A 130260-nucleotide genomic window follows, 5' to 3' on the forward strand; every position below is an offset into this window, starting at 1 on the left:
TTTAGTACCATTCTTAACATCCTGCTGTTTAAGAGTCGGCCAAGGCTTTTGGGTTGTTGTTAAGGTTCAACTTTCACAACCTTATAATAATACAGACTCCATAGTTGCCATGAAAAGTTTTACTTTTAGGGACGTATTCAGGTTAGATTTCCATATCTTGCTCGTACCATTAAGTGATTGCCAAGCAAGGGCTCTTCTGACACTTTTTCAAGTAGCGTTTACCAGGAGCCGAGATACTTGAAATCGTCCACTCACTTATAACGTTGGTACCGATCTTCTGCTACAGCAGTCCTTATTGCATAAAATCTGCAATTCTAGTCTATTTTCACCCCAAAGACATTCTACCAGATTTTTTTCTGTTAATTCAACCATCTAATTGCACAGTCTTGGGGCTCTTCTTCCTAGTTAACCAAACACATATGCAAATTTTTGCATATTCCACCCTCATAGCAAAGGAGTTTTAAAATTATAGGAACGACAACTTTGACATCCAAGCCCAAGATCTGACACAAATCACATTCAGTTTGTTTCGACATAATTTTGGCCTTTTAACACTTTACTAATAATCCTATAATCTCTGTTATCACAACTCCTGATGTGCATGACCGGCCATCATCCAGATGACTTGTATCATTTTGGGATTCGTCCTACTATGATGCTAGTCTCATCTTGATGATATTATTAACTATCGATGTTATATGTCAGGGATTTTGTCTTCTTTGCGTTCAGTCTCACAGTCCCACCGCACTGTGGCCGGGCGGGCAACAGCTTTTTGTGTCTTTGCAATATCATCTGCATCTGGTAATAACGCTGTATCATCAGCAAAGTCTAAATCAGGTCAGATGATTGAAGGTGGTATCTCCTGGATCTTTTTGGAGTTATGGTAAATCCAAATTCAGATTCTTTGCTTGAAATTGTAAAAAATGAGATAATGCAATACTCTTGTCTTGATGATATCTGCAATCATGGTCAAAATATATTGAGACTTTAGTGTATTTAAACGTTTTTCAGAATTGAAAGTTCGGGCGAGAATGCTATCTTAGCACTTCCACTTTCTTTCATTGAATATTTCGATTTTAGAGGGGTTTGGTGGCTTCTAGGCTATATTCCGAGCCTTATTCGAGCAAATTTGAGCTTTTAAATCCTGAGATCCTAAGTCTTAAGTCTCGTTAAGTCTCATGTTAAAACACAGAGTTAAAACTCTACATTTCAACTATAGTTTAAGGCGCTTAAAAATCATTTGTGGTGTTTAAAATTTCGCCGGAAACTCCCTTTTGTCTCCCTATCTGTTTCCGTCAGGTGAGATAACTTTGGCGTTAGTTATCACGAATGATTACACCCAACAAGTTTGGTGGTATTCCATAAGCGTGGAGAATCTTCAGCATTTTACCTCGATGTATGGGCACGAGTCGAAGGCTTTTTTAAAATCGATGAAATAAAAGTTATTACACAATAGCTTTCAGATTTCTATCTTTCACCACCCATGGGGTTCTAAAATATTTTAACGCCACACTTTCAATCACCCTTCAATAATTCGCCTGATAAAGTTTACAGAAATCTGTGCTATATACAAAATGGGAAGAAGGAGGGCTAGAGAGAAAACAAAAAGTCGTGCCGTGGCTTGTCTGTACACAAACCCAATATCTACGGCTAATTTCAAAATTCATTGAACTACGCTACGATAATCGTGAGATACACTCTGGTACAGAGTATGCCGTGGCAGAAATGACGACCTTTTTCGCGATTTGTCATGTCAAAAGCGAGCGAAAGGCAAGCGGAATCGAGTTATAGAAGTCGCGGTAAAAGAATAAAGCCCGCAGTGTGTGACAGACGGGAAAATCAAAACAAGCTTGCCACGATAATCAAAATGGCGGTGAGTCTCGAGTGTTTTTATTTTTATTTTTTACTTCTTTTCACCAAATTTTCATTGATTTTTGCACGATTTTCAGTAGATTTTAAACATTCATCATTTCAGCAGGGTATACTTACAATGCAGATTCTTTTACTGCCTGGAATGACTACTTACAATGTAGATTCTTTTACTGCCTGGAATGACTAAAAAATCTTTAAGAAACAAAAAAGACTAGAGGTTTCAAAGTTTGACAATCATTGCAAATCTGCATATCAAACAAAAAAATACACTTTCCCCTCTAACCTCTCAAATGCGCTCCATCTTTTAAGGATAGGTAAGCGAGGCTAAGCTGTGAGGCAAGGAAAACATAGGAAACTCAAAACAAGAACAATGGGCCATCCCTAGAACAGTCAGGAACAGTCGCCTTATTAGGAGACGCCTCCTAATTAGGAGACATAAAACTTTGATCTCAATTTTAAGGGCTTTAGGCTTTTCCGCGCATTTTGAAACTAGTTTTAATGGAAAGAGCAGCCTCGAATTGGTAAAGTTTTAAAAAAATTATCAAAATTTCTCGGTGCAATCGATCACAATCCTAATATAAAGCACTACAAGGAAGCCCCTCTTGATTTTTTTCATGTCCGCCATTTTTCTTTTTGAGACGCTTTTGTTCAGAAGACAGATTCTTACTTCTGATTGGTTCTTATGGATTATTAGAATTGTGATTGATTCCACCGGTGGATTTTTCTGAAAATCACCATATGGAATCAATTTTTTGTGCTCTTTCCATTGGGAGCAATCAAATCATGCGCAGTTTGCTCGTTCACGAGATAATTACACCCGTTTCCTGATTAGGAGACGTGAACCTCCTGATTAGGAGACGGGTCTCCTAATCAGGAGGCGTCTCCTAATAAGGCGACTGTTCCTGACTGTAGAATTTGTCTGTAAAAGGTCCATTCCAGAAAATTTTTGTTACCCCCCGTCGGACGACGTGCATTTTTTATTTTTTTTTAGCCTCGGAAATAATTTCTCTTTTCCAGTGGTGGTTGAAAATTCCAATAAAAATTCATGTACTTTTTCAAAATGCATCGGAAATTCCACTCTTTTTTGCCCTTTTTAACTCAATTGCCATGGAAATTCATACATTTTCTTCTCTCGCCTTGGAAATTTCGAATTTTAATGAAAACTTTTACCCTCGGAAATCCTGTGTCGTCCGCCCCCCTGTTACTAGGGAGGTTGGGCCTTACGCGTGCGGCAGTAACAAAACATAGTTTTTCGAAAAAAAATATTCAAGCTTACATACCTCAAGGAAGGAAACCTCTTTTAACATAAGTATTTTTTCCAAAGTGTAGAGAATTGATTCAGCTTTCTTTTGCAGAAAAAATCAGCACATCATGTCTTCATTATCCTTCAAAATTTGAAAATGAGTACTCGCGGGTGAGTTTTTTCAAACTTCTTGTTCGCGGCACGGCAAAATTTTTTATCCGGGGGTTCTAAAATCCAAAGCGCTAGCCACCCGAAACAGCTATCAACCTGGAATTTTTTGCATCGTTCCCCGCAATAGTTTAGCTTTTGAGACGTACCACGTTCGTTGGTTGGAGCAACGTATATTTTTCAGGAAGTCAAATTATGTACTTAAAATGCGTTTTTTTCATTGAAAAAATAAAATTTTTTTATCGAACGTGAATTTTTTAGAAAGAACAATCTTTTTTCTTTCCAAATGTGAAAAAAGTAAGAATCAGGCTGTTTCCGGTGGCAAGCGCTAAGGGAAAGATTATGTTGTAATTACCCCCGTTTCAGTTACATCTACGGAAAATAAATCTTGCACCAAACCTCCCGCGCGGAATTTTTCATAAAACACTTTCGCTTTTGGTGCCGTAATGACGGTACAAAATAGCTGGCGATGCGTGCACGAAAATGCTTGAAAAATTGAACTTCAAAATGGAATATCTTTGGAACTTTAAAGAATTGGAAGGTAAATGACCCCTCATTTTTCTTCTGATGGTTATGGCTTTCCATTAAACTTGGTTTGGTATTCTGCAAGTAAGTTTGAAATTTCCTACCACCCTACTGTTACAGACAAATTCTGGAATGGCCCAAATAGCGGGGGCTGACGACACAGGATTTCTGAGGGCAAAAGTTTTTCACAAAGATTCAAAATTTCCAAGACGAGAGAAGAAAATGTATGAATTTCCAAGGCAATTGAATTTTAAAAGGTAAACAAAATTGGAATTTCCAATGCATTTTGCAAAAGTACATGGATTTTCATCAGAATTTCTGACCACCACTGGAATGCGATGGCCCCTAAGGCTCACCACGCACTTTCAGTTCTTATAAAATTTGTGAACTAGAACTGTCTAGGGTCATGGCCCAGAAGGCTCACAAGACACTGCGCACTTCCGAGTTTTTTTGTGACAACACTACGCACTTCTAAAAATATTTTAGAGACGCAAAAGCAGGCAAAAGTCCCCTCGAAAGATAGCCGTTCTGGTCAGCAAAATAGATACCGAGTTGTAATAAATGAGTTAATGATAAAAGCAAAGAGGCTGGGAAATCCCGAGTTATTTTTCTCGAGTTAAAAAAAGCAAGTTACGAAAAAATCGAGTTATGACGTCATTTTGTACCTTTTTTATGACGTCATTCTCAATTTTGTAGGTCGTTTTTTCCCCGTGACTTTAAAATCTCGAGTTATCTCTGATGGTATCTTAACTCATTTAAATTTTGGAATCATTTCTCGTTTTTTAACTCGGTTTTGTTTCTTTTAAATTTTCAAGTTATTTTCCTTCCTGTAGATTCTCAGATTCTCGAGTTATTTTGGCGTTCACAGCAGAAGACTCAAAACACACTCACACACTTTCTAGTTTTCATGCACTAGGGTGGTCCAATGGCGGAAAATGCTAGCGGCGTGGAGGCAAAAAACAAAGCTGATATTTGTTCACTTTTTAGCTTCCCCGATTTTTGCCACTGGGGGGGATTTTGCTGACTAGCACTTAACTCAGAAATTTTAACCTGTAACTCTTGATATGAACAACTCGGAAATGTTAACTCATTTTGCGTAACTCGACATTCATTTTAAAGACTGAAAAAAATTTCATAGCACGGGCCGCTCCCTTGGAAATTTTCCGCCCTGAAAAAAAGTCAGAAGTGCGCAGTGTCACTTGAGCCTTCTGGGCCATTGACCCTAGGCAGTTCTAGCTCACAAATTTTATAAGAACTGGAAGTGCGTAAAAACTAGAAGTGCGTGTTTTGACCCTTCTGGGCCATCGTACTGGAAAAGAAAATTATTCCAGAGGCTAGAAAAAATTTTAAAATGCATGTCTTCCTATGGGGGGTAACAACAAATTTCTAGGATGGCCCAATATATCTTTTTATGGATGTGTAGCTAAAAAGTGGGTGACAGATCAAAATGGGTTTTATCATCAATTTGAAAAATATCAACAAAGCTTTCTCCTTAACTTGTTTATTTTTTCAATTTCTTGTCAATTTCTGTATTTTGGTAAAATCAATATCATAACATCAAAAAATGATTCAAATGGTCATTAAAATAACAACCCAAGGTATATATAATAGCCCGGACATACCTTCAAACATTCTTGGGTCATGTTCAGGCTAAAATAACCAGGGCCGTTCGTAAAAAATTGTTTGGTTCCTGTCACCCGACCGACCATGATTTCTACTGAAAAGTTAGAGTCCATTTTTCCTGACAGCTGAAACTCCACCATTACCCTCCATGTTTTCTTTTTTGAGAGAAAGAGCAAACGCTAATCTCGACCAAAAAAACAATCCGAAACCCGTTAATTCAGTTTTTTCCCGATTTTCATTGCGGACCATATGGAAGCATCAAAACAAACCAGTGGAGCCTATGTGAAGTGAAAAAGAGGCTTTTAGGGCGATCAAACATTCCTTTACCACCCTTTTCTAAGGAAAATTCCGCCTTCTTGGACTGTTTCATTCTAACAGAAAATATTTTTCGCCCGACCGACCAACCCACTTTTTGATGGTTGGAATGACGGGAACCAAGGGATTTTTTACGAACAGCCCAGTCTAGACTTAAATTCCTATATCAGGATTAAAAACTATGCTAGTCTTACCTCTTTTATCTTTCCCTTTGCAACAATACAATGCTGACAAATTGACACAACACATTAACAAGTTATCTCCCCTGTAAAAAATTATATCCAAATCTGACAAAAATGAAGTGGTTTTTTCTACTGATTGCTTTGCAGTGCTTCTTCGCAGACTGTTTATTAAATTCCCACCAATGATAATGGCGTATTTCATAATATGGCCCTTCTTTTTAGCACCCCTGGCCTCTCGGTGCTTTGCACAACGGGCGGCTGTAAAATATCACCCTTCATAACACCTTTTTTATTTGTTTCAATCCCCGATCCTAAGGTGTAGACTAATCTTCGATTATCTGAAGAAAGCGGGAATTTGATGCAAGAGTTAGATGGTCAACAAAGTGCGGTAAAAATCATTGAATAAAAGAAGAACTTTAAATTGTTAAATATTTTCATTTTGAAGAATTGGTGCAAAAAAGTAAAATTGGCCTGCACTCCAATTCCTGTAATCTTAAGGAGTTTTAGTCTAAAGTGATTGCTGAAATGTGTATCAAACATTAATGCTGCAAAAGTGATATATTGTTTACTTGACTCGCAACTAAAAAAATGCGCCACAAAACTTTTGACAGGATTCATGAAAAGAGATAAACCGGCTTTTTTTAATGAAATTTAAACATTTTCATAAACTATGTGAACTTACCTAAATTTTGACCCATAGATGAAAGATTTGAAACTTTAAAATTAATTCGAAGAACAACTTCCCAAGAAAAAGATCTATGGGGGAGAAGACACCCACCTAGATCTGCGCACCGCCTTGTAGGCTATTTCCTGGAAATTTTACCAGACCTCAAACACTGGCCCATTTACATGTGCAAAATTATTTTTCTTTAACGTTTAATCAAGGCCTAACAAATCGAAGGGGCTGTCTCGAGGATTGAATGACAAAATGTGGTTGATTGATCCTGGCTGCTGCACGCATAGCAATCAAGACATACACCTTCCCAAGGGGGGATAAACCCTAACCTGAATCAGAAATTGCTGCACTAGCTTTGCTCTTTGATATAGATTTTATAGAATATCATCATGATAAATAATGCTTTTGGTATTTTTTGATAGGCTTTATTAACCTGCCATGCTTTGTTTTTATAAACCTTTTCAGGTCAATGTTGTCTCAACAATTAATACAGATCATGAAGATATGATTGTAAGTAAAGTAAAAAATACTGATAAATGTTTTGCTTCACATTTCTATATAATACGACTTGGAGGTCAGAGCCCACGCTATAATCAGAAAGTGGAGGGGCACAAAATATGATGAATAAGGAGGGGATGGGAGAAATTTTTAATTATTACCCCCTAATTTTGCCCTAAAATGGCCATATTTTAAACTGATTTTGCTGAGAAATGAAGCCTTTGAAAGTATGAAATGTGATATTTAGAATATAGGTTTTTTATTTGAGAAAAGGGGGCTAATTGTGATAGAGTGGGTCGTCAAATGTCGAAGTCCGAAAATTCAAGATATAATGTTTTTAATAAAAATTCAACTTACCTTAAGGGAACTAGACCCAAATGATTTTGATTTCCCTGGAGAATACTATGCTCATTAAAAGATTTTAGGTTCATGTCTATTTAACCATTTTAGGGATATTTTTCAGTCCAAATTTTTTTTTTACCTTAAAACTGACTCTTAGCAGGGAATCATTTTAATTTTGACATATGTACAAGCCTGCAAAGGCCAAAAACTGCCATTTTTTCTAATTTTTGCCTGTAGTGTGAATCAGTACCGCTAGGGGGGGGGGGGGTTCAGCCAATTTTGGACTTCTGACCTTAAAAATTGCACAGAATGTCTGCCTCATTATAGGTAAAATTTTCATAAAAAAACACTACATCTTGAATTTTTTGACTTTCCCCAAAAATGACTGTTGAAGCCCTACCCAAGACAATTTACTCACCTTAAAGCCAATGATTTAATAATGTCCCTTCGTGAATTTTAATTTTGATATTTTCTCAAAAAGAAAGGCCTTTAAGTGTTTTGACGCGTTGTGCTTTGGAAGTTTTAAATTGATTGCAAAAAAATCATATTTTGAGTCAAAAACTTGGAATCCAAAAACCTGATAAAATATGCAAATCCTTTTCAATTTCAATTTTGCTTTATGAAACTGTTACCCTTTTACCCTGTCCTGTTCATTCAAATATTATATTAATTTATTCTCCTTTTTAGCATGATGCTCAAATGGACTATTATGGTCGAAAATTGGCAACTTGTTCGTCTGATCGTTCCGTCAAAGTTTACGAAGTCACAGGAGACAGTTATAAATTAATTTCAGATTTAAAAGGGTATTTTTATTTTCTCTTCTTATCTTTCTTAAGTTTTTCTCTGAAATCTTGGACAAATTAATTTATATTATCACCATAAGATACAGGGGTCAATCCAGGCCTTCTAAATTGTAGACATATTAGAAAATCAATTATTTTGTGAACCAGGCTCACTAGTTGAAAGCTCCAGTGGGCTTTGAGAGATTTAGATTTATCAATTAAGAAAATTTATGATTTTCAACATATCTTTTCTTTTAGCCATGATGGACCAGTATGGCAAGTTGCATGGGCACACCCAATGTATTCAAATCTATTGGCATCTTGCTCTTACGACAGAAAGGTTAAATTACATCATCACAATTTATTTTATCATAAAGGTTACACTCTTGCAATTAATTGCCTTAAAAGCATCGTTGTTGATATTCATTTGTACCAAAGTCTATTAAAAAAGAATTGGCAGCCCGTACATTTTGGTGCATTCCTCTTCAAAGATTTTGAAGTCTTAGGATCATCCGTTTAAGATTATCTTTTAAGGAGGTATTACTTTTGATTATATTTTGTGAATATGTCTAAATCTGCGGACTGCCAATTTTTTTCAAACAGACTTTAGTAAACATTTCAGACTGTCATTTGACTCTATCATTTACTTATTAAATTATATTGTAAAAACTTTTCAGGTTATTATATGGAAAGAATCTGGAGATGGATACCAAATTCTATTTGACAGTCAACATCATGACTCATCAGGTATAATGAATTATCATTCTCATTTACTGAGAAGTATACTATAACTGAGTCTCAAGATATCTGACACTTTCAAAACATGTAGAATGTATTACGTAAGCAAGAAACTATAAGTAGTATTGAGAAGAAGTACACCGTTTCTTAATCTTTATGTAGAATGTATTACCTATAATGATAGGTTTGAGATTATAATGACTGGTTTTTATGTAAATTCTATTTCATAGTCAATTCTATATGTTGGGCACCACATGAATATGGTTTGATGTTAGTTTGTGGTGCATCTGATGGTGCAGTATCGGTTGTCTCTCTTGTTGGTAAGTCTTGTTTCGATGGTTTCGGTTTTCTTTGTTAATTGAAACAAAATTATAGGTACATTATGCACATATACTGCCAAATACTACAATTCCAAATATAATTTTGAAAACGAGTCAATTGCCAGAGGTACTAAGCAATGTTGGAATAAAAAAAGTAAACATGATTCGATATAATATTACGTTGTGGCCGTTAGGTAGGGAACTTAATTATTTGTTGATAGGGGACCAGGAATCTTTCAAAGTCAGTAATATGCTTTTGATATTTTGATTTGTCAAAAAGGTTTACATTTTTACAAATATTTTACCTTACAGTCTGTCTAGGTCTTGTAAATTGGGATTTCGTTTGGTTTTTAGCCCTTAGTACCATATCCTGGGAAATATATTTCGAATCGTATGGCTTTTTTTTGCTGAGCACGTTCAAATGATATTGCACTTATAACCCTGACTTACCTGAGTATTACTTACTTATCTTTCTTTTATTTACAGATGGAAATTGGGAAGTTGAAAAAATACCAAATGCTCACTCATGCGTAAGTATCCTTTTGCTACTATACTCATCAACCCTGATGCCCATAATCTGTGTAGAAGGTGATCGGGTTCCAACTCGCTAGAATCGAATGACGTCACAATAGCTCTGAATATGCTTCATTATTAAAGCGCTTACAGATACATGCTATAAAAAATTTATACAGATTTATCTTTGTATGTTGGTTGTACGAGGCTTTCCCAGCAACACCTCTTATCACGCCATCGCGTCAAATCTTTCTCTTCACCATGATCACGGAAATAGCCACTCAATCTGCTTGAGGGCCTCTTTTATGTTAGCATAGTCAATGTGTGTTGGCTCTCGGACAATTCTCCATAGAAAGAGTCCCAAAAGGAAGAATTGCTTGAATGTCATGGAGACTTTATTTACAAAAGAAAATTATCATCTCAATGTTTTTGAACGAACTCAAACCGTGTCTTCTAATTATCGGTAGAGTTTGAAAGGTTTTAGTATCAATAATTTATTCTATTTTAGATCGGTTGCAATGCTGTCAGTTGGGCTCCTCCAGTACAATGTCAAAGGACAGATAAAGTAAGAAAATATACTTGTGGCATCCGTGCAATGACGTCAGAATTTTTTCAGAATACTTTGCCAATGGGTGAACTCCTTGGTCCTCTGTCCTTCATTAAGTTATTCACCTTTGAAACCTGGGACGAGTGGTAGCTCCAAAACGACGCTTTAATGATATTTTATCACTTATCTTATATTTGGGCCTACAAGTGAATTAAAAGGTTGACCCAGTGTGAGTAAACCAAGTTTTTCACCAAAGAAAAAAGACCGCAAAGTTTTGAGTTTTTTTGACACTTTCTACAGTGACAAACTTCTTTTTTTTTTTAATTTTCTTTTTTCTCAAAATATCCAACTTGATTTCTTTCACTTCAGGATACCGATGGTACAGGATTTGTATATAAAAAGAGAATCGTTTCTGGTGGGTGTGATAACCTCGTAAAAATATGGGCATACAGGTACCCACATTCTGCATTAAGGACCGTCTAATCTAAAGTCTTCTTTGCTACCATGTGAAAACCGTGTCATTGTAATTAAGAGTAATTTCTTGAGTATGGTGTCCACTTGGTAGCAAAAATGAGTGCTCACTTAGAGCGAATAAACTTTAGGGCTCTTAGAAGTCCAATCAAAAGGGACAAGCTGGAGTTTTTAAAAGCTCTTATTTGATTTGGTTGGTCGTTAACCAGTAATAAAATAATTTTGTTACTTTTTCTAAAGAACGTGTCATCTCTATCACTTCAAATGACCAATTAGTGAAGTATCTTGTAAAAACTCCAGCTCATCCCAATCCAAAGTTCAGAATTACTACAGGTACCCAGTCCTCGTTATGGTTTCTTTTTCAAAGTATTCTGCATTTAACAGGACAATTCTAACGTAAGCCCAATAAGAAAGTTTCAAGCCTCAAGAAAAAAGCTCTAAACGAATGAAGTATAACGTAGCCTACGTCTAAACAGATGGTCAGGTTGCTGCCAGGTCACTTACTATTTCCTTTATCAAGATATGAGTGCTATTTGAACTAGTCTTTTGGTAAATGGTAATTCTTTATACACTCTTCTCCGCAAAAAAAAAATCATTGTGGGCCTTGTTTTCAAAGTATTGATGCTAAGATTATATTTGATATGGTTATCGTCATTAGACATGATTAGTGCTGTTGAAAAGAAGGCCTGCTATCTGAGCATATTGACAAAATTGTATTTCTTGAAAGAAAACCCTTAAACATCCCGTTCAAACCGAAATCGGGAAAACTATAAAAAATATTCAAATTTTTGCTCAAATATAGCCGCGAAAGATGAGAAAATTTCCAGTCGTCGTTTTTCTAAATTCACTAATTGTAGATTGTTTTGTTGACTCTCATTAAATTCCTCCTCCTCCTCTTTCTCTCAGTGATACGGAGGGGAAATGGTTAGAAGAAGACACATTAGACGCCCACAGTGATTGGGTTCGTGATGTAGCATTCGCACCAAATTGCGGGCAAGAAAATTTCATACTCGCCACCTGCTCACTGGTAAGTGATGAAGAAATTTTTTTAATTAATTTCTCTCAACTTTCTAACGACTTCTAATGTTAAAGGTTTTGTTTTTAAATAAGAGTCATATCGTTTTCTTACTCGTCAATTTTAATTCACAAGCTTTTTCACATTGGATTGACATGGATGTGGAGCAAAATTGGCTAGAAAGAGGACAAGAAAAACATTTTTTGCTTATATCAGTATAATGTAACAATAGGCAGACACTGTCCTGATATGAAATAATGTGTCTGTCTCATATGAAACGGGAACACTTGTAAAAATAAAACCTTTAAAAAGTTCTCAACACTTTTTTTCAATATACAATCAATTCTATTAGTATTATCCTTCTGTAATTTGAACTAAGATACTGGACAACTCAACTGGAAAAGGCAATACAATTTTTTATGCAATTCAAATGTTTCTCTAATTCGAAGGATTGGTTCCTTAGAGTTCGAATTAGAGAGAGTCAACTGTAGCTGTTTTGAGCCAGAAGACTTTTTCTGTAAAGCTAAACATGTTTTCATTTTCGAAGATTTTTTGTCTCTTTAAAACGAGGGGGATAACCTTATTCTTACCTACTTTGTACATGAGTTGAGAAAGATTCATAAAACATTTCAAGATGGAGGGATTAGACCCACAGATTTATAAACCCGAAGGGCTAGATGTCGTGCTTCAAGCTCTTCCAGGCAAAAAAATGAATATCGCAAATAATATTCCTGCTATTGTCTTCGAAAACCCACGAAGCTTCTGATTGGTCAAGCACTGATTACACTCTATTGTAATGTAATCATTGGAACTACGGCACACTTTTCAGCCAAAGCACGACATCTAGCCCGTCGGGCTTTATAAATCTGTGATTAAAACTAAGACTTGACAGTTAACACTTGGTAATTCGAAGTCGAACGAGAAGCCTTGTTTGTTCGAATTGCAGAAAGATTCGACTTAAAGAAAGAAAGCATCGGGGTCTTTCTTTGACGGGGACTGAGAATTAGTTCGAATTGACGTAGAGTCCATTGCTTTCTTATTTCAGGATTGCCGTGTAATCATTTGGCGTAAGAACGAGAAGGAAGGTAGTGGATGGACGCATCAAGTACTTCACAAATTTAACGAAGCTATTTGGCACGTCTCATGGTCTCTTGCTGGTAATATATTGGCTGTCTCCGGCGCTGAAAATAAGGTACGTGTATACTTTTCTCTTTGATCAAGGGTTTAACAAGACTTTCCCCATTTCTTCGTGGCTTATTTTGCCCGCGCGGCTAAAACTTTTTTTCTATTCAAGTTTTTACAACTAGTGTATCAAGATTTCACTTCCAATGATTCAGCAGTTTCGTATGAAATTTGAACCCAAGAAATCTTTGTAATGCACCTTATACACATTGATTAGAGCTTCTTAGACCTTAGAGGCATCCCAGCTGGCACACAACGTTGTTTTAACGTTCATCTAACGTTATATGGACGTTGTGAACGCTAGATAAACGTTGAAACAACTTTGTGTGCCAGCTGGGATACCATATATGAAATACAGTTGAGGCTCTCGATTCTCAAGCGGAATTGAATTTTCATTTTTTAAGGGAACGTATAGAGTAGAACGTTGTTTACGAGAGTTTTTCATTGATGGTGACTTTCAATGTTATCGAATAATGGAGCGTATCGAATAGTAGAACGTCCAAATAGAGAGTACAATAAGCGTCAGCTGTAAAAACATTTCATGTACTGATCTATTGTGCTTTTTCTGTTGTATGGAGATTGATAGGAGGAGTCCTGTTAAACTATACTGTTCTGACTTGCATTTTCAGAGAAAGATTTTTTAAACACTTTTTTCTGAAGACGAAAATACAGTAGTAGTAAGATACAGTTAAGTGCAACAAAAGTGAAAACGTAAAGTTCTTTCTTTTGAGTTTGTGTTGTAGCAAATTCCGTGGTGGTAGATCCCTTTAGTTTTCTTTATTGTATCGTACAAGACATGATAGACTGATAGAATAAAAGAGAAAGTGAAAATATTCTCCTCAGAATAAACTCTTAAAAAGTGGATATTCCCATTCATTCATTAAAGTTCAGGCATTTTAGCAGTTCGCCTCCTTGTTGATTCAGGAAACTTTTACGTTAAGTGTTTAAAAGGGTGGGCTAATATATCCTTAAGTGCAAAAATTTACGTTAAGTGTTTAAAAGGGTGGGCTCATATATCTCTAAGTGCAAAAATTAACAAATTTAGAAAGAAGACCCTCAAATGCTCATGCATTTTAGCAGTTCGCCTCCTTGTTGGTACAGGAAACATTTACGTTAAGTGTTTGAAACAGTGGGCTAATATATCCCTAAGTGCAAAAATTTACAAATTTATAGGTATTGGTGGGTGGGTTTTTTTAACAAGATAATAATTATTATATTTTTCAAAAACAATATTTCATGCTAGACTTTTCGAATGATCCTTGGATTTTTCATCTATTTTTAAAGGTTTTGTTTTTAAATAAGAGTGATATCGTTTGCTTACTCATCAATTTTAATTTACAAGCTTTTCCACATTGTATTGACATGACTGTAGAGCAAGATTTGTCAAAAAGAGAAAAAGAAAAACATTTTTATGCTTATATCAGCATAATATAACAATAGGCAGACACTGTCCTGATATGAAATATGTGTCTGATATGAAACGGGAACACTTATGTAAAAATAAAACCTTTAAGAGACCAACGGATTTTTTGTTCAATTTTAAATTATCGTAGAAATCTTTGCCTCTCACCCTTAGCATCTCACTGAGCCCCCTCACGGTTTTCCTGGTTTTCTCAGAGCAACTTCCCGGGATGGAAAATCTGACTTGCTCAGTATAGGGGACCTTTTCTGAAATAGGTCTTCATGCCTCAAAATCGTACGTTGCTATAATGCAAAAATAAAAGATGTACAGATGAAGCTGCTACATACAGCCTTGTCATATACTTTTATGTTGCAATCTTTAGAAATGAGTATTATTATGCTTAGAATATTCATAGAATAGAATGAGGATTTTCGAATACAAAAATCTAGTTTTCTTTCTATACATTACTTTCAATATTATAACTTCATACATTACTTCGCGATTTTATCAAAATAAATGTAGTACTACCTGAAAAAAAGCATAAGGACGTACACACCTAGGTTTTATAATGAATTTCGGGAAAATATTATGATAACAATCCCTAAGTGTTTTGCCCATCGATGTTTGTATGTACGTGGGTGGGGCATACTTGTTTTCGTCTTGAAAAGAGAAAACCCTTTCCCGTCAATGTTTTCATAGCTAGCTAACTTACTTATGTTCAATCATGAAATCCAAAACAATTCTCTTTCCGAAACCTTTCTTTGGATATGACGAATCTATGACGTCACAAAATAAAGGAATAACTTCATGTTAAAATCTCCATATTTTTTTCCCGATCTTGTTCATTGTTGAGTCGCGTTGAGTTGTAATGTGTGGATTGAGATTTAGTATTTTCAGTGAGGATACCTCTTTGACGAGTAGAATGAAATGTAGCTTAGGAGCCTGTACAAGAAAAGTAGAAAAAATGTTTTAAGTATAGAATCAGCAACAAATATTGAATGGGCTCTTCCAGAAAATGTCCGTACACGGGGGGAGGGGTGGAGGATATATTGCCCGGGGGTAGCGAAAAATCACCACAATTTGCCTTGTCCGGGGGTAAATTTGCTCTGTCCGGGGGTAAATTTGCTCTGTCCGGGGGTAATTCGGGTTGTCCGGGGGTCAACTGATGCTTGTCCGGGGGTAAAACCCGTTATCCGGGGGGGGGGGCAAAAGTCACTTGATTGTTATATGAAATTGTTATATCCTCCACCCCCCCCCCCATATTCAAATTTTTTGCTGGAAAAGCCCAATGCACGTGAATCTATTGATTCTATTTTATCCACCCCACAGATCTCGTTATGGAAGGAAGCACTGGACGGACAATGGATGTGTATAAGCGACGTCGAAAAGGGGAAAGCCGCCAGCAAAACTTAATAAGAATTTTCACAAAAAATATTCGAAGTAAAGATTTTTTTTTATTTTCAATGTAAATTTTTAAGTATATTTCTATGAGAGGCTTTCTGGGTGTGTTTTGTAGATGACAAAGCTCTGAGGTCCTCTCACGTCATATGTGACTGTTATGTAAGTTGTATGACACACGCATTTAACCAGTTATCCAGGAACTTCTGGTATTTATAAGGAAACCTCCATTGTGTTTCAAGGGTATTTTCTTTACATAAATTTTGACATAAAAGTTTACATAAATTTTGACATAAAAGTTAAGAAAATATATTGTTGGTCAGCTCCTTTTAGGATAAGACTGGCCCCCTTTATTCTCAGACCATTATAAGAACTCCAGTTTTCGAACATCAAAATAGTTTTGAGTGCTTTATTATGAATTACTTCAACAGGCGCCCTGTTGTTTTTGTTGTTACTCGCATAACATTTTGTATTATATATAAAAGATATATTGCAAGGAATATTGCTATATAATAAATTTAAACATGATTCCAAATCAAATTTAAATTGTAAAGGAAACTTAATTGCGAGTTGTCCACCTTGCTGGAAAAGTAGAAATTTATATTTTGAATTTTAATTAGGTGGTTGGCAAACAAAGAAATTTTTAACATGGATTTTTTTTCAATTTCTTCTTGTTAATGTGTCTACAGTGTGTCCCAAAAAAAGTAGACAAAGTTTTATATAAAATAAAATCCTCAAACTCATCAGATTAACTGGGCTTAGAATGATTGAAATAAGATTTAAATTCTCTGCTAAATCAATAGATATTCACTTCCCAAGGCGATTAAATAAGTTTAAAATATTAAGTATACCAGTCATAAAATTTCACATAAAGAGGGAGGTTTTTACATTATATAAAAATTTGTTCGCTTTTTTCGCGACACTGTATTTTGAGTGTTTGATTTTTATTTCGATTGATAAAATGGGAGGAAAAGGAGAGGCGCCTCACCTACCTTCGGGTAGACAGATAGAAAAAAGGGAGACCTAGAATTGTCCTCTATTGCGGTCGCAAACTTACTTATTTACTATATGTAGTACCAAAAACCTTTTGAAAATATATCTTGTAAAAAAACACAAAAATCTGAAAAATAATGCCGAAAATCTCACGAAACTTCGAGGACGAAGCTATATCTTCCTTCTGTTTTATCAGCGATTATACCTCCTATCTTGATGCAAAAATGGTGCGAAAAAGTGAGGTGTGGTTGGAAGCCATAACTATGATATTGATAGATAGTGTCTATCCATTAGCCGCCCTCCCCCCGCAACTTCTACTACTTTAAATTTCTTCCGTAAAGTGTTTTAGCACCTTAACTAAAAAAACCCACGAAAATCTTTCATTTTCATGTGTTAATGGATTTTAAAGTGGAAGCAAGGGAATATCTAGAAAGTACAATGGAGTCTACGATGGCCCAGAAGGGTCAAAACACGCACTTCTAGTTTTTACGCACTTCCAGTTCTTATAAAATTTGTGAACTAGAACTGCCTAGGGTCAATGGCCCAGAAGGCTCAAGTGACACTGCGCACTTCTGACTTTTTGTCAGGGCGGAAAATTTCCAAGCGAGCGGCCCGCGGGATGAAATTTTTTTCGGTCTTTAAAATGAATGTCGAGTTACGCAAAATGAGTTAACATTTCCGAGTTGTTCATATCAAGAGTTACAGGTTAAAATTTCTGAGTTAAGTGCTGGTCAGCAAAATCCGTCCCAGTGGCAAAAATCGGGGAAGCTAAAAAGTGAACAAATATCAACTTTGTTTTATTGCCTCCACGCCGCTAGCATTTTCCGCCATTGGACCACCCTAGTGCATGAAAACTAGAAAGTGTGTGGGTGTGTTTTGAGTCTTCTGCTGTGAACGCCAAAATAACTCGAGAATCTGAGAATCTACAGGAAGGAAAATAACTCGAAAATTTAAAAGAAACGAAACCGAGTTAAAAAACGAGTAATGATTCGAAAATTTAAGGGTTGAGATACCATCAGAGATAACTCGAGATTTTAAAGTCACGGGAAAAAAACGACCTACAAAATTGAGAATGACGTCATATAGAAGGTACAAAATGACGTCAAAATTTCCGAAAAATGACGTCATAACTCGGTTTTTTCGTAACTCGGTTTCTTTAACTCGAGAAAAATAACTCGGGATTTCTGAGCCTCTTTGCTATTATCATTAACTCATTTATTACAACTCGGTATCTATTTTGCTGACCAGAACGGCTATCTTTCGAGGGGACTTTTGCGTCTCTAAAATATTTTTAGAAGTGGTAGTGTGTCGTCACAAAAAAACTCGGAAGTGCGCAGTGTCTTGTGAGCCTTCTGGGCCATGACCCTAGACAGTTCTAGTTCACAAATTTTATAAGAACTGGAAGTGCGTGGTGAGCCTTAGGGGCCATCGTAGGAGTCCTGTTAACTCGAAAACTCGCGTAGGAAGCTAGACTGGAAAATCCCATTGAGTTATCTTGTACTCGATGTAGAAATTTTCTTCCGACACGCTAAAGCTCTGAAGGTCGGGAAAATTTTAACATCTGGAACCTTTGGGTTACCATTTTTCTTTTTTACTGTAAGGTTTCTCAGGCAGCAGAGATTTTCATGCTAAATTTAGTCGGGTGCAACCGATAGTCAAGCAAAAAGTGTAAGGACAGCTAGACACGACTGTGATGCGGTACATCAAACGATGACTACTATAGGTCTCCGATGGTAAATTGGCCCGCTCCTTCAGAGCTTTGGCGTGGGCGGCCGCCAATACACCACCGGAATATCAGATAACCCATTGAGTTTCAAGCCCGAAGGGCTAGAGGCGAAACTTTAACCCTTCTCAGGCAAGAGAAACTGAAGCCACTTATTTCCCATCCAAAACGATCATAGAACGCGTCGTTATCATGACGACGGATTGTGTCTAGCGGTTCCTTTGTTTTGGAGGACTACATTTTTTGAAACCTAGCGAAAGATTTTAGTTCCAATCGGGCGTTTGTGTAAGAAATACGCGCGGCGTTCTGGATGAGAAATAAGAGATTTCATTTCCCATCGAGGAGTCTCGCCTCTAGCTCTTCGGGCTTGAAACTCAATGGAACAGTGCAATGATAGTTATAACACATTGACTTTTTACGCTGAATATTGAATTACATGAACGGGAAAACTGAAGTTAACTTTTTCGAATCGAAACCTTATCGATGGTGATGCACCGAATCCAGTTCATACTTTAGAGCTCAGTAATTTTTCTTTCTATTCTTGACTTTTTGAGTTAAGCTTGAAAATGTTCTGAAAATGCTCTTTATTTTCACTATTTTGCGAAGTATTTTAGCGCGATTTCCTAAGAAATTGCGTGTTTTAGAGTCCGCGAAGTCTTATAATGTTCTTACCTTAATATTTTTGGTCATCGAAACTTTATTGATTCCACTCTTCACTTTAGAGTTCGATGACTTTTCTTCTTTTTCAGCAAGACGGTAGATTGCGTGACTTTCGCTTCCTCGTTTCCTCATTTCAGTTAGCCTAGTAGTTGGGACGAGATGGAGTTTTTACAAGCTCTTATTTGATTTGGTTGGTCGTTAACCAGTAAATAAAACAATTTTGTTACTTTTTCTAAAGAACGCGTCATTTTTATTACTTTAAATGACCAATTATTAAAGTAGCTTATAAAAACTCCATCTCATTTGTAGTAGTCTACATAATATACTGTGGGTGCGGTAGAGATTTGTTTCAAAGGATAAATGAGAGACAAAGAATATTTTTTTGATAAGGTGGGACCTAGTCTGTCTGTAAGAGAATTTACCCTGTACCAGACTAGCTTCCATTTTTATGACGAGGTGTTGAAATAATCAAAAGAGTCAGTTACAGTTTCTTTCGTAACAATTTCCAAGATATGTATGACTAGTTTCACCATTTTTCGACTGTCCTTCCTACACGTGGCGAAACTAGTTTAGTTTGCCTTTAAAAGTAACTTTTCTTCTTTACTTTATATATAATCGAAAATACAGTGACTCTTTTTAAAGGAAGACAGTTTTGGCGAATGGAAAATGTTTCAGTTTCAACGTGGCAAAATTCATTTATTAAATATTCAATTTTGGTGAGAATTGATCAATGCGAGTGACCTTTACTTTGTTATTTCAGCAGAAATAGGAGGAATAAAGGTGTTAAGGGATTATCAGATGATTTTTGATATTTGGCTTGAAGATACCTTTTATGGTCCTAAGAATCTGAAGTGAAGAATGCGCTTAGATTCTTCACTTCAGATTCTTAGGACCATAAAAGGTATATTCAAGCCAAATATCAAAAATAAGAACATCGTAAGAACATATAAACCTGAAAATTACAACAAATTAAGAACTTTCCAGCCTCAGCCAAAATTTACTGGTTCTTATAAGGAAAAGCGTGTTTTTGTCGTGATCAGATGAGGTATCTACGCCGACTCCCCTTTTTATGTTTTGATATAGGGATGCGTATCGTGCATGGAATTCCCGTCCGAGAGTTACCCCCGTCTTTGTGTTTTTGAGTTTTAGAAACTTGATTAGCTAAGTTTTATAGTAAGTTTTATATGACAGTTTTTTAAATTTTATTAGATTTGAATTAAAAGTTTGATTTACTATCATTGGGTTTCTAAAAGAAAATTGAAACAGGTTACCCCAAATTTCGAGTAACTCTCATACAGGAATTTTATGTACGATGTGCATCCCCTTTATCAAAACATACCAGGGGATACACCTTTTCGACTGTAGCCACCAATTGCCGCGTGGGCATTTTTTTGTCCGCTTTATCCCACTAAAACCGTCCCAGCCCTTTTTTTGCACCAATAAACAGTAGAAAGATGCGTCAAAAAAGGATTGGGACGGTTTTAGTAGGATAAAATGCTTGCGTAACTACGATCGAAAAGGAGATTCGTGCAGCCTATATTTTCACAGGATTATTGTGGGCGATTGCTAAAACTTCGTAGCAGGTACCGATAACATATTTTTAGTAGTTTCGAAATAGAATCCATTAGTGGGTTTTCGCGAATTCTTTTATCGATTCCATAATATTGTGAACTCGTGTTAAAATAACTACAGGGTGTTATTAAGGACTTTTTTTTGGTACATAATAAATTTTTACCCTATTTTCTAACCAACCCACGAACGTTTAATATACTGAGTTTTTGATTGTAATTATGAAAAATTAATCTCCCGCCATTAAGAATATTTGTTTGTCGATGTGAAACTACAAATTTTGCTTATTGGCTAATTTTTACTCCAAAATAAAATATTAGTAAAATCAATTCTATTGTTCTCAAATTTTTATTTGATTAATAGAGAGGCCTGGAAACAAGGTTGTGACGGTTGGAATATTCTTCATTACTGGAATCGCCGTGAAAACAGTTTTCTAGATCAGTACGAATTCGGGACGAGATGGAGTTTTTACAAGCTCTTATTTGATTTGGTTGGTCGTTAACCAGTAATAAAACAATTTTGTTACTTTTTTTAAAGAACGCGTCATTTTTAATACTTCAAATGACCAATTATTAAAGTATCTTATAAAAACTCCATCTCATCTGAAGAATTCTTTAATTAAAGCTCATCGTTGGCAAGTTGATAGTATAAAAAACAAAACCACATATTTTCGATGATTTTGTGAGGATCACAAAGAATTTTTTTTTACAGTTCGTGTAAATTCGGAGGTGTTACCTTTCGCCCTAACGGTAAAACCTGAAAAACCTGAGTCTTGCTTTAATTTTCATATTAAAGGTTTTGTTTTTAAAAAAAGAGTGACATCGTTTGCTTACTCATCAATTTTAATTTACAAGCTTTTCCACATTGGATTGACACGGATGTGGAGCAAAATTATTCAGAAAGAGGAAAAGAAAAGCATTTTTTTGCTTATATCAGCATTATATAACAATACGCAGACACTGTCCTGATATGAAATATGTGTCTGATATGAAACGGGAACATTTATGTAAAATATAACCTTTAAGAAAGAAATTTAAATTTACTAAGTATTACTAACACCAAATCAGCGATTGGAAAAATGCGTGTGGATGAGTTAAATAGCTAACAATTAGTTAGTGCAGTAAATCTTTGATATGTTTTGTCTCATATTTATTTTGAAGGGAAATCTGTATCATATCTTCCCCTATTTGCCCCCTTAAGATGACAAGTCGTCGGCTTTTACTAGAATATACCAGGAAAGCTTTATTTTATCGCTTTTGTCGCTCTTTTATTAAATTTTACAGAATTCAGTGCCGTAGCAACTGGGAGGGGGGCAAGGGGCAAAGTGGCTATTTTGCAAAATGCAAAGTTTTTCTTTTTTAATTTGTCATAATTGTCTTTATGTGCATGGTTTGAGTGTATTTTTAAGCAATCTAGAGTAGAGCTCAAATGTTCAAAATTTTTCCCCTCGGGCCATGGTTGGCCCTCGCGGTGTCACTAAACTTCAGCCCCCAAATATGAAAATGTTTCCTACGGCACTGGAATTGGTATTTGTTGATCCGATTCATTTTTACAAACTTTGATTTCTTCATCTTGAAAAATTTGGATATGTCGTCATTTTTTATTTTTCGACCTATATTTCCTAAAAATCATTCACTTATTGACCCCTTGCATATGTACTACCCATGCCGATTGGACTCTACGTGGGACTCCTTATTCTAATTTTCGAAAAAGTGACCCTGAATGGTACTGAAATTCCAAAATGTTCCGCTTTTTTCCTAAATTCCTCCAAAAAGGTACCCTACGAAAGACTGGTTTGCTTGTTTTTTTTTGCAACCCTACATGGGACTTATTGAGAAAAAAGTACCCAAACCACACATCCCCGTACCCCATTTTTCCAAGTAACCTAGACCGGATGTATCCTATCTTTTTTGATTCTTATACAACCCCTGGATACCCAGAATCCCCAATACCATTCCATTCTTCCTGGAAACGCACTTTTCTCTCTCTATCATTGTTATTGTTTAATGGATCAGGGAAAGAGCGAAACTTTTCTTTAAAGTGGATGAGTAAATTACCATTACGCTCTTTAAACCATTAATACACGCTTTCTTTTATAAGAATGGTGTATAAATCCATTTCATCATGGATATTCTTAACTTTTTTAGGAAAATCATCCTAAAATATTCCTACAGTATTCTTAGGTTGGATCCTAATTCAGACTAGATTTAACATTTAGTACATACGTCTCAAGCATAAAATGGCATTTTTGTGAAAGGAGTGAGCACTAGGGGGTAATTGATAATGTATAATTGAAAATGCTCTAAAAATGGCATTCTTAGCTTGAGTAGCAAAATTCCATGATGGTGATAATTTTAGCATTATTCTTAATTTTTTGGCCATTTTTATCATGGACATTCTTAAAGAATGTATTCTTATAAAAAAGCGTGTAATTTGTCATTTGAAGTAAATGACCTGTTATATGTAACAAAATTGTTTTATCACAGGTTAACGATCAACCAAATCAAATAAGAGCTTGTACAAACTCCATCTCCCTCGTCCCCTTTAAAACCCCTAACTTAATTTCTTTTTCATTCCTAGAAAGCATTAAGTGATAAAAAACATTTCGAATAAATTACACTAAACAGGAACTGTGAGAGGAAAGAGTGGGCAAAGGGTATAAATAAAAAGCATTCAAAATTCAATCATTTTCATCGAAGGCAAGCTGAGATAACTGGCTGGACCAGTAAAGATTCACTGTTGGACGTTTATATAGTATTTACACAGGGTTGACCTCATTTTTGGAATCTGGCTAACTTGTCATTTATCATTTCAAAGGAATAACATTTGAAGAGACAACGAACCTACTCCATACTGCCGCCGGAGTATTGTTGAGTTCGTGTTTCGTTTACATCAAATCATTCTCAAATTTAATTGGTCTGGCAGAGGCGTGGTTGATCATAAAAAGGTTTCTGGTAAACAATTCTACTATATAAACATTTATTTATCAACCATGGAATGGTATCAGGTTTTGATTTTATTGGTTTGTGTACAATGCGCCATTTTGTTTCCACGGCAACAACAACAATTTAGAAATGGTGATGAACGAGAGCTTTATATCAAAGTAAGTTAAGACGGTTCCTGTTATAATTCATGATATTCATGACGTAATGTTTTCTACGGAAAGACCCCAGTTTTTTCCAGTTGTGGCAAATTTCATACAACTTTTGTCTAGTTTAAATTTGCCACTACTGGCGAAAACCAGGGTATTTCCGTAGAAAACATTACGTCATGAATAACATGAATAGGAAAAATTTTATCAATCCTCAATCTTACTCGCTTGTTTAAAACTTGAGAAAATGTTCCAATCACTTTGCCTTTTTTGAGAGCCGCCCTGCTGTGTACATTGAAACCCATTCAAATCGGAAAATGTTATTCATATTTTAAGGATAAAGGGAAGTTACATTGTTTCCGCACGCATCCTTGGGCGTTGGGGGATTTTTTACTTTTTGAAATTACTTCAGCATCTATTTTTGAAACATTTCCGTTTGCTTGGCGATTCTAGTAGTGTTCCAGTGATTTTATCGAGTTTTCTCTAAGCTACCAAAGAATAATTTCTTTCTCTACAAGATATTTTCCTTTTTTATTTTATAAGAACTAATAAATTTTGAATCAGCCCGACTCAGCCTCGTTAATCCCTCACTAACCGGTCAATATTGTATTAAAGTTCAATTCTAAATATTTTCTGAATACACTTAATTTCACTTGAAAGGGGCTCAGTACGTTTTATCCATTCCCAGCAAGCACCCAACATTGTTTCAACGTTCATCTAACGCTATATGAACATTGTGAACGTCAAATAAACGTCAAAACAACGTTGTGTACCTGCTGGGTTTCTCAAAATTCTAAAGTTGTTACGTTCCTAGTATCCTAGTATGTTCTTCGGTGAAAATTTCAGACTTATTCTAATGTAAAATAGCACGCATTCTTTTTCAAGCCATTTTTTTGTAATTTTTTTCTTTAGGTAAAAAGATCATCCTTCTGCAACCGACATTTCACCATTTGTGGATGGCAACGAGGGAAACGAGTTTCCGAAACAATCGATGATCAAAACGAAATTAGATCGATAGAATCGAGGAACAACCAACTCGAGAAAAGGTCTCGATATTTTCTCAGTTATTGTCGACAGAAATGTTTTCATTTAACTACATGGAACGATTTTAGGGACTGTGTAAATCAGTGTTGAGATTTAACTTTTAGTTTTAAAATAGAATTTAATATTAACTTATTTTGAACGCAACCTTTCTCACTTATACTTATCTGGCATCTGGCGTAAGATTTTTCTTTCCGACTCCCTAAAGCTCTGAGGTCGAAAAAATTTCAACATATGGAAGGTTTAGATTACGGAATTTTACAGGCGGAGTGCTGAACCCAAGCCTGCCTTTTTAGGGATTCGAGTCCAACAATAATATTTTCAGGGTTACGCGCAAGGGCCGTACAATCCCAGTCCATTTTGCATATTTTTTTGCCTACTTTGATTTGAAGAGTTTTTGATCTGTTTTGGAAAAGTCTTTAATTCCACTTTTGGAATTGATCGCTCTTGTCCGGCGAAAATAAACCTTGTCCAATAGAGCACTTTAGAAGAGATTTTTTTTCTCGGTTCGTCAAGCACTCACCCATGGAGTTCCGAATGTTGTAATATTTTTTGCAAAATATAAAGTTCGCTTATAATTTATTCGGACTTTTAAATTGTGAGACGATATTGGATTTAGTTTTCATGTTATAAGGAAATTGGAATCGCTTTAATTCAGTCATTTTCAACCGTGCTAAGCAAACTTGTGGACATATTAAAATTAGCTTTACACTTTCTCTGCCAAATTTCAAACGGCTACATTCTAACTTTTGATAAAAAAGAATTATGCTATTTGACATTTACATGAAACTCTGTGTCTATCGGTATACAATTTAACCTGTCGTTTTTTCTAAGATTCCCATTTTCGCACTAAGATTCTTTTGCTACTTTTCTAGGGCGTGGAAAAAGACAAGTACTTCGGGTATTTGAGAAATGAGCTTCAGAAAGTTAGGCTGTTTCGTGAGGCTGTTTCTTGAGTAAACACAAGAATTTTCGTACCTTTAGAAACAAATCTTTTCCAATCTCATGCCGGTTATCCCGGGAAAGATAGCGGAAAGATTCTGGAAAAGTGACAATAATCTTAGTGCAGAAATGGGAATCTTATACAAAACGACGAAAGGCATTTGATGTCATATTCAGACAGACCACAGTAGTCTCCAAAGTAGAACTCTCATTCAGATTCCACCTGGTCAATTCTTCGATTCATGAAAAGGGTCAGAAAGGCTTGATAGTGAACGTTTCTTAAAGCATGTAGTGTCATAGGTAACGTATTTTGAAAATACTATCTTCCTTTTCCAGTAGCGTGGCGGGTTGACTAAAATTCGGGGAAACTAGGGAGGCAACTTTAGAAGATTTTGATTTTGGCGCCCCCTATGAAAAGTAAATCTTTTTAAAAATAACGCGAGCGAAGCGAGCACTAAAACTTTGGGGTATTTTCTCTCTTTTTGGCCAAAAATTGCCGTACCTAAGGTGTAAAAGAGGAAAGGGGCACCGAACTTAGTAATCAGAGGCGTCTTTTTGCACCCTTTGTATTTCGGCACCTCTTTGAAAAACCTCCGCTTTCTACCTTTTAGGTTAAGTTGAATCTCATTCATATCCATCAATTTCTAATTTAGACATTACTTTTCTAGGGATGAGAACAAAATAGAGTGAAACCAATAAACATACTTATTTGTACCCTCTTCTTTTAAATTTGATATAAATAGATCAAAATCTTTCGTAAGTTCTCGAAAATGTCAAAAATGGGCTATTCCAGAAAAAAAACGTACCCCCTATGTTGAGGACCGACCTGGATTCTCGACCCCGTTATATTGATCACCCTGGATTTTCCATTCGATTTTACTGACCACCCTTGATTTTTCATTCAAAATACCAGACCACTCTGGATTTTTTATTTTCCATACCACCCTGGACGTCACTGACCTACTTAACGTAGGGGGTACAGACTATTTCTGGAATAGCCCAACATACTCTCTCTAAAATATTGATTTTGGCTTTATGGCATACCCGTCACCTTACCTATTTAAGTGTCTCCTAAATTCCCTTTCGTACTTTTCAATGCGGTTTATTTCCCGTTATTCATGATTTTACATTGACATTACATCACGAACCCAACAGCTGATTGGTTTCAAGTGACGTAAAATCAAAAGATATATTACTCGAAACCAATCAGCTGCTGGGTCCGTGATGTAATGTCAGAAGACATTGCAAGGTTGCATTTAGATTTGACCAATAAGATGCGCATGGTCAAAATACTATACAGTGGAGTTTCAATAATTCGAACTTTTCCAATTTGAATGTCTCTTTAACTCGAGCAATTTTTCTGGTCCGTTCAGTTAAGAATACCTTATAAACCTTACCCCATAACTCGAACTTTCCTTAATTCGAACAAATTTGGTTCTCCGGTGTGTGTTCGAGTTATGGAGACTCCATTTTAGTTGCAAGAAGAAGGCAGATTTTTGACTCGAGTAAACCCCGCCTAAAATTTTTGGCACATGATTGCTGTCAGGTAATAATGTCATGTGATAACATCACAAGAACACATACGTGTTTTCTACGAGAACAAACTATATAAGAACATAAGGCTTCGATTTCCAAAATGGTTAAAAGCTTCGCGGACTCTAAAACACTAGTCTGAATCGCAGACCTCTACAAAACCCTATAAGGAGCACGAATCCGTTAGTGGATGTCAGCAGCCTGCTAAAACACCCGATTTTGCTTAGAAAACCAGGGGCCGCGGCTACACTTTGAAAGTGATAGGACCACAATATAGTGACTAAGAGCGAAAATTTTAAATTTTAGCCCTTCTAGATCGCCTAAAACAGGTCTGCTTTAAGGTTATTAACAGAATTTGGCTTGATTAGTAAATTGTCAGGCCAAGGCCCGGCAGGACCCTCGCTGCCGCGGTGCCTGAAAAATGGATAAAAATACTCGCAAAATAGTGAATGTAAGATCTTAAGAACATTTCAAGACTTAAAACTTAAAAAGTTAAGACCATCCGAAAGCTTCAAAATTTTTGGATGGTCTTATAAAAAAAACGCGAAGTTATCTTTGTAAATGTCATTTTTGCATGTTGACCGATTACCTTAACTCTTGTCAAAGATAACACGAAATTTATCAGTTTTTGTAAAAGCCTAAAAGATTTTCTCAAGTTTTATGTTCATTATGAATAATTTGTACGCATGGTTGTTGCATAATAATTACTGCAAGATACTTAACTTTACCTTTAGGGCAATATATTTACACTTTTGGTATGGGCAAATATTAATTCAAATTATCAAAAATAATGCAGAATATTTCATTCGTATGTTGACAATGATGAAGTTTTTCAAATGATAACAAACCTTGTCGTAGAATAAGGAAACAAAATAGATTTTGATATTTTTCTTCTGCTTTTACTTTGTTCTTGAATTTTTACCACCGGAGGAAGCCTAAAGCTTCTGAGGATGGCATTCATAGCTTCACGCATAAGGAAGTTGGGCAAACATCTCATAGTTTTGCGCGTTTTTCAGTATTTTAGTTCCGCTTTTTTAACGGTAGCATTCTTATCTTACTGTCTCTCTATTGTTTTATCATCCTCAAAAAGACTTTTCCGGAGCTATTTTGATCTGATTACTCATTTTGGAATGTCAGTTTGTCTTTTTCTTATCCCTGGAGAGCTAAATGAATCTAAGGAAATTCCCTTTTCTGGGAAATTCCCTTTTTATACCACAAGTAGTTATTAAGCGCTCTTCATAGGTTAAAAATATTACTCTAATAAAAGTATTCAAACAGTTATGTTGGGCTGCTCTTAAATTTATATGAGTTAATCAACCTTAAATGTCAATATTAATTAAAATGGAAACATGCATTTCTCAGTAATTTCTGAAATCTGACGTTCAGATTCTTCTTAATTTGCTCTTAGGTTTTGGCCAAATTTCAGCCTCGTATTCTTATAAAATTGTTCTTATAAAAAACGTGTAAGACAAGGCACGGATGTCACTCTAAGTAGACTGTAAATCACTCCCTTGACACATTTGTTAGCATTTGAAAGAATTTTGTCTCAGATGAGAGGTCACTCTTAACAAAAATTACTGTAGGGCTAAGATCATTCCTTTTGAACGCAAATTCAACTCTATGTGTTCGTTTTGCTGCGGTGGCACCTTAATGAAAGTTATGGCTAGTTTAAAGTTTTGTTAGAAATTGAGCCTGACATTTCAATGAAATTATTCTTACAATTTGGTTGATTGATTGAGATCATTGATTTTAAGCAAAAGAATCTTAAAGATACACGTAAGAATTTCCGGAATTTTTGAAGAAAATATTGATTTTCAAAGAAATTTTCGGTAGCTCTCAAAATCCGTTCATTGGGGGTAAATTATTTTAACGTCAAATGAACTTAGGCTGTATGCATCCCCTTTAAGATGCTTATCGTGTATAAAAATCCATCTTACCCCCATCTTTGTTTTTTATTTTAAACTTGATGAGTTTTATATGAGAGATCTCTATAAATTTTATGAAATTTTGAATAAAAAGATTTGAATGGCTAGAAGTTAATACAATCATTGGATTTCCAAACCCTTTTAAGAAAATTGCAACAAGCTACTCCAAATTTCGGATAACTGTCGGACGGGAATTTTATACACGATACGTATTTCATAAATCGAAATCAATTTCGGGGATGCTCACAGCTTAAATGAACGTTGAGCCAGTTAACCCAGCTGGCAAACAACATTGTTTCAACGTTTATTTAACGTTCACAACGTCCATATAACGTTAGATAACAATGAAACAACGTTGTATGTGCCAGCTGGGAAGTACTTGTTTTTAATCATTACGAAATAGTATTCATGACGTCGTCACATGTCAAATCAACCATTATTGAAGGTTGAATGATTCCTTTTAAATCTGAATGACTGTTGTGTTTAATTTGACACAATCGCTGTCAGTTTTTGGTGTTATTATTAAGTATGGTTGATTACTTACGTAATTGATAAGTTAAGGTTTTGTCAACTTCTACCCCCCAAATGTACACAGAAACAACAATATTCGTACGAGTGCATGTTTTTTATAAGAACAAACTATATTAAGAACATAAGAACATAAGGCTTTGTTGGCCAAATATAAAGAACAGGTTAAGAACATTTTAAGAACAAATTTCTTAGGGAAATGGACAAAAATACTCACTTTTCGAAGAAAAGACTCTTTCACTATATCCTTGAGAAGTTTGAAATGCGGTATTTCCTGTATCTTATTATAATCTTTTATTCGACGATTTAAAATCTTGCTGTGTTTTGACCTTTGAGGATCGCCCTTATAACTGTTAGGTCAATCTGAAACTCTGTATTAAGAACAACAAGTTTGGTTTAATATTTTGAAATGCCGTGAACCTTGGGTGCGAAAAGGTCATAAGAATGGCATTGTTCAGATTCTATAGTTGATAAGGAGTTTAATACAAGCCTTATTTTGATTGGATAATTCTAGCATCATGTATCTCTGAAAAGGAAATCCTTGAGATAACTTGTAAAGAGCTCCAAATTGAACTCCGATTTTCACATGATTTTTATGATTTAAAGTAAGGTCAAAGTTACATTTATGACTCTAAAATAAAAGTAAAAGGATTTAAGAAAAATTAATGCTGAGTAAACATTTTGCTATATTTTCTCTTACTTTTGACCTTTACAGAGGTAGGAAGGAAAAAGTTTTGGTGCTGTTGTATTTTTTACTGACAGTTTTTGAAAAATCGTTGATTTGGTAGAATATTGGTGTCTATGTTTTGTTGTTTGTGGTATGATATTCGCATTAAGTGCACTGATTTTGGAATAAACTTATTTTGGCGAGTAGCAAAAATTCTAAAATTTGGCGATGAACTTACTTTAGCGAGGCAGAGATTTTGTTTTTATTAGAGTTTTTATTCACCAAAATTAATTCTCGCTAAAATTAGTTCCCTTAAGGTTCATACTTTCTTGAAAATTGGTGAGATGAATGCTTTAAAGAGTCTCATAACGAGGAAGGGATTTCAAATTCGATAAAGAACTAAAGTAAGTTTTGATGGCCTGGTGAGAATTTTTTAACAAGTGAGGATCTAACGAATCAGCAAAGTTTCAATTTCTGACGTTTTATTACAGAATTACAGAGTTTCGAATCAGAGAGTACTTTCTTATAGTCATTTATAAATTTTAAATGTTTGATTTTATTTAAAATTCATTTCCCAGTAGGGTTGAAATTCTTTATTCTTAAGATATTCTTTTCCCCGGGAGGTTTTTCCTCACTTTTTTGAGGGGGGCACGGGGTTATTTTATTTTAAGTAGCAGAAATATTTACTTTTAGGCAGCATAAACTTGGCCTATCGAATATCAATAATAAAATACTTGGAACATAATTGACCTAAACGAAATAACCAAATTGTCTAAAATTTGACTTTTAAGGTGGGGCTAAAAGATAAAGAATTTGCTGGAAGTGTAATTTGTCAAACTTTTTTGACGTTTTTCTTGACATTCGATCTTCAAAATAAGGATATGTGATAGAGGAAAACATCAGTAATTTCATGGAAAAATTTCTTCATTTCGTCATTTTTTCACAAATAATAATATTTTGTCTTCTAATAAATTTAAAAGAAATTGTATATGCTGTAAATACGTCAATTCAAAACATCTACAGTTGAAACTGGAATAGGAAACATTGGACTGAAAATAATAGATTGAAACCTATTTGTTAGCTAGTTAGTCTGTTATCATCGTGTTTTTTTGGTAAGACTTTCTGGGCTAACACACTCGCTTTTCCGGGATATTTTCACTGCTTATTTTTCGGAATAGCCAGCTGAAAATACACCTTTTCGACTGTAGCTACCAATTGCCGCGTGGGTATTTTTTTGTCCGTTTTACCACCCTAAAACCGTCCCAGTCTTTTTTCACACCTAAAGACAATAGAAAGAAGTTGTAAAAAAAGTATTTGATCGAGTTTAGGGGGATAATTAAATGATAAAGTGGTACGCGCCTAACCGCGCGAAAAGGTGTATTGTGAAGGGTTTTTTCTAAAGGTACGGAATTAAGAGCTTGCAATGACTAAGGAAACTGGTTAACTTTCTGAACCTTATTTTTAACTAACCGGAGTGTTGCTCTTTTTCTGCTAAACAGGAGTAGTGAGATCTTAGTCCAGGAAGTGAAATCTTCGCCCAAAACGACGGTAGTTTTGGATGAACATACAGATGGGATAAAATATCTATGTAGCATCAATCTATTATCTAAAACTTCTATATAAGGTCACGTGTCAATTTCTAACTGGTCAAAAACGTCATTCCAATCAAATGAATGTCAGAACAACGCTGCGTTATCAGTCCCTGGATCAAGCCATACCCGCCATCTTTTATTGGAGTTTTTTTTGGAATTGGTACCCGAGAAGAAATGTTAAAAATTAACGTCTAACGGCATTACATCATCAAAAGTATTTGAGGGAAAGTAGACCTAGCGCTCTCGATGCATTCACACCGCTATTAAGTAGTGCCGCCATTAGGGTACCACTTTTCAAAAACACTCCGATCAGAGATTTTTTTCCGGGATTGAGAAACTTGGTTCAGGGTATATAAAGGTCAGTGTGCATTATGTTATCCACAAAAATGTCTTCTTAATTAATTTTTATAGGTATGGTGTTCCGCGACTAATTTCAGATTTTTATGTGAATCATACCGTTGCTTTCTCTAGCTCACTACTCAACTCTTTATTCTGGTCCGATATAAAGTATGATGTTGGTCGCCATGCCATACACAGTATATAAAATAAACCTATCAACCTTTAAACCTAGCCTGTACCACCCCGCCGCCACGAGTGTTGCTTATATTTTGAAAAAACTTGTCGTAGAGTCTGGTACAGGCTACCTTAGACCCAACATAAAAAGTTTTGACGAGCTACCAGGAGAGTATGACGTTAAAATTGTGATGAAAAATGGGTCAAGAACCGCTTTTTTTCAAGATTTTGAAACAAATAAGATTTTAGAAATATTTTCCGAAAATATATTTTTAGATCGGAAAAAGATACACCATCTACCGCAAAAATATTTTCGAAATGTTTTTTTGTAGCTGAAAATAAGCTCTTCAAAATTGAAATACTCTTCTTCGCAAAAGTCTTCATGTTCTTCTTCATCAAATTTTTCATGCCACAGTTTTGTGTGCTACATCAAGTAGAAATTTATATTTTGTACGAGGCAAATATTAAAAACTCACTATGGTCAGAGCGCTTAAGTTTTGATGTTTCAGTACAAAATGTTGTCTGTCCGGCTAACAGATGGACGAACGTCTTTTTGAACGACCGACTTTTCAAACTTAAAGAGCTTTAAAAATGACAATAAGCTTTAAAATCATGTTTCACCGGTATCAAAGTATGTAAAGCATCTTTCACAATCAAATAGGACAAAAAACGCATAAAGTGTGACGCGGATTTAAGCCTCTTTCAATATATACCTTTATGAATTGACGGAATCTTCCCTTAGGAGGGTTGGAACTGGAGTAGAAGTACATATTATACTCTCATGATAACAAAAAAAAGCTAAACGACGATAACGAAAAGGCCTTTTATATTACAAAAAATTTTCGTCTTTTGATCTAAACATTAAGTACAGCTTATGCTACTAAATTGTATTCTTAAGACTTCTAGCAAGTGACTTAATCTCCTTTCTTATGTATCACTCACTTTCTCTGTATGTTGAGTAGCTATTCTATACTCCAAAATTTTCTCTTTTCTTTTCTTTGCTTTTCAATGTTAAGTTGTTTCATTGAAAAGTTTTTCTGTTTGAAAATCTTGCTTGTATGTACAAAGTTCTGGTCGTTGTTTGGCTGTGTCTTGTTTGTTATGGTGCTGAAAAAATACCTTCAAAAAGTTGGGTTTAGCATTTGGGTCAAAACTCCCACTCGTACCCAGTTTGTTTAGCTCACTTTTCTATGATTTTTCAAAAGCGTTTACAAAAGGTTCTATGCTTTCACTCCAATAAAACTTATACGTCGAACCTAAACAAAGTGGAAGTTGCCCCGTGTACGGGATAACAGTTGGTACATATATAGACTGGCACGCCAGTCGGGCTGGAACTGTATCTTGCGGGAAAAGTGAGCTAGCTCCTGGTAAGCGTAGGAAGAAATTTTGTCGGCGGCACTGTTAATCAGCAGCCTCTCACCAACTTTTGCTCGTTCTCCTACGCAGCTCTTATTCTAGCTAACGCCCACCGCCTTTATGTTCCCGCCCTCTGACATGATTAATTATAGTTTGCTAGTCTAGTACAGTTAGTGTTGGACATTTGTATTTGCTTCACTTCGTACAGTCTGTTCTTCTAAAGAATCCTGCACTGTAACACGCATGCGTGATTTATCGTTCTTTAAACCATATGTACTTATTTCTCGTGATAATCAAAGAGGAATGAATACGTAGGGGTGGTATAGTGACTTTCAGTCGGGGTTGTGGATTGCGACATTTATAGTTCTTTATGAAATTTGTCGTTCTTTTTGTCTATTATTAGTAAATACAGGATTCTTTAGATACCCCCTCATAATATTTGATACTAACTGTACACCCCTTTGTTACAGACCCACTGGGAACCCAGTTCCTCTGTAAAATTTCCCCGGTGGAAAGTACCCTGGAATTTCATTCCCACTGGGAAATTGACTTTGATTTCATCCCCATTCAAAATTTAATGTTTGAAAATTGCACCCCAAAACCATCCCTACTGGATTTTTTAACCTTGGAACAATATAATTTCTATCCCCATTGGGATGTCAAAGGAAAGTTCCACCGGGACTGTGAGACAGGGATGTATTACAGCAAGTTACTAGTCTAATGTTCAGCTCTCATAACCAGAGCTTCATCTAATGTTCACGAGGTCCATATGATCATAGACCGCGCTTTGGATGAGGTTTATATAACTCGGAAGTCTTGTTTTTCTTCGATAGTTTTTATGATGGTGTCGATGATTTTCGCCGTCCCATAAAAGTACTTAGTAAGTGCTAAATAATATTTACTCAGGCTCCAAGGTTCTCTTAGGTACATGTTAAATTATTTGTGATTTTGTAGGTTAGATGCTCTTGAACTGTTATGGAACGCATACTTTATTAGCTTACTACCGCGAGTTTATATATGTGTGTTTTTCAGCAACGGAGACGGTAAGGTTCTGATTTGACTAGATCCTAACCAGCCGAGGACGACGGTAAATCATCACTTTTACCGTTCTCAATTTTGCGGGTCAGAACTGCGGGTTATTCAAATCTCTTCAATCACTTACCGTCCTCAAAAGTGCAAATACATAAACTCGCACTGGCCACTGGCTCAGGCCCGGTGGAAGTGGAGAGACTTCAGCCTCCTCACTTTTGAGCAAATGAGATATTTTTTTCTCAAATTCTTAGCAAATCTTAACTCATTTTGAGCCTTCAACCTCCCCCACTTTAACGGTTGTTCCACGGCCTGTGGCTTAAATTGAATCAGTAATGTCGGCTCTATCCATTTCGATTTTTAAGAGACAGCGAATCTTTTTCCGAATTAAAAAATATTAAATAGAGTATTTGGTGTACCATTTTCTAGAAATATTCGAATTACAGAGGTTCGAATCAGAGATAGTATACTGTACCATTTTAGCCATTTTTGAAATCTTAGGCTGTGGATATTGTTCTTAATTTGATATTTGGTCTTGGTTTATTTTAGCTTCGTGTTTATAAAAGATTTTTCTAAAATAAAGTGTGTACAAAAAAAAGTGTATGAAAAATTAAAAGGAATGCAGAATTGACTGGAAATCGTCACCAGAAATACCCAAGAGTTTAATCCATTGGAAACTCCCCCTCCAATCTATAAATTTCCAAAAAAAACATCAGACAACAGACAAAAAATAGTCTTATCTTTTGCTTATATCGATTTTGATTTAATCAATTGTTTTAGGTATTTCGATAACAACTTTGCTTTGGTTTTGATAAAATTAAACATCGATTAGTATAGTTTTTAATTCGATTTTGACTTTTAATTTTATAAGTAACCGTTATTGCTCCAGTCTGGAAACAACAGGAGTTTGACGGTATGGTCATGAGAAAAACGCTGATTTGATGGTGTAGTCAGTAGGGAACTGGTTCTTTTTTACTTTTACAGACTTGAGATTTTTGATCTCAAGAAGTGTGCTGTGTCATGATTTTTTTGGCTAATTTCTAGAAAATGACTGGTAAAAATAAGGTGGTCCCCATATTAGCGATGGAGGATCATTTCTGATTCAAGAGTTTCAGATTCAATGGACAACGGACGAAAATTTCAGGCCCGGTGGAACAACTGTAAAAGTGGGAAGGCTGAAGGCTCAAAATGAAATAAAGTTCGCTAGGAATTCGAGAAAAAAAATCTCACTTGCTCAAAACAGTCCCCTCACTTTTGCAAGGCCTGAATTTGTAACAGGCTAGTCAGAATTAGGCTGTCAAGAAAAATCCCTCCAGAATACAAAATTTGATTGTTATTATTAATAAACCATATCGCAAATACATCAAATAAATTATTTACTCACTAACGCCAGGCTGTTGGAATTCCAGGCAATTTCAGGTTTAAACCCCTCTGGAATTCTGAATTTTAGTAGGATTTAAAAAGCTACCCCCATGGAATTCCGGTTATTTTTGACCGATTTTTGTATCTCCCTATGAATTATGATGGAATTCCGCCACATATCAAACCTTACCCCCTTGGAAGGGAAATGGACCTCCTCAACAGGGGGTATACAGTTTTTTTCTGGAAAAGCCCAATCTTCTCAGCAGTGGATACTTCTAGAAACAAGTTGACTGAAACTCAAACTGGAAGTGAAATTTCTTCTTCACAAGTTCTATAGGTCATTCAAAGTTGTCACAATGGTTGTGCGTTTTCCACCTCTGAAACTTTCTTTTGGTAGATATTGAAGATTAAGTTTAACATTGATTGATATACTACAATCAGTTCCAAAATTACCCTGAGTATCAGAGGTTAAGTTTTCAAAGAAAATAGTAACCTCTGAAGACAAATAATAGAAACTTTATCGCGCATGTGTCAATCTATTCACTGTAGAAAAAATCAAAGATGAAGAGCAAATATTACCATATTAATGTCTAGCAGACTGTATCAGTATGCAGTTTACTATTTACGAATTCCCCAGAAACCTCCAAGTGTAGTTGAAATGAGTTTATTTCGAAAGAAATCTTTTACATGATCCCCAAATGTATAACAGTAATTACTAAACTTTTTATTATGGAAATGTCACTTTAATTGAATCGAAATAATAGACAGACTTTATGTTATGATTCTCTATCGCTGACTCTTTTTACAAAGCATTGATGACTTTTTGTAAGTTGTGTTTTCAACGACGGGAATAAAAATATCGACTATGACGCTCATCCAAGATCTTGGATGGTCGTCATGGTTACTTTTGTCTTCGCTGATTGCGCGATGAATAGAATCTCGATTCGTCGGCACAGCGTAAAATATGATTTTGAGGTGTGCTTTTCACGGTATTCCAAAATACTTAGCACAAAAGGGAAATTCGCCACGAGATTTTCTAACCACAAACGATTTGTAAGTACTCCAAATTAGGTTTTAACACTAGACTTAAGAGTTCAAAAGTGGTCCAGTAGGGCTTGAAATATAGCCTAGAATGTAGAAACCAATAAATTCTCGAATAAATTCCTCCCAGATCGAAATATTCGATGAAATCAAGTTGAAGGCACGAAATTGACATTCTCGCTCGAACTTATTCAATTTTCGAAAAATGGTAAATTAGCCAAAAGTGCCAATATGTTATAGCACTGATTGTAGAGTGTCAGCATCCTAACGTAAGATGTACCCGAACAGTTTTAACCTCTGTTTGACAATCTAATGCTTTGATTTGATTTGATTTGATTTAACTGGTTGAAACTCACTAGCCTATTTATTACATTTTATGTCCGTCTTTGTGATTTCGTGATTTAAGATTTTGAATGCGTGACTGCATGGTCGGAACCAACGTGATCAACGTGATCGTAGACTAGTAAACCACGTCGTTGTATTTCGCTGCAGATTAAACTTGCAATGGGATCTATCTTTTTTATATGTTCACTTTATATGTTCTTTCCAATCCACTTTCCCGCGGCAATTTATATTTTTTATAAGAAATCTTTATTATAAGCACTATTCCTGCGTTCCTCCTGTGTCCAAGGAAAGACAGACGCTTGCTAGTCTAACGTGATCGTGATAGAAAGGAAATTTGACTCGTGATAACGTGAATTTTCTTTTGCGTGATTGTATTATTTGAAAGGTGACTGGGGGCCTCCTATAACTGAAACACGCACGGAACACGCATTTGTCCGCGAGTTAAGAAGGAGACATTCGAGTTTATAGAATAAGGTTTCCTACTCTTTTACTAACCTCACTTCTGTGGATGTGTAAACATAGCAATCTTGCACCGACCTTCAGAGTGCAAAGTGTGTCGTAAAGCAAATTGCCACATCTGTTACCACACAAGACCAGCGATCGCAAGAATGAAGAAACGGCGAGGGAGCGCACACGACGCACAACTCCAAAAAAATTCAAAGCAAAAAACTTACGAAGTTCTCTTTTTATTTATCCCCGATAGGCTCGTCACGCGTCACCAAAATTACGTCAGACTTTCCATCTTGCGCGTACGCGCTCTCTCTGTTCTGTGGTTTATCATAAACACAAGACCGTGACAGGGGGTAATTAAACTCATAGATTTGATTTGAAGGGCATGAGATTGTTGGTTATTCTTAAGTTCAAGAAGCCTTGTTCATGAAGAAAAGAATTTTTAACGAAGGTTTGTGAAGTTATAATGTGAAAGAAATTTAGTTTTTATCGAAAAAAGGCTTTTGCTTCATTAAATAAGCAAAACTTTTTAAGCTCATTTATGACATCTGAAAAATTCCAACCCCCTTTTTAATATCGTTATCAATAAATTCAATTTAAAAACATCAGAACTGAGCGAAAGTAAATAGCCAAGTTATGGAGCAGTTTAGAGTTCACATCTCCAAAGATGTTTGCTAAATGACCTTATAACATTATTCCTTCGTTCATGAGACAAGTGGCTTTTGATTTTTGATTAGAAAGGTTGTATCATCTTTTTCTTTAGATAATGTCCTCTGTTGTATAGTGATTGTCTTCAAATAGGATATTTTTTATATACTCAAACTTTTTTTAAAAAGATTTTTTTCTCTCTGATCCGACCACTGACTGATATTCTGAACAATCAATGGTTCTCCTCTTTTTTTGCTTCTGTGACATTGTTGCTGTATACTGTGTGTTTTTTAGCAAGGTTACATACAGACACTACACAACTTTACGGATGTCCGACATTTAATTTTTTGATATAGTTTTTGTGATATTGGACTGTATGTTTCTCTATAATGTTTCTTGTTTAATGTTTGGATGTCTGAATGTGTGTACACCAGTTAAACATTCTATCATTACATTTTTAACATAAGAGAAACTACTGAAATAAAACTTAGACCTTTTTTCTCCTTTTTCTGAAATAATATGGATTCACGAGAGAAGTTTGTTAAATGATTTATTTCATGTATGTTTTTTTAACAGTGATCTATAACATTTCAGCCAACATAATATATTTGACGAGGAGACACATTTGAGTGACATTTTCTTAGAGAAATTCTTTTTTACTTATTGTTTGGTTGTAATGGAAGAAAACATTGTTTTGTTTACTTTGAAGACAAATTGATAACACCATTTTTATGTTGGAGAGAAAAATTTTTTTATGAAGTGGAACAACTTTGTTACAGTTGTAGAGATTTTGGAATATAATAGAGATTTCATATGGTTTGTAATCACCGACTATAACATAGGGTTTGACTTTTACAATGGCTGATGATAAAAATGCTGCAAACGGTTCCGTTTCCGATGGATTCAATTACAATCAAATCCAGACATTACAGAATTTTGGGAACAATTACCCAGCAAATGGAACAACAACACCAGCAGCTGCTGCCACAAAAAAGAAAAACCCTTCTAACGTTGGACAGAATATACGACCTAAAAGAGCGTTATGTTGTTTATCACTAAGCAATCCTGTCAGGAGGGCATGTATATCAATCGTAGAATGGAAGTATCCTTTTCATCACATTCATAGTTTCGAAATTTATATGATATTCGATCAAGTATCATGTCGAGAATGACCAAAAATATTGGTTATTTGTCCAAAGTGTAAAGTAGACCAAAAGCTTAAATGTAGAACCACAAAGTATATTTGAGCCAGGGTAATTTTCTTCTGTTTTTTTATATTATGATACTTTTAAGCATGAGCAAGTGATACCATGATACAAGAATTTGGTGTTGCTAACAAATATTCTTATTCAAAAGCTTTTCTCTATGTTACATGACATTTGTTGATAAAAAGGATTTCTAATTTATCATATAAGTTGTCAGTACATGTCTTAATGTCTTCAGACAGAGTCAATGTTGTCAATTTCAAGTAGGATAATTACTTTTGAATTGGATTTTGAGTTTAAGATCTTTTTTGTTTTCTTTTTTTCTGATTGATCTTTAATCAGTGATTTCTCAAACTTTCTTTACCATTTTGACTTATTATGAATTATTAAAAAAAAATTCAATCATCAATATAAATCAGTATTGAGATTTGTCTCTATTTTTTAACATGCTGTATACATGCATCAAAATTTCAATCAAATTACCCTATCTTTTCTTACTCAAAAGTATTTTAAATGCAAACTTTATATAAGACTTATAACTATACATCTTTGTTGATGAAAATGTTACACAGAACACTCAGAAATGCCTTGTAGAGGGATGATTTATTTCAAAGCTCAATCTTATTTTTTGAAATTTAAACTTCCCTTTGTCCCATGTGATCCAGGGGGGGGGTCATGCAGTTATTATATAAACACTATGACAATTACTACCGTGGTGGTATATAAACCAAAATTTGGGAAAACAGTTACTCCACCAGTGGACTAACTGCAACATGGGTGGTGCCTAAGCCCAAAATTGTTGATTTTGGTAGGATATGGTGTACTAAGTGAGCACATTTTTCAATTTTTCACTTAAAATTTTAGGTTTTTAAAAATTCCGGAAGCAAAAAAATTCAAAACATTTTTTTCAAAAGTCAAAAAAAAATCACAAATTTTTTTCTTCAATCAAGGCATGAAAGATATTTTAACAAACTTGGAAAATGATTGAGATATTTAACTCTTGAACGGTCGTTAATGAGACCTACCCAGTAAAATGGTATCAAAAATGAGGAATTCAGTGAAAAAATTGCCAAATTTGGCATTTTTGGGAGTGGTATACACCAATTTTGAGGGTAAAATCAGTTAGTACACTATGGAATAACTGCAAGGGTGGTGGTGTCTGTAGAAAATGTCCAAATTGCAGTTACTCCACATAGTGTCAAGGAGTAACTGCAAGACCCCCCCCCCTGTGTGATCCTAAATCTCAAGTCATTTTTCTAGTGCTGGCTTGGCGGGGATATTTGACCTTTATGTCCTTATCGAGAAATGATTTTGTCCCTCTGACATGAATTCACTTCAAGAAATCATATGAAGTTATGTTTTGAAAGTCTAAGTTTTTACAACATACATAAATATTATGCAAATGAATTCTTCAGTGAATGGAAGTTTTCAAAAATGAATAAGAAAACGAAACTAAGGAACAGTTAACAGGAGAGAAAATAAATCCATGTGCGATTCTCTTGTCTGAGATTTCATGGTGTGCTTTTCATATCCTCTAATATTCTCAAATGGACATGTTTATTATTTTGGATGTTTCTCCCTAAGACACTTTTATAAAAAAATATCAAGGTTCTGTTAAATACATTTTGAAAGGATTCCCTATACTGTAGCCTATTATGACCTATAAATGAGGGGGATAGACCTCTCCTACTTCTCATTATCATTTATTCATATATTTATAACTTCATAGGGGCTCTATCAAACATTTTATGTTCCCTTTTCCTATAAACGAAGCAAATAACCTTTTGCTTTTCTGTCTTCATTTTTTATATAATAATATGATTCTTGTTTTGTATATGTGAATCTTAAAGGTTAGTGGAGAAATCTTTGATTGAATTCAATCATATTCTTAACACTAATTAGAATTCAAGTGATATATGAAAAAAAAGGTATAATAAAGAGAGAGTCTTTTAAAGAAAATAAAAACCTTTTTAAATAAGTAAATTTGAAAATAAATATGAATAGGGTAAACAGAATAACTAAAATGTTTAGAGGTTCTGATCATTTAAAAAAGGAATTAATATCTTAGAATATCTCCATTTTGTAAAATAAACTGAAAAAGTCATGATAATGACGTAGAAGACGTAAAGCTCACATACCCAAAATTCACTAAACAACGTAATGAATTTATTCTTCCATATACTCAAAGTCAAATGACTCAGCGAACTTTAACCTATCCTTTATTCTTCATTGCAATTTACCCTGTAAAATTCTTGAAAATAGACAACCTATTAAATTGATCAAGAAACTATGGAGAAATGATTGTTTTGAATTTAAAGACCTGCTAACTCTGGTACTTGACACATGTAAAACATTCTACAATTCTAAAACATAATGTCTTGAATCCTTGCTATGGTGATAATTAAGACTGTAAAACCTCCTTTTAAAACATTTACTGTCATTTTAGACTTTCAGTGATGTCTCTGACATAATTAAAGATCAAAAGTACTAAAACTTTGTTTTATAATTTTTGATGAAAAAATTCCTTATTTATTATGTAACATTATGCAGTCAAAGAGTCATTAATAAAGCTATTAATATAAAGAGGTCTTAAAAGATATATCTAACATATTTCATAATCTGGGTAAAATATTCCTTGGAAATTGGCATTTTATCTTTACATATCAAGATAATATTGAATATCATAGAAATAAATTAGGAAAAGGATTTTGCCAAAGATTGAAACTAGAATGGTTTTTAAATGCAAGATATCTAAAGAAATTGATAGAATAAAGCTGTAGCCTCCTTGAATTTGGTTATAGGATAACTTATTTACTAAACCAGGTCATTTAAGAAAGGGTATTCCCCATTTGAAACCTTTTGGTGATACTGATTTGATTATCAAGTCTTTTTGTTTATTCTCGACAACCACACTTTAAATCTGTATTTTTATCATAATTGTTGATCATCTTACTTATTAAATGTTTCTTACATGCAGTTATCTATCTCTTTTTAAAATCATGACCATTTCAGCCTATTTTCTTTTGAAAATGTGTATTTGTTGTGTTCACAGGCTTTATTTAATCTCTCTATCTTATAAATGGTTTAAATATCACACATTTACAAGCAGTTTTGTATACTCCTAGAAAACAAACAACAACTTGACTTCATTTTTTCACATTCAAATCCTTTAATGATACCTGCTTTTTTATACTCCTCAATATAAAATCTCCATTTTTGGTCAACCAATTTAATCCTAATACACATCAGCTATCACATGTCAGTAAGAAGATTATATCTCCCTTAGTATATATTTGATTCAATTTTCATTCAGTGTTTTACCTGTGAACAGAACTTCTTTTTTCTTGCCAGGCTTCATTTTCAGTGTTATAGGTCTCATAAAAGGATTCAAGTCATAAACTTAGGACTAATTTTAGAATTACATTTTCTCTTTCCATTAAAAAAAATGATTTTTATTGTAAATTTCAAAAATGCATCTTTATGGCATCATGAATTAGGCATAAAAAATATTAGTTTGGTTGAAGTAAAACTCAGGTCTGTTCTTATAAAAAATTTGTTTTAATGGTTTTGATAAATGGTTTTGGTTGACCATCATAATCAATGGAACGTGAACACGATAATTTGTTTTGAAATAGATTTAAGGTCGGACTTGTTAAACAAACAAATTATAAAAATTACTTTCTTTTCCAACACTTGTGGAAGATTTGTGCAAAAGTATATCTCACGACTACCTCAATTGTTTTGATTAATAAAGAATTGACATTAAACATAAAAACCCTCAACCAAAGGTTTATTGATCTAAACTGCCAATTAAAACTAGATTATTTTTGTGTGTAATCCAGTCTTGAAGATTACCAAAAATATTTCATGGAGGTATTAAAGATATTATGATGATATTGCTGTTTAACATTTAACTTTAAAGTTGCATCATAAATCTTTTTTGAATGATATTTTAGGCATTCAGCACCTTTCAGATGCCTTACGTAAATTTTTATATGGTGTTGATAGATGAAAAAAAGTATCAAATAGTGGCCTGGTTAGTACTTTTTTACATTTCTTAATATGCAATTTGAAATTAGAGGCTTTAAAAAATTACATAGCATTAAAACTCTATATTCTAAAGCCTAAAGTTGGAAATTGAAACTTATGTTTTGCAGTAAGAGTCTTGGTCTAATCCTATTACAGAAATTTGATCAGAATGCATTGTTTATTAGGTTACAAACACTGTACATTATGGTAATCAAACCAACTCTAACAAACTGTTTCAAGCTTTTGGAAAAAATAGTCTTCTTGCAAAAGTTTATAAGTAGATCAACTGAGAAAGGGTTTTCTATCAAATCATTTCTAAAGCCTGTAGACAAACAAATATTGTCATGTTTTCGTAGGGATTAATAAAAAGTGTCAAATCAAATATTCATCTCATTATTATTTTTTGTGGCTTATTTAAGTGTGATTTTCATATGCTTAATAACGTTTCATGACCTATTATAATAGACAGTCACAATCTCCTACTTTTTACTTAAACTTTGATAGATCTTCTTTGTCCTACCTTAATTTTTGAGCCCCTTTGTCCTACCTTAATTTTTGAGCCCCAGCTCACAGTTGCATTTTATGATGACAAGATTCAGCATTCCATCCTTTCAATGATCACAAAAAAGAAACACTCATTTTTTATAAGAGCCATCAAATCTTTGCTGGTGCTCTCCTGTTCTTATATTTTAATACTTTGAGCCTCAAATTATTCTTATGATGTTCTTAGAAAGTCACCATCTCCTACTTCTAAACTTAGATAGATCTTTTTTGTCCTGCCTTAATTTTTGAGCCTCAGCTTACAATTTACATTTTATTAAAAATAGCTTTTAACATTCAATCCATTTTATATTCTAAGGAAATATTTAATAAGAGCCAGTAAAATTTTCGCTGAGGCTCTCCTGTTCTTATTTTTTGAGCCTCAAATTATTCTTATGATGTTCTTAGAAAGTCACCATCTCCTACTTAGATAGATCTTCTTTATCCTGTCTTAATTTTTGAGCCTCAGCTCACAGTTGCATTTTATGAAAAATATATTTAACATTCAATTCATATATTCTCAGGAAATATTTTATAACAGCCAGTAAATTTTTCTCTGAGATTCTCCTGTTCTTATTTTTCAATACTTTGAGCCTCAAATTATTCTTATGATGTTCTTATCTTTAGATCAAGATTGGGGTATTTTAGGCTTCATACCTATTTTGTCTCTTAAATTCTAGGCTCGACATTGCTCTTAATGTTTTTGAGTTTCCTTATGAAATTGTTCTCAGAGTTTACATGATCTGTTGGGTCCAAAGAACAGACTATAAAAGTCAGAGATACTGAAAATAAGACTAATTAGAAACTGGAGAGGCTAGTTTTGCAAAGTCATCCAATCTCAATTTTAAACTATTTTAATCTTCCCTCAGTTTAAATGAGAGGTTGGGTTTTCAGTGTCATTTTATTTTTCCATAATTATTCAACAACACAATGTTGATTCTTTTACTTAAAAACTTTTTAACACTGTCCTTACCAAAAGAAATTTAATATGTTTGCATGTTACGTCAAAAGCGTCAGTGATGCTTATATCAATTTCAAGTGACGGTATTCCTTCAAACAAAACACAAAAACAAGTATTTCTTTTATTTTCTAGGAATTTTTGACGTAAAATTCGACTAGACAAAACGACAAAAACTAGGGTTTTTGCTTTAACATTTGGCCACATTCTGAGGGGCACATACTTCAATTAAAGCGAATAAGTATTTTTTACAGTATCAAATCTCTCAGTATTTATTTCCTCTGTGACTGTTACTTTCATAGTAGGTTAAACAATGACGTTATCCTTTTGAGAAAGGAAATACACCTTTACGTCTGTACAATATGAAGTATAAATCTCACAGCAAATTAATTTCCTTATTTAATCTGATTTGATGCAGTGATCTCTATTATCTTTTAATATCACTTCAAGGAGGCTTTACACGTTTTTTTATAAGAACAAACTATATAAGAACACAAGGCTTCGATGGCCAAAATCTTTAAGAACAAATACTCACAAAATGGGGAAATTAAGAACATGTCAAGGAACATTTATAAAAATTTTGAATGTTCTTATAAAAAAAAAACGTGTACTGTGATTTTTCTTTTACGATCCCTTTTTTCCTTTTGTGAAACGTTTGTTACTACCGCCTAACTGTCTTTTTTGGTATAAATTAATTTAAGAATGTCTGCTATTTCAATGATATTAAAATGTTATCATTCCTAACTTTGTGATAGTATCTGATCTTTCACCATCACCTTTTTTACTCCAAGCGTTTTAATTTTTCGAGAAAGACTCAATTAATCGAACTTTACATCTATATTATAGGCAATGAGAGTTGAATTTTGGGTGATTAAAATGCTCTATTAAATTTATCGAGCACTCTGTTTTAGGTGAAGATAAAAACCTTCCAAGTATATTACAGTCTCTAAATCATTCATTTTCGTATCAATATTCTTTGGAAATTCAGTCTAGAGCCTTGAATTCTTGTCTTGGATTAGTATAGTGAATAGAAGCTGTGCATCAGTTCATAATCTTTGACCTTTGAAAGTCAAAACCTTTTAAAAGCTAAAACGTGACACTCATAAACTCATAAACACTGAAATACATATGAAATTATTTAATTCTATAATTCAACTTTATTTTCTCTGTCGGTTAAGTTTCATTTTTCAAACACGGATACAGGTCTTTCCAATGGTGTAACTTTTCTACACCTTATTCTCCCTCTGCTTGTGATGTACTGTCCCTGGTTTCCCTAAAATTTTTAGTGCAATCATTTTGGAGCAGTAATTCTAGGAAGCTCTTTGATAATTTTAAGTTACACGTTTTTTTTATAAGAACAAACTATATAAGAACATAAGGCTTCGATGGCCAAAATATTAAGAAAGAACAAGTTAAGAACATTTTAAGTCTTCTTTGACTCTAAAACAGCCAATTTTTTAGGATAATAGGTAAAAATGGTCACAAAATGGTGAAATTAAGAACATTTTAAAAACATTTTTAGGCTTAAAACCCAAAAAGTTAAAAACATCTGAAGGCCTCAAAAATTTTGCATGCTCTTATAAAAAAAATTAAAAATTGTCTTTATATCTTTATGACAATTTTTAAAAGCAGTTTAAAATTCAAGTTGTGTTAACAAAAAATTCTTTCACTTTTTCTTTTAGGACTTGATTGATGATTTACATATGGATCTTAGTGTTCCCTAAGTGAAGTGATGTCATTATGTCCTTTTAATGAAATTTCAATCATTTTTTCACGTACTAAAGCCTTATAATGTTTTATTTTATGGCAACTTCCACTCACATGACAAACTTTCAAAGACTTTGAACAAAATAAGCTACTTAAAAACTAATAAAGTCATTGAAAAGTTTTGACATGTCTTAATGTCCAGGAAAAACAACATTGTATCACCTCATTACAACGATACTTATGGAAAAATTTGACGCAAAAGCTCATTTCGCTTAAGACTTTTGCTTTGATTTTTGGTTAAAATAGTAAAGCATGATAAAAAATATAAATGCCCTTTTTTAGAACTCCCATGACCTCAGTCAGTCAAATCTTTGTTAATTATTACCACTGACCCTTATACATCCCTGGACCAAGCTATATCCGCCATCTTTCATCAAAGTTTTTTTGGAATTGGTACCACTGACCTTTATATAACCCTGGACCAAGCAATATCTGCCATCTTTGATTGGAGTTTTTTTAGAATTGGTACCCAAGAAGAAGCCATTGCAATGCTAAAAATTAACGTCTAACGCCGCTACATCATCAAAAGAATTTGAGGGAAAGTAGACCTAGCTCTCTCGATGCATTTACACCGCTATCGAGTAGTGCCGACATTAGGGTACCAATTTTCAAAAAACTCCGATCAAAGATTTTGCTTGGCTGGGATTGAGAAGCTTTGTCCAGGGTTATATAAAGGTCAGTGATTGGTACCCGTAAACAAGCCATTGCAGTGTTAAATTAACATCTAACGGCGCTATATCATCAAAAGTTTTCGAGGGAAAGTAGATCCAGCGCTCTCGATGCATTTACACCACTATTGAGTAGTGCCGCCATTAGGGTACCACTTTGCAAAAAACTCCGATCAAAGATTTTTGCCTGGCCGAGATTGAGAAACTTGGTCCAGGGTATATAAAGGTCAGTGATTATTACGCAATAATTTCTTAATCAAAAAATGAGGTATCATGAGCAAGAAAGACCGTCTTAAAAATGTTAAATGAGCACTTAAAAAGATAAGTCCAACCGCTATTAACATTCTTTTTTGTAAGATTTAAGTCTCGAGAAGAAAGATGGTAATCTGACCCATACAAGCTTACATTGAAATTTTATGATATGCGGTAACATTTGATACCATAACACGCACGCAAATTTTCCAAAAATATCTTATCAGAGTTTTTGATTTTTCTAAAAAAGCGATGCATTGTGGGATTGTTTCGGGAGTATTACAATAGAATTCCCTCGAGGAATTCCTAAGAGATTTCTATTGTAATACTCCCGAAACGATAAGATCTATTGTAACGGAACAGTGGGATTGTTAGACATACCAAAGACGCAAACTAAGAAGACTCAAAAATGATATAATTATATAAGGTCTGTTATTAAAGCCATTTTCCCTTCAAAATATGGTATCTACCCTATATAAGCTTGTATTCTATGCCGGATGTTTTGTCATGTTAAGATCTTTATTTGTTGTCTCACAACCCTATATAATTTATCCGGTTTCTAAGTATTATAAAGGTGTTAATTATCTCTCCTTATTTATGGCAAGGTAGACTTGTTTGTTTATGGTGTTTAAAGAGCTGTAGTAACGTCTTATCCGGATCCATAAGAATGGTATTAAAATTGTGATTCTGATCTTGAGGTCTTGCTATATTTGTCTATTTTCCTAAGAAAGAGATCGGGTGTTTTGGCCATCGAGGCGTTATGTCCTTATATAGTTTGTTCTTATAAAAAACACATGTATGAACTCCATTCTGGTTTGATTGAAAGGAAGTAATCTCAGAAATCATCTTCGAGAGGTTTTTAGTATTTAAGAAACAAGTTGAGAGGTATTTAGAATGCGTCATTATAATCTGATTTAGTTGGATAATTACTATATTCTTGATAACAATCTTATTTTTTGAAAATGATCTTTGTCGTATGTAGACAGGAGACCCGTCGTGTGTTTTTTTATAATTTGATGTACACAAGACGGGTCTGAGCTGTGAGTCCAATATTGGACTCACATTTTTTACAGTGGGAAATTCGAATTTAGCGCTGTCCTCACTTACTAAAATAAAAACCAAATTTCGAAAGTTGCGCTTTCTCTAAGAAAGTGTGACCAGTAAAAGAATAACAAAATTTGATTGGCTATGTTTTCAACCGTTATTAGGATCTGAGAAATTCAAACTCTCAACCCATACCATGCTATACATTTCGCCATTAGTTTATCAAAGAAGAAATCATAGCATGGATTCCCAGGCTATGTCGTATGATGAAAGGATGTCAATTTAACTTTCACTTTAGGCCTGTTTTTCTGTCTGGATTCTCTTTGTAGGCTTTACATCTCTTTTTTTCGGAGAAGAGGGTTAGTGTTCTTCATCTGTCTTGATCTTGATTATCCCATATCCAGATTTATCAGTCAAAAAGAAGGGTCTGTAAATGGCAGCTTAGATTAGTCTAGCAAGTCTAGACGACAAATTCAGACATAGTAGAAATAAAGCAAAAAGTAATGGAGAGAAAAAAATTTAGTTTATACAAACTAAATCCCGTAACAATAATCGTATTATCATAAGCGCCTATACTACTGTATTACACACATTATGAACGACTCCAGTCAAGCTTAGTACTCTTCCTTGCAACGAAAACTTTTGCGACTCTTCATCGGAGAACTTTAAAGAGTGGGGAGATCGAGATGTAATCCTTACATTAGTCATGAAGCGAAATGGATATCATTGACAACTTCATTAAAAAATAGTATACCAAGCGTGATACATGTTTCTTTATAAGAACAAACTATATAAGAACATAAGGCTATTCAGACTCGAAAAATACAAAAAAACTCACAAAATGATGAAAATAAGAACATGCTAAGAACAAATTAGTCAGCTTAAAACCCAAAAAGTTAAGAGCATCCGACGGCTTCAAAAGTTTTGGGTGTTCTTATAAAAGAAAACGTGTAGCTTTCAATTACAAGTTTCCCACGCCCTAAAAATTAACACAATCAGTATCGTTTTAATAAAGCCCTCTCAATGTCATACTGTGCCAAATTGACCATCATTAAATTTCATTTTGTTTTTTCATAATTAACTTATCATTAATTGCCATGTATCTCCAGAAGTGACGACAATACCCTGATAAGATAAGAGGATTGAAAGTGATCTGATATGGATTTAGACAGGAGTTCCAGGGATGGTTTTCATCAGATTTGCCATGAAAGCAAAGATCAATTCAGAGATTAGAATTCTTGATATTCATGACGTATCTTTTAGTCACTAGTTTTGAATTCAAACAATGAAACTGGTGTCAAACGCCCGGTGTTTTCCGGGTGTCTCCGTGTAAAAGATTACGTCATGAATACCAAGAGTTTTACGTATCTTAGTTTGTACTTAATACTTCGTGATTTCTGAACTTGATCCTTCGAACATTCCCTTGCCTTTAGAATGCTTTACTGGGTGACTCCCTAGAAAGACTTTAAAAGGAATTGCCAGCTATTTTTCATTTTCTGATATGCGATATAGAATAGCTAATCAGAAACCATCGAGCCTCGTGTTCTTATATAGTTCTTATAAAATACGTGTATTATGAAAAACTAGTTTGTGGGGTTGCCTGTCTAGTTTCCAATTTAATGGTGATGTTCTAAATTATATATTTTTTTAGTTATAATATTATTCTACCTACATTCCATAATAATGTCGTTTTCAACAAGTAAATAATACCATGCTAAAAAGTGGACTATTTATACCTCGATAGAAAAATGTCAAAGGGTTAATTAGAGCTAATTTCATAGCTTAATTAGCACCTATTATTTTTAAAAGCTTGTGTGTGGTTTTTGATTTACAACAACATCATGTAGCACTGACTTCCACATTTTTTTTTGTAAGAACGCCAAAAGCCTTTGAATGCTCATGACTGTTTCTTTAGGCGTAAAATGTTCTTTTAATGCTCTTATGTTTTGCAATTACTGATTTTGATGGATATTGTATTCGAAAAAGCCCTAAAATCCTTACTCAAGTCGATAAAAATTAGCTCTACGAAGCATTTTTTCTTGTATATATGAATATATGTGTACGCTCTGTTATTAAAGCAGGTCCGATGCTTATAAGTGAGACATTGGTTTTGCATTTCCTTTAAGCCTTGAATCTTCAAGCGCTATTCAATGTAGGCTACAGCTTTTAGCTGAAATCTTTTTAATTGTTTTTTATGCTTCTTTTCAATACACATAAGACCATGCCCTGATGTCACGTGTATGACCTATTTAACCTCCCCCTTCTTTACGATAGATAAAGTACTATATTTCCCTCCGATCAGATAAGAGTATTGTCAGGACCTTCAAAAAGTCTTGACTTAGCAAGTCATCAACGTGTACAGTTGGAATAGCCTCGGTTACTACAAAAAAATCATCTTTAAGAGAGCTCAAAAATTTCTCTAATACCGTATTAAATATATCTCATTATAATACTCCCTTTATAATAAGCCTTTATCAAAAAGAGAAACTCTTGAAATGGGTTAATTATGTGAGTTAAGTCGCTTTTAATATTATTATAAAAACCTGTTGTTTTTCAACGCACAAGAAACATACACACTTTTGTCCGCGCGATTATTGTTGATAGAAAGATTTACTTGTAGGGATTAACCCTACCTGCAGGTGGTCTTTGACATTTCTCAAATCGGATTATTATGAGCATTTTTCTACCTTGTTGAAAGTTGAGTACACGTTCTTTTTTTATAAGAACATCCAAAGTTTTTGAAGCCTTAGGGTGTTCTTATCTTTTTGAGTTTTAAGTCTAAAAATGTTCTTAACATGTTCTTATTTTGACCATTTTGTGAGCATTTTTGTCCATTTTCTTAAGAAATTGGCCATTTTAGAGTCTTAAAACGTTCTTAACTTGTTCTTAACATTTTGGTCATTGAAGCCTTATGTTCTTGTATAGTTTGTTCTTATATAGTTTGTTCTTATAAGAAAACGTGTATTAGGTAATTTATAGAAATATACTCTTGAACTCTTAGGTTAAATTTCCATAAATATAGTAACCATCTTTCTAAAACTGTTTTGGGATTTTTTATGATATCATCGATGATGTCATAATTTTTTTAGCATCTTTGATCCTTTCATTCCACTGAAATTTCCTGTCTGCTGGATCTACAGAGAAAGAAATTTCTTTCAGCTTTGATCCTCTCTCTGCTAGGGTCAATTATAAACTGTTGTGTCTCAAAAATATACTTCAAAAAAAGAAAAATAAGTAAAGTAAAAAAGTACACGTTTTTTTTATAAGAACAAACTATATAAGACAATAAGGCTTCGATGGCGAAATTGTTGAGAACAAGTTTAGAACATTTTAAGGTTTTGTAGATCCTAGAACACTCAATTTCTTAGGAAAATGAACAAACATACTCGAAAATGACGAAAATAGGAACATGTTAAGAACATTTTTAGGCTTAAAACTCAAAAATTTAAGAACATTCAAAGGCTTCAAAAATTTTGGATGTTCTTATAAAAAAACGCGTAGTGACCCTTGGCACCTACTAAAGATAACTTTCTCAATTTAGTGCGCTTGTTGTGCTATTTTAAACATTAAAATCTTAAAACTTTTGCTAATTTTTCTACTTCTTATATATCTCATAGTTGACCTTCGCTGTTTGAGCCTTAACATGGTCCAACCTACACTTTCCTAAGGACAACCCTTTAACCATGGGATAACTCTTTTCAACATTTTCTTTCTTATTCGGCTTAGTTGCTTAGCAACAATGATGGCCGTTATGAAAACCCTCTAGTAGGAAGCAAGTCAATTATTGTATGATGTTTATTCATGCTGGTTTAACATCTAGTGCTTCAATTTTTAAATTGGAAAAAATTTCAGAATTTTGGTAGCTAACTTTTAGTTTTAGTACTCTTCTGTAACTTCCGCGATCCCAATTCATTCGATTTTTCTAAACCGTGTAATTAGTGCTTCAAACAATGACTTTAAATAAAACGACTGAAAAACGTTTATCTTCTATCATACATAATCTGTAATGTAATTTCCAGGTTATTTTATTAATTGATAAATTCTTCTATACCATCAACCGCAGCATAACCATGATGAAATTAGCGTTGAGTTTTCTCTTAACGAAATGAGGTGTTTATATAAAAACAATATTCTGTCCAGATACTGGGTCTAGTATAGTACTGGGTCTAGTAAGCTGTGCAAACAAATTAGGATTAACATACCCTATAAAAATGATGTTTATAACATCTGGCTATACTGGTTGAGTTTACAACGAGTTCTTGGTTCTAACACACCTTAGCTACACGTTTTTTTATAAGAACAAACTATATAAGAACATAAGGCTTCGATGGCCAAAATGTTAAGAACAACTTAAGAACATTTTGACGCTTTGTGGACTCCAAAAGGCTCTATTCTTTAGGAAAATACACAAAAATACTCATTTTTAAGATTAAAACTAAAAAAGTTGAGAACATCCGAAGGATTCAAAAATTTCGGATGTTCTAATAAAAAACCGTGTACCAGTTTAGAAAGTAAAACTTTCGCCCCGTAGCTGCTCGTAGTATTCTTGCCTCGTAGTACTTTTAGCTTGTAGTACTTTGGACTCGTAGTACTTTTGCCTCGTAATACTTTTGGCTTGCAGTATTTTGACCTCGTAGTACTTGATAAGATATTACCGAGATATATATATCAACAACGACTATTTTCAATACAACAAATTTTTCCTTAACCAATCAACATTATCCTTCTTCTTCATCCAACAACAGACCATTTGATATTTTCATTTTGTTAAATATTTTCGCCACGTGCGCAGTGTTAGCAGCTTACGAACCATTACCCAATCAAGACACTTCAGAAACCAACGATAAATTGGTACGTATTGTGGTGATTTTATTCATTTAGACCCCCGATGCGATACAGTCGTTTCTTTATAACTCGAACCTCCACAGCTCAAATTTACTAACTCGGACGGTCTTTGAGCGCTTGCTTTTCACAATCAATTTGATAATAGTATAGTTTCTACAATTCGAACCTTCCTTTATTCTGTTGTAAACTTAAACCGTGTTTTTGAAAAATATGTCTAACCCCCTTCGAAATAAGCTATGTCTTTCCATAACCCGAACTCTAACGATAACCCTAATCCTTGGCTCTCGAGTTACGTCGTCGCGACTGTGTTGAAAAAAATATCCTGAAACCTCGTGTTTCCATATCGTAGACATTTTTCAAAAGGTTTAAAAAGGTTTTTTTGTGTACAAGTTATATTTTATCCGATAAATGTCTCTTATGGGAACTCTTAAACACTTACGAAAAACCAAAGGATTTAAAAAGCTATCGAAATCTTTGCGCGATTTATGAAAATGCGCTAAAATCCCAACAACGAAAATTTCCTCCCTAGTTTTTGTCGAACCACCACGCTACTGCTTGAGGGATATTTGAAAATATATCGTTTGTAAAAATTTCTTTCTCTTTTATATTTTATAGGAGAAAGCTGAATATTTTTTCATAGTAGTTTTTACAATCGAATGCATACTCAAGATCTTAGCATACGGGTTTGCCTTCCATCCGGGCGCCTACCTCAGAAGTGGATGGAATATTCTAGATTTTACAATTGTTATAATAGGGTAAGTATGATAGCAGAATGTAAATTAAAATGCAAATTAAAGGTACTGTTCTCCCGATAATTCGAAGTGGAATTTGAATTTGTTCGAATTACAAAAACATTGAAATTTTAATAGCATTGACAGGGGACTGGAGATTAGTTTAAGATATACAAGAATTCAACAAATAACAGACATTCAAATTAGCGAGGGTTTGTTGTAGCTATCCAATCGGTAGAAACTCGTTTGTCGCCTTGCTTCCCGTTAATGTGCTGGATAGTGGCTTAAAACTTTTTTTGGCAACTTATGAATAGACAAGGGGTTTGGATAATTGCTTAATTAATTTTTAAAAGTCATATATATGTTGCTGAGGAAAAAAGCCGTGTCCTTCCGTTAAAATCAAGGGTCTGGATCACTTTGCAACATTTAAGATGTATTGCGCTGGTTAAATACATACGTTTCATGGCGTTCTAAATCTACAGTCCTAGCAAGCGTGCAGCGACTTCGATTTTGTGGGGGTTCAATTTTCTGAACATATTTGAAGACGTTGCATTGCGAAGTCTCTTCGTTGAATTTAGAACGCCATGATACGTTTATTATGATGTTTTCATTTCTATTTTTCTCGTAGATTACTGACACTGATTTTTCAGCAGTACATCAATGTGGACGTCAAAGCGTTACGCGCGTTTCGTGTCTTAAGACCGTTGCGTTTAGTATCGGGTGTTCAAAGTACGTAAACATATATATCAGTACTCTATATTCCGAATCGAACTTTTTTTTCCTAGATCAGTAGGTAACTATCCTAAGGTAGTGGATCGAATTTGACCCTAAAAGACAGGCCATAGAGCAATATTGGTTTATTATTCCACAATATGTTCGTATGTAATCCCTGACCTCTATTTAAAACTCCAGATTGACCCCACCTTTTGTTGATCGGAAAGTACTCGCTCTAAAGTACCCACATTAAAAGTTCCTGCACCATAAGAGTTACCAAAGTTTTATAAACTACGACCAAAGACTCTGGTTTACCGGGATTAAGAAATTGTCTCCAGAATTGAGCTTAGTGTGCGATGCTGATAAGACGCGAGGTTTGTTATCACCAGAAAAAGAGTCTCAATGTAGTTTTTGGAATGACCTCTCTAAAATATAAGATGAAATGTAATACTACCCTCTTTTCTTCTTCGCAGGTTTACAAATCGTTTTGACATCTATAGTGAAAGCTCTGATACCGCTGTTTTACATTGCATTGTTGGTAGTTTTTGTTATCATTATCTACGCCATCATTGGCGTCGAACTTTTCATGGGAAAACTTCGGCACACGTGTTACAATACTACATCTAGTAAGTATTACATTGTAATACTGTTATTATATGCATTTATAATTCAGGATTTTGGATTACAATACTAGATCTAGCAAGTCGTATCACTAATATAAGATAAAGGCTTGATTGGTCTTTTTCGTTTAACAATAGTGAGGTTAAGTATACTGGGATAATCACGACGACGGACGAAAAATGTAATGGGCTAGTGGAAATACGAAATTTGATTGGTTGAAACTCACTAGCCTGTTAAATTTTCGTTCGTCGTCGTGATTTTACCGATTTACTTAACCTCACTAATGTTACATTTAGAACGTAATATTAGTGCACGACCAAGATTTTTAGTTACAATACTATATCTAGTAAGTTATATCAATTATTGTCATTTCATTATAAATTCATTATACTAAATTTTTCACAACCATTTTAGGAGAATTACTTGATCCAGACGACCCGCATCCTTGTAGTACCGGCAAATACGGTTTTGCATGCCCCAACGGTACTATATGTACAGACCAAGTATGGGAAGGACCCAATTATGGGATCACCAATTTCGATAATATCGCCTTCGCTGGCCTCACCGTCTTTCAATGTATAACGCTTGAAGGATGGACTGACGTCATGTATATGGTAAGTTTGACCACTATTCCATTTCACAATATTCATGATATTCATGATATGCACCATTGCAATGTCTTCTAACATTGCATCAAAGGACCCACCCAGCTAATTGGCTGCAAGTGACGTATTGATTGTTTTACGTCACTTTACAACCAATCAGCTGTTGGGTCTATGGTGCGATGTCAAAGACATTGCAGTGATGCATGTCATGATATAGGAAACTCCCTGACCACATGGTCTCAGGTGTCAAGGTTAAATACCAAAGTTCCCGGTTTAAATCGCTTCTATTCCAAGATTGTTCCAGCTCACACATATAGCAAAACTACCTGGCCGTGGACTTATTGAAGGCAACCGAAAGACTGTTTAAAAGCCTTAGATTACTAAGCAAGCCATGAAATATATCAAAGATCTTTGCGTTGTTCTTAAGTAGTAAGTTTGCGACCGCAGTTGAGGGCGACCCGAAGGCTCCCTTTTCTGTAGCTGTCTAACCGCATGTAGGGGGAAGGCACTCCTCCCTTCTCTGGATTTTCCGTCTCTTTAGTTACTGAGCATCAAGCAGAGTGGCTTCGAGGACCATTTTGGGAATCATGGCTGGGAACCCGCAGCCTTGCGCGCCGTAGCTGGATGCTTGATCGTCTTGAATAAGATTATAAAATTTTGTTTTACGCTTTAGGTTGAAGATACACTTGGAAACTATTGGATCTGGCTTTATTTTGTAACACTTATTATTTGGGGATCATTTTTCGTTCTTAATCTTGTTCTTGGTGTACTCAGTGGGTGAGTTGAAAAATAATTTTCTTGTCTGAATTTTTTTTTTTTTTAATTCAATTCATTAGTAGATTAGTACTTTGCCGTAGTTTGTCTTATTGATCAGCTTCTTGATTTGAACAACCAAGCTGGCTTAGGACGTCATAACGACGTAATTCTAACGTTCATATAACGTTAGATGGATGTAAAGACAAGGCTGTGTACAAGCTGGGAAAAAAGTGATACTGTTGGTGATAAGTGGTGGCTGTCGGTGCAGCTAGGAGAAAGGGAGGTTATTTCCTTTTCTCTTTGCGTTAGACCTGGACTTGCATCTCTTGACTTATAAGACCGGCTTTTCTATGGGTCCTTCTCTGTGTATTCTTTTATTAATCTACATTCTTTTCTTTTTCCAGAGAATTTGCAAAAGAGAAATCTCGGCAAACGAAATCAGGGAAATTTCAAAAGATCCGTGAAAAACATTTAGTCGACGAGGCTGTTAAAGGCTATCTAGACTGGATTCAACAAGCTGGTAAGGATTTCCAGACTAATTTTTTCCATAAGTCACTGTCAATTTAAGCAAGGTTAAACATACAACAGGACCCTACTCAAAGAATCGAGCAAAATTGTGACGGAAGTTCCTGGAAGTTGGTTATTTTTTGGATGTAAAATTCATGCAAGTCCAATATGTATAGTGTGCCCCTCTTTTTTTAGATTTTCATTTCTCAGATTTTCCTTATTTTTGAAATTAGTCGAGGTTGCTTTGATGAGGAATTTTTAGGTGGGGTGGAGAGGTGCTGCCCACAATTAAAGCACTGCAATTTGGTTGGTTATAAGTGAGTGATCATGTGACATATTTTTTTCAGAGGACATTGAGAATGGAGAGGAAGACGGTGAAGAACAAGAGATGGAGTATGGTGGTAAGTTTTCACACAAATCCCTCTTATTTTTGTTTGGGTTAATGAGGCTACGCTCAAAATGTTTTTGTACTAATCACTCTTGTTTTTGTTTGGGTTGACGAGGCAACGTTTAAAAAGTTTCCATATAAGACTCACTTTTTTGTTTGAGTTACAAACAAGAGTTTTTATGCAAGCCCCTCTTATTTTTTAAATGCCTCAAAATAAAAACTATTTTATCCCCAATTTTTAAGTGTTCTTTTCGAATAATTTACGTAAAAACTATCAAAGAATTTCCCTAAGATTCAAACAAGGACACTTGTATAGCGTAGCTACGCTAGCTGTACCTATGCTATGCAGGTGTCCTAGATTCAAAACTACATTTTTACGTACTTTGATATTCTTTGCAGCGAATGGTCGTTTGCACAAACGTAACAGTGAATATCCAGCAGGGATAGAAATCACTCCGAATCTTCAAGATGCTCTTGGACAATCCAGTAAATACGATCGTTTCAAGTAAGGAATTGAACTTGCATATTTTTTTCATTCCTTCCTTCCTTCAAATTTGTAGCATTTTATAGTTATCTGGTAGACAGATGGTGAAATGATCATCCGACACGCTAAAGCTCTGAGATTGGGAAAATTTTCAACATCTAGAAGGTTTAGATTATGGAATCTTTTAAGACCGCGTCAATGATTTTGCAGAAGGAGGTCTAGTAACCCAGCCTTCGTTTTTCGAGGATTGTTGGGTCCAACCGAAATATTTTTAAGTTTACACACGCAAGTGAACCCGACTGGAGATGCGGCACATCAAAGGCCGGCTAGCAATCATCTCTGATGGGAAATTGGCCCACTCCTCTAGCCCTCTAGAGTTTTAGCATAGGTGGCCGCCAATCCGCCATCGGAATATCAGATAAGTTTAAGTCAAGGGATCCTACTTGGAATTTTTTCTAGATCCCCAAATCTCATGTTTGGATGGCGAATTCTTTGCAAATTAATTGCTAGCATTTCGCTGTTCGCCATATGCCGGGCCAAATAGCATCCCAGAAACTCGTAAATAATGATCGCTAGCATAGACGCCTTCGTTAAAAAAAAACATTAATGATTCTAATAGAGTACTATCATTATCACATGGAATCCTTTTTTAGAACAATTATAAGCAAACAATTTGCCTATTTTATTACCCTGTTTAAGCTATTTCAAAAAATTAATCGTAATTTTCCTGACTGCTTCTTGAGGTTATGTTAATAAAGAAAGATACATTTAATCTTCGTTGTTTTTTTTCCAGAAAACGGATGACCAAATTTCATTACCGTTTGAGACGAACGTGCAGGAAAATTGTCAAATCGCAAACCTTTTATTGGGCAGTCATTATCGCGGTTGCACTGAACTCGCTTGTATTAGCGTGTGAACATCACGGACAACCCGAATACGTAACCTTGTTTCTAGGTAAGGAGAGAGGACGTCTTTCGGTTGAAAGATTTATATGGTATGTAGATAGTTATAAGCCCTCCGATGCGTTTGGGATGGGTCCTACTCCCGAAGGAGTAGGAATCACGGCGCTGACAGACACTTCGACTTGATAGACGCGAGCTGCCAAGCCATGGCGTATACCATTACACTCGAACGACTCAGGGAGAGTCCTTATGAGTGCCACGACACGTCACAATCAATGCCAGTTTACTCTTATCTCAGAGTAATTGTACCCGATTCCCCTTACATGATATGGGGATATTCACTTGCCAAGTGAATCGTTGTGGGTATCGCACGCGGGCCTCAAGTCAAGGATGATCACCACTATACCACTACGCCGATTTATATGGTGACACATGAAAAACATTGAGCATTTTAGATACCTAATTTACGAACCGGCAGCAAAAAAAATAGTATTTTTGGGTGCCCCCCCCATCTTTAAACAGAAAGACACGCCCGGAATATCGTGAATTATTTAAAGGATTTCTGATTTTAAACAAAATCAATACAATATAGTAATGTAAGCTGAAATTGAAACCCATCATATGAGGACTGTTTTGCCAGAGAAGTAATGAGATAATTCGTGCTTTGAAAGCTGTTTCCATTCTCAAGGCTTAGAATATATAAGAGAAATCAAATACAAAAAAAATTGACAGATGGACAAATTCAGCCATCCCAACTTTCGACCGTAATAGTGAGACCACCCTAGCGATTTCATTCCTCTTTGTACTTTACGCAATTTAACCACTAACGGTTTAAAAGAACGAAAACTTACGCATGCGCTTTGAAATAAAACAATAGACGCGAAAAAGGTCTTTCCTCCATGTGATAACGGCGGATGAAATCTTAATATGTCACCCTCCTTGTCCTATTTTATTTTCTAGATCGTGCCAATTATTTCTTCTTGGGATTATTCTCGTTTGAGATGATCTTGAAGATATATTGTCTTGGATTCAGTGGTTATTGTCGATCGCTCTTCAACAGGTTCGATGGCTTGGTGAGTAAAACCTTAATTCTTGAACAGTCAGGGATAATATCGTCTCAGGGGCAGTTTATATAGAGGCGGGATGGATTTCCGAACGTCACTTGATCTATTTTTAGCCATTTGATTCGTCAAAAACTGCGACGTAACGTTCGAAAATCCATCCCACCTCACCTAGCCGGGCCAGCCCGTCCCCATTTAAACAGCCCTTCAATCGTCTTAATAACCGATCAGGCTAAACAACCGATGATCGGCTAATTTGAACATACCCGTATCTGACTGTTAACTAATATCATTTTCTGCCCCCTCCCCCTCTGTTGTATATTTCCTTTGGGATTTTTTTTCGAATCACTGCCATAAGTTGAACGAAATGATCTTGTCATTAAAATGTATTTTGAATTTAATTCCCTCTCTTTTTTCAATCTTTCTTTATTAAAAATAGGTTCCTAATTTGGGAAGTCTTTTGTACTAGTTTCAGTTAAAATTTCTCTATCAGTTGGCTGTAATACTTTGAAATTCTTCACTTTACTTCATTTAACAGGTGGTGCTTAGCAGTTTGTTGGAGGTAGCTATTACCTTACCAACCGGTATCAACCCGATCGGTATCAGCGTGTTACGTTGTATCCGTCTGCTACGTATCTTCAAGGTATCCTCAACTTTAATCTGCTCTCGTTTAGACCATATTCAGACATAACGGAAAACAGTAGAGCGGAACCGTTTCGATCCGTTTTGCTTTGTAACGTCTTCTTTTTTAATTTCGATGTTCACACAGTGTTTCGGAACCGTTTCGTTTCGGAATGATACGTCCCTACTCTCCTTATTACTAGCCTTAGTCTCCTAGTCATTGCTCCTAATCCTCTTTTCTCTTTTCACACATCAGGTATTGCGGTATCAGGAGTCACTTTGCAAGAATAAGCTTATCGTTTTGATAACTAAGATTACTCATACTAACTAGTCTTAGTCTCCTAGCCTTACTTCTAATCCTCTTTTTCTCTTTTCACACATCAGGTGACGCGTTATTGGGAAATATTGCCAGTCCTAGTCTCCTAGCTTTGCTCCTAATCCTCCTTTCTCTTTTCACACATCAGGTGACGCGGTATTGGGAGTCACTTAGCAACTTGGTGGAATCATTAGTGAACAGTATAAAGTCTATTGCAAGCTTGTTATTGCTGTTATCTTTGTTTATACTCATCTTTGCATTACTCGGTATGCAAATTTTCGGCGGCAGATTCAACTTCGAAGATGAAGATATGCCGCGATCCAATTTCAACACGTTCTGGCGATCCTTAGTCACTGTCTATCAGGTTAGAACATTCTTAAATTTCAATTATTTTCTATCGAAAACACTTCTTAAGAATATATACACCAAGTGTTACAGAGGTTTGCGGTTTGGACTAAAGTCCTGCTCATTAGTTGACCCTGTTATGAGTAGGTGGTCGAAGAATCGATTGAGATCGATAATAAATCGATATTAATCGATGGATGAAATATAATTCCTTTGTGTTGTTTAATTCGAAAATGGTCGAATTGCGAATTGTGTCACTTCTTAGGGCATATTTAGATCTAGACACTAAAACATAACAAACCACACTATTTTTGGATACTGCAAACTCAGGGCTATCCTTGATAAGTTCTATCGATTCACTTGAAAACTGTAGAAGATTCGAAGGGCAATTTTTTTTGTCAATTCTACACCCTATTAGGAGCATACGAAAACCTGTTTTAAGGCCTTTTCTAAATCTCGGACGTTGGTCTACTAACAGCGTTTTATGAATCAACGAAAGTTTTATTAGTTAAACAATGTGCCAAAGACCTAACCCCGATTTTTCCGTCTTTCAAGATCTTGACAGGAGAGGATTGGAACGCAGTCATGTATTACGGTATCAAATCATGGGGTGGCATTAAAAACCCATGGGCCATCATCGCCATTGTCTACTTCATCTCATTGGTGGTGATTGGTAACTACATCTTGTTGAACGTTTTCTTGGCCATTGCTGTGGACAATCTAGCTGACGCTGAAAATTTAACCAAGATTGACAAAGAGGAGAAAAAACGAAAGAAAGAAGAGAAGAAAAGGAAGAAGGATGAGAAAAAGTTACAACAATTAAGACGAAATCCTGGAACACAATCTATCAGTCAGGATTCTGAAAATCCTCCTGTTGCTATCGAGTAAATATTCATTGTTTTGTATATCTGTATTTTTGTTCTGTATTGTATCATCAAGTTCTCACGTTCCTGTTAGCCTGTTTTATAAATTTGTCAGTTAACCGGGTGATTTTGGTGGTTCTGTAGCTTATTTTTATTTTTCTGCAGGTTTGCTTTTAGACCTTTTGTTACTCTTTTGAGCCTATTTAACCCAGTCTTGTCTCAATAAATTCATAAATGAGTAAGCAAACGATATCACTCTTATCTAAAAACAAACCTTTAATTAATCCCTACTTGTTTCGTTCAGGGCACCTACAAATGAACGCATTCGAATAGCACAAGAGAATTACTTAGAGAACGGGGGTGGAACGTCCAGCTCATTCAACTCAAGCATGGATCAACATAATGATGATGAAGACGGAAGTAAGCTCTCCTCTTCGTTCGTTCGTTCGTTCGTTCTTTCCTTCATTCATTCATTCGTTTATTCGTTCGCTCTTCTATTCGTAGATTTTGGCAGGATCGTCAAACACACTAAAGGCATAAATTTAGCAGAAACTTAACTTGAAATCATAACTATTCCATTGCTTACTAGCTAACAAATTCATTCATTCATTCATTTGTTCACTGAACTTTCTCTCCATTTATTTTTCAGAGAGACTGGGTATTCGACCATTGAGGTTATCAGAGATCAATCTGTTGAAAGATAGTCCTGAACCATTACCTGAAGCTAATTCAATGTTTATCTTCAAGAAAACCAACATGTGAGTTGATTTATTTCGCTTTTTTCTTCAATACCAAATTTTCTTCTGAAAGTTATAATCTTAAGATTATTTTATTGTTTGATGTCTGCTTTAAAAGAATAAGGTAAACTCACCAAAAATGTTAATTTTGAGTAGGGTTAAAGTCAATTTATCTGTGAACTGGACATCCAGACATTTTGCTCCTTACCCCCTGGATATCCTACCCCCTGGAGATTCAGGTAGCATTGAACCCCCTGGATGTCCGATATCCTCAACAGGGGGCATGGACTTTTTCTGGAAAAACTAATTTTATCTTTAAACTTCTTTTTCAGCTTCCGTATCTATTGTTACCAGTTGTGTACACACCGTTATTTTGTCAACACCATCCTCATCATGATCTGTTGCAGTAGTATCTTACTCGCCGCTGAAGATCCTTTACAAATTGATGTCAAACGAAATAATGTATAAAGTTCTTTTATATCCTATCTTGTTCTATACTACCCCTCTTATTGTTCATGTTAAGGATCGATAGCCGAACGGTCAAAGGCGTCAACGTTATAAACGAAGAGTTCTCGGTTTGAATCCCCGCTTTTTCTAATGTTCCGTTTAGTTCATAGATTGCCGAGCCGGCTGGCTATTGACCCCGTCAGAGCAATCGGAAGACTGTCTTAAAATCCTAGATTACCGGGCTACCCACGTAAAAGCAATCGACTCTATCCATCAATATTTACTACCCTAAGCTCGTACCCTCTTTTGACTTATTAATGTCATTTTTAATACTTGATACTAAGCAACATAATATTAAGTTCTTTCTATTATCCTCAATACAGATCTATGCCACTTCATACCTTTGGTTGGACGGTTAAAAACTTTTTATTTTCAAAGTATCTACCGTAAGCTGGTCTAATGTCGACACCCCTCTTCTAATTTCGTCATCCATCTTTAGAGATATGAATAATAAGAAGGTCGGAATTTCTGATTGAAACTTATTTTTATCGCTTAGCAATCAGTTGAGGAGTCCATCAGTGATTCCGACATTCTTATTATTCGTATCTCTAAAGAAGAGTGTCGAAATTAGAAGAGGGATGTCGACAATAGACCAACTTACGGTATCCTCTTTTTTCATCCTTACTATTTTAAAACGGTTTCATTTCCTCTCTCGTTTCAGATTTTAGATTATTTCGATTACATTTTCACTGCTATCTTTACTGTGGAAATCATTATTAAGGTAACGAATTGGACACTATATTTTGATTCTCGCTGGTACTTTCTCATTTTCTGCATTCAAAACTAGTATTGGTTGCAAGTGACGTAAAATCAGTCAATACGTCACTTTCAACCAATCAGCTGTTGGGTCCTTGGAAGACATTGCAATGGTTCATATCATGGATAAGACGTTTAAAGAATCCTGCTGTTAAGTCCTTACTAGCTCCAGCTCGGAGACTTCATTTCCAATTCCATTATCTAGATTTCAAAAAATGTTTTTAATGGTGAAATTCACAATTTGACCATTCACTACGCTTGCATAAAATTTCATCTCTTCTACCAATTTTTTTCTAGCTCGTAGCCTATGGAGTATTCCTTCACGAGGGAAGTTTTTGTCGTTCGTTATTCAACATGCTCGATCTGCTCATCGTATCTGTATCTGTCATCGCAATTATATTGAGGTGAGTGTGGCCATGGTTAATTCGAAAACCCTCTAACTGATTTAAGTAAGACCAACAAGGATATTACTCACAAATAACACTGACGGGTCAAACTCTTTAGCGAGCTTTTGTATTGCGCTTTTCTGGTGTCAAATACGGTTAGTTATGATTTGTCTAGATCCTGATTGGCTGGAGACGACGGCAAATCAGCGCCTTCCGTTTTGATTTTGTGGGACAAAACTAAGTTTCAGTCACTTTGCCGTCCTCAAAAGAGTAGATACATAAACCCGTTAAACAGTACGCACTCTTACCCCCAAAATGTTTTGAGTAAACATACTTTTAAAACAGTAACAGGTTTTGACATACTGAAATGTATTGGCACCCACAAAATACTGCATCAAATAAATATTTTAAAATTGTTTTATTACTTTTTATTTTTACAGAGGATCGAAAGAGATTTCAGTGGTCCGAATTCTTCGTGTAGTTCGGGTCTTACGTCCTCTCAGAGCAATTAACCGTGCAAAAGGACTCAAGGTATAGTTTACATTAAAGAAAAAACATTTCCCTATCCTGTAGTTGAGAAATTGAGTAAAGTCTCTACTCAGTCTTTTCGAGTGTTTTTTTATATGCTTTAATGCTGTTGAAATTTACTGTTCAGCACAAGTTTTTTCTGCAAAAAATAACTCTTGATAACGGTGCCACGATGTGGTCAGCTCAATTGTTTTAAGAAAAACCTTATATAATTTGGTCCAGTAGGGCTTCTTTTGAAATAGGATAAATTAATTTCAAGTGGTCTTTAAAGCGCGTCCGTCAAGAATTAATATAAATTTTCTTATTCTCCTTTTCTCCACTAGCACGTTGTTTCATGCGTGATAGTTGCATTACGCAGTATCGGGAACATCGTGGTCGTCACCGTTCTTTTTATCTTCATGTTCGCCGTTATCGGGATCCAACTGTTCAAGGTACGTTCGTCAGTTTGTTATCGTTTGAGTAATAACCATCAACAAGAAAAAAGCAATACACACTTCTCGAGAAATCAGCAGCATTGCGGGCCTCGTTTTCAAATAAAATAATTACTTCAAACGACATTTACACATGTTATACGTTTTCCCAAAAGACCGTTTTTTATTTTGACACAAAAGCACAACCACTTGCAACCATTAATTATATCTGACGTATCGTAGCAAAAAGTATTTGAGAACGAGGTTGTATTGTCTTTTCGAGGTACTCTAATACCAATGCAATGACTTCTTTGACTTCAATCCTTCCCGGTATAACCGTCGATAGAATATCGTCATGAACAAGTCTTATATAATGGGCAAGCAAAGCATTTCTCCTCCAAACGATTGACATTAACTTAAGCCCAAATTTTTGTCACACATTTTTTGTTACATTTAGAAAATTTAAGAAGATTTCTTATTCGTTCTTTTTGCAATCACTTTTTTTTCATCGTAGGTATCTTCTCTAAAAAAATGGTAAAAATGGTATCCCAAAGCTGACGTCCCCTTTAATTTATCCACGTTTCAAGGGCTGATAGATGAATTTGACTATACTTTTTTTTTCTCCATCTGATCAGGGTACGTTTAGTTACTGTACGGACAGTGCAGTCAAGGTCGAAAGCGAATGCAAGGGAGAATATATTGAGTACGTCAACGGACCTGAAACCAAATCGCTCACCGACGGAGAGGTACATTATTCATTCAAATGTTCCTGGAGGTTTATTGTTAATTAGCTTTATTTTTACCTTCGATCTTCCTTTTGTTTTATACGTCAATTAGATTACGGGCAGATTCTGATTACTCTACGTATTTTGTCTAAGGGCCATGGCTCCGTAAGAGAATCTGCCCAGGTTGGGGCACCGCTTTATTTTTTCTCATCCAGAGTCATACATACTATATTTGGCTTTGGTTAGATTATTCCTCGTTGGAAATTGATATCGAAGTACGCTGTATACCTTCAATGCCTTGATAAAATCAAATTTTTTTTCTTCACACTTCTTTAGCGAAGACCACGCGAATGGCTGACACACAAATTCAATTTTGACAACGTCTTTCAAGCAATGATGACGTTGTTCGTTGTCATGACATTCGAAGGTTGGCCAGGGTGAGTAGAAACACCTTGTCATCAAGGATGAGAAAAAATGCACTTTATGGGTGTAAAATTTGGAAACCCTAAGGGTTGATTTTTTGCTTAAATTTTGCTTTCAAAGACCTAATTTTGGGCCGCAAGTAATGTCGTTTTTGCATCGAGTGCCCCCCCCCCCCGGGTTTTCCACTCTCTTAATTTTGAAGTTTTTAATTGTTTGATTCGAACAAGAAAGGAATTTTACAGTAGTATGTTATGATTAAAATTCGGGTCGCTTTCTTAACTTCTACTTGTATCGCTTTTATTCTAAACCATTATGGTACAGTGGAATATCTCCTTAACTCGGACAAGAATTTGGTCCTTTCTGTTGACATTGTCTCACAAACCTTCTTCCATGTGTGTGTTAGAGTTATGTAATCCACTGTAAAACAATATTACTTTATCTATAGGATTTTGGAGAATGCAATGGACTCGACGGAGCCGAACAAGGGACCCGAACAAGACAATCGGCCCTACGTCGCTATCTACTTCGTCTTTTATATCATCATCATTGCTTTCTTTATGGTCAACATCTTCGTTGGTTTTGTTATTGTCACTTTTCAAAACGAAGGGGAAGAGGAATTTAAAGGCTGTGAACTGGATAAGAATCAGGTACGTGTATCAAGGGCTTTATTTTGTAAATAAGAATCGTGCGTGTATTTAGGGCTACATTTGGTTTCATATAACCAATGACCATAGATTTATAAAGCCCGAACGGCTAGATGTGAAGCTTTTGCTGAAAAGTGTGCCGGAGTTAGGTAGGAAATTCTATCATCTATAACCAGAAGGTTCCCAGATTTTCGAAAACAATAGCAACAATATTTTTTCTGATATTCACTTTTTTTTTGCCTGCGATGACTCGAAGCACGACATCTAGCCCTTCGGGCTTTTAAATCTATGTCAATGACATCACAATTAGTTGATGAAATGTCACATTACATAATTTTGTTCGTTTGATGCGAAATGGTGACGGCTAAAATGTAGCGAAGCCAGATTTTCCAAACAATTAAACGTGTCAATTTTTAGTTAACATGCATGATTATTTAATTTCTATCATTTCTACAGAGAAAATGCATTGAATATGTTTTGCGGGTTCATCCGATTTGCCGATTCGTTCCACCGCACCAAACACAATACCATATATGGCGCGTGGTGACGTCACGGATGTTCGAATACATGATATTCGCGTTTATTGTCGCTAATACTGTTGTGCTCGGGGCACAGGTAAGGAGTTTGATTAATTTCAGGGATTAGAAATAAATTTCAAGAGGGTCGGACATAAATTTGACGAAAGGAAATTTGAGATTCTACAAAAAATCTATGAAATTTATAGAGCGCGGCAATCTCAATTGTTGAGCATTATATCTGTATTATGTACTTTTTTGCGGCAAGAACTTTTCGCAATTAAATACTCGCGAAAACATCAATTTCTATGATTCGCGAAATTAGATTTCCGCAAATAAAAAATCAAAATTACAAATTCGTGAAATTTATTATTTTTTTCAAATTAATTTATCAAAAATGTTCAAATACTCTTTTGTGAGGTTTTATAGCAAGGAACTTTTAAAAATCATGAAAACAAATATTTTCACTTTCTGCTCTATAAGGAAACTAGCAAATTTTTTAAAGCTATCCTTATGATTCGCTAAATTATATTTCCACGAAATATGAAAAATTTCGAAAATGGCCCAACTTGTGAAATTTTCTAACATTAAAATAAAAATATGTATGAAAGTGTGACTGCTCGTTTCGGTTATGCCTTACATATAAATAGATTTTTGTTGACTTAACCAATAGATTTGATAACTTTAGAGCAGCATAACCTGTTGATTAATCTATGTTTTATTTTGTTGTTTGCAGTATTATAATGCACCAAAGACATACGAGACAGTGTTGGATGGGTTTAATATTGGATTTACCATGGTCTTCTTGTTGGAATGTATTCTTAAACTTCTAGCACTGAGGCCACGGGTAAGTAAACATTCATACAACCCATTTTCCAATAGATACAATCATGGACAAAATCTATTGAGAATTTAGCTTATTTAATCGTTTTTCGAGATTTGGAGCTCGGTCGAGAAAGTCGATTTTGGGCCATCTCTTTAATTTAATCGGATATTTCAATTTGGCACGGGTTAATAGACTTCCAGGCTATAAGTAAACATTCATACAACCCATTTACCAATACAGTTGACGCTCTCTAATTCGATCTTCAAGGGGAATCTGATTTTCATCGAATAAGGGAGCGTATCGAATAGTAGAACGTCTTTTATGGGCGTTTCTTGTTGACAGGGACTTTACATATTTCTCGAATAATAGAGCCTATCGAATAGTAGAACGCAACGCCGAAACTGTAGAGAGCATATGCAATCGATGGGCTTTCAGGGATGTCTGTTCAAGTTAAAATAAAAACACCTCTGCCTTAATGAAGGAGCTAAATACCAATTAGCATGGATAATGTCTCATTTTATTTGGTCTTAATAGTTTAAAAAAATCAGCGTGGATTTACTGTACTCGGGAAAGATCTTCTTGGGTTACCTAAAAAGAGACTATCACGTTCAGCAGCTGACAATTCCCGTTTCAACGTTAGATTAATGTTTACAACGTCCATTTAACGTTAGATGAACGTTGAAACAACGTTGTGTATCAGCTGGGTGAGCTACATTTATACTCAAGTAGAATCTTATTCAAATTTCTTAAATCTTTTCTTTTTTTAAACTTCTATAGAATTACTTCATGGACCCATGGAACATATTTGACTTCGTAATTGTCGTTGGTAGTATAGTCGACATCATTATCGGGGAATCAACAGTAAGTAACGCCCCCGCCCGCCACATTGAAAATTTTCTAAAACGCCTGTTAGACCTTAGACTATTATTATTCTTATCTTTCATCAAAGAATGAATTAAGAATAAAAGACTTTAATAGGAACTCCTGATGATCTCCCGTCTGCTTCAGTATCATAGTTAGCAAAGCTGACTGACTGTGGACCTTGTGAAACTGATCAAAAGGCTGTTTAAAGAAAGTCATAGATTTATCTGGTATCTGGTATTATTCCATTTAGCATACTTATAAATAAAATCTTGTCAAGTTAAAACCATATTTATCTGCTTCTTGTAACAATGTATACCAAATATCAATAAAAACAACACTTTGCGTTTAGCGACCGTAACTTGAAAGTAGAGCATCCAGCTACGGTGCGCAAGGTCGTGGGTCCTGGCCGGTCATACCAAAGACCTCTTAAAAGGGTACTTGATGCATCTGCTTGATGCTCAGTAATTAAGGGAAGGATCGAGGGTAAGTGGAGCAATCCAGGAAGAAAGAGTGACGCCCTCCACTACCTTCGGGTAGACAGCTATCGAAAGAGGAGCCTTCGGGTCGCCTCCGACTGCGGTCGCAAACTTTACTTATCATTTTTGTCAACATTTACTGATATAATTTAGCGTTCTTGTCTTTTCATTTTATAGAAAGACAGTTCATTCAAATTCAATTTCTTCCGTTTATTCCGTGCCTTACGTTTGGTGAAGTTACTGAGCAAAGGAACTGGTATACGAACGTTATTGTGGACCTTCATGAAATCTTTTCAGGTATGTTTTTTGAATAAGAACATCCAAAAATTTTTAAGCCTTTGGACGTTCTTAACTTTTTAAGTTTTAAGCATAAAAAAGTTTTTAAAATGTTCTTAATTTCACCATTTTGTGAGTATTTTGGTCCATTTTCCTAAGAAATTTGATGTTTTAGAGTCTGCAAAGCCTTATGTTCTCATATAGTTTGTTCTTGGTTTGTTCTTCTTGTTCTTAAAAAAAAACGTGTACGTCACACATCCCATGTTTTTTATACCATACCAGAAAAAAATAAGTCGATATGAATTTTAGTCGGAGAAGAATTTAATCACATATAGATTTTTCAGAAAAATCAGTTTTCCCTGACTAGGTTTTCTAAATTAGTCACCTTTTCCCGAATAGATTTTTCTAAAAAAAGTCACTTCTCCAATTTTTAATTTTTTTAGCTTTATAAAACAAAAATCTCTATATAATAAGAGTGTCAAAAGGTCGGGAAAAATTTCAGGCTCGTATCTCCAACCTTTTTATTGTTAAATAAGAGTGATATCGTTTGTTTACTCATCAATTTTAATTCACAAGCTTTTTCACATTGAATCGAGACGGATGTGGAGCAAGATTGGTCAGAAAGAGGAAAAGAAAAACAAATTTTGTTTATTCAGCACATAATAACAATAGGGAGACACTGTCCTGATATGAAATATGTGTCTGATATGAAACGGGAACACTTATGTAAAAAGAAAACCTTTAAGTTGAGATTTGATTCTTTTTTGGGAATTGAACTTTTAAACGTGTCTTAACCTTTTGGCGCGAAAATGTGTCAACTGTTACCCTGAGATTTTACAATATCATACACATCAAGGTTGGCTTCTCTTTACGTTTGTTTTCTCTTAGGCGTTGCCGTACGTTGGTTTGCTAATCGTCCTGCTTTTCTTTATTTACGCTGTAATTGGAATGCAGGTTTGTTAAATTACATATTTTCTGTAGTTTTTATTGACAACTTACTTTAATCAGATTAACTTTCGCGAGATAGTTTTGCCATTTTCGCGAAATAGTTTTGCCATTTTCGCGAAATTAAAACTCGCAAAAACGCGTGAGATTTCTGACTCGCTAAATTAAATCCACCACAAAACTTTTAAAATCACATTTTTTTTAAGTCTCCATTTGTGGCAAAAAATGGCTATTTTCCAGCTGTTTTCAGGTTTTTCGCCTGAAAAAGAATTCGCATTTTTTTCGCTCGCAAAATTTAATCTGATTGAAGTACCATCTAGAGACGTTCGTTCGATTATTAAATTCAACATATTGAATGCAATTATCATTTACTTAGTAATTTGCCTTTAGTAACTTACTTTCACGTGGTTAAAATTTGTGAATATATCCCTTTTTCAACAAATTTCATCCATTTTCCTAGAGTTTTTGGTAAAAATCGTTGATTATTTTTCGTGAAAATTTTATTAATTTTCAATTTTCTTGAAAATTCGTGAAAATTAGGAAAATTGTAAAATTTCTGACCCACTTTTTCTCTCATAGGTGTTTGGCGGTATAAAAACCGGCGGAGATATCAATGAAGATAACGCAATAACGAGGTTTAATAATTTCCAGACCTTCCCTGCTGCAGCCTTACTTTTGTTCAGGTATTGTCATGTTTTTCACTTATTTTATGAGAAAATTAGGCTGAAATTTGGTCGAAACCTAAAACGTGTAGTTCTTAGATTTGAGTCCCTAAGAAAAGTCACTGACTGATATCTAGGCTTCTGTTAGTCTAAATCGCAGACCTCTACAAAACCCCAGGTAGTATATAGAGCACGAATCGTTAGTGGATGTCAGAAGCCCAGCCCCTAGCAAAAATAGTTTCTTACAGGAAGTATATCTATAGAGGTCTTCGTTCGGACTAAATGATATCTTTCTGTCTTTTTTTATAGATCTTCAACAGGCGAAAATTGGCAACAGATAATGAACTCGTGTTTAGATCGAGACGATGTGCGGTGCGAACAAGACGAAAGTGCAAGATGCGGATCTAGTTTTGCTTACGTCTATTTCATCACTTTTAATATGATCTGTTCGTTCCTTGTAAGTCTTTCTATACTAACTCTCTTAATTTTGTTTGGGTAACTGAGGCAATAGAGAAAGCTTACGTCTATTTCATCACTTTTGATATGACCTGTTCGTTCCTTGTAAGTCTTTCTATACTAACTCTTCTTAATTTTGTTTGGGCCACTGAGGCAAACTATGGAAGTTTATTTTTATAAATTTCTTTAAATTTCATTTGAATAATCGAGACTAGAAGTGGCTTTTTAGAATGAAACGAATTTTCATCTCTAAGTTAAGTAAGGTTCAAAAAAGTTCACCATATCAGAATCATTATAAAGAGAGAACGTCACCCAACAGACACTCTTTCCGGAACATCCATCATATGAATTCTGATCCTTCTTTTTCTCCAACAGATCATTAATTTATTTGTTGCCGTTATTATGGACAATTTTGATTACCTAACACGTGATTGGTCAATCCTCGGCCCACACCATCTAGAAGAATACGTTCGCACGTGGTCGGAATACGATCCAGACGCCACGTAAGTTATGTCGCATAATATTTTCACAGTTTAAGACCGTGCTCAAAAGTTACAGTTTTTAAGCATTGTTCCGGTATGGTTGTTGTTGTTACGGATAGGAACTGTTCATATTGGTTTCGGAGCAAGAAACCGGAGCAGTTTCGTTTTGACCAAAAAAGTGGAACATGCCCGGTGTTTTTTTCGGGTGTTTTCGTATAAAAGATTACGTCATGAATATCAAGTATAGAGCACGAATCACTTAGCAGATACCAGCAGCCTAAGAGAAACCTGAAGTTTTTAGAAAATTTACTATTTTTCTCTCTTTTTCTTCCCCGTTACATAGAGGACGTATGAAGCATGTTGACATTGTCAGTATGTTAAAGAGGATCCAACCGCCGTTAGGTTTTGGGAAATGTTGTCCGCACAGAGAAGCGTGTAAGAGACTTGTTAGTATGAATATGATCATGAATAACGATGGCACTGTTGATTTTCACGCCACGTTATTCGCACTGGTCAGGACGTCTCTCAGTATCAAGAAACCGGATGGTAAGTCAAACGTTGTTCCGGGTCCGACATATTTTCTCGATTTTGTTTTGTCGTGGAATTGGTAGGATAGTCTTGTATAAAAATATCAAATAAGATGGGGGTGTAACTGGCAACATATTGGCGGTCGTGATAACCATTGAGGCGTTTGCGGCTGCCTTTTGTTATTACTTCTTCTATAAGTATCGAAGGGTTCCTTGTGATCACGTTTATTATAAGGGTCAGTAATATTAAAGCCAAGCCTTAAATTTTTCTTTAATTTATTTTGTTTTAAATAATATATCTATCTGTGTATTTCTATCTAAAAACCTAAAGCGATTTTCTGTAAGGTCTTAAATAGGATTTTACGTGAATGTGAAAAAAGTTTTAACTGAAACATGTTGTTATAAACTTTTTTATCTGCAGTAAAATCCAACACAGCAAAGGAGAACCTAGAATTACGAAGTATCATAAAACACATTTGGCCTCGAACAAATGAGAAAATTCTGAATAAAGTTATCCCCAAACCAGACTGTAAGTTCTACCATTCGTTTTTTATTCTTTTGTCTTTGCTACCCTTTTTACTTGTTATGCTTGTTAATTATTTTTGTACCCAAATTAGCAGGTGCCAATAAGGGCTTTGGTCGTTTTGATATTCCCTTATCATATTATTTACTGCGAAATTTGATGCAATGATCCCTTTCAATGTTGCCAATTTTAGTTCAGTTTGAATTACCTTGAGGGGAAAAATCTTAGAGTCATCACGTTTCCCTATGACATTATCAGGGGAAAAAAGTCAGGATTCTTTCTAAGTTGGGAAAAAGTTACCTTAAAAAGTTGTGTTGGCATCCAGTTCAAATTGACTTGGACTATGGCACTGCAATATCCACCACCCTATTTTCCGCGGTAGAGTTTTAATTGATCTACCTTATCTGTCAAAACTTAGTCGGCCTTAATTATTATTCGACTCTAATTTTAGTCACCTCGTCAAAATATAGTCACTAAGGGCCGCCTAAGCGGTTCTATTTACAGTTAATTTGGATCTAATTTTTAGTCGGCCGTAATTTTTAGTCGGCCCTAATTTTTAGTCGGCCCTAATTTTAGTCATCAAGCCAAAATTTAGTCACTAAGGGCCGCCTAAGCGGTTCTATTTACAGCTAATTTGGATCTAATTTTTAGTCGGCCGTAATTTTTAGTCGGCCCTCTAATTTTAGTCACCAAGCCAAAATTTAGTCACTTAGGGCCGACTAAGTTTTGGCCGATAAGGTATTTAAATTATCACGAGGAAAAAAAATTAAGATTTGCTGTCAAGTTCCCCGTCACTGAGTCTCTTAGAAGCAGGCCATAAATTTTTCCAATAATAACTGACTTTACCTCGTTTTTCTGTTGTTTTTTTTTCAGCCGAAGAAGGCATAACCGTGGGCAAGTTCTACGCCACTTTCTTAATTCAAGAATACTTCCGTCGCTTCAAAAAGAAACGACAAGACGAACGACGTCGTCGAAATGCTGACTCAACAGTTTCACTCAAGGTACGTTTTTTTCGATGCGTTGGTATTCTGTGGTATTTAGTATTTAGATAACACTACAGATCTCTCCTCATTTCAAAGAATTTATTTCGTGAAGGAGGAAATCTTGTATAGACAGGATTGAACACCTCGCAAATGTTTTTTTTTAGAGCTAGCATAAAGCTGTATATGAATTACAATTCCTTAAAAGATTTGCCATTTGATTTTAGAATCACTTATCGGCCCTTTTAACGTCGGTCCTTATTGTTGTTACTTTTTGTCGCTGGCCTAATAATGGCCGGTGCTAAATTACGGACCGGCGTATAAAGTGCCGATAAGGTAAATAGGCGCAAAAGACGACGAATTTGTCTTTCTCTTGCAGGCTGGTTTACGCACCATACAAGACATTGGTCCCAAATTGAGGCGTAAATTGTCCGGAGAAATTGCTGAGAATCCCGAAGAAGAAGGAAGACTTGAAAAAGAGGTACTGACCTAATTTGTATTGAGAAACTTTCCGGAAAGTCTTGAGAAAGACTTTCTGCGAAGTGAGATCGAATTAGAGAAGGAAGCTAATCGCCGGGATTAACTAATCGAAATTTAATAACGATTAGCGGTAATCGGGATTTAATCTGATCGACTTTTGAACAACCGGGCCCTGCGGAATGTTCCCAATCTAAACTAACGAAACATAAAAATTATTGAATTTTTTTAGCTTTTTATAAATGCTTTCAAGCTCACCGACCTCTAATTTACTCGCTTTTCAGAATAAGCGGAAGAGCTTTATGGACAGTTTCCGACGTTCTTTGGTGTTTGGTGAAGCGGACAAGAAGCGTTCAGCATTTAGTAAACAAAAGGAGGATAGAAGCCAAATGGAGCAACCATTATTGAATGTTTCAATGAGTTCTGATGACATGAAAAGACATTCGTATCATGGTTCAAGTTCGTATGATAAATCGTCGTTTGAAGACTCTTCTGCTGACCCAGCGGTAAGGCTCTTCCTCAGTGTCCAAAACTTCTTCTTTCTCAGATGAATTTCCGTCTCAGTGAAGTAAATAAAGAGGTATTTCTATCTCAAAATTCTGTATAATTCGCCGAAATTTCAAGCTTATATGCTAAATTTCTATTTAAAATCCGTTTTCCGTCTCATACGAAAAACCTTGGTTTGACCACTGCAGTCTACGTTAACGAAAAATATTTTCTAAATTTTGAGAGTTCTTAGTCGGGTTGTGATGCTAAGAAGGATTTGCAAGTAAATACTTTCAGAGTTTTAGAATCTTTTCGCAGACTATGTGTTTTTCCTTTGATCATTCAATTAACTTTGATTGTTACGGTTTGAGGTTCGAATCAAGTCCAAGATCACAGGAATAAGATCGCATAATTCTAATGTGTATGGTTTAGGGTCTTTCTACATTAACCCGCTGCAGAGAATATTTGATAATTTTAAGACATTACTCTTTCCTTTTGGGGAACGAGAAGTGAAGTGTGTCCACGTTTTAGAGCAATTTAATGGAGGTCTGTTAGCATTGCTAAAGCTACGTACCATCGGATGTCTCCGATATGAAAAATGACGAAAGACGTAATCTTAACTTACGCATATTAAGAATTGAGGCTGTATTGATTTAATAATTTATTGTACAGAGGATGTTAAAGTGCTTTTATCTTCATCTTTTCATTTTAGGGTAATGACCGTATCGGTGTTGGACAGAAATTCATGAATAAAATGACACCTTGGAAGAAACCGAAGTCAGATAATGATCTTTCCGATGTTAAAGTACAAGAACAGCGGAACGCAACGCGGAACTATCCGATTCCGGATATAGTTGTCCGGCAGCCGAAAGAAGAAGAGAAAGACTTTAATAAATTTCGTCGGCCATCTTTAAAACTTTTGCCACCGTCAAGTACTATTGATCAGAATTCTGATAATGATAATATGTCGGTAGTTTCCGAGACTTCTAGTTATACGGGTGATCGTAAAGACGGAACTACTAGTCCGTATTGAGAGAGTATTTTTTGATGTGCTAAATTGGGCTTCAACTACCCTTGAGAATGCAGTTGTCATTATATTTGCAGTGTGAATTTGCTGGATGGAAATTTTTGCGAATTTTTCGAATGAATCAATGGATTAAGAAAATCTCAGTTTGTGAATGAATGATTGACAGAAGTACGGAAAATTAAATTTCTACCGGTACTGCAGCAATCTCAATGTCGTTTCATCGGACGAATTCTTTTTTGGAGTTCGCCAAATTTTCCAACAGGTGTCCCATCAAACCTATTTGTCGGCTCCTCGAAGCCGCGTCGCATTTTGGTGCCAGTTCAACGGAACGAGACTACAATCAGAGCAGGCGACTCGCATCCAAGTTGAACGGATAAAGCGATAAAAAACATCACCTGATTCCTTGGATTTTTATGAAAGACAGGAGATGCATAGAATGAGAGAAAGACACTCTACGATGAATAAAGTTTGAATACCAATGTACGGCTTAGTATGAAAGAGTGCACGAAAATTCTCTGTCCACGAATGATTGATGGAATGAATGCGCGAATTTATTTTGTATTTTATATATATAGTATTTTAGTTTTATTTGACATTTTTTTCTAAAAGACATGCCTGGATCTCCATACTACTATTGTACAACTTTTTTTGTTTTAAAAGATAAAGAATTTAGATACCTATACCTCATCTGTATACAAAGAAAAAGAATTTAGGAATGTGAATCATCTTTATATATTATTTGTTGTTTATTATTATAAAATATTAATATTATTTGTCTCTCCCCATTCCCCTTATATTTTTTATTGCTTCTTCCGTTTGTTCCACTGAAAAGGCTCTTGGCAATATTAGGAACCATCTACTTGCAAATGATAGATCGGAGCTATTTTCTTTCGTAATACTGTTCAGGCTAGCAATGTTTGTACTTTGTACCACAGTGTATCTCTCGTAAAACTTAGCCGTGTTGTATTTTCCTCTACGGCAATGAATTTTAATATTTCCGTAGATATGGGGTTGATGAGCATTTTTAGGGAAATACCAACTTGGTCTCTAGTACCGAAATGTATTATGTCAAAATAACTTAAAAAGGAGGAACAGTAAAAATTTTCAAAAGGCAATTATAGATTTTTTCAAAATTAATTATTTGTGTTTGAGTTTCTATCTATAATTCATATATATTATTATATGTATATTTTATTATTTTTTAAAACGTATCAAAAATGTTTCTATTTTGTAGTTTATTATATATTAGTGTTGTTTTTTTTCCGCGAACGTAGTTGCCTATCAAAAGTGTGGCTTGAAGCTTGAAGATCCTTTTAAAAGATTTCAAATAGACAAACATAGAATTCAGAAAGGAAGTGACATCATCTATACTGATAGATTAAATTACTTAGATTTTTCATGATTTTTTGCCATTTTTAGTTTGCTTTTGCATCCTTCAAGAAATTACTGATTCTCTTATAGATCCGCTGTGCTAAAACTTTTAAAAAATTCCCTACTTTTTCTTTCGTTAGCAAATGCCTAGAAATTAATGGTTTTGAATAAGCCGAATTAACGATTTTTTGTACTCTTTTTGATATGTAATATAATACATTGAAAACAAATATTCTGTTGTTTTTCTGTTCATCGAACCTATACTCCAAATCAATCTGTCCTTCCAGGGTAACATTGTCTTTATGTAGATTTGAGCAAAGACTTGGAGAAGGCTTTGAAGTTCGTTGAAGCCTTTACCAAACTCTTCTTCGCTGACTGGAAAAGATAACGCGAAGTTTGGTTTGTTACGGTTAGGTAACATTTCGTGTCTCACATGGCAAGTTTTGAAAAATATAAAAAGCGCCCCCGGGCGGGTTAGTACGTGGCTAAGTTCCTTGGTATATCAATGATTTATCTGATACCTAATACCCCCCGACTCGTATCCCTCTAGACTATATAGCCGATTTTTTGGTTGAATATAATATCCCGGGAGATTTCAAATTCAAGAAACTCAAAAAAAACATTCGGTCAACGTGATGTATTTTCAAAACGTAAAACCTTATATTTACAATATTACTGTTTACTGAATGACAAAACGATGTGAAACATTTGTAGAAAAAAGGTATAAAGATATTTTGCGTGTTTTCACAGAAATTAATCTTTACGAAAATGGACCAGTGAAAAGCTTGTGTTTTAAGGCCATTCATCTTGCATTTACAAAAACCACGACAGATCAAGCATTTCGTAGATTATAAAATCCAAAAATCCGGCAAAACTTTCAAAAAAGGTCTTAAATTGAATAAATGTTTTACAATACTTTGGGCGTGCAAACTTTCCTGAGCAATAACTTTCATGATATTGAAAAATCGCGAAATTTACGACATGTACTTTCGCGAATTCGACGAAAAAGTTATTTCGCGATCATAAACTTTCGCCAATGAGGTACCTATATTTTCAGCAAAAAATTCAAGTTTCCAGTGCATAAAACCAGTGTTTCGATCGTTCAAATGTACTCAAACCACAATTGAAAGACTTTTGCATAATTTCTACACTAAATTTTATCCTTGCTATCATCAAAAAGGAAAATTTTCAAAGACAGACATCTACTTTCGCGAAAAGGGCTAAAATTCGCGAAATTCGCGAGAGTTTCTGCTTGCCAAAGTTTGTACGCCTTAAGTAAATGCTGGAAAAACTTGTCTTTGATGCAGGAACCACCCTTCTAAACTAGAAAATGTATAAAACATAAAATGATATAAAAACAGTTAACTCCAAAAAATAAACCTACTCTACAAAACGAAAAGACACTACATAATACACGACGATACATAAATATATTATAAAATCATGTTCAAGAGTTATCATTCTGAAACAAAATTTAACGTTTAATCAAGAAAATTAAATAAAACATTGTTAAAGTTCCTTGGCTTAATCTATTGGTCAGAAAACGTAAGCTCTGTTAATGTTGTGTAAGTGTATTCGAACATGGGGGTTTGAGAAGACCCCATTACAAAGATTAACAAAACCCTTTATAAAATCAAACTGCTAAATATATTATTCATAAGTATAAAAATGGAACGTTAACTTTCTAAACTTTATTGTATTCAAACCTTTGATATCAATTTCTCGTTTTTAACCATTTCGTTTTCATCTCGTTTATTCGAAACACGTCATTAAGAATGGTTTGACAAAATGGGTGTAGTCAATATACCAAACAAAAAATATTATGGAGATTCAACTACACATTTTGTCGATTACACCCGTTTACTTGACCTTGATAATAGGGATCTTTAGCATCTAGGACTGTCTAGGACGGCAACTTTGTACGACAAGATTGAACAAAAAGAAAGCCCTTAGGGGATTGATATAAGGAAGTTCTATTCTTTTCATATCAATTTTCCCATGAGAATAGTGAATTTTCATAGGGAATTAATGGACGTTTTCCAATCTCAAGACGACTTGAAAATTTTTTGTCGTCGCTTTTGGAACGAAGACGGTAAAAGTATTGTACTCACAATAGTTTTTAAAATGATATGAATCCCTAGAAAATTGTAACGTCATTTTTTACAAAAACTTGACTAAATTCAAATTTGTGATATTAAATCTATGTAAAATCGGATAAAATTTGCCATTTGATTTTAAGATTTACATCACGTCCTTATTCAAGTCGCCTTCCTAGATGCTAAAGGTCCCCTATCATCAGTTAAAGTGGACCAAAGGCTCTATTTATAGGTGGCTTACACGAGGTGGATTTTCGGTCTGCCAATCTTCAAAAATAGCCCTATCAAATTGGGACATCTTCAATTCAACTATTGCTTTTGAGCGTCACTCCAATTTTTGGGATTTCAATACGACTGTTTTTGCTAGGATATTAAGTAATCAGATCGGATTATTTCTCATGATAAGCCAGCCAACATTACTTAACCAAAGAAACCCGAATTGAATAGCAAAGAAAAATCGGGTATTTACTTGTAACTGGATTCAGAACCAGTTCTCCTGAACAACAATTCCGATTCCGAACCCGATCCAAGCCTCTCATCGATAACAGTTGAATCTTGAGCTTCACTTGCCATCAAATGCATATGAACTTCGTCGTCCGACATATAGTTATTTTTATGGTTGACATATTGAACTTGTTTTGAGGAACCGTCGTGTGACATGGATAACAATTTACGACTTTTTCTCATCAAGAAATTATCAACAGCCCAAAACATCAGTGCCTGGAATAAATTTGTAAAAAATTTAAATTAGACTTGAAAACACTATATCTATAATCATCATATGTTAATTATGATGATTATAGATAATGAACGCAGTTTACTCTTTTGCGAAAAGAGAAACTCTAGTGAAGATATTTCGTAAGTATGATAAAATATGTTTTTATGTATTGTCAACATTAAATGTCATCAGAATTTGCTATCCTTTATTCTATTTGGTTGAGTTGCAGGAGGCTTTATAAGGCCTATTTTCGCAAATATAGAAGCTTTCAATGAGCCCCGTCAGCACCGTGGACTGACTACCCAATTCCCCTCACATGGCATGGGTTGACCCGGGCGAAGGTTCATTCACTGACCTCTATACCACAGCGCTCACTACCGGCATTGTCAGTCTCAAACTTTCACTCAAACTTTCCAAAATTCTTCAAGCAGATTCAATCAATCCCTCTAACTCAAGGAGGGGCTCGCTTTAGAATTTCAAAAGTAGATAAAGGTTTTACAAAAATATGATCAGATACTTACGTTCATAATAAATGGAACAATCAAGACGACAATTACCACTTCAATTTTCGGATGTCCATGAAACGGTAACAAGATGATTTCTTTCACCTTCACCCAGAATTTCAATTGAAAGAAAGCTAAGATGACACATTTTTCCACCAACATGACACAAATGTATACTCCGCATTGGTAAAGCCATGTTTTGAAAGAAGGTGGTGAACCTGGAAAAGATGACATTTGAAAAGGATATCAGGCTAGAGTAAGTGTATTTACTTCATCCATTCTCCATATTATGGAGGAGGGAATTACCTCATAATACTATACTAGGATAAAATATTGAGATATGAAATTCGCGGTTGAGCCTATCGGAGATTCCACTTGACAAGCATAAAAAGGTATTTACGAGACATCTTCACACTACTCGATATACTACGTTGGTTGAAAAAAACTAATTCAAATCCCCCTTAAAGATAAAGTTTGAGAGCATCAACAATACCATCTTTGTCATCCTAAGGGCTTTCGATGCGCAAGCTAAACCGTCGTCGTTTGCGACGACGGGAACCGTCTAGTATGTAAACTAAAAGCGTTTAAAAATTTGTGAGGTTGTCAAAAAATGCTTGATTGCCGTATCTAGGGCTAGGTTTCAGAAGTTCTCAAAATGAAAAGATTAATGCAATACAATGGAAAATTTAACATACCATACTCCCCCATTCGAAGCCTGATCCATCCTTTCTTGGAAGCAATGACATGAAGTAAGCGTAAAGCTAACCAAATGACCAACAGACCGATGGTTGTGTCCAGGAGATAATTGATGAAGTACCTGAAAATTGTAATAATAGTAGAATAGTAGGGCATTGTACACTAATACAATAATGACCGGTTAGTGAGGGCTGTACTGAGAAATATTTCCCGAGGTCAAGTAACGACCGAGCTTGCGAGGTTGTTGCGTCGACCGAGGACAATATTTCCAGTGCAGCCTGAAAAAACCGGTCATTATTGTATTTGTTAACCGTTCTCTTCAGCTTCAATTGATTTTTAGCACTTTTTCCAGGAAAAAGAGCGAAATAAAGTGAAAAATACAAGCGAAAAGAGATCAAAAATTGTTATAATTTCTGACGTCAGAAATAAATGGTTCAAATGGTTGGTTGCCATATAATAAGCAATTTAAGTTTTCATACCATGTACAAGGGTCCTTTTCATGACTCAATTCAGCAAGGAAAACGTTTGCAAAATGGATCAACATTGCCCCGATAGCCTGCTTCGAAGTGTCACAAAACCTAAAAAAAAGAGAGTAGGAATATCCTTTTACTGTCAAAACAGGAAAATAACAATACAGGCAAATTTGAGAATTGCTTGAACTACTAAAATGCTTCGATGATAAATTGATTCACAATATATCTTATTACTATTTTGGGGGTAGTTTGTTGAAAAAGCCCTAAAAACCTCAAATTTTGGGAGAATTTTGTCATTGGAATAGTTTATTATACATGTAATGAAACATTTTTTTTTCTCACTTTAAAAGCACTTTAGAGTGCTATAAATTCATCCAATATGCTTCAAGCACTGAAAATCCTAACTTTTGAGCAATTTTCACATATTTTCGAAAATATCAATTTTACAAAACCCTGGTGCAAACGGTCAATTTTGAAGATTTTGAATTAATTCTTTTGCAGAAAATCTTAAAATGAATTAAATTAGCAGAAAAAGTTATATCCAAAGTTCAATTTTGAAAAAAAAGTTATTTCATCATACACCCTATTATTACATTTTCATACTTTAAAGAGAATTGCTCATCTCTACAGTATTCATTATTTATAATCTTATAAGATTACTCCATTCTTACCAAATTGCTACAGATCTTCTTTCTTCTTTAGGCTCGTGACAACGCTTCACTAAAGTGAAATGAAAATATTAAAAATTTTATAGACAAGGTGTTCAATAAATGCTAAATCAAAGTTATAATCAAATTATTCAAAACACGAGAAACACTCTTCAAAAGAAGTCATGAAACATAAGTCTGGCAAAACAAAGTTTCTCAATATATCAAGCTCACATATATAATATTGTAACTCACAAATAAGAATAGCAAATGCAGTGAAAGCAAGAATTGCTTGGACTGTGATCCCAAAATTGTTGTTCAAGCTGCAGTGACCATTATCATTATTCACCAAAACTGTTGAGGTACTTTTATTTGTTAACATCATGTCTTATCTAATATATTCTCTAAAAAACAATCATAAATTTCCTAAAGTCCTGAAATTTGTGGCTGCCAAAGTACTGAAGATTTTATCAGCTCAAATTGTGCTTCACATTGTTCTGGGCAATTATACAATTTTATGATATTATGAATCAGGGGTTAGGTATTGGTCCAAAAAGCAGAGTAACTCCAAACTTGGTCGCCATCTTCCTTGTCTGTACACAAACCCAGTATCTACGGCTTATTTCAAAATTCATTGCCGTAGAGGGTCTTTGTTCTCATTACCACTTTATATGGACTTTATGTTGTGGTTTTTCGTAACGTTTCAAGCAAAACAGCACAACAACAACAACAACAACAACAAGCAAAATCCTAAGGCAAAATCTCTCTAATTTTGAATAAATTAGCCTTACTTTCAAGAATGATTGTAAGATATCCCTGGTTAGTCACACTAGCATTTGCGCTTTTTAATAAAATTTCTCTAAAACTATGAGAAATTACCTAAATTTTGAGGCATAGATAAAGTGATTTCAACCAAGCCAACCTTGAAAACTACTAATTTGAAGAACAACCTCCCAAGAAAAAGATCTACAGAGAAGAAGACACCTAGCTAAATCTGCGCAACGCCAAAACTGAAGACCTGTTATATTGTTATGCAAGTTGTTACTGAATTTATCCTGTGAATATACTTTCTACCATTTCTTGGAAAAATGGCTGATCGTGGGTGAAAATGACATAACACGGAATCGATCTATTATTCCTATCTTTAAAGAAGGGTGTCTAAATTAAAAGAAAAGAGTGATGTCAACATTAGGGGGCAATCACAAATATCTTCGTTTCGCGCCGCACGACCGACTCTCCAAAATTGAGTCAGTGAGTCGGTAAATTTGTCAGACTTTTTCTGTCAATGACCTTTCCTTTGTTCAAAAATTTTATTATTGCCGAATTTTTGCGAGCGATTTCTAGCACATTCTCGCAGCATTTTGACTTTGTGTATCATTACATGCGCCATTTTGGGGTCCCAGGTCACAGTGTTCAAAGGTCATAATTTTAAACCATCCATTACACGCGGTTGTTTTGGCAGCTGGCTGGCTGGCAGTTTCCTCCAAGAATGCACTCCAAAAATGGATGGAAAAATGGAAACCCAACGAGGACACGAAATGATGATATTTGTGATTGCCGCCTTAGACCAACTTATGGTAGGCTTTACTTTTGGGATGTTCTACAAAATGAACATGATTTTGGGATCCTGTTCTTCTGTCACCCAGCCAGCGCCAGCGACCATGTTGTAGTTTCAAAAGCAAAAGGCAAGCGCTGGGAAACTCGGCAACTTTAACCATAACCATCATTTTACACCGGACTTTCGCGTGTCCGGTGTACGTTAAGTCGGGTGCGTCGGCAGGGTCCTCTTTAACCGTAACCTTACCCTCTGCCAAATTCACCAACATTGCAGAGTTTGACAAGTTAAAGTTATTGCCGAGCTTCACAGTGCTCTGCAGTTCCATAGGAATGGGAGTTCAAGAAGCTGGAGCTCAACTACTTTTTGCCTTTAATAATTCTGATGGGGGAAAAAGTAGCGCCATCATCATCAGATTGATGTGAAAGTTTTGACTCTTTCCATCATTTGAAGGTAAGTTTCCCGGTGAAGATAATACTTTTTTTCAGCAAGACTGGTCTCGTTTCAACCGAGAAGAATTTATTCTGGATTTTCTTGAAGTTGATTGGGACACCCTTTTTTTGAGATTTGGTCATAATCCAGACTCCTGTTTCAATATTTTTAATGACAAAATGAAAGTACTTGTGGAGAGACATCTACCCACAGTCAAACTTACCAAACGTCAAGTTAGATCAAAAACAAAACCATGGATAACGCCAGGAATTTTGAAGTCAATCAAAAAACGTGACCACTACCAGACAAAACACGCTAAGGCTAAAACTAAGGAGTCCAAAGATCGACTCTATGAATTATATCGTAGATATCGAAATATGATAGTCACTTTGGCGTAGTAAAAAAAACCACTACATCAGATATTTTGATTTCCATTCTAAAAACTCTAGAAAAGTCTGGTCTGGTGTTCGTGATATAATCTCAACAAGGGCTAACTCAGAATCACCCATTTCAATCATCACAGGTGACTCTTTGAAATCAGATCGTGAGAAAGTAGCCAATTCCTTCAATGATTTTTTCACTACTATAGCTGATTCTATTCGTGAAAAAATGCCGCCTTCTTACAATCACTTCAGCAGTTTCATGAAAGATCCAAATCTGCATTCCATCCTCTTAGCACCAACCACTTATCAAGAAATTGCGAAGGTGATTGGCTCTTTCTCAATAAATAAAGCAAGTGGTCCTCATAGTATTCCTATAAAAATCCTTAAACTTTTAAGACCTGATATTTCTGTGCCAATATCGGCGCTGATAAACTACTCCTTTCTCAGTGGTATTTTTCCCTCTACTCTCAAAATATCTAAAGTTGTGCCTGTCTTCAAACACAAAGGTTCTCCCCTTGAAGTCTCTAATTATAGGCCAATTTCACTTTTATCTAACATTGAAATTTTTTTTGAGAAAGTGATGTATTCACGTCTCTCTGACTTTCTTGAAAACCATAATCAAATCTACTCTCGACAATTTGGTTTTCGTAAGGCTCACTCTACTGAGCATACACTCATTAATGTCGAACGTATCCGAAACTATCTTGACAATGGTGGGTTTACTTGTGGTGTATTTGTCGATCTACAAAAGGCTTTCGACACAGTTGATCACAAAATTTTACTTGAAAAACTCGATCACTACGGAGTCAGAGGCATTGTTAACGACTGGTTCCGATCTTACCTCACTAACCGCTCCCAGTATGTTTCTCTTGCAGGCTCAAATTCCCTTTTAAAATCTATTAATCATGGAGTTCCTCAGGGTTCAGTCTTGGGTCCTCTGCTGTTCTTGTTGTATATAAACGATCTTCACCGCTGTATAAGAACCTCTGAAACATATCATTTTGCTGATGATACTCATTTACTAAATTTTTCAAAAACTGTATATGGAGTCTTTGTGGGAGGGTTAATGCTGATCTCAGAGTTTTAGTCAGCTGGCTTAATACCAACAAAATTTCTTTGAATGCTAGAAAAACTGAGTTTGTTATTTTTCGTTCCCTTTGGAGACAGATGGACTGTATATATTCCAAGAATTAAGCTTTGCGGGAAAATTCTATCACCAAGTAAGAGTGTGAAGTATTTGGGTGTTCACCTTGACAATCATCTAAACTGGAAGGTTCATACTTCTTTCGTTGCTGCTACATTGAGAAGGGCAAATGTGGCAATATCCAAACTTCGTCACTATGTTCCAATTCACATCCTTCTAAACATTTATCATGCAATTTTTGCTTCTCATGTTCGCTATGCTAGTCAACTCTGGGGACTGTGGCAATACTGTCACACATAGGATTCTTACTCTTCAAAACACTGCACTAAGACTCATGACCTTTAGTGAGCCAAGAACTTCTGCCACTCCCCTGTTTGCTGAGCTTAAATTACTCAAAATCTTTGATCAGGTGAAAGCAATGAATATCTTATTTATTCAAAAATACCTCCAGGGTAATCTTCCATCTGATGTCCTATCAACACTTAATTTTGATGAAATTGATCACAAAACTGGCACCAGGGGCAAAGCTATTAAACTACCGGGTGCGCCACAAAAAAGTTTCTCTCTTTAAAACTAATTTTCCAGAAATCTAAAAATTTTTAAAGAACCATTCCTATTTCATTGGAAAGAAGAAAGATAAACTTAAATTTTGATGGGTCATTTATTAAATTCGATTCATTAAATCAAAAGTTATTCTTAATTAAATAAAAAAGTTACTTTCAGAAAGTGCTTGAAAACGTTAAAAATTGACCTATCAAATTTAACAGAAGCATAATTACATGATACATCATTATCTTCGTTTCAGTTATTAAAAATGATAATTAGCTGTCTAAATGACCTTTTGTTATGTAAAGGAAGGTTGAATTTCAATACAAGGAGAAACATTTGTTCAAAAAGGCCAAATAATCTGGTAAAATTTCCGTAAAATTCATAAAAATCTATCAAATATGGGTTTCGAGATATATCCGGCCTTACATAGACTTTATCCAATCTAAAACCAAAAATTGGAGGAAAATTTCGGTAAAAGTAAATTAAAGTGATTTTGATGAAGATTTTAAACCCTTTAGGCCTTTCAATTTCGAAATTTATGTGTTTAAATAACTGAAAAATGCTTTTAATCATGTAAAGGCTATTGCAATTGCCAATTTTAATCTAAAAATTTGATAGGTCGATTTTCGACGTTTTCGAGCACTTTCTGAAAGTAACTTTTTTATTCAATTGAGGATAACATTTGATCTAATGAATCGAATTTAATAAATGACCCATCAAAATTTAAGTTTATCTTTCTTCTTTCCAATGAAATAGAAACTGTTCTTTTAAAATTTTTAGATTTCTGGAATATTAGTTTTAAAGAGAGAAACTTTTTTGTGGCGCACCCGGTACTAAAACTTTCAACGGTCAAAACCACAAATTTTGGACTTAACTCTTTCTCTCGTCTTTCGTCAAAACAATGGAATGAGTTACTAATAAATCATCCTGACACTGATTTTCACAACCTTGATACTGATGAACTAAAATCTTTAGCTACAAAATTCTATTTAGACAAATACAAAGCTGAAGACGAATAATCTTTGTGTGTGTGTGTCTGTGTGTGTGTGTGTGTCTGTGTGTGCGTGCGTGTATTGTGTGTGCGTGAACTTAGTGTGTTTTCCCGGGGTGGGAGGGGTGGGTGGTGTAACAGGAAGAACTTTATAGACAAATCTACTCAAAGAAATTGTCATAAAATAAAAGTAAAAATATTTCTTATATTCACTATTTTGTTGTCACTATTAATATTATGATAATCGTTTATTCATTTTTTCTTTAGTTCTGTAATAATTTTTCAGTTTCTTCTAGGTTCCCCATTGTATTAGAGAAATCTATTTTTTTTTGTAAGGGGTTATCCTGCTGTGTTGCAGCAAAAATATATTCAATTCAATTCAATTCATTTATATAAATCAGAAAGCAAAGATAGTATCCAGACGGTGTCAATCGAACAACTTCGAACAAAAATCGCAATCGATCCAATCGAACGTAATCGAACGCGATCGAATAATTGCGATTCGATTGTCGAACGTAATCGAATCTCAATCGAACAGCCGATTCCTGGGTAATATTTGAATGTGTTCGATCGATTGCGTTTGAGTAAGGTTAGATTGGTTCGATTGATAGTTGAACTATGTTCGATTGTTGAATAATCTTCGATTTCGTGCGATTAGGTTTATCCAGACGATCTCAACCGAACGGAATCGACGATCGAACCAATCAAACCACATTGAACGCAATTGACCGATTGAAATTCAATTGTCGAACGCAATCGAAACACAATCGAATATTACGGCAATTTTCAGATTCGATTGGTTCGATTGAAGACATCGAACTTAATCGAACAAGATCGAACGTAATAGACCTTTTTTCAAAGAGGACGTCCTGTTGAATAATTATGTAGTCCAGCCATAAAAACAATGATAGAGCCATGCATAATTACTGTATCATGCATATTGTAATAATTATGCATGGTTTTATCATTTTTTTCTGCTGGACTACATAATTATTTAACAGGGTGGCCTCTTTGAAAAAAGGTCTATCGATGGACATCGAACAACATCGAACGCTAAAATGGCAATCGAACCAATCGGATATTACCTAGAACCTCGTCGTTCGATTGAGAATCGATTGCGTTCGACAATCTAATTTCAATCGATCGGTCGATTGCGTTCGATTTGATTCGATTGGTTCGATCGTCGATTCCGTTCGATTGAGATCGTCTGGGTTTATGTTTGATGAGTTTGATTAAATTAAATCGGATCACTCCGTTAGGGCTTTTTAGCAGGCGGCCGAGTGCTTAAATACCGTACCAAAGAGAATAAAATCTAATATGATTGAACGTAAGGGGTCACTCGCATATCGATTTTTCCTGCAACTAACGGCATTGTGACGCTATCTGAAGAACCCCCCCCCACCCCCCTTTCTTAGCGTCATTTACATAAATATACCAAAAATCGATGAAAGTAATTTTTCTTCTCTATTACAGCCACATTGATTTTTGTGCTTTGTTTCGCACGGTTTTTTAAAACAAGTGGTTTTGACTTATGACTTTCACATTTGTTTGTCTCCAGACAAACAGCTTTATCATATTTATGTAGACGGTCCGTCAGCGCGGCCCTTGTATAAGCAAAATACGGCCCATCTATTTTTTACTGCGGTATCTCTGTTTTTATGATTAGGGAGATAATAACATATTCCTACAAACGTAACGGAAGGGTATTGGATATCATCTCTGTTATATCTTATGCGTTTGAATTAAGATGGCAAGTGTAGCGAAGGATGGAATACAAAATGTTACAGGTTTGAAAATCGATATTCTGTTGAAATTTCTTAGCGTCATAGGCTCTGACCCCCCCCACCCCCTTGCGTCACAATGACGTTAGTTGCAGGAAACATCGATATGTGGGTGACCCCTAATCGAAGCAATCGAACAGCAAACCCTAGGTAATATTCGATTGCAATTCGATTGCGTTCGACAATCGAATTGCAATTAGATATTCAATTGCGTTCAATTGATTCGGCGTTCGATGCCTTAGAAAAGGAACATCTTAAATATAAGCTTATACTACCTAAAAACAAAAACTGGCCAAAATATTTCACAACCAACCGATCCAGACGCCATGATGAAAAAATTGAATCAAAACATTGTAATCTCGATGAAGGAGGAGGGCAAACAAGCCATATTTAGAGCTCCCGTGAACCTCCATCGTTGATCAAATTTTAAAAATGACGTCATTGTGCCGAAAAAAGTTGCAATTTTTCCTATCTGTGGTTTGAGTTTTGTAACACTTGCTTAAACTTCCGGAAAATTAATCATCCCAAAAAGAAACCTATTAACAGAACAAAACAAGTCGTTAATTATAAAGAGAAATCCTAAGCATCAACAGCATATCGATATTTCAATAACAAAACGGATCATACTCAGAGAGTGTAAGGTTACGTGGGCAAAGAATATGCTGCTTTCAATAGGAGGTATTAAGGGTATTAATCACGTCTATCTTCGAAAAGTGGACTGGATATATCATCCAGACTATGTAGGTTGCGGAGCGGGGTAAACAAGAGACTTATTGCATATGTTTGCATAAAATGAATCCGAAACAAAGACCAAGGTTTAGTTGAAAGTAAATTGACAAAGAAATGTTCAAAAGTCCATTTTTTGAGAACAGAGGAGATCACTTTAAAATGAAGTTTCAGGAATTTTAGGAATTTTACTAAATTTTTCGATTTCGTGGTTATTTATCACTTCAGAAATTGGGGGTTTAATTATATTGACAAAATATTCATTCTTCATAGAATAAAATTATATTTCTGGAAAACAATCTCCGGCTGACAAAGAAATTCTAGAAAAATATCTTAAAGCTTGACCTGTACCCAAAGCGGGTATAAAAACTAGCAAGATCATTGCAAAAATGTTAGTTTAAAAGTCAGTTTTCACTACTCCGACATCGTAAAAAATTGATTTATCCCTGAATTGTATTTTTTCTTGGGTACAGGTTTGACTGAAATGAAATTCAAGATTTTTCTTCTCATAGAAATATTACAAAATTTAGATTCAGAAATTCGTCGAATATGATTTTTACGGATACATCAATAATATAATACCATCATTTAGAAGAACAGAAAGTTAGAGGGACGTAAGATTTGAATGAATTTCTTTGATTTCCCCCATTGTTTTGGTCGTCCCACGTCCCTCTAGCTTTCAACTCTACTGGTTTTCATAAATATTATAAAGCAATTCATTTTTATATTGATTTCGTAATAAATTCAAAGATAATTGTCATGGTGATACATAAAGCTGCCTCTCCAGTTATACAAAATTAAAAAGGGGAAAAATTCAAGGCAAGATAAATGTAATATGTAATTGTCAGACAGATGTTAGATCCAAAAAATTGGGTACATTTTCAAATTTAATAGGTTACTTCAACTTTAATTTGACACATTCATAATGGCTTCGTTATTTTTAAAACGATCCCGGATGAAATTAAATTTCATTTCGTTCTCGTTAGGACCAAAGGATCTACTTTGAACAAAATATTTATTATAGAATGCAAAAATGAAGAAATATTATTGATTGAAAAAAAACACGAAAAAAGTGATGGAAAAGTTATTTTGAAAAGGAAACCAAAAGGTGGTAAACTAGTAACACTACGAACCGAAAATATAATAATTTCTCTAAAAAAAAGTTTTTAAAAACCTTATAAAAACAAAGATGGTTTTTTTCTATAGACTCTATCTAAAACACGAAATAACTTTTTTTGGTAAAAAATATCATAATCTATGAAATGAGGAAGTAAAATTTCAAAAAGCGATAAAAAATCTTTAAGACGGCCTATCCCAAGAAGCGAGATGCCTTGGAGTTTTTACAAGATACTTCACTAATTGGTCATTTGAAGTGATAGAGATGACGCGTTTTTTAGAAAAAGTAATAAGATTCTTTTATTACATCTTAATCAACCAACTCAAATAAGAGCTTGTAAAAACTCCAGCTTGTCCCCCAAGAAGCCAATGATAAATAACGAGGCTGGTTCTTTATGGTTTTAGGACGTTCAAATCATAGTCTACTTGCATCTTGTATTGAATTCGTTGCCCTTATAGTGGACAAAGCAACGTTTTCATCACAGACAGAAATGGACTTTGAACAACAAATCTGGCCAGATTCGTCATGTTTTGCAAATTTTGTTGAATTTGGAGACGGAAAGCCTCTTTTTGCACCTCGCTAAGACGGAAATCCGTCCGAGATGAAAAACTTTGAACACTGTATCTACACTTTTGTAGAGGTCTGTGATTCTGACTATCTAGGATTGAAAAAAGAGACTTTATAAAGAGTCTTTTTAATGAACCCACCTCATATGAAAAGACTCTTGGCTAGCTAAGAACAGACATTCAAAAAGATGAAAATTAGAAAAGAAGCCCTCCTCTATCCCTATCCCTCGATCGACAGATGCTTCTAGATTTAGAGGCGGCTGTCGAAAAAATAAGCAGTCATTCGGTTGAAAAAAAAGATACAGCGATCTTATCAGAGATAATCAATGTAGCCGAATGCAACCGAATCGTTAGAAATTGAGGATTCCGTCAATTTCAAATGACATCCATATATTCCACTAATCAATAAGCGCCAATATTCTTTCAAAGAATTGCACTCGTTCCAATCGTTCCTACACCCATTACAAGAACACAGATATCTTATGTAAAACACTAGATGAAGCTTTTGTATTGCCGTTGAATGCAAACCATGTACCATCTTTAATTAAATGACGTATTGATTTTGTGTGTACGACCCTTATTTAAATTTAAATGTTATCACTTTTGCCCGGGGGGCAGTCGGATTTTGGACTGACGGTATGTGCGGGCTAAAAATTGGCGTTCAAAATCGCACCCTTACAGTGCCAAGTTGAATACCCTTACAGTGCAGTCTAGCTTTTTCCCTGAAGTGATTGAAATCAAACAAAGATTTCGTTTGTGAATTTAGGTGTGATTCTTCTATACAGTATATATTTATGTAATTTTGCATCTAAAAAGGGATCCAATACGTACTTGGTCCAATATTTGAAAAGAATTAGGTAAAGGGGATTGAATCCCTTAAAAAAACTTTGCCTGGACAATTTCATTTTTGTTAGAATTTAGAAATTCGTACCCTTACAGTGCAGGGCACTGTTGTCTACTATGAGATGGCGCATTATTTTGCTTCAAAACCCATAGTCTGAAAAAAACCCGCTCCATCCAGTGTTTCAATTAAGATATCTGTGTATAATAGCCTTCCGCAATTATTTAGCTACCAAGTACACAAAATAGAAGTTCAATCGGCTCCTTTTCTTCTTATATAACATTTTCGTTTTTATTGCAGTCACGGTTTTACGTGCGACTTCAAAACCAACGTGGTACTGCACATCTCTAACCGAATCACCTACGTCCCGTCACGGTGCTACGTTTTCGCTTTGGCGTAGAACGCTTTTAGATAGTTCTTGAAGGTTTTATTATCCATTTTCTCGAGTGCCATCGCGTACTCTTGCGTCATATCAGGCGGACAATTATTTTGTGGTAAATAAGTCTGTATCAGGTATTGCAAGAATTCAACATTCCATTTCTGTAGTATTGTCTTTTGGACGTTCGCAATTTCTTGTAGTGCCTGTAAAAGAAAGCACATAAGATCAATAAAAACAAGCCTTTTGCTATTAGGAACCTGTATTAGAGCACACTTTTATAAAGAGATTTTTGGGTTTTTTTGACTGGACCCAAAATTTTCGTCTACATTGAATTTTTTGATTGAAATGAGTTCATTAGGTTCCTAGGAGTGAAAAACCGCTGAGTGCCACTTTTCTCGACTAGGGCATTTTCTATAATGGTGGGATTTCAAAATGGCGGATTTTGAATTCTTTTGAAATTTTGATGTCTTCAAACATAGGCATATTATATACCGTTAAAAAGTATTTTTCATGCTGACCAACTTTTTTGCTTACATAAAAGTCTGAAAATGTACTAAATGTGAGTAAAAAGCGTTAAAAGGTGTCAAGATGACGTCATCATTTTCTAAAATTTGACATTTGTTCTAAACAACCAGCAATAAGCAACCAGCTTGCTAAGTCTTGTGGGCTCAAATTTGCAATTTCTCTCACTACTTTAGGCGTACAAACTTTCGCGAGCAGAAACTTTCGCGATTTTCGCGAATTTTGGCCCTTTCCGCGAAAGTTAATGTCTTTAAAAATTCTAGGAAGGGCCATTCGCGAAACTTTATGCTCGCGAAAAATTCTTGACAAAATAGAAAATCTGTATATCTTCAAACTTTGAATAAAATGTAACTTTTATGGCACTTTTTAGCCTGCTAAAAGACTAATAAGTCAAAGGACAAATGTTTCAAGCCAATCCAAGAAGTATTTGTCACTCTAAGCCATTTTTTCATGTGAAAATTCTCAATTTTACGTCTTGATTCGCAAAAGTTTATGCTCGCGAAGAATATTTTTCCGTTAAATTCGCGAAAGTAAATGTCGTGAATTTCGCGATTTTTCGTCCTCGCGAAAGTTTCTGCTCGCGAAAGTTTGTACGCCTAAAGTATCTCGTAAAGTTAAGTCTTTTTTAGTAATCTAACCATGGAGCATGAATATGGTGTAATATCAGTGGATTTTTCAGAAAAAAATGGGCTAGAACGCTTAGGCTTAGCAACCCCAGGGCTGACCCGAAAATTGGAATTGCTTCTCAAAAAGTGTACATTTTTCTCTGCACAGTGTACAGTTTCTCTCTGGAGGGAAAAGTTTACACCGTAAGGTATTCGCTCACTATGAAGGCCGATTGGAGAAGTTTGAGAGATTTCAATCTTTTCTTATCCGAAAAGAAATGCAAACAATAGACCTTGGAAAAGTTTTAAACGACAAAAAAAGTTAAGCATTGTTATATAAAAGATGTCGCCTTTATCCAGTATCATTGTATACACCTAGCTTAACACTCAGTTATCTTGATGATCTCCCGCAGCACAAACCATAAGATGCCATTATCTTGATGATATTCACTGGGTGTATTATTAAGCAAGTTTGTTATAAAGATTTGATAATGCATTTTCTAAGAAGGGGCGAACGAGTTTTCGAGTTTACGTGGTGTCCTTTGGTTTATTCGGAGCACGTTATAAACATTCCCTATCATAATATCCTGTATATCCTGAGTATCTAATAAATCCTTTTCTGGTGGAGAATTGCTTCCGGTTAAAGAAAATCATTCACTTGGGGAAAAAAGGGGAAGATTTAAAATTGTGAAAAATTAGCTTAACTACTCTTCAACTCTATCATGATATGATAACTGAAGTGTCCAGTCGTTTCATGATTTAGATGTGGTGAAAAGTATCTCAACCAGTATCCCACTAACAAAACAAGCTTAATATGAAAGATCTTTACCAAATAAGTTTGAGCATCTTCCAGATTGAATGTGGATTTTAGAGGGGCCATGAAACATGCCGGTACGATGTGTTCGTATACAAACTCTTTGAAACTTTCATCACCACCTACAAAAGAAAAGCAATAAGTAATTATAAAGGACTAAAGAAATGACTGTTTATACCAAAATTTTGAAACAATCGAAACATTGTAAAATTAATCCATCGAGTGTCAATTCCTATAAGCTACAAAAAATGCATATTCCATGCTGCAACTAGCACGCAAATTGACGTTTGGGCGTTTGCTGGTGGATTCAATTTTGGCCATAAGACATTCATCTTCTGAGGTTTATTTAAGAACCGTGGAGGAGGTTTTCCAATCTCGGCAACAAAAATTATTGATCGGAGCTCTTTTTTAAAAGAAACCCAAATATTACTATGAATTGATGTGGGGGTGTACCCGAGAGCGCTAGATCTACTTTTCTTAAAACTCTTTTAATGAAGTACCGTTTGACTCAGGGAAAGTTGCAAGCACTGTATTGACTTTTTTGCGGGTACCACTTTTCAGTAAACAAAAATGGTGTATGATAACATCTAGGATGTTATTAGAGAACAGTTATTCATTGAAAGAATCTATCTACCTGGACAGGTAAGTAAAACATTGAGAGACGAGACTTGTTCTTACCCCAGTTATCAACCAATTTGTTGCAAATGATGAAGCATGTTTTCTGAGCCTTGAAAAAGAAAACGAAAACAATAACATAAACAAAAAGACATGTTTTATACCAGTGTAAAGAAAGTTTATATTAACAAGGATAAATTCTCTTTAGGACGGCAAACTAAATGAAACTTTTTTCGCGTCCTGTACCACCGAAATTCACTTTTGTTAAAGAAATAAAGATATATCAAGATATCCGATTTTTTAGATCGAACATCAATCTAGCAGTTTTTAATCTTTCTATTGATTTTCACAAGGTCCAATGTAACATAAATTAACAGTTTGGAAAAAGGGAGCCCTGGTTAAAGGGTGCTGTCGTTCCTGATCTCTATGAAAGCTCATCCAAGAATTTGGGTGTAAAAGTGAAAAACAGTAGAGGATAAAAAATCTTTGAAGTTGTAAATGTAAAGGTCAAAATTGAAAAAAGAATCTGGGTCACACGATAAAGATAGTGATCACTATAAAGTCCTCCAAATCGCCTTTTCTGGTACACCTAGTTTCAAGTAAACAAAAGATTAACTTATTGATAAGATTTTTCAAATATTTCAAGGTCATTCTTTGAAATTTAGAATGAAAGAGAATTGAAAAATAACTCTAACAAAAGACTGGAATTAATAATTTCAGTTAAAAAAGTGAAACCGGTCTGTGTCTCACAATGGTAGGTCCATTTCAGACTTGATTTTAGAGTTCGGTGGGAAGGGTTGTTCGAAAAACCAATCTAGAAATCTAGCAAAAATCCTACAGTGTTCATTAAAAGGGGGTCGAAAATCCAGGCTTATCCAAAAAATGAGAAAAAAATCCAGGGCAGTCCTAAAAAAAATTTAAAAAATATCCAGGGCAGTCACCTAAAAAAGACCTTATCAATATTCAACATAGGAGGTACAAATTTTTTCTGGAATAGCCCAATGAAAGCTTACCTGCGGATCATCTACTTCAACAGCACCATGTACGATGGAAAGAAGAATTTCTTTCACGTTGTTTGATTCTATAGACAGAAAACCAAAACAAACAAAAAATCAATGGAGTGTTTGTTATTCAATGCACAAAGGCAACGAATTCATTGAATCATTGAACATGACCCGAAAAAATATACCAAGATTTTGTAATAATAAACCTTTTCTTCCGTTCAACTTACCTTGACTTGAGATGACTTCCAAAATGCTCATATTGGTGATGGTGGCAATGAAAAGATAATAGCTTCGTTGGAGCAGTTGTTTCTCACGTAACGCCTTTAAAAAATGGATAGTTTTGCAATTAAATAATGCCTGTTCACAGAAGATACTAAGAGACTTTTCTTTAACCCATATAAATCCTTCAGTAGAAAGTCCAAATTTCTGTGATTTGATTCAAGTTGTTTCTAACCCAATCGTAACTCGATAAAAAAAGATCCAATTTAGGGTTATTTTTCACAAAACTTGATTTCGGCCAGGGGGGGGGGGTCGGTAGTAAAATCTCAGACATAATGACGTTTACTACGGTGGTGGTGTGACGAAAAATCGAAAAAAAATTTTACTACCCAGGGTAGTTAAATACTAAAATGGGTGGTATCTATGTGTTAAATGTTGAAAAAATTTTACTACCTGGGTAGTTAAAACTGGTAAAATTAGCAAATTTTAGCTATTTTTTGTAATTCTTTTAATTTTCTGAATGACTTTTCTGAAAAAATCTGAAAATTTTTATAATTTGAAAAAATTTTGTTTGCTGCAAACAAAAAATTCTCGAAATTTTTTGTCAATATAAAAAGACTTTAATTCTAAGGGAAAAACATTAATTTTTGCACTACGTGAAAAATGTGTCACAGAAATAATCATTTTTTAGCTGTTTTTGCAAAATCAGTCCGAAAAGCAACCAAAAAATAGGTGGTCTCCATGACAAATTGTCCCAAAAGCTTTTACTACCAGGGTAGTAAAATACCTCTTCCAAGAGTCTGGGTGGTGGTATGTAAAAATTCTTAAAAATCCTTTTACTACTCATATATTTCTGAGATTTTACTACCGACCCCCCCCCCTGTTTCGGCATCAATTTTATAAAAAGACAATTTTAAAACAGGTTTTAATGCAAGAATGACTAGAGTACAATATCTATGGTCTCTATTTACATGACTGGATCGGGCTTTCAATATAACGGGAGTCGATTAGTCTACCATGTTCTGGTTAGCAACTACAGATTTAGAAATTAACAGACGAAAATGTTGAGATGAAACGGAAAATACTAACAACACGATTTTCGGCTTTAAACAATTGGGAACTCTCAGGAATTTGTAGACTGGAGTCGTTTATAATGCGTGTAATACTAATAATACCAATACTAATAATAACAAGAAGCCTGTTGGCTTGAAGGCCCAGCGAAAAGTAACGTGTTGAAAACGAGCGTGCAAAACAGCAAATGTATGACCCTGTTGACATGGATCAAAGTGAAGACAGGGAAAATTTTTCCAAAATCGCCGCTGTACTTCTCATTGGTTAGACGCTTGAAATTTTATTTTATTTTAAATTCTTATTTTATTGAATGGTCTCCTATCAACCGGCGCAGGTTCACCCGGTTGAATACTCTCAGGTACCGTGAGATTGGGTAACTTGCATCAGTGGAGGCTAACATAACATGCATAGCCCTCAAATGAAAGACCTGACTGGTCATTAAAATATAACTACGAAGCTCCGCTCGAAGCTCTACTCTACCATTTTTATCTTTATTTAATTTTGCGGAGTAAAACTATGTTTGAACTTTCGAAAACAAGCGAGTGAAAATGATTTTAGAGTCGCTTGAAAAAATTGAACTTTTTATTGGAATAAGCTGAAAACCCCAAATTTAGTATACGTAAAATTGAATCCTTCCTGAAATCAAAAATGATTTTACTATCTTCCTATTATTTCTTGTTCACGAAATATGAAGCTTTAAAGTTGATGAACATACACAAAATTCATAGAAAATATGAACGATATGACGTCACAAACATGTGTAAAGTGGGGGTTCATTTTAAACAAATTATAAGTTTTTTAAAGAAGGTTTTATACAAAATAGGAAAGACATTGAGAGTGGAAATTATACTTTTTCGAAGTTATACTGTGTTGTGTAGTTCTTGGAGACAAAAAAAAGCATGACCTCAAAAAATGTTTAGTTCCCCTTTAATAAGCGGGGGGGGGGTGGAATAAAAATGTCCTATGTGGAAAATTTCCATAAACTATGCGCGCCCATAGAAAAATATTTTAAAAAACCCGCGAATATATAGTGAGTGGGCACTTTTTAACCAATTAGGTGCACTCACATATTCAGGGAGAAATATCCCTGCAGGCATGTTAGTTGGACCAGGCAGTAAACCAGAAAAATAATCTTTAAAAAACTAGACGATAAAATAGTTTACGGTCTGCATCTCAAGGCAAATAAAATTCATGTGAGTTAACAGTTAATGTGAGTGATAGATCCAGAATTGACCATTTTCACTGTTCATGCATTGTAACCATGAAAAATGTTTCAATCTAGTTCAAATTTACCCATGAGCTGCATTTTAGTGTCAATTAACAGATTCCAGAATCAGTTTATACTTTAAATAATTATGTGAGTCGAGTTTGAAAAATCAAGCCACAGATCGTTTAATGCGACAGATCCAGAAATGACCATTTTATTTAATATATGTGTAGAACCATGAAAAAGTCCCAATCTTGTTCAAATTTACACATGAGCTGCATTTTAGTCTCCATTAACATGATTCCATAATCAGCTTATTTGAAATAATTCTGTGTCGAGTTTGACAAATCAAGCCACCAATCGTCAAACGAGGCAGATCCAGAAATAACCATTTTCACGCGTTGCATCATGGAAAAAGTTCCAATCTTGTTCCAATTTACACATGGGCTCCATTTTAATGTCCATTACCAAATTCCAGAATCAGTTTACTTGAAATAATTATGTGTTGAGTTTGAAAATTATACCACGTCCCACCACTGACCACCCCGTTGTCTTGTTAACAGCCTGAACAGCTACAGATCCAGAAGTGACTGTTTTCTTATGTGGCATCAAGAAAAAAGTTCCAATCTTATTCAATTTTACACATCAGCTGCATTTCAGTTTATTTATTTCTATATCAGAAGCCATTATTTCCTAAAAATTTATAAAGTCTTTTTGAAAACAAGAAACTAAAAATGAAAGTGATTTAAGGTAGAATTTTCACTCATAAAACTTTATGAAAACTTGAGCAAAGACTATAAGATATGGCAGAATGTTGAAAAAGGTTTATAAAGAAAAATAATTACAAAATTCCTTTGGTTTAAAAGTCTCTTGACCACTAAAGCAAAGAAAATGTTCAAGAAAGTATGAATCAACCTCCTCGCTTCGACCGCCATCTTGTTTTGTTTTGAAAGTTGTTTTGAAGGAGCGCGGAATCAGAAAATATATCTTTTATAGCCAGTATCCGACTTTAGCAAGCTTTTCCCGCTCCAGACGGCAAAATTAAAAAGTGTGTTACTGGTTTTAAGCGCCGTTTCTACCAAGACGGACAGACAGATACACGGACGGAAAAGTGCTAATGAAAGGCCCTATTGCTAGCGCTGGGCCAATAATACGGGATTTAGTTTGTATAAACTAAAATTGTTCCATTCATTACTTTTTGCTTTATTTCTACTATGTATAAATTAGTCGTCTAGCTTGCTAGACTAAGGAATTTGACAAATCCTATTTAGTGTGTAAGGGAATTTTATCTGTGATAATAAGTATACCTGTTGGTCATTGCTTTCAGTTGGTGCTTGGAGAAAGGCGAATACTTGTGAAACCAAAGGCATGAATATATCCGTCAGAAATGGTGAAATTGAGCTCTGGTAAAGTAGAGAAAGGTTTCAAAAAGTCTAGCAATATAAAGACTCCGTGTTCAAAAAATCTTAAAGCTGGACAATCTTATATTCTTAGCTTCTAGAGGCATTTTGAATTATGACTTCATTACGAAAAACAATTTACATTAAAATTATAATATTATATTTATATTATGATTTACTTCAAATTGTTCCAATTTGGAAGCTCTGAGACCAGTATCGGTACGGAAGATTAAGAATCACGAAAAAGAGTTCAATTTAAGCTGAACATACTTTGAATCGGGTAATAAGTTGATTGATTAGTGGAATGAAGTCTTGAATATCCGCCATCTTTAAAAATGAAAGAAAATATGAAATAAGAATGCAAGTGGTTGAAAACACGAATTTCAACAAAAAAGGTACATGAAAAACACGAATTTCATTCCTGAAGTAAAGTTCCACAAAAATTAGTACCCTTAAAAGTGGCTTTCTATATTTTGCAAAGGTCTTAATTCTTTTACCTCGCAATCCTTTAAAAGATGTGTGACAGCGACTGGAACGTATGGGAGAACATCTTGTCCGAGACAGATAATCATCCGGTGGAGATATTGCCGGACACCTGAATGAATGATCGCTCGATGGACTGGAATCGTTAAGGAGTGCAAGAAAATAGACAGCGCCTATGTGGAAAAGAGAAATATGACAGTTACTAAATTTCATACTCAAAGTTTCATGCCATGGAAATTAGTACGATTACAAACGGTACTGCGGCATTAAGTTGGAGAACTTAATGTCAAACGAAAATTATAAGGGTGAGTATTCGACATCTCAGCCGTCACTGAAGATCTTACCTCGGTAAAGCATTGTGCACAACCACTGTTCTTCATCGATTGCACTGTTGAAAACGCTTTACTTGCACGGCTGAAATGAAAAAAAAAACATGAGGGAAATTCTGAAAAGTTTTCATTCTACTAAGGAACAAATAAAATAACAATTTTTGCGAATATCTTTCATTTTCAAATCTACTCGTAAGAAAATGATATTTACGTGATATTTACCATTGAAATGTCTTCTGACATCTCATCACGGATCCAACAGCTGATTGATTAAAAGTGACGTTTTGTAAGTGACGTAAATTCAGTCAATACGTCACTTGCAACCAGTCAGCTGTTGGGTCCGTGATATAATGTTAGAAGACATTACAATGATGCATATCATGAATAGGCGACGTTGACGACCCTATAAAGCGAAACTGTACTTCTTACCTTGCGTATGCCATCAAATGTTGTAAACGATTCGCACCATCTAACTGTCCAATCTCATCCAATTGACCATTTTGAAGCTGGCAATGAAAAGGATACTTTTCTTCAAAAGGAGTCTGAGGAAGAATAGGGTAACTTCCCACAAGCCAAAAATGGTTTTTTTATCAATCAGAGACCGACTGGTATAAGCCTCAAGTTCCATCAAAATATTTGCGATAGTCGTTCGGGTTTAATGTCAGTTGTAATTTCAACTAATTAAAATATCATATTTCAGGGGAGGATCCTGCAGTAGAATTAAAGGGTTTTTAAATGTATCTCAAACTGCAAAGAAATGCAGGGAGAAAATCAACAATGAATAATTTGAAAAATCTCAACGAGTAGAATCTTCATTCATAATCATAAATACCTGTTCACAAATTTGTTGGAAAAGAGTGATGACTGGCGATAGAAGAGTTCCCATCTTCTCTTGTTGTTTCTATGGAAGGAGAAGACACAAAGACTTTACAATTATTAACCCTTGCACTAAAAGCAACATAAATTGGGATGGAGATGAGGTCAACGATAACCTTTTCTGGCAAACCGGTAAATTAAGTGAAAATAATAAGTATATTAATAACGGGCTATAATAAGCAGATATTCAATAGGTAAAAGTTGGTATGTCAGAAATTATTTAATGACTGTTTCTGCCTACATATAATAATACTTAATATTCGCGCATTCAAAAGTTATAAATAAAATTAGAAAAAAATTCTCTTTCAAAAAGCGTCATTTTGATATCCGTTAGTAGAATTAAAAGAACGAGTTTTACCAAACAAAAGACTGGTCACTCAAGTTAAAGTGTCTCTGCAACGAGACATTCAAAACTTTCAATACAAAATCCCGACAAAATCTTACCTCAGCACCAGATGTCGAGCACGTGATCAAGATGGCAGAAGCTTCATACAAGTAATACTGAAATACGAAGCGCAATCTTTTAAAGGACATCATTCAACGCATCTCTTAATTTTTGCTTACAAAGCATTTTGAAACAAATTAAAGAACAAACTTCTCTTCTCCCAGGCCACGCCAAGCGAGCACAGCATTTGAGAAATTCTTGTGTTGATTCTGCTTTGTCAGCATAAAAGGCGCGCCTCCTTTCTTTATCATAAAACAGATTATCTTGAAACCCAAAGGAATTCACATAAAATTAAAGATAACCAAAAACTGATCAGAATTTCTGATTACAAGAACTTCTCTCTTCTGTGAGTAGTTTAGTAACTTTATTCAATAATATTAGGAATACCTTATCATTCTCAGTGACTTTAACACACCCATTATCCTGGAGAAAATAAGATTTCATAGAATAATATATACAAAAAACTAAAAACTAAAACTAAGAAACAAAAAATTTAAGATTCCAGCCAAATACGACTTTTTATTTCATGTGCTGCCCCAAAAGCCCCGTTTAGCCACAAAACTTATTCACAAGCTCAAAAGATAAACTTTTTAGAAGAAAAACATCACAGATATCACCGAGAGAGAAATTGTTTAAAAGAAGCAAAATCCACCCATCAAGTCTCCAGGCCCAAAAAAAAACTGCCAGACATATTAGTACTGAGTATTTTTTAACTACCACTTAAGACACACAAAAATTACCTAAAAATGGTATGTACAGAAAATTCACAATTTCAGCCAGAAAAAGGAGTCTCCATACCAATCCCTCTTTCAAATAGATCCCTTTCTTCGCCTTTTTAGGGTTGAATATACTAGATTTAGTGTGGTCGTGTTACAAAAGTACAGGCTGTTTGTAGGAAAAAAATAATATATAATTGAAACTTTCTCCAGACCTTCTCTATAGGATGCTTATGCCTCAGGAAAAAAATCCCCTAACTCGAGATAATTCACGCAGAAGATGCGTGAAAAAAGAAATTGCCCAAAAAGGGAATGTTCAAGCAGTGGGATTCTAGGGGATTTTTTTCCTGAGGCATAAGCATCCTATAGAGAAGGTCTGGAGAAAGTTTCAGCTATATATTATTTTTTTCCTGTAAATTATGCTAAACGACCCCACTAATTCAGATTCAATTTGTGTCATGGTCTATTTGACAGCAAAAGGTAGTAATTTAATACCTGATGTTGTAAGTTCAAAACTTCTTCAATTTGTTTCAAGATATCATTCACAAAAGGTTGAACTTGCGTCCTGAAAAGAAGGGTTCAAAAATGTTTTTGCATTATATCTTTTTTCCCCTGTTCAAAAAATAAAGCATCTGACATCAACGCTATGGGACATGCCTTAACCGTGTTGAGAAAGGGTTATCACTTCCAAAATTTATCGTCGTGATGACATGTTTTTAAGTTATACAGGATTGATGGGCTTGTTTTCTAATTCTTGTGACTATAATACAGTTCACTCTTTAACTAGACGCGACCGTAGTCCAAAGCATCTGGCTACGGTTCGCAAGGTTGTGGGTTCAACTTTGAGCCGGGTCATACCAAAGATTCCAAAAATGGTACTTCATACCTCTCTGCTTGATGCTCAGCAATTAAGAGAAGGATCAAGGGTAAGTGAAGAAATCCAGGGAGAAAGAGTGGCACCCTCCCCTACCTACGGGTAGACAGCTATCGAAAAAGGAGCCTTCGGGTCGTCTCCGACTGCGGTCGCAGACTTACTACTTATAACTAGAAAAACATTCAAAAAGACAATGACTTACTTTAACGCCTTGACAAATCTCATGAGCAGAAAGCTTGTGCGACTCCGGATGGAATCCTTTTGGTTTTTCAGTCCACGTTCATCCAAGAAAGACATCTGAAAACAAAGAAAACCTGGATTTTTATTAACATAATTAGTTTTTGCCTATGGACTTTGGTCAATAGTGATAGAAAGAACTATTCATAATATGTACATAATAAATTCTTGGAAGACTCTCCGATGGGGAGAGTCTTCCAAGAATTGTCAAAAATTTCCAACCACTACGTCACTTTTTCTATTTTTTAGGGTGGAAAATTTTAAAAATTCTTAGAATCAATGTCATCATATGGAAAAACGAGTGTCAAATCCCAACTTACATTCCTCAAGAAAGAAAAACTAAATTATTTGTTCAAACGTTAAGGCATTACTGAGGCAATGCTTACCAAGAGAGCTGGTAGGTGTTGAGCATTCGTTGCAAAGAATCGCTCATAACGCGTCACTGTCTCAAAATACTACAAAAATTAAACAAAGTAATTTAGTATGTAATTTTTTAAATATCAAAATCTACACTTTAACGTCACATCCAAGGGTTGTCTAAATTTCACAAGTAAAGTTATTTCAATCCTTGCAAAAAAATTTCCTTTTTAAATTGATAGGGTTTAGTGCTTAGTCTGGAAAATATAGTGAAAAACAAGATAAAATTTAACCCAAAAATTGATTTTGCCACTTTCCATGGAGTAAATAAAACAGTAAAATGCCACACAGGGGGTCAAATCTCTCTCTACCTCTACAGTCAAAAATGAACGTGTAAATTGCAATGGATGAATTCAAATGGAAGGAGAAAGGCTCTTACTTGATGAAGAACGACCCAGTGGCCATGTTGACTGACGTCACTTGTAATCAACTGAAAATAAAAGTTATGTGAATTGTTAATGTCACACCTACTGTATTACTTCGAATAAACGCCAGGGGCGTTCATTTAAGTTTTTCGATTTTAGGAGGGGCGTTTATCCGAAGGGGGTGTTTATTAAATTATTTAGTCTGAAGTCGAATATTTAGAGCAAATATACCCTTTGTTTTAGTTCTTTATCAGGATTTTAGTGCAAAATTTCTTTGGTTAAAAGACTAAAATTGCATTGAAAACTGCTCTGGTTACAAGAAATGACTAAAATCTTCCTTTTCAAACCCAATCAACACTGGTATTGAAGTATTATGTCACAAGTTTCTAATAAACGCTCCTCCCATTTCGAAGGGGGCGTTTATTTGAGGGGGGCAATTATTAAATAATTTTCCTTTTAGGAGGGGCGTTTATTCAAAGTAATACGGTAATTCATTCTTTAGTTAAAATAATGAGGCTGAGAAAGTCCAGTTGTATTTTTGAAACCCTTGTGAAAACCAGCGATCGAAAATAATTTTTCAAAATATGGTTCACTTCAAGGGTTTAAAAGTTTAATCTTCAAAAACATGAAATCCTTTCATCACTGCTATCCATCCCCCTCCAGGGCTACTCGAGCAAAAAAACACGAAAAATTCTCCTGTTCTCCTTCAAAAAATAGAATATCTTTAAATCTTGATGTTACTCTTACCAGATTCATCATGTCGGAAAACAAGTTTGCTCGGTCAGGATCGTTGTACAAGATGTTACCCTGAAAAATAATGAACTTAATAACAACAATAACAAGCAACTAAAGAAATATCAAATTCTAAACATGAATGCACAGATCTGAATAACAGATTATAACGAAAGGATTCTTCAAAGAGACCTACAATATGGAACTGTTTTTTTACCACTGATAAAAATACGTAAGTAGGAAAAAATACATAGAAAGGTTGTGGTAAAGGTGTTATCAAAACAATGTGTACTTAATAAGGGTGGGATTGAATTCCCCCCTGGCTCACGCGGTCTCAAATTTTATGACAGTTTACATGAAAGACAGCTCTGAAATCACTTATCATGTTATTCCAACACTATTCTTGAGAACAAAAAATCATACCGGAAAAGCCTCTCCCAGACAATACAAGACATAGATTGCAAGTTCAATATCATGGATGGACATGTTCCTCCAATTGCTGAAAAACAAACAAGCAACATGCTGAACGGACCTACCTGGTGATCAAAATCAGATAAAAATAGGACAAATAGCAAGAGAGTAAGAAAGTGTAGTGAGCAGCTTGATTTATTTTTCAAAAATCAGAAAACCCCATTTTAGGCACATTTTGGCCAAAATTTGCCCCAAAAAATTATTTTTTGAAAATCGGGCTTCATTAGATTTTAAAGATTACCATATTACATCAAAGTACTCTCGGGTACTTAATAGCCGCCCCCCCCCCGCTAATTAATTTTCCGAAAAAAAAATTTTCCACCAAGGACATTCTTATTCCAACCCCCCGCTTATTAATTTTTGGGAAAATGTTTTTGAAAAGTTCCCTTTTTTTGTCCTAATTCAGCTGTATTAGCCTCCTTTTCAAAAATTTTCCACCCAGGACATTTTTATTCCAACCCCCCCCCCCGCTTATTAAGTTTTGAGATTTTTTCCAACCCCCCCGCTTATTCCAACCCCCCGGCTATTAGGTACCCGAGAGTACAAAAGATCAGAAAAAAATATCGATCCAATCGCCAGAAACGCTCTTTCTCCTTAAATATGACATAAGGGAATTTCCCCAAATAAGAAAAACCGATTTTTACGGCCAGAAAAATTTTTCGAAAAAAACTGCTTCAGTCACTTTTTAGAGAACCTTGCTCTCCATCTTTCTGCCAAAAATCAGGAAAAATTAATGAAGCAATTTTGCACCAAGTCCAAAAAAAACTTATTTTTAGGTAGTTTTTGAGCCAAACTTGCGAAAATCCGTATTTGACGACGAAAAAAAATTTTCTGAGAAAAATTACTTCAGCCACATTTTAGGGTACCTTGCACTCTATCTTTCTGCCAAAAATCAGGAAAAACTAATGAAGCAATTTTGCACAAAGTCCAAAAAACCTTATTTTTAGGTAGTTTTTGGCCCAAATTTGCCCCCCAAAATTTTTTTTCAAAAATCGGGCTCAGTCACTTTTCAGGCATTGCTATTTTGTATCATTGTGCAAAAAATTAAAAAAAACTAATGGGCCAATCCCGAGAAAAGCTGCTAACAGGAAAACGGTAAAAGGGAATTTCCCCAAAAAACTAAAATCCGTATTTTACGACGAAAAAAAATTTTCCGAGAAAAATTACTTCAGCCACATTTTAGGGTACCTTGCACTCTATCCTTTTGCCAAAAATCAGGAAAAACTAATGAAGCAATTTTGCACAAAGTCCAAAAAACCTTATTTTTAGGTAGTTTTTGGCCCAAATTTGCCCTCCAAAATTTTTTTTCAAAAATCGGGCTCCGTCACTTTTCAGGCATTGCTATTTTGTATCATTGTGCAAAAAATTAAAAGAAACTAATGAGCCTATCCCGAGAAAAGCTTGTAACAGACGAACGGACAACGGTCAAATTAAAGGACCTCCCGGTAGGTCCAAAAATGAAATATTATTAGATATATTGGATAATGATAAGCTTTTCTTGCCATAAAACTAAATACCTGGTGGGTAAAAAAAAGAGACTGTTTGCCATTTTCACAATTTTTCAACACAGCAAAAAAAAATAATTCGAAGAAAGCATGAGCTCCTTTGTTCATGAAAAAAATTAAAAATTTCATTCTAGAAGCTGTATGAGATAGAATTTGAAAAAATTACTTTAAAGCAGCAATAAAATTTGAAAAAATTACTTTAAAGCAGCAGTGATCAATTCACGTGAAGTTACAATTACAATACCACCATTCTAGTAGAACATACAAAACAGTCAATTAATAAATGGAGAAAAGTACAATTTTGAATAAGAGATTTTGCACTTTATCAACAAAGTCTGTACTGATTATCAAAAATGCTGACCTTTCGACACCATTACAGTCTGTTACAGTTGTTAAAATGTATCATCAAAAAAAGAGAACGCCCATAATTTTTTCTTTTAATGACATTTCTTTAAAGAACACTTTGAAAACACTTGAAAAAGTGATGAAAAGAATCTACGTTTTATGATGGAGCATTGAATTAAAAAATTATTACCAGTTTTGCTAGATTACCAAAAAGGACTTTCATTTCTTTTCGAAATTCCAAAAACTCTGCTTCTGACTCTTCTGATTTACCCTGAAAAAGGAAAAAAAAGTGGGGGGGGAAAATCAATTTTCCAGTTTTGAATGGGTGAGGGGGGGAAATGAAAATTTGAATAGTAAAGGGGGGAAAAAAGAGGGGGGGGAAAACATCGATAGTTGGCAAATTTGGTGGGGGGGGGGGGGGGAGTGTGAAATCACTTCAATTTTATCTCAGCAACCAAGGTCAGTCCACATGATATCATGTGATTAGATCATGATTGAAAATTAACCAATTTTCGTTCTATTTTGTCTAGTATTCCTTTTGCAGCAAAATTTTACGTCTGTGTCAGGTTGAAATTTGAGAAATTTATACGGGTATATGGAGGGGAAATGATATTTTCAGAATTTTCCGGGGGGAAGCAAAAAAGAGGGGGGAAACTAAAAAACTGAAAAGTCATAGGGGGAAAAAAAAGAGGGGGGAGATTTAGAAAAATCAAGAATTTGGTGGGGGGAACAAACCCTGGAGGACACTATGAATAGATGCAAGCTGGACAGGGTTTAATTTCTGGATATTGTCAGAATGTACCTTTAACTTCAGGCAGTTCCAAAAAGCCTCAGATTGGATCCTGGGAATTGACGAAATCCTCAGGAAATGAAATCCTCTTGAAAATCTGACTACTCAATGCCTCTTATAAACAAATCTGAATCACAAATAGCCAAACCTATGGGTTTGTTGATGATTTTACTTTGGTTTTGATAACAAGTTCTTGGAAAAAAAGTTGTAGGCTAAAATGTTTGTGATTTGTGAGGTTTGGCTATTTGTGATTCAGATTTGTTTATGAGAGGCATTGAGTAGTCAGATTTTCAATAACAAACTTTAGTAACAGCATACCATTGAGATAGGGTTTTTTAATCCATAGAAGGCGTCAATTACATGTAGATAGTTATAAATTAACAGCCAAACAATAGGATACCTTTCTATCAAAGTTGTATTCGTGATCATACTTCATCTTATTCAGAATAACATGTAAAATTTTCTTGATATGTTCTCCTTGACTTTGCAGTGGATTACATCCATTCAACTGCTTCAATAAACCAAGATAAGAATGGCAGAACTCAAACACACCAAAGGAAACGTCATCATCTTCGTCACTAAGAAATCTGAAGGAATAAAAACAGAATGATACTGATTATAGTAGCTTTGTGCCTTTATCAAATGGTTTGCTCTCTAAATTAGAACTCGAATTGTCCAATTAGAATCAGTTCGAATTACAGAGAAATCATAATATTAAAAAGACTATTTTGCATCGACTTCTTCTTGACTGAGAATCAACTTGAATTTTAGAAAGATTTAAATAATAGTAGCTTAAATAAGCGAGTTAACATACTAACCTTATCATGTATCCAATCTTTTTGTCAATGGCCTGCAATATCTCCATCTTCAAGTTGGTAGCACTTTCTTCCTTTGTCAACCTTCATGAAAAGAAAATTATTTATATGAAAAAACTGAGACTGATAGATTTGAAAAACAAAAAACAAAAAAAGCAGTTGATGCCATTGATTACTACTTTTTGGCAACCACTAAGACAAAATTTGGTGAACCATTTTAGGATAACAACACTTTACAAAAATTGTTAGTTAATAAAAGACATGGAGACATGTTAACCAGAGGGGTGTCTTGAATCCGGTATGGATCCTTGTTACTTCTGAGTGATCTACTATTTCTATCTAGAATGTATCATATACAAAGAGAATAAAACAATGATGAAACTTACTTGTTAAAACTGAGGATAAGTTGAACACCCATTCGATTCAATAGTGTTGATAATTTGATCAAAAATTCAACATCCATTTCCTGCGGCATAACATTTGGAGAGTTTACATAATTTACTTCAAAAGGGAGCTCTAAATGTTATTAGAACACGAAGAAAATGAAAAAAGAATTTTAATCGTAAAAATTTAGCAGGTTAATTACATTTCCTTTTTTTTTTTTTTAATGATCTGCTTTTATAAAAGAATCAGAGTAGAAATCTTTATCTCGGTCCTAAAAAATACCCTTCATTATATTAATCTGGTTCAGTTATGCTGAGAATCTAGATGAAAAGGTTCCATTACAAAAAGGCAGCTAGAACATAGGTATGATACTGATGATGAAATTGTTTATTATACCTCTGTTGAGACATCCATCACACCAATCTTAACTAGAACGTCAGATAGCGACTCCACCAGTCTTGTTTTACCAGCAGAGTCCATCCCTGAAAGATTTGCAAAAAAGATATAAAAAACTTTATTGATTAAGATTTTTATCGATGAGTCTAACTACATTTTCTGGAAAAATAAGGACACTGAAATTGTTTGGCGGGTTTATGTAGCATAGAACAAGTAATTGGTGGCTAGTTCCATGGAAAAGTAAATAGATACCTTTGTTTACAATTTCTTGTAAACATTCACAGGCACTTTCTCTGATTTCTTCATGGCTCAAAAATTCGAGGATTTTGCTGAAATAAAAAGGAAGTAGATGAATCTCGAGCGAATGAGTAAGTTAAAAGGCGTTGATGGTCTTTAACGGATATATCACATCACCAAACTAATTAAAGATTTTCTAAATCGATGGGGTTTCAGGATATTGATAAAACATTTTACAATTTAAAGACAACATTAATTTTGGATACCAAGTCTTTGAAATATTGATAAACATACCTGATGAAACGATCATTAGCAATGAGATTGATATCAATCCAAGAGATGTAAGCACCAATGACTTGAAAACACATGCATTTTATTGAGGATTCACAATCTTTATCTGGCAGGTTCAAAATTTGAAACCAAGATTCCACTAGGTCCGTAACACAATGATCTCTCATTCTATCTTTGATGGCCGTATTCCTTTGGAATTCCTAGAACAAATCAAAAATTAATTTTCTTTTACTTATCACTCAATTGTTTTGTTTCTTTGCATAAAAAGTGTAAAATTTTAAGCCTAGTGTAAAATTTCCTTTAACCAATTATTTCTTTTGTTGTCTCCCATTTCTGTGTGGGAATATGATAATTCAATAGACAACACAGGGATCGAATTAGCGTATCGCATTTCGCAATTCGCGATGAGTTTTTGGATTACTTACAAGCTAAAAATTGAAAATTGATCCATTTTAGGATGCAAAATCATGCTTATCAAAAAATTGCGATGCACTTTCTATCCCTTATTTCGATGCCTGCAACAACAACATCAGAAATGCCCTTCTTTTCTCCATCCTAAACCATCAACAAAAGCATGAACTAAGACTGAAGACAAATGGTCACCAACATTATTATATCATAAATACTGCAGGCAAAATCAATAAAACTTACAATATCTGTATGATTGATTTGGCGAGCAACAACTTCCTCGTCAATGGCTACGAGAACTCGAAGGTAAGCGTCAATTCCAAGTGGACCAGCTCCCACAAGAGATAACATTTCATTGAAAAAGCTGTTCCACTAAAAAAACATTATAAGGATAATTTTCTCAACTTAAGGCAAATCCAGAAACATATTCGAATGTTCAGCAGTTTCATAAGATTCAAGTATTTTGCCTAAGCATGAAAAACACAAAAGCCTTGAGACTGCTTCTTTGACGTGGTTTCAAATAGGAATTTTTGCTTTCCTGCTATGCTTACATTAATTGGGAATATAAGGTATTATCCTCTTATTTTATATCTTAGGAGATAAGTGTAATATACCTTTTGAGGGTATTCTTGGACAAATATTAAACAGAAAAGTTGAGCACTTTTGTTGCGAATAAAAGTCTTCTGTGCACTTTGACAACAGTGTTGGTACCACTGTTGGAGGCATAACTTGAAAGCATTTTGCTGTGTCTGGTCTGATGATGCATATCTAAAAGTATGTTTGAAAGAGATTTTTCTACAGACCCCCAACATTTCATATTTCAAAATATCTCAAAATCTATAAATTAGAAAATGTTATAAGGCCTAGAAAGAATGAATATACAAAATGAATATAACCAAAATTCAAACAAGCAATTTCGATAGACCTTTTCATAAATTACGACACGAATATCACTTGCCTCGTTTTGAAATTGTTGCCAAGGTGAAATTAAAACTACTTTCTATTCATAAAAAAATTATTTAATGTCTCAAGGGATATAATCACAATGGTAATCGTTTGAATACGAGGCAAGTGATGTTTGTGACGTAATTTTATGAAAAAGTCTATTTGGAATCTAAAACTCAAACACATTCAGACTATGCCTTTCTGAAGGGGATTATGAGATATTTTTGAAAACCAAAGAAGGCAGGTAATAAATTTTTAAAGTTAATTTAAAAAGGGGGAGCAGTTACCAACTTTTTGTCACACGTTTACAAAAAAAAATTTTACTTAGTTTTAATATGTGCCTCCAATACTTGCAAGCAGAAAAATTTGACCCTTTCATCGCTGAAATAAAATAAAATGACTGTTGAATCAGGTATTATTTTTAAGGATAGTTGCACCTAATTAAAATACATTATCAAAAACAAGTAACATTCAAAGATAAGAGTAGCTATAAAATGCCACTCAAAAATTATGTCTAGGGCATAGTTATTACTTTTAATGCTATCTTTTTCCCACAAAAGCAAGCTGCTCATTTCTTTAGAGCTGACTTTAAAATGCTATTATTAATGATATAAAGCCATGCTAATGATCAAGGAATATACTTACTCCACTCTATTTTGTGTCAAAACTTCACAGCAGATCTGCCATCCATTGTCTTGCTTTTTTAATTCATCAAAGTATGACAAAATCTGAAAAATGTCAAACAAATTTTACTAAGACTGAGAGAAACCTACTTCTAATCAAATTTGTTATCATTTTATAAAAGCAAGAAAAACAAAACAAACGAAGATAGTAGGATCTTGCTTACATGTTGTTGAGCTTCTGGGGTATCCCCCATTGCCAAAAGACGAATCATCTGCTCATCCATTTTTCTTAATAATTTCCCCGAACTTCCTCACTTGATTGATTTCTTGGCTACGTATTCATAATGATACCTAATTTAATTTCATCTTAACCTAAAAGGACAGAATCTATGTTCAGTTAAAAAATAAATGAAATTTTATGACTTTGTCTTCAGAGAGATTTAAATACTTAATTAAGAGACAAATACTTAAATTAAGAACTTTTGCAAAAAAAAAGGAAAAATAGAAAAGTTTTTTACTGCTCTATTCACATACTGAATTTGAAATATCTTCTATGTGGCGTTTTTTTGCAAACTTCAAAAAACTGATTTTTGTTTTGCTTTTGCGGGACTCTAGCTGAAGTGCTTGCGTGCAGCATAGGGTAGCGTCAACTGCTCTGAATTGGGACTCGTGAATGGTCAAATCTTGGGAAGGTTGATTTTTGAACTGTTTTTTCACTTACTGTTTAAATCTCTTTGACAACAAGTTTGTTTTGATACTTCAACCAAGTATATGGGATGAGCTGGAGTTTTTGTAAGATACTTCACTAATTGGTCATTTGAAGTAATAAAGATGACGCGTTCTTTAGAAAAAGTAATAAGATTGTTTTTATTAGAGGCTAACGACCAACAAAATCACATTAGAGCTTGTAAAAACTCCAGCTTGTCCCAAGTTTATCAATCAAACTTTCACCATCCCATTATCACAACCAAATGTATTTTTAAAGCTTTTTAAAAGTACATAATTTGAAGGAATAATTAAAAATTTAATCACACTCACGCTGCTCACATCTTGACGCCTTTTTTCCAGTGTGCGCGATTGATTGAGATGTCAAAGTTACCGAGTCTTGATAACAGATCTCACAATTTTCCACAGAAGAACAGACTTTTTTTATATCTGTGTTTGGACACTTGCGCGTTTCTCGTCGCAAAGATTTGTTTCTTTTGTGGTGTGAAGCCTACCTGGTGAGAGTAGCGTATTCACATTATTTGCAATCTATGATTCGCCGTATGTTAATTAAAGGAAGTTTGGTGAAATGGTGGCCGAATGGCCGTCCCATGTTTTGTCAGATAGTCCCAAGTTAGAGCAGTTGATGGTACAAAGCTGTACAAAGTCCAAATATGTTTCCCGTAATTTTTGTATGAAGAAGAGTTTAGGTCTATATTGTCAGTATAGACTTAAACTCATATATCAAGATTACAGGATTTAGAGTACGGGCCGATTTTACTTTCGTTTTGAGTGGCTTCACTTTTGATTTCAAGCCAACATCTTAGCAATGGGGTGCTCACCATAGTTACAGGGGTTTGTGCAAAAAACTAAACGTAGAAATTTTCCAAATTATGATTAATTCAATTAAATATAAAACTTTTATATGACTCACCTTTTTGCACCTGATTGCATTCAAAAATAGAACACCAAAAAGTGAGGTTTTCAATCACAGCCACTTTTTAGCCCACAACTTTGACTTTCTTGTGGCTGCTGTGTAGTACAAAATTCCATAAAATAAGGAAATTGATGAGCTTTCCAAAAATGTGGCCCTCTTTGAAGTTGAGTGATTCAGTCTTGAAATATAAGATGGCAAAGTGAGGGCAGGTTTTGTGGCTGTATGTAATGTGGCTCACTCAACGGGTTTGCTTATATTTGATTTCCTGCTTTAAAACTTCAATATTTTTTAACCGTTTTTCTTGAAATTGGTAGTTTAAGGTCTGATAAAGATACTTATGGGTTTAATTTATGGCTGCAGGGTTTTCAATGAGCTTAAAATGTGGCTTCAATCATACTTCAATCACTAATTTATCAATTTACACATTCCAGGTTGGGTTTTGTTTTCGAAATATAAATATTTGCAAAGCCTAATGCAAAACAAACACAATCTGACACATGTTATTTTGAGAAAGAGTGTACATTTTGTGGCTGCAAATACCATTTTTTGTAACTATAACCTTCTGAGCTGTTACATATAAGTATTAGTTGGCATTTTTAGGGTTGGCTTATGTGCTGTCCTGCTTTAAGACTTCAATATTTTTTAACCGTTTTTCTTGAAATTGGTAGTTTAAGGTCTTAAGATACTTATGGGTTTAATTTGTGGCTGCAGGGTTCTCAATGAGATTAAAATGTGGCTTCAATCAAAGCATATATGAAAAAAAATCGTCAACTTTGAGCCGCAATTCTAACCCAATGACCCAATAATTATGAATTTCATCTGAAAAAAATGATTTTTACTCATTGAACAAATTTGTGGCTGCCGTTTTATCAACATAGTGTTTTTCTTGATTTGTGCCGCAATTTTGGCCCATTTTACAAATTTTTTTTTTTTCAACCTACCATGGCTCCGCCCCCCCCCCCCACTTATTTGGGGGGGGTGTAAATCTTAAATTGGCCTAAAAGTGGGTGGGAGCTGTCTCATTTTTTAAACTCAGGGGGGACCTAAAAAAGTGGGGGGAGCTGAAGGGCTACACTAAAGTTCTGGGGGCTAATTAGAAAACTGTAAAATACCCCCTCACTATTGTTTTGGTTAATAAGTTAAGGATTTTTCTATTGAACTTATCTCTTACATTCTATCAAAATGTAGGCTAAAATGGCAGATTTCTACCCTTAAAATTCCAAAATTTTCTCGTTGCCCAACCATGGTGGGCAACATTTATTTAAATTTTCAATTTGGACCCCCGACTTTTAATCCCAACCCGGGGCCCATGGTAGTTCAGGTTCTTGAAATTTATTATCATCGTGGCTTGTATAATCAGCATTTTGCCAAGATATGTAACCAAATATTTATGCATTTTTATGATGTACATGAATTCGTTCTTCTCTTCCTCAGTTGGTTGACGTGCCATGTTGATACGTAAAAAAACTAGTAATAATACTACCAGAACTGACAGAAGCTTTTTTTGCTGGGACCTGAACCTTGAAAGTAATTTTTGCAGGGACCTGAACCTTTATATTTCAACTGGGACCTGAACCTTACTGAAAAGTGGGGGGACCTAAATCGTAGGGGGGACCTAAATTTGTTGGGGGGACCTAGAACCCCATTCGGAGCCATGCCTACTTCAACCTACTTTAGAACCAATATTGTGAAGTTTCATTTGAAAAGAGTTATTTTCAAAAAGGATATTCAAATTTCTTTTTTTTTGCTGTTTTTGAAAACCTCACACAATTTTTGAATGCCATCACCTAGTCTTCAAAATGAAAATATTTAAGATTTTAAGTTCTTCTTTTATTCAATGATTTTTTACGGCACTTAGTTGACAATCTAACTCTCACATCAAATTCCCACTTTCTTCAGTAAATTGAAGATGAGAAAAAACCTAAGCTACTGATCACGGATTGAAACAAATGTATGAAGGGTGGGATTTTACAACCGCCCGTCGTGCAAGGCACTAAGAGGCCACAGGTGCCAAAAATAAGGGCCATGTGAAATGCGGAAATTCATTGGTGGAAATTTGCTAAACAACTGCGAAGGAGCGCCAGGAAGCAATCAGTAGAAGAAACTACTTTCGTTTTTGTTGCAGATTTCAATATAAACTTCTGTTACAGGGATTTCTTGTCAATGTGCTGTGTCAACTTGTCAGCAATGTATTGTTGTAATAGGAAAGATAAAAGAGGTAAGACTAGCCTAGTTTCTAATCCTGATATAGGAGTTTAAGATTAGACTGACTGTTTGGTAAGACATGCTAATTTTGGCCTTTTTCGCGAAAGTAAATGTCTTAGAAAATTCTTAACAGGGCAATTCGCAAAAGTTTATGCTCGTGAAAAATTCTCAAAAAGATTGGAAATCTATAAAATCTCAAAATCGTAATAAATATCAAATTTTCAGCATATTTCTATCCTTTATAATGTCTTTTTATAGAAGAAGAGAGTCTTTATTGGATTTAAGGAATCATTTTCAATTTTAAGGCAAAAGTTTATGCATGCAAAATACATTTATCCTCCAATAGACCTTTCTTGTATAATTCAAACTTACAGAAATGACCTGGAAAAATGTGCACTCCACCGTTGTGTTTAAATTGTTTGGGAGGTAAACCAATGCGTTTTTGCTTGCAAGGGGTTAGGGAAAGCCAGGCGGTGTCAATCGAACTGTTCGATTATCGAACTGATCAAACTTAATCGAATCCTATCGAACGATAGCTGTTCGATTACCGAACCCAATCGAACACCTATCGAACTGGGAAAACTTTCGTAGAGTTCGATGACTGTTCGATTATACGATTATAGTTTGATTGCAGTTCGATCGCAGTTCGATGAATATGTTTGAGGTTCGATCAGTTCGATTGCTTCGATTAAATCGATTTATACCTTGCCGCCCAATTTTTTATTTATATTCCGAGGGCGGCCATTCTCACGGGCCATCCTATATCTATCCCATCGAATGGGACAAGCTGGAGCTTTTACAAGCTCTTTGGTCGTTAATTTGTAAAAAAAAAAAGATTTTAATTATCAGTCCATCACAAACTGCCATATAAACAAAACTCAACATTCTCACAAAAGTTGTCTTTTTGATTTCCGAAACATTCGTCTAAAGCGTTCACTTCCACAATAATTTATTATGTAAATGCAATTTCGGTCAGTCCACAGTCGGCTTCAACATATACAAGTGTTTTTATTTACGTGACCGAAGTACCTAGTAAAACAATCCGGGGTTAAGTGGCGAAAGAACACAGCAGATTATTTGTAAAGTAAAGAAATATCTTTTGGCATTGACAATCCAATATAATATATTATATTATATTTCCCTAATTCAAAAATCAAAAATTCATTTTTCATTCGCGAAAAATAAAAATAAGAAAATAATGAATTAATATTACATACTAAGACGCCCCCGTCTTTTACTCTCGTTTAATTCCCGATCTCGGAACAGAAAAAACTCTTGTATATTGCTCGTTCTGACATTTTAAATTTCCCGGGGTTTTGTTGTTTGGAATTGCTTAGGTCAGGGTTGCTAGTAACGGCTTGTCACTGTGCCGGGTGCATACTTGGCGCCTTGGGCCCCGCAGGGTTGCTAGTAACGGCTCGAATTTCAGTCAGGTTAAAAAAGGGGCAATTTTACCCATATTATAATAACATTACTCCCGTCTTTTTTGTCATTCTATAAGTATTTCCAAATTTTGTGTTCTGCTGTGCGAGTGTGGCTCAACGGATAGCGCGCTGGGTTTCTGATCAGAAACTCTTACATTTGGTGGGTTCGAACCCCGGTCGGGTCGATATTTCAAGGTCAGTTAAAACACTTTAAAATAGTCAGAAAACACAGTAAATAAGTTAGAAAAGTCACCAGGGGGTTAAAAAAGAGCCTCAGAGAAAATAGGCAGAAATACAAAGTTGATGTCGGAACGAGCAATAGACAAGAGTTCTTTCCTCTCGGAACGTGCAAAACGCCTGTCCCCGCCCAATATCCACCCAATCAGCTTAAATTCACTTTAATTGTCCTTTGACTTTCAAAAAATAGTATTTAAAAATTATGAATTCATAATAATTACAAAAACAAAAAAATTGATACTTCATTAGTGAAATATTCAATAAATTCCAAGTTTCAATTTTCAGTGGGCGTTTTTCTAGTGCTTTGTTGATCGCGCAATTTTTGCGTCACACAAACTTTCTCGATATTCTATTCGCCGCGCGCGCGCACTTTTCGTAGACTAGTCGGAATACTTTCTTTTACTCGCGGGATTGATGGTAACTTTTCATCTTCGTTATTTTTAAAATGAAGCACAACCGAAAAAAAAACGAAACTTCAGAAAGTTGCGTATTTCCAGTGAGTAAACGATTCTGACAATTAACAAAATTGATGATGATGATTTTTTTTCGGTCAGGCAAATGTCTCGTATTGGGGGTTCTAGTCTTGACCCCTAAGCCTACGCGAGATTGAAGCGTTTGGGTAAACGAGACAAAACTCCAAAAAAGCTGGTGTTTTGAAGCGCTTCCGTGCGATCGAAATATCGCTGTTTGTGACGGACTGATTATTGTTACTTTCTTTAAATAAAGTGTCATCTCTATTATTTCAAATGAGCAATAATGAGTGAAGCATACGGTGCCAGTCTCCACTTGCGCGCGCTGCCATCGCACCTTTTGGCTTCAATCCTTTCACAATCATCGAACGACATTGAACTTTCATTGAACCACATCAAACTTAAATCGAACTCATCGAACATCAATCGAACTTCATCGAACAAAGAACAATAATCGAACTAAATCGAACTTTTAAAGAAATTTTCGTAAAGTTCGATAGCTGTTCGATCAGGTTCGGTAATCGAACAGCTATTGTTCGATTTTGTTCGATAAAGTTTGATGGTTTGATAACGAAAATCGGTTCGATAGGGTTCGGTTGACACCGCCTTAGGAAAGTAGGTTATCAGCTTCTAACTTTTGATAGCGATCTTTTTTTGGCAAAAAAATTTTCAGGGTGATATAATATCACAAACAGTAAGAACATACTAAAATTTGAGGGGATTTTGATCGTCAACTTATGAAAAGCTTAAAAAATAACTTTCTCTCTAAGGAAACATAGGCAAAAACGGGTTAGTTTATCCCCAGAGACCAGATGGTAGAGAGCATCAAAATAATGCTCACGCATCTATTTATTTTGCTAATTACACAAAGGCGGCAATCACAAATATCTTCTTTTCGTGTCCTCGGATAATCAAAACATGTGTTCGGTGTTTCTTAATTTTTTGTTTCATAAATGTCCGGCGTCCAGACCAGATAGGACCCTGCCGACGCACCGGACCGTCCGGTGTATTTGTCCGGTGGCAAAAAGTATCCTTTCGTTACACCGGACGCAATAAGTCCGGTGTAAGTCCGGTGTTGCATACAGGGAATTTTGGACGCCGGACATTTATGAAACAAAAAATTAAGAAACACCGGACGCACCAGACTGGTCATGTCCGGTGTTTTGATTGTCCGGTGGATCAAGTTTTCCATTTTCTTCAACTTCACTGTAACATTGCCTCATTAACTTTCAGACTCTCGGGATGCCCCTCTTGTAGGATTTTAAACAATGCTGAGGCCCATAGTATTTTAATCAAAAATATGAATTCATGAAAGTCAAAAGAATATATACCTATTAAGAACCAACACTCAAAAAGTAAAACCATAAAATATTTTGAACTTCGCGACAACGTGCCCAAACTACTTTTTGAGCTACCATTTTTAAATCGAAATTTTAGATCCAAGTTGTTTGGGGTGGTAGACAAATATTCCACATAATGCCTATGTGTCGGTCCTGTGTGGAAACGGCTGGGAAATAAATTTGTTGTGATTTCATTTCCATTGCATCAGTCGCGGTCGTGCGTTCGCCGCTGAGCGTAAGCGAGCGCGGGACAATGCGACGTCATAATTATGTTGACAAACTATGGAAAATGATGAAATAGTTGAAATAATGGCGGAATACACCGGTATTACACACCATTAATGTGAGTTATTTCATATCCCGCCGGGGGGGGGGGGGGATACTACCCTCTTGTCGACCGACGAGGGTGCTCCGCTGGGGTTCGAAAAATGGACCCTACGTGGGACTCGAAATTTGCGAAAAAAGTGACCCTGAATGGGACTGAAATTCCAAAATTTTCTCAAATTTTCTATTTTTTCCGCAAATTTTCCAAAAATAGGCACCCTACGAGGAACTGATTTATCTATTTTGGTGTTTTTGCGACCCTCTACCTGGGACTCGAGGAGGTTAAAAAAGGTACCCTGACCAGCAGAGCATCCCCGTAACTCCCGGGGGGGGGGGGGTACTTAGGCAAAATGGGTGCCGGGTATGTGCGAGCCATAAGGGTACCTTTTCTCATTCCTCATAAGTCTCTCAAAGGGGTACAAATTCAAAAGTTAGTCTCTGAATGAAAGGGTCCCAAAATTACGAAAATCTAAAAATTCTCTCTCAAAGGGTCACGATTTCCAAAAATTTTGACCAAAATTTGGTGAAAATCAAACCAAAATTTGGAAAAAATGGACCAAAATTTAGGAAAAAGTCTCTCAAAGGGTCCCAAAATCACCATAATTTTGTCTCTCAAAGGATTGATTTTCGATTTTCGGCTCGGACATACCCGTCACCTCGCAAACCTAGTAACCTAGTAACCCGTCTTGAGTACCTCCCCCCCCCCGGGTTTCATATACTGCACGAAAAAGGTCAAATAGTCGAATATAGCCAAATACCATCAGAGAGTGTCATCTGCTGAGTGTACAGAGATATATTATTAGCCATAATTTTCATTAAAGTGCCACCGCAGAAGAACGATCAAATAAGTTGTAGACGATGCTATCGTCCGTTTAAAGGTTAGTAAACGCGGGAAAAAGTTCGGGCGTCAGAGGGCGGTTTACGTGAAAAAAAGTGGCGGTAGAGTTTTGGAACAACACTGTAAACATCTCCGCCACTGCTTACTCCACCCGAATTTATCACGCCTCTCCTAAACTATTCCCTTTTTTAGTGATCTTGTGTAGACGATAGGATCGTCTAAATAAGTTGTTGAAGTTGGAAAGAAATGTTACTGATAGCCGTTACTTCTGTTAGAATGGCATCTCATCTGAAGCAAAATTTAGTCTCAAAATAATGGTATATAATGGTTTATTCATATCATACTAAACGCTACTGTACTATACTGCCATTTTACTGTAATAATCAAACGACAAGTTTTTGAAAGGATAAAAATTTCTAATTTGCGTTGCTCAGAGCGGTTAATAACTACTTGCGGTTTAAATAGGAAATTTCCCAACAAAAAAGGAATTTCCCTTAATTCGACTCCCTGAGGTAATAAAAAAAGACATATAGAGCTTCTTTGAAAATGGGTAATCAGATATCAAAACAAATCCGGAAAAGTGTTTTTAATGATGATAAAACAATAGAAATACAGTCAAGCTAAGAATGTTACCGGTACACCATTTAACCGGAACTAAAATACTGAAAAACGCACGCAAAATTATGAGATGTTTGCCCAACTTCCTTATACGTGAAGCTATGAATGCCATCCTCGGAAGCTTTAGGCTTCCTGCGGTGGCAAAAACTAGAGGAAACTAATTTTCGTGGTCACTAAACTAATTTTCGCGGGACTTCTTTTTTCGCGGTGCGTGGTGCGAGGGTATTAAATTTGCGTTTTTTTTCAAGATGAGATGGAGTTTTTATAAGATACTTTAATAATTGGTCATTTCAAGGACACTTGCATAGCGTAGCTACGCTATACAAGTGTCCTTGGTCATTTTTTGACGACCAACCAAATCAAATAAGAGCTTGTAAAAACTACATGTCGTCCCTTTTTTTTGGAACCAATTTTGGCGGTTGACCCACTTTTTGTCGAAATTCTTTTGTTTTCCTAGGAGTTTTCGAGCATTTATAGTAAAAATTTCATTTCGCGAAACTAATTTTCGCGGTAGACACCCCCAAAAACGCGAAAATAAATTCCCGCTAAAATTAGTTCCCTTAGGGCCGTCCACATACTACGTACGCATTGAGGGGAGGGTATCTCATCAAAAGCTTATGCTGGTACAAGGGTAGGGGAGGGTCGAACTGAACGAAAATGTACGTACGCAAAAAATAAATTTCAGCCGTTTTTGCGTGTAAAATCGTGTGAACAGAAATAGAGTGAATTGTTGTCCTGTTCTCGTGAATTGTTGTCCTGTTCTCGTAAATAAACGACATTAATAAACAAAGAGAACAGAGACACTCTAAGACAATGTGTATATACACCTGCATGCTTAATGTGAAACTCATATTTTACCAGAAGATTTGCACTTTAATTTTTTAGGTGGGGGAGGGTTAATGGAAAAAGTACGTACTAACAAGGGGTATTGGGATATGCGTACACTTGCGTACACGGGGGGGGGGGGTCCTTGATTTTTGTCATTTCAGTGCGTACGGACTAAACTGAAACCAACTCTTTAACACAGTTAAGAAGCATCACACCATTGTTGTCAGAAACTTCTGAAAACTGCAGTTAGCGCTGGGTCTAAGAAATTTTTAAATCGCTTGCTTGAAGGTTGAGATTGAAGATTACGTATATGCTCGCCCAGGTTATTTTATCATTGATGCAAAAGGGAAAAGTATAAGTTTGGGTAGTATAAGTTTGTACTAAAAACTGTAACGTGCTATTAGGCTCAACTTCAGTGCTGACGTTCTGGGTAACATTTTAGGTCTCAGATGACGTCATATAGCTAAATTTTCATGAATTTGAGAACCAAAAAGATATCTTGAAAATGTATAAATCTCGTTAGATTGTTCTTTTGTTTAGAGAGACAGAAAAAATAGAAGCCAGAGAATGACCTGGTGTAGGCTGACATGTCTCTGGTATTATCTAGCGCTATCAGACGGCATCAAAAAGCTGATAATATGCAGGGAGAACGAGGTTGACAATTTAAGAGCAATGCAGAACCTTGAATGGCTGAGTCTCAAGTATTTAAGGGTCAAAGTTCTAAAAATTGGGTATAAATATAAACGCTAAAATAACTCAACTTTGCCCTGAAATTAAGAACAGAATAAGAACAATATCAGGCAAAAAGTGACAAAAAAGATAAGAATAGCTGAGACTCGACAAAAAAAGTGCATACAGTACAATGGTATCATCTCAAGTCGTTCGGCAATCAGAAAATCAATCAATTAGATATAATGATTACGTCATAAATCCACCATGGATTATTCATCGATTATTCATTATTATTATCACTACCATAGAGACAACAAAAATCACAAAAATCACATTGTTGATTAAAAGATATTAGAATCTATCATACAAAAGAGAAAATTCACGAGAAAATGGATAAAGGTTTAGTAAGGTTGTTATAAGTTGTTCCATGGTTGTTCTCCTAAAATGTTTTGTGTGGATATAGAGCTATATAGCTTTGATAACAGAAGAGATTGAAAATGATTTCTTTCTCAACTTTGACTGAAGTATATGAGAATTTAGTCATTTAGTATAAGGAATGTCATCTATCGCTTCACTGCGGAATTTTTAATTTTTTTTATTCTTGATATGCGTAAGTCATTTTTCTAGCGGAAACACCCTAAAAAAGTCGGGATTTGACCTCTCTCTATTACTAAAATAGAAACACAGAGGTCAAAAACCGGCTTTTTTGGGTGCTTCCGTTAAAAAATATGACGTCATCTTGACTTACGCATATCAAGAATAAATGATTCTTATCAGATGATATTTGACTTTGAAATCTTTATAAGTAGGAGGAGTATTGATAGGAATGTGAAACGTGTCACATTTAACGATGATAAGTTTACTCGAAAAGGCCGTCAAGTCAAGTCACTTCTGGATTGTGTCGTTGCAAATGAAAATGTAACTGTTGATGGTTTCTGTAACCTTGCGTTGCAAAGAAAGAAATGATGTGTCTAATTTATTGTTTAGTGGTGGAACTGGCCTTTCCAGGTTCAATTTATTATTTCATGATTCGGCGTGAGTTTGGAGCAGTCGTCAAAAGACGCTGGTACAAGCTTGTACGCTATTCAATCTAGGAATAGGGAATAAAATTTTATGTAAATGAGTCTTTACACAGTCTTTTTAATTTCTATTGTTTCCAAGTAAAATAACTGAAAATTCAAAGTCGAATATCTCAGCTTTGGAAAATAATTGGGTTAAAAACTTTGGAGGTGTTTCTTAGGACCTTAAAATGTATCTCTAAGCTAAGCCAAATATAAAAAATCATCTGATAATCCCTTTAAAACCTTCCCAGTCTTTTCGCACCTATAGACAATAAAAAAAGTGTAAAAAAAGGTGTAAAAAAGGATTGGGTTGAGTTTAGGGGGATAATTAAATAATAAAGTGGCATACGCGCATGACCGCGCCTCGGACCGCGCGACTACGGTCGAAAAGGTGTATATGAGGCTCAAAGGGCCAAAAAAGATAAGATAATAGCTGAGACTCATAAAAAAGAGTGCATACTGGATAATGGTATTACTTCAAGTTGTTCATTTTAGAAATCAATCAATCAAATAAAATGATTACGTCACGAGTCCACCATGCATTATTCATCGATTATTTATTATTATCATTTACCATAGAGACAACAAAAATCATTGTTGATTAAAAGATATTAGAATCTATCATACAAAAGAGAAAATTCACGAAAAAATTGAATTAAGGTTGGGTAAAGTTGTTATAAGTTGTTCTCCTAAAATTATTTGTGTGAATATACAGAGGTTTGATTACAGTAGAGATTGAAAGAGTTTTCTTTCTCAATTTTGATTAAAGTATACGATATTTTTGTATAGGAATCCCGTCTATCCATTCACTACGGAATTCTCAAATTTCTCAAAATTCTTGTTCTTTCTTTTCTGTTACAGGAAAAGAGAAATGTTGTCGATGTTTCCTGGCAATTAAAGTATACGAGATAGTGTATTCCCAAAAACTAAAGAACGTCTCATTATGGATGCTGTACCAATCAGGGGTGAATTTCTGCCACCAGAAATTAAAGATTGTGGAATACACTTCAAAGATCTGGACGACAAAATTCAAGATCAAATCAACAAGCAACATGCTGAATGGACCTACCTGTTGATCAAAATCAGATAAAAGTAGGTGTTCTACATGTTACTATTGGCAAACACAATAAGTTTTAGAACAGTGCAAAAACGTCTGATTTATTTTCTTTTATCATTGTGTAACTTGGTCGTATTTTTTTGAAAATTTTATGACGAAAAAAATTTTCCGGGAAAAATTACTTCAGCCACATTTTAAGGTACCTTGCACTCTATCTTTCTGCCAAAAATCTGGAAAAACTAATGAAGCAACTTTGCACCAAGTCCAAAAAACCTTATTTTTAGGTAGTTTTTGGCCCAAATTTGCAAAAATCCGTATTTGACGACGAAAAAAAATTTTCCGAGAAAAATTACTTCAGCCACATTTTAGGGTACCTTGCACTCTATCTTTCTGCCAAAAATCAGGAAAAACTAATGAAGCAATTTTGCACAAAGTCTAAAAAACCTTATTTTTAGGTAGTTTTTGGCCCAAATTTGCCCCCCAAAAATTTTTTTCAAAAATCGGGCTCCGTCACTTTTCAGGCATTGCCATTTTGTATCATTGTGCAAAAAATTAAAAAAAACTAATGAGCCAATCCCGAGAAAAGCTTGTAACAGACGAACGGACAACGGTCAAATTAAAGGACCTCCCGGTAGGTCCAACAAGGACGGCTACAGCGGGTTTGAATATACAGGAAAATATTTCCCCATATTCTACGGTGGTCATTTTTCCTTCATAGAAAATTTTCATATCTTGGCTTGTGTTTTGAAGTTTGATGAAGCGCGACAAAAGCTACGCCAAAAGACGATTAATATTCACATAAGATACCCTGGCTCTTTAACAACATCAAGTGGAACGGTTAGATATAACCCTACAACCACAGACTGGTTTGTTATATTTGGTTTAAACAATTCTGTCAGGCGCCAGGGCCGAATGACAGGTGATATTGTACCACGTATTGAGATTAATATATATCACGGCTGTCTTAGGCCTTATTTGGGCACGTCACGATTCATTGAGATAGATAGTAAAAATTATCCGACCAATAATCAGCTCCAATTGATTTACCCATACTCTGAAAGTCCTTTGCAAGATAGAAAGTCAATGTTGTGTCAAAGCAAAACATATGGCTCTTTATTGGTGATTTTTCTATCACAACATGGAAATACTTTAGATACTACAAACTTTATAATAGACATAGTTAAGTATAACGAGACTGAAATTTCACATTTCAAACGCATCGAGGTTAAATTGAAAAGAAGATTATTTTCACAACAATTGTATTTTAACAGTACTAAGAATATATTCTATATTTTCAATGTTGGATATTCTACACAATCAGTTGTTGCGTTTGATTTTGATGGAGAAATTTTGTTCAAGCATGCGCTACCGAATGGTGTCAAAATAGAAAGAGTGCACCATATAGAAAACTCTTTATTCATGGACCGAACAACAATACCAGCAAGAATATTGAAAATATCTGAAGACAGGGTAGATATAGTGGCTATAAGGATGAATTTTGAAATGCTGGTAAATTCACCGGAAAAGTATACGTATTCATTTATTAACCACCTTGGGAACAGATTTATTGAGATAAATCAAAAAGTAGGTCAAAATCGAAATTATAACAAAATCATTTCAAGACTATATAATTTTCACACTGGTGAGGAGCTATATGAAAATCAACGAGATTCGAATAGGCCTTTTTATTGGTATAATTGGAATATGCGAGATATCGCTTATGTTGACATTCGTACAAGGCAAGAGGTTGTTGGAAATCGGATTCGGCAAGTTGATGATAAAGTGTTACAATTCCAGAAAACCCAAATCAACAGTGATATCAATTTGAAACATCTAGCTCGTATGACGTGTATGGAGTCGTTGAGTTGTGAATACATGAGCCAACGTTTACCTAATTGTTTAAAACGATACGTTGGTATTGACATGTAAAAACCCTAACTCGAATCAAGTCCTTTAGTTCGTTTTTAATGATTCTGAAAGCGCTCACGGCAAGTATCACATCCATTAGGAAAATAAAAGTTGTGCAAATAGCTCTGGGTACGAGATTGGTAAAAACCGTTTTAAATAAAAAATATTGTAAACATTTTAAGGCTCTAAGAATGAGCTGTCTTCCCATTCAATATTCATATTAAGGCGATCGCCCAATATTTTTTTGGAATTTTCAATGGATGCTTTTTTGTGTAAGAGTTTTTTTGGCTCTCGTTGGAAAGGTAATATTTTGAAATTAATGATAAAAATGTAAGAACTGGAATAAAATGAATGTGGATAACAATACTAATTTTGATTGTAGCCCAGGGTCCAACTAAAGTTTTTTATAGACTGGATGGCGCGATTAAGTGGCCCGGTAGTATATGGTAATATGCTTTTGCTTAAAACAGTCCGCCAGATTTTAGTTGTTTTGGAAGGTAAAAACAGTAGGAAGCAATGTTTTTATTTGAGAATAAGGGATTGCAAATCTGTTATTGATGTTTGTTTCTTATTTTTGATTGTATCTGTCAACTGCAAGTATTTTTTTTGCTATTTGGATTTTTAACATTTTCTCTTAAAATGGCGACCTCGTCAAACGCTCCTAGTCTATATTGATTGTAAATAATTACCTTCAATCTACATCTTTGTGAATCATTTTAGTTTTTTTGCACAATTAAAGCACAATAGGTTAACCACCATGGCTCCAAGTCAACGAATTCCAAGTCCTGAATAAAATGAAAATGACTAAAACTTTGAGAATCATTATCGTTACCCATTTTTTCTTATA

The 130260-nt window shown here is 35.0% G+C and overlaps 4 protein-coding genes across 4 annotated transcripts; 2 read left to right on the top strand and 2 right to left on the bottom strand.

Moving 5' to 3' along the window:
- The first annotated feature begins 1818 nt into the window (after nucleotides 1-1818).
- Nucleotides 1819-16465, top strand: LOC136799889 (protein SEC13 homolog). Its single transcript, XM_067056546.1, has 12 exons — nucleotides 1819-1873; nucleotides 7070-7114; nucleotides 8132-8247; nucleotides 8485-8566; nucleotides 8904-8973; nucleotides 9195-9284; nucleotides 9771-9814; nucleotides 10306-10362; nucleotides 10714-10796; nucleotides 11722-11842; nucleotides 12876-13022; nucleotides 15744-16465. The coding sequence occupies exons 1-12, from the start codon at nucleotides 1868-1870 to the stop codon at nucleotides 15825-15827; spliced, it is 945 nt and encodes a 314-aa protein (XP_066912647.1). The 5' UTR covers nucleotides 1819-1867; the 3' UTR covers nucleotides 15828-16465.
- Nucleotides 16466-39394: 22929 nt separating this feature from the next.
- Nucleotides 39395-78402, top strand: LOC136799905 (muscle calcium channel subunit alpha-1-like). Its single transcript, XM_067056547.1, has 39 exons — nucleotides 39395-39922; nucleotides 54029-54134; nucleotides 54744-54883; nucleotides 55488-55588; nucleotides 56047-56199; nucleotides 56609-56808; nucleotides 57473-57576; nucleotides 57960-58075; nucleotides 58410-58463; nucleotides 58850-58955; nucleotides 59728-59888; nucleotides 60797-60909; nucleotides 61436-61540; nucleotides 61983-62198; nucleotides 62735-63063; nucleotides 63347-63462; nucleotides 63692-63800; nucleotides 64112-64241; nucleotides 64948-65007; nucleotides 65340-65446; nucleotides 65869-65959; nucleotides 66280-66387; nucleotides 67002-67112; nucleotides 67428-67528; nucleotides 67960-68161; nucleotides 68615-68773; nucleotides 69410-69520; nucleotides 70277-70360; nucleotides 71017-71136; nucleotides 72004-72069; nucleotides 72640-72743; nucleotides 73032-73179; nucleotides 73554-73681; nucleotides 74004-74206; nucleotides 74609-74716; nucleotides 75584-75711; nucleotides 76070-76171; nucleotides 76452-76673; nucleotides 77366-78402. Exons 1-39 carry the CDS (start codon nucleotides 39678-39680, stop codon nucleotides 77684-77686), a joined length of 5388 nt encoding a protein of 1795 aa, XP_066912648.1. The 5' UTR covers nucleotides 39395-39677; the 3' UTR covers nucleotides 77687-78402.
- A 3121-nt stretch (nucleotides 78403-81523) lies between these two features.
- On the bottom strand, nucleotides 81524-84612 carry LOC136799921 (store-operated calcium entry regulator STIMATE-like). The gene is made up of 6 exons (XM_067056550.1): nucleotides 84440-84612; nucleotides 84209-84257; nucleotides 83544-83642; nucleotides 83064-83185; nucleotides 82387-82586; nucleotides 81524-81867 (listed from the first exon to the last, which is right to left on the bottom strand). Exons 1-6 carry the CDS (start codon nucleotides 84567-84569, stop codon nucleotides 81613-81615), a joined length of 855 nt encoding a protein of 284 aa, XP_066912651.1. The 5' UTR covers nucleotides 84570-84612; the 3' UTR covers nucleotides 81524-81612.
- A 9940-nt stretch (nucleotides 84613-94552) lies between these two features.
- On the bottom strand, nucleotides 94553-115163 carry LOC136799941 (exportin-T-like). Its single transcript, XM_067056568.1, has 32 exons — nucleotides 115014-115163; nucleotides 114812-114894; nucleotides 114491-114547; nucleotides 113836-113989; nucleotides 113465-113593; nucleotides 112817-113013; nucleotides 112538-112614; nucleotides 112286-112371; nucleotides 111892-111971; nucleotides 111509-111589; nucleotides 111091-111277; nucleotides 110091-110171; nucleotides 109754-109806; nucleotides 108003-108078; nucleotides 107595-107654; nucleotides 106862-106912; nucleotides 106452-106520; nucleotides 106031-106125; nucleotides 105450-105519; nucleotides 104626-104661; nucleotides 104238-104294; nucleotides 103750-103818; nucleotides 103347-103423; nucleotides 102933-103002; nucleotides 102603-102761; nucleotides 102376-102432; nucleotides 102013-102108; nucleotides 98436-98529; nucleotides 98218-98285; nucleotides 97268-97316; nucleotides 96605-96711; nucleotides 94553-94851 (listed from the first exon to the last, which is right to left on the bottom strand). Exons 1-32 carry the CDS (start codon nucleotides 115071-115073, stop codon nucleotides 94648-94650), a joined length of 2889 nt encoding a protein of 962 aa, XP_066912669.1. The 5' UTR covers nucleotides 115074-115163; the 3' UTR covers nucleotides 94553-94647.
- Between the last annotated feature and the right edge of the window lie 15097 nt (nucleotides 115164-130260).

Source organism: Clytia hemisphaerica, unplaced genomic scaffold (assembly GCF_902728285.1).
Source record: "Clytia hemisphaerica strain Z4C2 unplaced genomic scaffold, Clytia hemisphaerica genome assembly, whole genome shotgun sequence".
Classification (NCBI taxonomy): Eukaryota; Metazoa; Cnidaria; class Hydrozoa; order Leptothecata; family Clytiidae; genus Clytia; species Clytia hemisphaerica.

Bases quoted from the DNA above. Each gene is read 5' to 3' on its own strand.
- LOC136799889 (XM_067056546.1), top strand. The intron at 8,974-9,194 runs GTATAATGAATT...TCTATTTCATAG, and splicing joins TCAACATCATGACTCATCAG to TCAATTCTATATGTTGGGCA. The intron at 10,363-10,713 runs GTAAGAAAATAT...CTTTCACTTCAG, and splicing joins AATGTCAAAGGACAGATAAA to GATACCGATGGTACAGGATT.
- LOC136799905 (XM_067056547.1), top strand. From the start codon at position 39,678: ATGGCTGATGATAAAAATGCTGCAAACGGTTCCGTTTCCGATGGATTC. The intron at 67,113-67,427 runs GTACATTATTCA...ACACTTCTTTAG, and splicing joins AATCGCTCACCGACGGAGAG to CGAAGACCACGCGAATGGCT. The intron at 74,717-75,583 runs GTAAGTTCTACC...TTTTTTTTTCAG, and splicing joins AGTTATCCCCAAACCAGACT to CCGAAGAAGGCATAACCGTG.
- LOC136799921 (XM_067056550.1), bottom strand. From the start codon at position 84,569: ATGATGTTAACAAATAAAAGTACCTCAACAGTTTTGGTGAATAATGAT. The intron at 83,643-84,208 runs GTAAGAATGGAG...TCTTTTTTTTAG, and splicing joins AGAAGATCTGTAGCAATTTG to GTTTTGTGACACTTCGAAGC. The intron at 83,186-83,543 runs GTATGAAAACTT...TACAATTTTCAG, and splicing joins GAAAAGGACCCTTGTACATG to GTACTTCATCAATTATCTCC.
- LOC136799941 (XM_067056568.1), bottom strand. From the start codon at position 115,073: ATGGATGAGCAGATGATTCGTCTTTTGGCAATGGGGGATACCCCAGAA. The intron at 111,590-111,891 runs GTAAGTTTCATC...CTTTTCATGAAG, and splicing joins CTTATCCTCAGTTTTAACAA to GTTGACAAAGGAAGAAAGTG. The intron at 104,295-104,625 runs GTATTCCTAATA...TTCGTATTTCAG, and splicing joins AAGTCACTGAGAATGATAAG to TATTACTTGTATGAAGCTTC.